Source organism: Neovison vison, chromosome 3, assembly GCF_020171115.1.
Source record: "Neovison vison isolate M4711 chromosome 3, ASM_NN_V1, whole genome shotgun sequence".
Classification (NCBI taxonomy): Eukaryota; Metazoa; Chordata; class Mammalia; order Carnivora; family Mustelidae; genus Neogale; species Neogale vison.
The window spans coordinates 214,410,702-214,544,044 of NC_058093.1; the positions used below are offsets into that span (position 1 = coordinate 214,410,702).

Sequence of the window (133,343 nt, forward strand, 5' to 3'; positions counted from 1 at the left end):
TTAATAGTTTTTACTGAAGTTCATCCTATACTGAATCTGTGGCAAGACCTCTTTTCAGTGCATGACTTCAAGTTTGCTTTTCTAATTTCTGTGTTTTTGTCAGTTATTCACTGAGTGCCTTGTCCTCTCTACCTCTGCTATTTAAAAGCTAGGACCATGCCATTGCATGTTGAGATGCTCTGACAAATGCCTAAGAATCTGTCCCCGCAAATCACCACAGAACTGCTTATGAAGCCAGTGCAGGAGCCACAGATGTGGCTGCTTAGATTACTTTTGCCAGATGCTGAGCCACTAGGGTTTCCAGACTACGAAGATCAGAATGGTAGACTTTTTCACGGGCCAGGAGCACCCATGCCATGTTGCTTAAGCTGAGCTGATAATATCTCCACATCTGTGTGTTCTTGGAGTTTCTCCGGGGGTTTAACCAGCAACTGGCCTCAAACAGTAGCTTAAATTCTTATCAGTAACTGTGCTATTTCAAAGTACTGGCATTCTCCCGGGATATCTTCCCGGTGTCAAAATTTAACCTGCTGCCAAAGCAAACAGAACACCAAACTCCAAAATGAACACACAGTCCTTATTTCTTCAAAAAGAAAAACAACAGAGGCACCTGGGCGGGGCAATGGGTTAAGCGTCTGATTCTTGGTTTCGGCTCAGGCTGTGATCTCAGTGTCATGAGACTGAGCCCTGCATCCTGCTCAGCACTCAGCATGGAGTCAGCTTGGGTTTCTCTCTCCCTCTGCTCCACCCCCACCCCCAGCACGCTCTCTCTCTCAAATACATAAATCTTAAAAAAGGGGGCGCCTGGGTGGCTCAGAGGGTTAAAGACTCTGCCTTCGGCTCAGGTCATGATCTCGGGGTCCTGAGATTGAGCCCCACATCGGGCTCTCTGCTCGGCAGGGAGCCTGCTTCCCCCCCTCTCTCTGCCTGCCTCTCTGCCTACTTGTGATCTGTCAAATAAATAAAATAAATAATCTTAAAAAGAAAAGAAAAGAACAACAACAACAAAAAGGACCACCATATTTATTTAGTTTAACATTTCCCCTGATCTAAAGAGAAAGATGTCAAAAGAAAAGCTAGAACATATACATAAGCACACACCCCCTGAACACAGATAACCTAAAAGAAAAAATAACGGCAAAGTTCTGTTCAACAGATAAATTTATCTTCTCTTCTGGAAGATGTTTCCACGCCCCATTCCACGTCCTCTTCCTCTTGCAGCCACTGAAAGGTGGAAAGAAAGGATAAGGCCAGGTCAGTATGGTCAGCAAATGCTCATGCCACGGAGCAGCCAGAGTCCTTGGACACTGGCACAGAAGAGGCCTGAAAAGCCACCTGGTCCAACACCATGCTGACCCCATGACATTCCTCATTGCAGGGGGACCAGAGCTGGAGTGCCTTCCAGTCCAGCACTGATTTCAACATGAGGCTGGGAGTCAGGGTGTTGAGAGCTTAGACGGTTTGGGGACCAGGCCTGAGAACCACAGAAAAGATGAATTCCCAGCACTGGCCTAGGGTGAGTTAATAAAACAAAACAGATGAACTTAATTCATATTTAAAATCCTGAAACAAATAGTTAAATGCTAAACATTTGTTAAATCTGGGCGCCTGGGTGGCTCAGTGGGTTGGGCCGCTGCCTTCGGCTCGGGTCATGGTCTCAGGGTCCTGGGATCGAGTCCCGCATTGGGCTCTCTGCTCAGCGGGGAGCCTGCTTCCTCCTCTCTCTCTCTGCCTGCCTCTCTGCCTACTTGTAATCTCTCTCTGTCAAATAAACGAATAAAATCTTTAAAAAAAAAAAAATCTGGGTAACAGGTTTTATTATTTTTTTGAGGTATTCTGTAATATAAAATGTTTCATAATAGAAAAACAAACAAAACCACTCCCCATACAAAGGGCATACAAGCTGCTGTTCTCTGTAACTCCAAGAGTTCTAGGAGAGGACCAGTGGCTTTGAAGGACAGATGAAAATATTCTGATGCCTACTAACTGGAGACTGATTCCTCTTCCCTCTTGTAGAGCCTCGTGAAGAGGGAGGAAAGTCACCCAGGAGCCCAGCCACATACTGAAATGAACCAGAGCAAGGGACCGACAGAGATATAGATGGCTCAGGCAGAGGCCAGTGGACCTGGGCAAACTAACTGCCAAGTGCCTTCCAGTGCACAGGCTACTGGGTTGCATCTTTTGTCAGAGAAGATGGTGCAGTTACGCAGTGACAATGAGGACAGCCCTTCCCTGAGAAAGCAGAGAGAACAGCAGTTCTAGTAGGAAAGCCAGTATTCCTGAAAATCATTCCTTCACCAGGACAAAAAGTCCAGAGCTTTCGGTTCTACAAATGCCACCTACCTAGGAAGGGCAAGGAGATTCTCTGATCAGTTTTTTGGAAGGACACTTAAAGGATTACTCTAGGGGCACCTGGGTGGCTCAGTGGGTTAAGCCTCTGCCTTCAGCTCAGGTCATGATTCCAGCGTACTGGGATCGAGCCCCGCATCGGGCTCTCTGCTCAGCAGGGAGCCTGCTTCCCCCCCCCTGCCTACTTGTGATCTGTCAAATAAATAAATAAAATCTTTAAATAAATAAATAATAATAAATAAAGGATTACTCTATTGCACCTTTAAACTCAAAAACTACCTCATATATAAAATATGCACAACAAAAGATACTGATGGGAGAATCCAGTGACTTTCCTGCACTATAAATCTTTTTACTGATACTCAGTTTCTAATGAATGCACTTGCTTCCTAGATAATCAACACAGCAGAGCTTCTTGGGGACCCAAAGATAAAACCTCTGACTAGGCTAACCAAAAAGAAAGGCCAGACTTGGGCGCCTGGGTGGCTCAGTGGGTTAAGCCGCTGCCTTCGGCTCAGGTCATGATCTCAGGGTCCTGGGATCGAGTCCCGCATCGGGCTCTCTGCTTGGCAGGGAGCCTGCTTCCTCCTCTCTCTCTGCCTGCCTCTCTGCCTACTTGTGATCTCTCTCTGTCAAATAAATAAATAAGAAATCTTTAAAAAAAAAAAAGAAAGGCCAGACTCAGGAAAGTCACTGGATCAGTGGGGACATGCTGAAGGAAGGATTTATTTTCAAATGTAAGAATATTAGAAAACAGGAGTCTGGTCCCTTTAATGGGTAAAGATGGCTTAAAACTATTTATTTCTTTTTCTTTTTTTTTTTTAAACTATTTATTTCTTACATGAAAATGGATCCCTACCGTCAGCATTTCCCCCCCACTTATACTGGGTGTCATTAAACACCCCGAGCTCTCTGCAAACTGTTACCCCACTGCTTCAGGTGTCAGCTAAGCCCCACCACAGAGCTCCTGCTCAGCAAGCTAGTAAGAGCAAGATTCCCCCAGAATCTTTGGACAGAATTCCTGGAAACAAGGTCATTATAGGAGACTTATCCAGTCTCTCACTTAAGAGTCCCCTTCTTCTTTCCAAGGAGGGACTTTGGATTTTGCATAAGCCCTATGAATGTGATCAGGCAAGACAAGACACAGAAGGTAAGCTCAGGCCATCAGCCCCTCACATGTGGGGGCCCCAAGGCTGTAGGGTGGCAGTGAGTGTGGAGATGGCTAAGTCCAAGTCCACCCCAGGCCCAGCCAATTGACAGGGCCCGCCCTTCCCTAAAAGATACAGGACAAACACATTAAAACCAGGGCAAGAGGAGCACATACCTTGGGCCTTCAGAATAGCAGCTTTTCCCCGGCCAGCCCCTGAGCCTTGGTTTTTATTTTTCATGCTCTTTAACATGGGCGCATTTTTCAGCATGTCAGGCAAAATGAGAAAACGGATCTTGCTGCCACGGATGTACACCTGTTCCAGCTGTGCCACTCGGCCATCTCTGTATGTGACTGTGATGTTGGACATCTGGAAGGGAATCACCAGCTCATCAATCGGGGCCAACAGCACCAACAGAGAACAAGGGCACACAAGGGGGGAGCCTTGGCTGGTGGTAGGAGAAGTCCAGAACTGCACAAACTAACATCATGAAATAAAGAAGCCAGGCAAAGCACTTCACATATTTGGTCCTCACAGCACCTTCAGGATAGGTTATGGGCATTTCCATCTTTTACAGATAAAAACAAAACAAAACAAAACAAAACAAAAAACCCTAAAGCACTTGTCCAAAGCCCAACAGCCAGAATGAATGGATGTGGATTCAAAGCCAGCTGGCGTGACTCCAGAGCCCTAACTCTACCATACTGCCTCCCTTGCCAGCATGTGAAGAGTTCTCAATGGTGAAAAACTCTAATGAAACAGCTTTGAACCACCTGTCCAAACTGTGTCCTGTCCTGCATCTGTCTAGCACACACAGAAAAGGCACCATGAAGGTCATGAGTATGCACCAGGGCCCCTCTAGCTTCAATGACCAGGGACTGAGAAGTACAAGCAGCAGCGCCTGTACGAAGGGCTCAGAATACTGGGAGACGTGTGAGGCCAGAGCCTGCACTGACAGGACACTTGAGCCCGAACCTACAGGATATAAGGACTGGAGCAGAACAATTGAGAGAGGGGACAAAGTTATCACCCTGGGAGATTACGGGGTCACTCATTTGTGGACAAAGGGAGAGTGGACAGGATCAGGGCAGCACTTTGGAAAGATCAATATGCCAACATAGATAAACTGTGGGATGGAGAGACAGGGAGCCTCGAGGTGAGACCAACCAGCAGACAGCCTTGGCATAGCAGGGGACCCAAACCTGCTAGCGCTGACCTCAACAGGGACCATATTTACCACAAAAAGTAGCTTATTTTGAGTCTTCTGGATGAAAGAGAGTATAATTTATTCAGAATAGGTTAAAGTCCACATTGTAGAGAGGTGTTGTCTCCCCTAACTGGCTAGATTCCTAACTGGCTTGTTGCCACCTTATACTCATTCTTTTCTTCGAAGAGCTAACTGGCCACCCAGCCTCTGCTTGAGCACTCGGTTTGCCGAAAGACTAACAACACTCCAGGGCCATCCTCACTAAATCTAAATGTGGAGGTGGAACAGTTCATAGAGCTTCAACCCACTGCCCCTGTTCCACCCTCAGGGTTACAGGGCTCTAGATCCCCATAAATTTTCTGTTCTAGGCTCAACATCCCCAGTATCTTAAATTTCCACACAGGTTCTATATCCTTGCCATTCTGTTCTTGCCTCGAAGAATGCCATAACCTCTGGGGGTGCCTGGGTGGCTCAATCAGTTAAGTGTCTGACTTCGACACAGATCACGATCTTGGGGTCCTGGGATCAAGCCCCGCGTGGGGCTCCGCATCCAGCAGGAAGTCTGCTTGTCCCTCTGCCCTCCCCCTGCTTGTGTTCTCTCTCACCAAAAAACAAAACAACAAAAGCCAAATACCATAACCTCTGGTGCCACAACTGAACAAGAAGTATGATTAACAAAGCCAACTTTTACTGAGCACTTACTAACATTCCAGGCAATTTCATATCATAACTCCTATAAATCACACAATGCTACAAATCACTATGAACGCTGGTCTAACTCTAAACCCACATTCTGAAACCATACATCAGATCACCACTTACTTCCTTAAACAGTAAAGGAACAAATTAAATGAGACAAATATGTCTAAATGCTGTTCCTATTATCGAGTACATATTAGAAGAGCAGTAAACAATGAATCTAAATGACCACCAAGACATATATTTTGGAGGCTGTGCTACTGCTAAGCTACTTCTCCAGCACAGTCCAGTACATCTCACCCCTTCCTCTCCTACAACCTCCCCAACCCACTTTGAGAATCCCTGAGAGAGGGTGTTCAGTACGACCAACAAGACAAACTGTTTCCACAAATGATCTGTCCTGGCTGAAGCAGGAAAGGGTCCAGCATCAACTGACTCCTATGACAACCCTAAGAATGACCAGGTTGGCTGCTGTACTCATGCATTCCCTCATAGCACCAGCAGAGAAATGGCTGTGCTAGGCATAAAGCCCCACAGGCCCACCCACCCATACAGCTTGTTAATAAGCCCAAGCTATGTCTGCATCATAGGCCAAAGGCAACAATTTGAGTGAACTAGGTTTCAGTGATGTCAGGTGGGAACACCCACTTTATTCAACTTTCCCAAACAGCCATAATGAAACACAGGTGGCATAAACCAGGTACCCAACTGAAATGACATCTTGGGGGAGAGAGAACACCTTAATACAATCAAGATTGTGCGAATTTCCTCACACATCCAGGGCCAAGAAGAGAGGACTAACTCCAGGGCTGTAAAGCAATATTGGGGTGCTCTGGGATCATCAATCACAACATCCTGTTGCGGGGCACACAGCAAGGGCTCAATAAACGTCTGGTCCCCTCCCCTATTCACCCCTGCCCTACCATTAATAACAGAGCTTCCCTCTTTTTTCTACTCATCTTCTTGTCTGAAATCTGATAGAGTGAGGGTCTGACAATTCTAGAATCAACAGGACCTAGCAGGTTTACTATACACCTCATCTTCAGAGATGATGGTTAAGATCAGAGATTTGAGACTCAGAGACTTGGGTTTAGAGCCACTCCTTCCATGCTTGGTCACCCTGGTCATCTGGAAGTTTGTCCTCAGAGAGGTCCTGTGATAACTTAAAGATCTATTGTACATAAAAAGCACTAGCATAGGGGCGTCTGGGTGGCTCAGTGGGTTAAAGCCTCTGCCTTCGGCTCAGCTCATGATCTCAGGGACCTGGGATGGAGCCCTGCATCGGGCTCTCCACTCAGCGGGGAGCCTGCTTCTCCCTCTCCCTCTGCCTGCCTCTCTGTCTACTTGTGATCTGTCTGTCAAATAAATAAATAAAATCTTAAATAAATAAATATCCGACTCCAGGTTTTGGCCCACGTCGTGATCTCAGGATCGTGAGACTGAGCCCCACTCAGTGGAGTCCACCTGAGATTCTCTTTCCCTCTCCCTCTGCCCCTCCCCACCCTGGCACATGCTCTCAACTCTCTCTCAAATAAATAATAAATCTTAGTAAGTTAAAAAAAAAAATTTTTGTAACCATCATGGTAAAAAAATTCAAACAAGAATCTTCATGGGATGCTAAATGAGGGGTGGTGAAGGTGGTGATGAATAACAGAATACTCACAAGATATTTACTTCAAGAACCTCCCTCACAAAATTCTCCTTTGTTGCAAAAGGAAAAAGTACAGGGGCGCCTGGGTGGCTCAGTGGGTTAAAGCCTCTGCCTTCGGCTCGGGTCATGACCCCAGGGTTCTGGGATCCAGCCCCGCATCGGGCTCTCTGCTCAGCAGGGAGCCTGCTTCCCTTCCTCTCTCTCTCTGCCTGCCTTTCTGCCTACTTGTGATCTCTGTCTTTCAAATAAATAAATAATCTTTAAAAAAAAAAGGAGAAAGTACAGTGGACAGACCACACAATACTTCAACCAAATTATCAAGGTTAACATCACCAATAGGGGCAAACAAGTGTTCTGGGCCTCCTAGTGACAACCCCAGAAGAAGTTATCACTTACACAGTAACAGCCAAAACAACACAAAAACAAACCCCAAATCCCATCATGAAGAAACATCAGAGAAAGACATACAATCAGAAGACATTCTAAAACAAATAACTGGTCATTATTCCAAAATGTCAATGCTGGGAAAAGCAAAAGGATTTAACTGTCCCAGACTAAAAAGTACAAAGCAAGCTGGTATTAAGCGCCAATACGTGATCCTGAATTGAATGGTACAGAGGGAAACACTGCATGTAGAGAGAGCACATAGATAAGCAGTTTTTCATTCTATTTTTTTTTTTTTAAAGATTTTATTTATTTATTTGACAGAGAGAGATTACAAGTAGGCAGAGAGGCAGGCAGAGAGAGAGGAGGAAGCAGGCTCCCCGCTGAGCAGAGAGCCCGATGCGGGACTCCATCCCAGGACCCTGAGATCATGACCTGAGCCGAAGGCAGCGGCTTAAACCACTGAGCCACCCAGGCGCCCGCAGTTTTTCATTCTAGCTAGAGAGGGTATCTAAAGAAATTCCCAACCATCCTGCACATTTCTGTCAAAAACTTTCCTGATATTCATTCTGGGGAGTTTTTTGACAGTCATGTGACAGGTTCTCTCAGGTTACCATTTTTTACAAAAAGAAATCAAGCACAGGCCATTTTTCCATAACAAAAAAAAAAGGGGGGGGGTTTGAACAGTCCAGTCAGAGATGGGGTGGTCATGCTAAGGCTCCCAAAGCACCATTTTGGCTCCAGCAGAGTCTCTGAACTCTTATCACTCTCTCCCACCAAATTTCTAGGAATTATGTTGCTTTAAGAAGTGAAATTTTGCATTTGGCCATTTACCCTCTTCCTTTATCTAATTTTCAGGGTCTTTTTATTGAGCTATAACTGATATATAACATTGTGTAAGTTTAAGGTATACAATATACTGATTTGATACACTTACATTACAATGACTGCCACTGCAGCATTAACTAACTTCTCTATCATGTCATACAATTATAATTTCTAGTGATGAGAACTATTAAGATCTTGTATTTCAGCAAGTTTAATGTTGATAATAGTTTTGTTACCTCTAATTACTATACTGTAAATTAGAACTCCAGGACTTCATTTATCTACTTGTAACATACCCTCTTCTTTTAAAATAATCTTTACTGGGACGCCTGGGTGGCTCAGTTGGACAACTGCCTTCAGCTCAGGTCATGATCCTGGAGTCCCGGGACAGAGTCCCGCATCAGGTTCCCAGCTCCATGGGGAGACTGCTTCTCCCTCTGACCTTCTCCTTGCTCATGCTCTCACTGTCTCTCTCTCAAATAAATAAATAAAATCTTTAAAATAAAATAAAATAATCTTTACTGTGCTTCATGATCATAAACTTAACACATCTTTTAATTTTTTTTAAAGATTTTATTCATTCATTTGAGAGAGAGAGAGAAAGAGAGAGCACAAGCAGGGGGAGAGGCAGAGGGAGAGGGAAAAGCAGACTCCCCGCTGAGCTGGGAGTCCAATGAGGGGCTCCAATTCCAGGATCTGGAGATCATGACCTGAGCTGAGGGCAGATGTTTAACCGTCTGAGCCACCCAAGTGCCCCAGATATTTTAATTTTTAAAGTAGGGAGAGGAAAAAGTTTTTTCCTTAAAAATTTTAATCCTCCCCGTGGGGACCTGGCTGGCTCAGTCGGAACAGTATGGGAGTCTTGTTCTTAGGGTCACGAGTTCAAGCCCCACAAAAGGTGCAGAGATTACTAAAAAATACAAAAACAAACACACACACACACACACACACTCTCTCTCTCTCTCCATATATATTCTGTGGGGCTTTGTCACCTCTAGATGCTGCCAGTCAACAGCCCTGGCTAGCAGCTTATGCTTGCCTTGCAGCTGTGGAGTACAAAGAGGAGGACAATACTCCCTGCATATATATCAATAAAAACTTTAAAAAATGGTTTTTGTTTTGTTTTGTTTTAAAGATTTTATTTATTTATTTGACAAAGATCACAAGTAGGCAGCGAGGCAGGCAGAGACAGAGGAGGAAGCAGGTTCCCTGCTGAGCAGAGAGCCCAATGCAAGGCTCGATCCCAGGACCCCGGGATTACGACCCAAGCTGAAGGCAGAGACTTTAACCCACTAAGCCACCTAGGCACCCCTAAAAAAAATTTTTTTAAAGATTTTATTATTTATTTATTTAGTATTTATTTAATATTTTTAAAAAAGGTTTTATTTATTTATTTGACAGAGAGAGAGATATCAGAAGTAGATGGAGAGGAAGGCAGAGAGAGAGAAGGAGGGAAGCAGGCTCCCTGTTGAGCAGAGAGCCCGATGCGGGACTCAATCCCAGGACCCTGAGATCATGACCTAAGCAGAAGGCAGCGGCTTAATCCACTGAGCCACCCAGGCGCCCCCCCTAAAAAATGTTTTTAATCTCATTTAATTTTCACCAAAAGATAACTACTCACTTTAGTTTTGCTCAAAAACTTAATGCATTTGTTTTTTTTTACTTCCTTTTTTTTTTTAAACTTAATGCATTTTTATGTATCACTTATAATTTGGCTTTATTTTTTAAACTAGGAACATATTGTGGAGTTTTGTATTTTTCTCCACTTGGGTCAACAATATTTTCCCATTGAGATTAAATATTCTTCCACATTATTTGACCAGATGAATAATATTCTTTGTAATGGGGACGCCTGGGTGGCTCAGTTGGTTGAGCAGCTGCCTTTGGCTCAGGTCATGATCCCAGCCTCCTGGGATTGAGTCCCACATCGGGCTGCTTGCTCAGCAGGGAGCCTGCTTCTCCCTCTGCCTCTGCCTGTCACTCTATCTGCCTGTGCTCACTCTCTCTGTCAAATAAATAAATAAAATCCTTTAAAAAAAAAAAAAAAGATGTTTAAAAAAAAAAATTCTTTGTAATGTACCCTAATTTGTTTAATCATTATTTATTTATTTGTTTATTCATTAGAAATGTTTGTTTTTAGGTTTTCATCATTAAAAACAGCACTGCAGGGAGCCTGGGTGGCTCAGTGGGTTAAAGACTCTGCCTTTGGCTCAGGTCATGATCCCAGGGTCCAGGGATCGAGCTCCACATTGGGCTCTCTGTCCTGTGGAGAGCCTGCTTCCTCCTCTCTCTCTCTGCCTGCCTCTCCTCTTTCTGCCTGCCTCTCTGCCTACTTGTAATCTCTGTCTGTCAAATAAATAAATTTAAAAAAAAAAAAATTAAATAAATAAATAAATAAAAATAAAAAATAAAAACAGCAATGCAGAGGCACCTGGGTGGCTCAGTCAGTTAGGTGTCCTACTCTTGGTTTCAGCATAGGTCAGACCTAGGGGTTGAGGGATTGAGTCCTGCGTGAGCCCTGCATTGGGCTTCATGCTTGGCAGGGAGTCTGCTTGGGATTTTCTCTCTCTCCCTCTCCTTCTGCCTCCCCACCTTCATGCTCTCTCTAAAATAAACTAACAAATCTTAAGAAAAAAATAAAATAAAAACAGCACAGCACTATGAATGATTTTCAGAAGTAGAACTATGGCACCAAAGGGTAGGAACTTTTCTATGCTGACATTTAAATGTGTTTTCCAGAAACGATTTAACAATCTGTACTTCTACTGGCAGACTGGTAAGGAACCCTTGGTGGTATTAATTTTATTTTATCATCTTGTAAGTTTAGAAATTCTTACCTTTTCCCAACTTACATGTCTAAATATTAATAAGGTCATTGTTTTTGTATGTTAAAAGTCCGCTTTACTTGGGGCACCTGGGTGGCTCAGTGGGTTAGGCATCTGCCTTCGGCTCAGGTCATGATCCCAGGGTTCTGGGATCAAGCCCCGCATCGGCCTCTCTGCTCAGCAGGGAGCCTGCTTCCTCCTCTCTCTCTCCCTGTCTCTCTGCCTACTTGTGATTTGTCTGTCAAATAAATAAATAAAGTCTTTAATTAAAAAAAAAGAGTTGCTTTACATGTTTTTCTTCTGTTAATTAGCCATTTTTAAACTTGGGTTCACTTTAAATTGGGAAATGGGCATTTTTGACTTGCAAAAACTATTTATATGTTTAAATACAATAAACTTTCATCATAAAAAAATTATGAGATGTCCTAAATATCTGAATACTGCTGAGCTGGGAGAACACTTCCAGCATTCGCTAAGACTCTACACAAGAACTTCCAGGGACACTTTACACTGGATACCCAATAAAATCCATAGCCATAAAAGTTGCCTCCGAAAAGTTAGATAAATAAAGGCTAGTCTATTAAAATCAAAATAACGTGCTTATTTCTACTCATAATTCCTCACCTTAAAAGTCCTTTTTTGGTTTTTCTTATTTTACCAAATATTTTACTAGAAGTATTCTTTCTTAAGAAATATGTATTTTTATTTATTTATTTATTTTTTTTTTTTTTTAAAGATTTTATTTATTTATTTGACAGAGAGAAATCACAAGTAGACGGAGAGGCAGGCAGAGAGAGAGAGAGGGTAGCAGGCTCCCTGCTGAGCAGAGAGCCCGATGCGGGACTCGATCCTAGGACCCTGAGATCATGACCTGAGCCGAAGGCAGTGGCTTAACCCACTGAGCCACCCAGGCGCCCCGAAATATGTATTTTTTATTTTGAAGAAAAATCCCTTCATTCCCTCACTGACATTTAATAAAGATAGGATGCTTCAAAACCATGGTAAGCACACATAACCAACAACAGAAATTTCTCCATTTAGGGACCTCTGGTTTTAAATCATCCATACCCAGGCTGGGCAAGAGATTGGATACACTCCTCCATCAGGTCCCATCTCTGCTATAAACACAAATCAGCTTAAAAAACCACTTGGAGAGCCACAGAGGCCCTGCTCACCCCCCACACACAGAGCCCTTAGGAGATGCTCTCAGAGCACTCACAAGGCTCTCTCACCTATAGATGCCACCATAGCTGACAGCCCCGGCTAGCAGATTATGCTTGCCTTGCAGCTATGGGGTACAGAGCAGAAGGACAAGACTCCCTGCTTTCCCAAACAAACCTCAGATGCAAAGAAGTATCTACACCTTCTGACCCTGTGAGCACCATCTCAAGGACCTCATCCTAAGATTAATTCTTGCACAGATTACATCTGCACTGTCAAAAAAGGGCTGTGGTAACAGGCTACATTAAAAATACCAGATTCTCGGGGCACCTGGGTGGCTGAGTGGGTTAAAGCCTCTGCCTTCAGCTCAAGTGATGATCCCAGGGTCCAGGGATCGAGCCCCGAACTGGGCTCTCTGCTCAGCGGGGAGCCTGCTTCCCCCTCTCTCTGCCTCTGCCTGCTTGTGATCTCTGTCTGTCAAATAAATAAATAAAATCTAAAAAAACAAAAAACAAAAAAACCCTATTCTCTCTGCCTGCTTCTCTCTCTGCCTCTGCCTACCACTCTGCCCACTTGTGCGCACACCTTTGCACATGCTCGCTCTGACAAATAAAACCTTTAAAAAATATCTGAGGAACCCCAAAAGGTGTATTTTGTATGGGGATGTTGATGACACTATCCAATAGACTAAGACTGTATACCTTTCATCAGGGCCCAGGGGAAAAACGTCTCCCACATCTGAATGCCAAGGAAAACCGCACAACTGGTATTTTACCTTAAGGGCACTATGTACCTTAGAACTGCTGATCTCCCTCTGCCAGTACTCTTTAAGTAGCTGAGAATAGAATATGCCTTTATTAAATGTACAGGGAATCAGGTTTACATTTCTGGTTACTAACTGCCTGCCTGGCTTCATTTTATAGTCTACCCCAAGTTAACTGCACCATGACCTATCTGTCCATTTTTATCTTTCATATAGTTTTTTAATGAATCACCTCTAACTTTTTTTTTTTTACAAGTTTTATTTATTTATTTGAGAGCGAGCGAGCATGTGCACAAGTGGGCAGAGGGAGAAGCAGACTCCCCACTGAGCAGGGAACCTAATGCATGGTTTGATCCTAGGACCCTGAGATCATGATGTGAGCCAAAGGCAGACTCAACCAACTGAACCCCCCAGTTGCCCCCTACCTCTAACTCTTTTTGAAAGCAGAGTAAAAAATACTAGAATCCCAAGACACGTTCCTAGGGTAAAAAAAAAAAGTCCATGCCAATTGTGGCTGTGGCGCGTTGGTGGTATAGTGGTGAGCACAGATGCCTTCCAATTGTGGTTGTGGCAAGATGCTCTTACCTGTTTTCCAAATCTTTGTAGTGTGTGACCCACCACACTTTTGTAACAAAAAATGTTAGGGGTGCCTGCATGGCCGACTCTTGATTTCAGCTCAGATCATGATCTCAGATCATGAGATCAAGCCCCGTGGGCTCCACACTCAGCTAGGAGTCTGCTTCAGGATTTTCTCTCTCCCTCTGCCCCTCCCCTCACTCTCTCCCACACATGCTTTCTAAAATAAATAAATAAATCTTGGGGGGGGGAGTTATTAAAAACCAACATCAAATGGCAAACACTAAATTCCAGCTGTCCTCTAATAAAGGCTGGAAGTGCTAAGGGGATGCTTTCACTCCCAAAGGGCAGACTAACTGGAGCCAGAAAGGAACGAAAGCAGCAGGAACTGCAGGAGCCACTGGCCTTATGCATCCTGGGGATATGTGAATGAACTGTGCTGGGTTTACCACAGTACATTCAGCTGTGCCTGCTGGTTTTTATTCAGTGAGCCAGGTTTAGGTAAAACCAGCAAAGCCTCAGCATCTGGGCATGGGCAGTGTTATGGGCTGAATCCTAACTTCATCTGTTGAAGTCTTAACCCCTCAGCATCTCAGAATGTGGCCATATTTAGAGACTGGATCTTTACAGAGGTAACTGAGCCCTAATTCAATGTAACTTGTGTCCTTAGAAGAGATCAGGATACAGACCTACATGGAAGGAAAACCATGTGAAGACACAGGAAGGAGACAAACATCTATAAGCCAAGGAGAGAGGCCTAGAATAGATCCTTCATGCCCTTAGAAGAATTAACCCTGTGGCACCTTGATCTCAAACCTCTTCACCTCCAGAACTCTGAGGGAATAAATATACTTGTTTAAGCCACCCAGAGTGAAACTTTGTTATGACAGCCCTTCCAGATTAACATAAGCAGGAAGCAAGTGACTGGCTCCCCCACAACGGACATGCATTCACTCATTTATTCTGCACTACAATGCTGAGGTTGAGGTGTTATTTTTATTCCTGACTTAGAAAGGAGGGAACAAGAGGGTGAGGGAGATCCAAAGCTTGACCTAAGTCCCGCAAGGTAGCAGGCTGCAACCCGATTATAGATCGATCACCAGGCTATGCGCTTTGTATCACACTAGCTAAATTTGAGAGACCACCAAGGTCATCTGCTCAGACACCCTAACAAATGGGCAGTCTGAGGCACTAGACACTCAGTAAGTTGTCCAAATAAATAGCTGAATAAACACATTAAAGTGCCTCATCCCCAGTTTTGCATTCTATTCACCAAAACAAAGTACCTTAAAATGGATGAGGATGCCTTAAGCCAGAGACTGGATCTATAACTGGGGTCCTCACAAAGACAAGGTAGGAAAAGCCCCGCAGGACCTTTCGAAAGCCCACTCCATCTACCTGTATGGCATCAACACTGAAGAGAGAAACCTGCAATTACTAGACGTCTATTTCCCTGAGCCAGGGAACTGGCCCCACCCACTGGTCCACCTAGCAGGAAGATGATGTTCAAAGCTACAGAGCTGTCGCAAGTAAATAAGTGAACCCTGCACAGCAACAAATAAGACACCTGATCTGCAGTGTGATCTTAGAGAAGTCATCTTCCCTTTCTGACCTTCAGTTTTCTCACCTAGAAAACATTAACAGAAACTATATGTGAACATGTACTATGTGTGGTGTGAACTACTTGTTGCACATACATAACTAAACTGATCTGTAGAACAGCCCCAGCGTGTGGGTATCATCCCCATCTCCAGAATGCACTGCTCAGATCTCCCCTCAAGGGTCGTCAGGCTATGAGGCATGCAAGGAGCTGACAGTCTCCAGTTGTGACCTATGGGATCCATCACAGCATTCACTCTGAAGCCAGTCTCCCCAGGTTGCCGGCCAATGACTAATCACAATGGGGATCCTAGAGCCAGGCCATTTCTGCCCCATAGTAGACTCTTCTAATGAGCAACTCCTGCTGGCTGATACTTCCTCAAAAACACAGTTCTCTAAGGCTCTTCCCACTCAACCCTGTCTTTTCCTTCTCCTTTTCCCAGCACCAGACCAGTACAGATTGAAAGCTATCCTAGCTACTCCTACTCCTTCTCCTTTATCCTTCATTATCATTTTCCCCAATAAATCTCTTGCACAATTCTGCATTGGCACATACGTCTCAGTGGACATAAAATAACACCATTCCCATTTTAGAAACAAGGAAACTAAAGCGATTAACATGATCAAGGTCAGATGATTAGGATCCAAACCCACATCTCTGATTCTGAAGCACAAGCTCTTAATTGATGATTTAAAGAAAAAAGGAGAAAGTGTGCAGATACATCTTGCCAAAGCAATGCTCTACAAACTCACGTGGTTATTAGCAAAACACAAAATAGTGTCACAGGAAGGGCACCATATGAGGAAGCTGCTCCGATATTTGTTAACGGAAAGACATTCAGGAGAGAGAAGTCTTTTAATCTTACTCTCCCTATTTTATGGATGACAATACTATCACCAAATCTGCTTACCTCAAAAGGTAGTTGCTATAATCACATGCGACTCTTCCTCCAAGAAATATGGAAAATAAATATGGTACGTGAGTGGAAGATTCCACTAACTGCAGAGCAGTTACACAAACATGTAGGGGGCAAATGGAGAATGGTCTTGAACCTGACAGATTCTACCAAAGTATACTTCTTTTAAACAAGTCCCCAAAATATGGAAGATGATTATAGGATGGAGAAAACAAAATTAGATATCCCAAACTTTAAATGGCTTTCATTTACGCCTACATCAGCAGCAACTATTAACAACAGCTGGCATACCTTAGACATGCCAAAGTAACTCTTCAAAGAGAAGAACTGCAAAAAGACCTCTGTTTTCTCTGTTCCAAGACAGAGGCCCAAGCTTCCCCCATAACCTTATATGGAAAACAGGATACCTGGCAGTTCATGTTGTCCTCCGCCTCAATGAGTTTCCCACGATACACCTCACCAGTGTTTGTCTCACAAGTCACGATGTGACCCTCAGCCTCGTGTAGGACTTTAATCGGCACACCAATAGACATCTTGGCAGGAAAAGAGTTCTACAGTGAAAGAGAAAACAGTTAGTTCATCCTTCAGGGCCTAGGAAGTCATGTGGCACATATCATGCTTCCCTTAAGACCTGACACTCCATAAAACTTAGTAAGAATGACACAACTGCTATTTTCCGTGGGGGGGGGTGGCTTAATCCCTACTTTGAGGAACTCTTCTGGCAAACATATGCAAGATGTGGGATGGTAAAGAATAGTGGCGGGGCGAAGGAAAGCTAATGGGATGAGAAAAAAGTGCCTTCCATCTTCTTCCTTCTTCCCTGCTACCACATGCCTCTTTACCTTCATCAAACAACCAGTAACCAATATTGCGTGTGTTTTGGGGGACAGGGGACTGAACTATACATACCATACGATGTACTTGCCAACCCATAGTTGTGGATGACGCTACTTTTGAGAGCCCAGGATATAGACTTGAGCTGCCCAATACAGTAGCCACAATCCACCCATAACTATTTTAACTAAACTTAAAGTGAAATAAAATGAAAATTAAACATTCACTCCCTTAGTCACATCAGCCACATTTCAAGAGGTCAATGGCCTTGGGCTAGTGGCTGTAGTACTGGGCAATGCAGATATAGATCGAAGAATCCAGGCAAATCTAGAGGAGGCATGCATTTAATTTGACTCATTAAGTACCCACTGACCCTCCACTCCTTCAAGGTTAAATAGAAAATGAAGTGTTCACAAAGGGACCGTGCTATAAGCAGGAAATATTTGGAGGAAAAGCATGATCACGGAAATCACCTGATCTCATGTAAATAAAAGAAACAAGCAGTGGATTTCATATTCCCAGACGAGCAACGAATGAAAGCTGGAACACATCATGTGTGTCCAAGAGAGGAAAAGAAACATGAGTTCGGAGAAGACTGGTTCCCTCGGTGAGGAAGTAGCGTTAGGAGTTTGGCTTTTATGCTGAAGATAGTGCGGAACAACTGCAGGCTTATAGGTAAGGAATGATCCAATAAAAAGGCAGCAGCACTTACAAACGGATCAAACAGTTTTTTTTTTTAAACAGTTTAGAAGCAAGGAAACTTGATAAAGTTTCTGTAACAATATGGGAAGCTTAAGAGGACGAATGTCTAAAAGGGGAATGGAGGCAGAGATGCAAACAACTTTGGAAAGGATTACCCGGAGAGAACTTGGGGGAAGGAGGCAGCCAGAAGTGATTTCAAGACTATTGCCTGTATGTGAGGGAAAACGTGGTCTGGAGAGACAGAGAAAACAAAGAGCATGTACTTCGGGGAAAAGCTAATGAGAATTCACTTCCAGGCGCTAGTGAGGCAACGCAGACGTCTGAGTGACCCGGGCTTCCCGCTCTTCTCCCTCCCCGAACCTCCCAGAGTTCCTTGGCAGCGCGTCCTTCTCCAGCCCTAGGCCCCTCACGCGTGCTTCGGGCCTACCCTCGCCTGCCCCGGGCCTCACCTCACCGGCTCCGGCCTACTCTCCCTTTCCCGTGCAGCGGCAACTCTAGCGACTGCAAAGGCGTGAGCCAAGCGAATGGCGGGTCTCGCGCTCCCAGAATGCCACGCGTTCCCAAAATGCTGCGCGCAGGACCCGGCCCCTTCCTTTTCTTAGTGGTGAGCGCGGTCTTGCCTTTGCTGCTTTCTTATTCTTCCGGCTGGGAAACGTTGACTCCGCTCCGATAGTTCCGACCCCGGAAGAGAGAGCTGGTGACAGGGTCTAGGTGCCGCCGGAAACACTGATCCTCAGGCCGTCAAGGCGGGGGCGGGGGCCTCGCGTTTCCAAGCACCTAGCACCAGGGACAGGCTGGACGGCAAGGCGGGGATCTGGGGCTTGGGCCCGCGGATCGGGGGCAGCAGGCAGTGGGGCTGAGGGTCAGGGCCTACCCTCACAATTTAACCTTTGGAACCCGGCACCACCAGGTAAGGGGTTGTCCTCCTTAAGGCGAGGTATCTCACCATCCGGATAGAGAAAGAGGTTTAGAGTAGAGCGGGAGCAGGCCTACGGCCGTCCTTCAAAGAAGTCCGAGTACTGTTAGGTCTCCCGGAGCCCCGCGGTGTGCGGATAGGATCTGGCCTTAGGCCTGAGGGTGGCCGAGAAGTACCGCCAGGCAGAGACGGAGTTTGGTAAGGTGAAGAGTGGGGAACCAGTGCTGGTGGAAAGGCAGGGCTTGGGGCCCGCGCTCAGGCGAAGGGGCGGAGCTTCCGGGGAGCGGAGGCGCGAAAGGGCCTGCGCGTCTGCGCGAAGGCGGGGCTGGGGAAGGGGCGGGGTTACCAGAAGCCGAGACTGCCAATGGCCAGGACTCGCTTAGATCCGGAGGCTGGGGGCCTCTAGGAATGGAAGTCTGGGGAATAGAAAGGGAGGGGCTTCTTCGAGACCCAGCGAGGGGTGGGGTTTAAGGAAGGGGCGGGGCCCCGAGCCGAAGCCTGGAAGGGGCGGGGCGGGGCTTGGGGCGGCCCTGCCGCCGCCTCCCCTTCTCCCCACCGCGGTGGTGGCGGCGGCGGCAGTGGCGGTGGCGGTGGCAGCGGAGGAGGAATCTGACACGCACCAGCCCGGCTCCCGCCCCAGTCGAAACCGAAGCTGCAGCCGGCGCCGGGCCGGGGCCATGGGCGCCCCGCGCGGCCCGGGTCATGAGGACGGAGGAGGCAGCGGGGCCGCAGCTCGAGCCCGGTCAGTGTCTCCCCAGGGCCCGGCCCTCACCCCGGGGAACGAGGGGGACCCCGCCCTAGTGCAGGCAGGGTCCAGCCGCGCGACCTTGGGTCGACCGCTGCCACGGGCCGGACTGTCGAGTTTTGAGCAATACCTGGCCAGGTGTACACTCCCGCCTTGGCCGCTCAACCCTCAGCCAGGGTCATTTGGGATTTACTGATAGTCCTAGGGCTGGGACCCCAGTCAGCTCTGAAGTCGGTCATGGTGGGAGGGTCCTGGTTGCGGGGCAAGGGCGGCACCTTCCCCAGAAGCGTAAAGTCCTGCTGGAGCGCCTTTGGAGATCCCACCTTCCTTCCGGGGAACTGTGGGGGAACTGAGGCCTAGAAGGACAGGGAACTGGCTGAGAGCATAGAGCAATGGATGTGCCCCTTACCCTGGCCTCCCAGACTTAGCATTTTGTCTTACTGTAGTTCTTGACCCTTGGGTTCCTTCTGCCCCTAGGTGGCCTGAGTTCCTTTGGGGCAGAAACCAAGACTGACCTTCAGTGCCCTCGGCCTCAGTTTGCTTCTCTAGGTGGGGGAGGGGGAAAGCAATGATTCCAGCTCTTAGGGTTGGTGAGAAAGAGAAAGTGCTAATAAACTCTAAAGTGAGGTGCCAACTCGTCGGAGAGATCAAGAACAGGTGGGACTCCACCCCAAGACATCAGGGACCTTGGTGTCACGCCCAGGGAGTGGTCTCTTTTGTGAATATTGCAGGTCGTAGGGTCTGATGCTATCACGGGATTACATCCCCACTCTTCCAATTATCTAACTCTGTGATCTTGGACCAGACATTTGCCTTTCCTGAGTCCCAGTGAAGTAATAGCTCACATTCATAGGGAGCTTTCCATGAGCAGACACTGCTAAGTTGTTTACATGGGGTGCCTCATTAATCCTCATAAGGACCCTTTTGTAAAGTAGGTTACCATTGTTACTTGCTGGAGCGCCTTTTGCACAGGAGCAGATAGAGTTAAAAGGAGTTAGGTATCCAGGGCCTGCCTTCTTTGGCAACAGCTGCCAAATGAAGCCAGGCCAGGGCCTTACAGGCAGACCCTACATATAGGTGAGACAGTCACTTGGCTCCAGGCATCAACATCTGGCAGTAGTTCTGGGCTTGGAAGGCCTTGCCTCTCCTTTTCAGCCCCCCACAGGAGTATCTCTGGATCCCTGTGAACTGACCTGCCCATGCCAAGACTGGGGATGGCCATGTGGAAGTGTTTAGCCTCACAGGGCCTCAGGATCAAGGATTCTAGGATCAGGGCAAGAAGAGGAGGTGCAGCAGAGTTCACAAGGACCCTCGGGAGCAGCTGTCCTGTGCCACATTTACCGCTGGGAATAGGGAAAGGCACAGACAGAGTCAAAGCCTGGCCATCAAGATGACCCAGCTAGCTGGTGCCAGAGCCCCGGCTGCAGAGTAAGGAGGGAGCCATGAACAGAGGGGCTATAGTTTGATAGCTTGGGGGAGGGGTTAGGGCATTGTTGTGACAAGTAGGCCTGGGCACTGCAAGGGATAAGGCCTTTTTGGAAAAACACCTTCCATGTATTAAGCATGTCTGAGTGCCTGCGCTGGTCCAAGGGCTTCGGCAAGGCACATACAACCCTGTCCCTGCCTGCCACTGAGATATTCTGTCTGTCCAGTGGGGAAGGCAGACATGATCCCCTGAAATACTCATATTGAAGGACTCAGATGGAAAGAGACCAGAGCATTTGGCTGTTGGGAAATGGGAGGCAACATTCCAGACTAAGGGATCTTGTAAGGGCAAAGGCTGGGGAGTAAACAGCCTGTGTAGAGAGAAACAAAAAGACAGTTTTTGGCCCCAGAGAAGGATTCTTCAAAAGGGAGGCATTTCATCATGAGAGAATAAATAGTACCTTGCATAGAGCTCTCTCTCCACTAAGCCCATTGGGGGGATTTATTTTAGCATATGAATCTGGAGGACAAGACCTGGTACTTAGTCATCTTTAGTGTCCCCAAACCATAGCACACATTGAGGGCGTAATAATTTTGTTTCTTAAAGAAAAAATAGGCTCGTTTCTTCAAAGAAATGTTTGTTGAGTTACTGCTAAGCTTCAGATACTATGCATTGGCAGTAACAGTGAACAAGATTAGCAAATTCCCAGTCCTCAGGAAGCTTACAATCTTGTGGGGAGACAGAGTAGCTCTGTTTTATTTTTCTCATTCATTTTGCCAAGTATTGTGAAGGTAACAACCAGGATGCTGGGAAAGGGGACCCTCTTCCCCCACCCCAAAGGCATAGTCAGAAAAAAGCCTCTCAGAGGAGAAACATTTGAGCTGGGACCAATGACAAAAAGGGGCAGCTTCAAGAGCTGCAGGGGAAGAAAGTTCCAGACAGAGGCAGCTGTACGTACAGAGGGGTAGAATGAAGGCTGATGGTTTTCCCACAGTAACTGGAACTGAGTGAGTGAAGTGTAAGGGCCCAGGTGATGCTGGTGGGGCCTGGGTTGGGCAGGGCCCAGCAAGTCATGGTGTGAAGTGACAACTTTATTCTTTTTTATTTATTTAAAATTTTTTTAAACAATTTTTTAAAAAGATTTTATTTATTTATTTGACAAACAGAGATCACAAGCAGGCAGAGAGGCAGGCAGAGAGAGAGGAAGGGAAACAGGCTCCGTGCTGAGCAGAGGCCCGATGCGGGGCTTGATCCCAGGACCCTGGGATCATGACCTGAGCCGAAAGCAGAGGCTTTAACCCACTGAGCCACCCAGGCGCCCCGTGACAACTTTATTCTAAGAGCAGTGGGAAACTGGAACTGGGATTCCTCTGGCTACGGGTACAGATGGGAGAGGAGCTGGGGGTGGAATTTGGGACAGAGGATAGGCAGAAGTCAGGCTGGACAGAGCCCTCCAAACTGAATCCACAACCCTGGGAAGAGGCAACTGTGGGAAGGCCTTGAGTGATGGCCTGGGTTCCTTTTAGAGGCATCTGGGGTCAGGGAAAGGAGAGAACAAAGCCTCAGCCCAGTTGGGCTCAGGGCATCAGGGCCCTCTAGATGGAGGGCAGGGTTCACGTCAGCACATGCAATGCACTCTTGCCCTGGGTGCCCATAACACTCTGCAGGCTGCCATCTATGGTGGTCCATTTCATAGAGGAAGAAGCAGGCACAGAGAGGCCAAGTGCCTCTCCTCAAGTGACTCAGCCAGCAGATGGCCTGTGCTCACCCATGCCATCCTGCCATCTGCAGGCCCTGTTGCATGCCCTTGGAGGTGGGGAGTGGAGGGAGGAAGGCCAGCACAAGGCAGTGAAGGAACAGCTACAGGTCCCTGTGTGCTGGGAATGTATGACAGCTCCACAGGATACAAACAAGCTCCAAGCAAGGACCTTACCTGTGAACCGAAGAGTGAACTCCAGCCTAGCAGAGCACAGATGAGGGAAAGGGCGTGGCCAGCCTGGGAGCAGAGCAGGCACTGGAAGTGGTAGCATCTGAGCCAGGCCTTGAAGGCTGGGGAGGGTTTAGACAAAGGAGAGTAGGAGCTTGGGACTCCATTCCAGGCAAGGCCCTGCCCAGACAAGGCCAGCAGGTTGAAAGGCCAAGACAGACATCAGGGCCCTTCTGGTTGCTGCCTGCAGTGGAAACCAGGCTTGGCATGGCAAGTTGGCTTCTGGGGCAGCTCTGCACAGTGAAAGCTGTGGATTCGAGGGAGACCCCAGAGACCTCTCCGCCCCCCCACCCACCCACCCACCCCCGAGATGCAGAAACAATGTGGGCTGGGTTTTCACATGCTGGGTGAGTGTCATGAACGAGCAGTGAGTGGTGATTGCTGAAGGGGAGTCTCTCCCATTTTTTCAGACTCTGAACTTTGTCCAGATTCGTGGGATTCCAGAGTAGGAGGTTCTAGTAGGCCACGTTCCAGCTGGCCCCCGCTTTAGCACTTCATCGTATCTTGTTCCCCTCTGTCTTATGTTCCCTGACTCTCACTCTCTAAGGCACACCTCCCCCACCCCCCATTTTCCCAGCCTAGCCCTCTGTTTTTCTTTTAAACCTTGCTTGTTTTTCCTGACCACCAGGACAGGAATCTGTTCTTGTCACTCACCACCACATCTTCAGTTCACATGCCAGGTGCTAGGCTCTTGGGAAATATTTGTTGATTGAATGACTGAATCAGACCAAAGTCCCCCACTTCAGAGATAGCCAGACTCAGTCTAGTGTGAGGTCAGTTGCTCAGCCCACAGCCAGGCTATGACAGAGCTGGGGCTAAAGCACCGAAGTCAGGCCCCTTCTGCTCCTCCACACTGTTTGGCAAGAACAGACCAAGAGAGGGGCGCCTGGGTGGCTCAGTGGGTTAAGCCACTGCCTTCGGCTCAGGTCATGATCTCAGGGTCCTGGGATCGAGTCCCGCATCGGGCTCTCTGCTCAGCGGGGAGCCTGCTTTCTCCTCTCTCTCTGCCTGCCTCACTGCTTGTGATCTCTCTCTGTCAAATAAATAAAATCTTAAAAAAAAAAAAAAGAACAGACCAAGAGGCCACCTAGGTTAACATCGCACATACACAGATTACATGACAGTCTCCCTTCCTTTAACTGTGGACTTCACACTTTGGTGGCCCTGGGGGGCTTTGGAGTTGGGCAAACCTCCAGGGACCTCATGAATTCAGACATGAATATCTGCTAAGCATCTCCACAGGTCTGCCCTGTGCCAGCTTCCTTGGAGGTTCCACCAAAAAGAGTGTTCTCAGAGAGAGGCCTGTAGGGCTGGGAGTGCATGTAGTGGGGAGCTAGGCATGATGGAGAAGTGACAGCCAAAGGCAGGAGTTAGGTCAGGCACCTGGGAGAGTTCAGGCAGAGGGATGAGGTGTGCAAGGGCCCTGGGGGATAAGGGATCATAGCAGGTAAAAGGTTCTGCCTAGAGGTTGGCCCAGTGAGGACGAGGGGAGGTAAGAAGGCAGAGGGTACTGGGGCAGCAACCATGAAGGCACTGTCCTAAGAGATATATGAACGAACCCACTGGAGGATTTTGTGTGGGGCTGACCTACTCTGACTGGTGTTTGGGAGAGATTACTGCCATTGTAAGGAGAATAGGTTGGGGCACCTGAAAGGCTGTTTGCTGGCCCCTGAACAGCCCCTATAGGATCTGGGCAGGAGCCAGTGACAGTGGCCTCAGTGGGGGTTGGCAGTGATAGGCACAATGTCAAGGGTCTGTGACCTCCCTGTGTTTCCTCATAGGAGACTTTGTGCAGCTGCCCGTGCCCATCATCCAGCAGCTCTACCACTGGGACTGCGGCCTGGCCTGCTCCAAGATGGTGCTGCGGTGAGTGGGCAGGCCTAGGTCCTCCCCATCCATACCATCTGCTCTGGCTGGAAGGAGAAACAGGGAGAGACCTGGGTGGGATTCATCATCCATATGGCTTTTCTTGGTTGGGCCTTACAGGAGGCCCAGCTTCCATCCAGACTTGGTTGCATCTACAAGAGCAGGCAAAAGGTGGACAAGGCCTTCCAGGTGGTGGCTCTGGGGATAGCCAGAGAAGTTCTAGGTGCCTGGGCCTGGTCCACAGAGTGACCCCATCACTGGGACACAGGACCATCCAACCTCAGGCTCCCACAAGACTGTGTCACTAGGGAGCCTACTGTTGAACTAAGGCTGTGTGAATATCATAGGAACCTTGATCATCAGAGCATAGAGTGCCGTAGCCATCTCCTTGTAGGAGACTTCAGGCAACTGCCAGGAACCCCAGAGTAACCTGTCCCTTACTTGTCTTATATCCTGGAAATCCAGGCGGATAGTGTTCAGCAAAAGGGTTCTGTGCCTAATTCTTAGGAAACCACTGATGTGGTCCAAGCATCTCATCCTAGAAATGAAGCTAGTGAGACCAAAGAGGTTGGCAACTTACCCAAAGTTACACAACCTTCAGGAGATTCAAGAAGCAGAATCCTTGACTCCAGGGCCAACATGGTACCCCAGGCAGCGTCAGGTCATGCCCAAGAAGTAGCTGATATAGGATTTCCTGATGAAGGGTGGAATTTTCTGGGGAGTGGGAATTCTTGATAGTGGCTATCTGGCCCCTTGGAGGAGGGTGACCCCAACCAGCTTCCCTGTGTAAGCAAGCCAACCTCAGCAGCCCGTCCACCCACAGGTACCTGGGCCTGCTGGACGATGGTGAGTTTGAGAGTGCCCTGCGGGAGCTACGACTCACCAGGAGCATCTGGACCATTGACCTGGCCTATCTGATGCGCCACTTTGGCGTGCGGCACCGCTTCTGCACTCAGACCCTGGGCGTCGACAAGGGCTACAAGAACCAGGTAGGCAGTCAGTCACCAGGCCTTCACCCAGGTCCAGTAATCAAAAGGGGGTATGGTTGGGGTGCCTGGGTGACTCAGTGGGCTAAAGTCTCTGCCTTCGGCTCAGGTCATGATCCCAGGGTCCTGGGATCAAGCCCCGCATGGGGCTCTCTGCTCAGCGGGGAGCCTGCTTCCCTTCCTCTCTCTGCCTGCCTCTCTGCCTACTTGTGATCTCTGTCTATCAAATAAATAAATAAATAAAAGTGGGGTATGGTCAAGGCCCAGACACCTGAGTGGACACACAAGTGCTCAGAGACCAGGGAACAGCAGCGGACACGCTATGGGCAGGACTTTTGTTCTAGCCAGAGTAGGTGACCTTGGGGTCCGGCCTGCTCAAAGCATCTGAGCAGTGAGATTCCTGCAGCCTGCCTTTGAGAGCACTGGGTGGTGTACAGACAAGCATCTCAGGCTACCTTTCTGCATCCTTCCCTCCTGTCATTCAGCGCCCAGGGCCTCGGAGAATGTCACTCTGACCTTACCCTGCCACCACTTGTCAATGTTCTTTCTTGTCACAGGGACAGATGGCTTCAAGCTGTCTAATTGGTATTCCGGAAGAAAAACTGACATGCCATCTTCCCTATTTTTTTTCTTTTTGAAAAAGAAAATGATAGCCTCACCATGATACCAGTGCACAACCCACTCCCCCACCCCACCCCGCCCCAACCCCTGCCAACCAATGTAGTTAGAGCCAGTCTTGCCGGCTGTAGAGGCACATATTGGCCCAGGTTCCAAAACTTGGCAGAGCAGGGTTTCTGCTGGCCTCATTGGCAAGAGGGTTCTCACATGGTGGCCGGGGCCAGTCAACCTAACTTTCCTTTGAATCTTCCAGGCCAGGGGAGGAAGGCTAATGGATCTGGCTTGATCACTGTAACTGCAAGGCAGAGAAAAGAGCCCAAGAGCAGGGTCTCTCCTGCCTTCCCCACAGACAGGGGCTATAGCCCCCTGTAGTCCCCTACACCAAACAAAGTATGTTCCCTGGACCTCACCTTGCTAAGCCGAACTATGGAGGAGCATCTCAGCCACCCCACTTTGCTCATTTACCACAGACTCCTGCTGGTGCCCACAGGAAACACAACCCAGGATGACCAGCCTTGCTGGGGGAGTGGAAGAGCTGACCTGAGCTTGGCTGCCTGCCCATCTCCTGAGTGTCATCCTTGGGCCTCTGTGTGGTCCTGTGTGCTTTGGCCAGCCACCCTGCTGGTTCAAGACACACGCAGCATTCTGCTCAGGCATGCCTCACGTGCCATCACGTGCCCCTAGCAGGCTGGGCTCCTCCCTTCTTTCACCATCTTTTACTCCATCACGTGCCCTGTACTTCATCCAAATGGAGGTGAGGGCAGCCAGGACAGGTGGCCCCTCCAACCGGCCCTACTTTCTTTAGTCCTTCTACAGGAAGCACTTTGACACAGAGGAGACCCGGGTGAATCAGCTATTTGCACAAGCCAAGGCCTGCAAGGTGCTTGTGGAAAAATGGTGAGCCTCCCCTCATTCTTCCTTGTGTGCTTGCTCACCCACGTACTTACTATCAGGCAGAACTGGGGTATCCTACCCAGGTGGCCAAGGGCATGGACTTGCCCTCCAGAGCCTTAACTGTTTCCGTCCATAAAATGGCGACAGGTGGGACTACATGACCTATAGTATACAAAACTGTGACCTTGGATGGATCACAAGCATGGCCTGGAGGGACATGTGAACCAGACAGACTCTAGCCAGCCCTCAGGCTGCTTGCAGAATGGTAGCTTGAGACAGAACACAGGAACCCTTAATGAAATGGGGACAGTGTAAGGAACATGCTGGCAAAGTGATGGAGAGTGACAGAGGACAGCCCTTTGTGAAGGCTCTCTAGGGAGGCCTGGCCCTCAGATCTCCCCACAGACTGCCGTGACCTTATGTGGGTCTCCCCTCTTACATATACATAAGAGCAGAATTTGGGCAGAACCTGGGAGTAACTTTCCCAGATGCTGATGACTTTCTTCTCCAGGCTCAGGCACATCAGCTTAGATCCCTACTGGGCTACCCTAGACCACTCTTCTCAGGTCTCCTTGTTCTTGAATGACTTCTGTTTTCATTGTTAACATAATGTTACCACACAGCAGGTAGTTTGGAAAACAGAAGTCTCCACGCATCCTTCCACTGCATGAGCACATGCTGGGAGGGAAGCCACCAAATGTTCATTTAGTGGCACATGCCACTTGCTGGCTAGTTGGGTGGGAAGCTGGTGCTGTCCCTGTTCATCCAGTGAAGAAACTGAGGATGGGAAGAATAGTTTGAGCTGCCCACCGTCACCGCCGGCTGCTCGGCCATGCTGTGATCCAAACCTGACACTCCGCACCCAGTTAATTCCATGGAGCACAGTGCTTTTCCTTCTGGCCCAGGCCCCTGCTTTTACCCTGTAGTTGAAATCCTGTGCTGCTACATACCGTTGGGAACTCAGCCAGGTATTTCATTTCAAAGGCCAAATGGAAAAATGGCATGTTTCCCCTGGCTGAGGCAACCGAACCAAACTGCCACGTGCCTCGGCTGTGGGCTGGAGTCGGGCCAAGCCACGTTGTGCTCACGCTGCCACGGCTGCTGAGACTGTGGAGGACAGAGGCCCCTAGCCTAGGGGACCCTCCCCACTGACAGCCCCTTGCTCATTCTGGATTCTTAGTTTGAAGGATTTTTAGGGTACTGCCTTCTGTGGGGCATTGAATAGGGCAGTGCCTACGAGTCTGCCTCAGGGAGCAGCCAGCTCTGCCAAACTGGAGATCCCCCGGGAGCTGACCTGCCCTTTCCTGGACCATTCCTTTTGCCTTAGGAGACTTAAAGAAAAGAAAACCAGTCCTTTCAAAGAAACGTGGTTTTGAAACTGACGAAGCCACACTTGGCTCAGATTTGGGGGGTTAAATTGGACCCACAACTTCCAATGTAAACCCCATGTGATTTAGGGTAACTGTCCAAGGAAGGTGCTCAGCGGGAAAAAAAAGAATTCACCAGCCAGGCTGGGAGGTGAGGTCCCATGTGCTGCTTCAGTGGCCTCTTCCTGCCACCCTTGGACCTGACCGGGCCGGCTTGTCCTTGGGCACACTCAGAGTCCTCCTACCCGCTGCCCCCACACCCCGACACTTGTGCCATGCTTAATCCTGGGCTGAGCCCAGGCCACAGGGACAAAGTAGGAGGTCTCCCTCCCTGCAAGGAGCTCAGGAAGTGGGGAAGATGAGCCGTGCCCCCAAGCTCTGTGATCCAAGCAGGGGTCCACTTGAGAGGTGGGGAACGGGGCCCAACAACCCTGGCTGACCCTTCTCCTGCCCACAGCACAGTGAGTGTGCAGGACATCCAGGAGCACTTGGCACAGGGCCATGTGGCCATTGTGCTGGTGAACTCTGGGGTACTGCACTGCGACCTCTGCTCCAGTCCGGTCAAGTACTGCTGCTTCGCCCCCAGTGGCCACCGCTGCTGCTGCCGGAGCCCCGACTACCAGGGCCACTTCATTGTGCTGCGTGGCTACAACCGGGCCACCAGCTGCATCTTCTACAACAATCCAGCCTATGCCGACCGTGAGTGCTGGGTGGGCAAGGACAGCGGGGAGGGGGGTGGCAGGCTGCATTCACCATCCCGTTCTGTGACTCCTCCGCACTCCCTTGCTGCATTCCCCCCAAAGTCTCTGCTCCTCCTGGGCTTCTATAATCTGCTGCTCCTCTGGCCATGCACAGACCAACCATAGACCTGAGGCCGGGCCGGCCTCCATGCCCCGGTCATTGCCACACCAGCTCAGGCCATCTGTCCTTCCCACACCACCAGCCCTGCACCACTGCCCAGGGCCCACCTCAGTCTTACTCTGCAGTTTCCTCCCCCCGCCCCCCATCTCCCTCCTTCCAACCTTCCCAGGACAGCCAGCAAGCATACTCATCTGAAAGGGAAGTCTGCCCAGTCCCAACTCCAGCTCCAGGGGCAGCAAGGGCTCCCCACTGCCCTGACTCTAGAAGACTTACCCCGTGTGTCTTCAAGCTGTTTGTTCCCCTCTGGGTCTCACCTCCTTCATCTGCTAAGCTTGGGGAGGGTCAGAGAATGAGTTCATGAAGGCTAAAATAGGCAAGGAAGGCTTCCTATGGGTGGAAAATGAGTGGCAAAGGGTGGCCAAGCAGGTAGGACATAGTCAGACCTCCCTCCGCTCCCCCAGGTGTCACTGAGGCAGGTATAACCTCCCCCACCTGCAACCCTGACCCCACTCTGCCCTTTCTGTCCCCAGCAGGAATGTGCAGCACCAGCATCAGTAACTTCGAGGAAGCCAGAACCAGTTACGGCACAGATGAGGATATCCTCTTCGTCTACTTGGACAGCTGACAGCAGGAGGCTGGTGTGCCCAGGCCCTCACACCCTGCCCCACCCTAGCTGGGCCAACTCAGGAGGCCTTGGCCCAGGCCCCAAGCTGCTGGGGATTGGATGCAGAGCTGCAGCTTCGGCCCATGTGACAAAGCCCCAGAGAGTTCTTGGAGCCCGAGGCTTGCATGCTTTGTCTGCCAGCGTCGTGCCTGTCGTCATGCCACTTACCCTGTGCACCTGCTGGTTGCTGGAGGCATCTCCAGAGCGTCTGAGTAGAGCCTCCCCCAGGATCCCAAACCTGACTTGAACAGTGCCCAGGGGACTTCCAGCCCTGTGGGTGCCCTTCTTGCCTGCAAACCAGACCCAGGGCAGGGGAGAACCTGAGCTCATCTCGCCACAGACCTGGGGCTTGAGCCCTGAAGATGCCACTTGTCAGGATGATGTCCATGTATTTGGAGACCATGTAGCCAACCTGCCTATCCCCCAGAAGTACTATGGACCTCCCTGTGCCCTTTGGTGGATGCCGCCACTCCCTCCCGCCTCCCAGTGGACCCGCATTCCTGTGGCTGGTGGCGAGGCCTCTGGGCTTCTGGGCTCTGGAGAGGGCTGGGCCTCAGGCTGAAAGGACCCTGAACCCCTCACCCCTCAGCTTCCAGGTACTACAGCACTGTAGATTGGAGGGCCATCTGGGTCGTAGATGGGGCCCCAGCTCTTGATAGCTTGCAGTGCAGAGCATACTCCAAGAACGCCTGACCCAGAGGGCCAGGTGCAGCTGCCTGGGTCCCAAAGGACTCCCCCCAACCTGTGAGCCCTCCTGACACTAGCCTAAGCCTGACAGTGCCCATTCTCTGGGTGTGGGGAGCCCCAAGCCTCATAGGCCTGGGTGCCGGGGTATGCTGGGGCCTGCACTCCTGAGGCAATGGTGGGAGATAGTCTGTGGCCTCCTATCCATCCTGATATTCATGCTGGGACCTTTTGCACCGAATGTTGGGTCTCTTCTGTCCTCACAGAGAAGGGTGGTACCTGCCCAGGGTCACACAGCACAGCACGAAACATAGACTAGAGCTGTTTCCTTCTTTCTCTTTCTTTCATTTTTTTTTTTTCCTTTCTTGTAGGGGTAGGGGGTGGTTTGGTTTTTTTGAGATTTAAGTTTTTCACTTGTGGGGAGTGAGAGTCCCTCTCAAGTAAGACAATAATAGCAAGATTGCAGGTACTTTGGAACCGCTGACACCTCTCTGCACAGAGCAGATCAGCCAGCCCAAGTTGTCTTTCAAAGAGAAAAGGACTCAACGGCTGGCGGGCTGAGTGCCAGAGCCCCCCAGCTTACAGACAAAATCTGGCCATCAGTCTGGGGAGAGTTTACCCAGGACTATGGTGGGGTTGGGTCTCGAACCCAGGTCTGCACCAGAAAACTAAGGGAACTGGCTCATTCCCAAAGGGGCCAAGAATACCCACCCCTCATGAGCTGTTCCTGGCAAAGGAGCAGGGCTGCCCCAGCAGCCACACTGCCCCTGTCCCCTGTGTCTTGGTCCTCTGTTGCCCAAGGCATGATGTCATGGCAGGTGCTATGCTTCTGGCCTACAAACCCTGCTCATCATCTGTTCCCACCAGCTGGCTGATGCCTCCCCACCATGGCTTCTCTGAGGTGCGGCGGTGGGCTCTGCTCACAAGGGCTGTCGGACCACTCAGCTGTATTGCTCCTCAACACCAGATTCAGCCTTTGGCCCCAAGGGTGGTGCTGTTAGCTGCTTAGCCAACAGGTTAGCCCCCCTGGTTTCAGAAACGAGCAGTGTCTTCAGACTGGCCTTCTCTCTTTTGCCTTAATGTCGGTGGCCCAGGATCCCAGGGAGCTCTGGTTGCGTGCCCAGGAATACCATGTGTGGCAGCCGTGGGGTTTGGGCCTCATTTAGGAAGGATCTGGCTAAAATTGTGAGAATAGACGCATCAAGGAAAAAGCAATGAGGAAGTGAAGCTTCAGATGATGGGTGGGGCTGTCACTGGGAGCAGCCAGCCCAGAGAGCAGTCACAGCGCCTCAGTCCTGCACACGAGACGTGTGGAAAACGCTCAGTCCCTGGGCAGGCCACAAGTTAGAGGTCATCTGTCTGGAAGATTAACAAGAAAGCTACCTGTGCCTCAGATGGTGCCATCTGCCCAGGAGGATCATGGGTGGGACGCGAAGGCGTTCTCGCACACGTCATGGAAACAAGGCTGGAGAATCCAGATTTCAGGAACCAGTGCCCATAGCATGTGGCTCCTGTGACCCCAGTCCACATGCTGGGGGCCCAGTGAAACCACACTGGACAGTTGGTTTTGATCACTCCAGCCACACAGGGACAAAAGGGATCTTTTGCATTGCAGAGATTTTCTACATATATATATATATATATATTTTGTTTGTAATGAGCCATTCTCAATAAACATTCTCACTGCAAAATCATGGCAGCACTCTGGCCCACCTTTGTGAATTCTCGTTTCCCTCCCAAATTCTCAGCTTAAGCATGTGCCACTCCAGGTCCTTGACGTGCCAGACCAGGTTTTAGCTGGGACTAGAATCCTGTTTACTGCTTTTCAGTTCTGCCTCCCTCATGCTTGTACAGGGCTGAGGTAGGCAGTGCTAGAGTTGGAAGGGCCTCAGAAATGAGCTGGATGGCTTGAAGAGGTCATGGAGGGCACACAGCCTTGGGCAGGAGGAGGTCCAGGGGGGGCAGAATCGAGTGAGGGTGCAGTGGGGGCCCACAGGAGGCAATAGAGTGGGGAATCCTGCTGCCAGAACTCCAGTCCACCCTGTGCCTCCACCCCCCAACCAGCAGCTCCCCTTATTTGCTAGTTATTGGGCTCGTCTAGTGTTGTATTTGATAAGAATTCTACTTCTGAAAAAGGAAGTGTTTGGAAATCCTGCCTTATCCGGCAGCCTCAGACGTGCCCCAGGTCCCGCAGGGAGCTGACAGAGCCAGAGCTGGCTTCTTGGGTAAGGTCCCAGTCTCTGGCCTCTGTTTTCATTGACTGACTGCTGCTCTGCCCCTCCCCAAGCCCCACACCGTAGGGATATTTTTGGAGTTGCGACTGAGATCTTAGACCCCTCTCCAAGCTGGCGAGCAGCCCTACAGACATGCCTTCAATCCAGGCGTTGGCCAACTGAGGCGGGGGCGCCCTGCTAGAGTGCGCCAGGCAGCCTTGCAGGTGTTCTAGCTACGTGCCTAACCAACCATGCTTGCCCCTCTCTGCACTTTAGCGGGAGCCTTCTGCCCCTCCTAGGGGAAGAGGCCCCCATTCCGAATGGGCATACCGTCGTTGGGACAAGCATGGGAAAGTTTGGTTTGGGCCTCTCAGCGGCCCCGAATTATATATTGAATATAATTATGGGAGGCAAAAGGGCGATGCAGGACATGTTGAAATAGGAGGGCCAAATGTGGGTGAGGTCTGGAGTACTGGGCGGAGTCGGCTGCCCAGCATATGCCGGGTGAGGATAGCAGAGGCTGAGGATTCCTGGGAGGGGTCCCACTGGGAGCCAATGGGCCAGGGCAGAAGGGAGAGCTGGGTGCAGCGGGACAAATGCAGAAAGAGGGAGAAAACAAGCACCCAGTAGAAGCCACAGCCTTTCCATAAGCTAGTCTCAGAAGTGCCATCCTATCATTTCTACAATAGTCTATTTAGATGTTTAGACTGCATCTAAAATACACTGGGTGGGGGCGCCTGGGTGGCTCAGTGGGTTAAGCCTCTGCCTTCGGCTCAGGTCATGATCTCAGGGTCCTGGGATCAGGCCCCACATCGGGCTCTCTGCTCAGCAGGAAGCCTGCTTCCCCCTCTGCCTACGTGTGACCTCTCTCTCTCTAATAAAAATAAATTTAAAAAGAAAAAGAAAAAATAAAATACACGGGATTCTACACAGGATACATCAGGAGGCAAGGACCACTGGACGTCTGGTGACTACGTTTTTGTTTTTTTTTAAAGATTTTATTTATTTATTTGTCAGAGAGAGAGAGAGCACAGGCAGAGTGGCAGGCAGAGTCAGAGGGAGAGGCAGGCTCCCTGCGGGGCAAGGAGGCCAATGTGGGACTCGATCCCAGGACGCTGGGATCATGACCTGAGCCGAAGGCAGCTGCTTAACCAACTGAGCCACCCAGGCGTCCCGGTGACTACGTTTTTTAAATCTCAAAATTTTTTGAAATCTCAGAACAGAGCTGGGAAACGCCCCCAGAGACATCTTGTCTAGCACATCCCGAGGCATGCCCTTCAGAATACCTTCAGAACAGTGAGAAGCTCTGTATCATGGGGTGCCCTGGTCAGGTCAGTTGGGCAAACACTGCATGCTACAGTCCCCTCTGGGGGATTTAAGATGTGCAGAAAGGCTCTATGTAATCCTACAGCAAGGGGACCCCCTTCGTTTAGGGTTTCCCCAAATCCCTTAGCCATAGCTGTTCTTTTGTAATACTGTTATTCTGTGAAATATGCTGACACTGGGGTAATCATTGATCTAGTCCAAGGGGGAGAATGCAGCACAGAGAGGGGGGCAACTGGCCCAAACTCATCACTCAATGAGCTACAGACAGAGCTAAACCCCAGCTCACCATTGCTGCTTTCCCAACCCTCAGCCCAGACTACAGTCAGAAGTAAACTTGGTGGCCCTGTAGGCCCAGCCCATGCCAGAAGAGCCAGGAAGTGGGCTCTGAGTTCTGGAGCTAGAGATAGGCTGCCACAGGCCTCTGGGGTTCTCCTTCCCAGGTAGAAAGTCTGGCATGTGGCCCCAATATTCTGGAAGAGCACAGATCCTGCACTCCTTGCTGACTTGCCTCAAGCTACACTAGAGCGCACATCATGGATTTGCCCTACTTCAGCATCAGAACAGAATTGAGAAAACCAGGAAGATACAGTCCCAGGGGCCAAGGGATGGGACCAGCATTGATTTAAGTATTCATGGGAAAACCTCAGTGCCAGGAAATGGAGGCTAAGACTCCCATGGGCCCAGAGTAGTGGTCTCTCCAGTGACATCTCCATCCTCCCCATCCCTGCCCCCTCATATCTCCCTCCTCTGTGTCTCTCTCTGGCTGCCTGCCCTGACATGCATCCGGACCACTGCTTCCTGAGCATCTGCCCCCATCCCCTGGATTTCCCCCAGCCCCAGGGGATCTGTTGAGTCAGTCTCCCCAAGCTATTCGGAGTCCCTTGATTTATAAGGATTTGATGTCCACAGCTCACAACAGACGGTCTATACCTCTCACCTGTCAAAGCCCTTTCTTTCCTCAAGCTCTGGTCAGTGTCAACCCTTTTAAAGGAGTACCTTTTTCTGCACCCCTCAGCCACGTAGTCCTGTCTACCTGTCTCCACTACTGTAGCCCCTGGCCCTTGACACCTAGTAGATGTTTGATAAGGTATGTCAATGACTGGTCAAGGGCAGATCTTTAACGATGCCTGTTTTACTGGCTTTCTTGTACTTTTCAGAATCAGAGGTCACCATTCAGGGGAAGGTTGCATTTGAACCTATGATGTTTTGTACAATTCAGCAGACACTCTCTCTTATAAGGATGAGTGGGAGGATGAACCCCCACCAACTAGGGGCTATATTTCTGCATGTCTCATGAACAGAGGCACTATTCTGAACCAACTTTTTAGGAATGTTTGTAAAGCAAGTTGTCTGGGAAGACGTGAAGTGTCTCCCTTCAGAGCCACAGATAGGCAGATATATTGCCCATTATAAAAGATTTGGGGGGGGGACGCCTGGGTGGCTCAGTGGGTTAAAGCGCCTGCCTTCGGCTCAGGTCATGATCCCAGGGTCCTGCGATCGAGTTCCTCATCCAGGTCTCTGCTCAGCGGGAAGCCTGCTTCCTTCTTCTCTCTCTGCCTGCCTGTCTGCCTACTTGTAATCCCTCTCCCTCTGTCAAATAAATAAATTTTTAAAAATTAAAAAAAAATAAAAGATTTGGGTTCTTTCAACGCAGGGTTCCTCTCCTACAACATAGCCCATTGCGTCCCTTGCTCTCTTGGGAACTGGGACTTGGAGAATCTGCAAGAAAATGAGGTACTCTGACTACTGCTCCTGCTGTAATAAACTGTCCTTTGCTCTGATCCAGGAATGTTGTCTTCGACTAGCACCCATGAAACTGTGACAGGCCAACTTGAAAATAAGGCCCTTCATGGATCTTGACGGTTCTAGGACCAAGGGGATGCTCACAGAGACATGGTTTTCTGGAAGATGAATGAGGGCCTCACAAGCCAGTTAATGGGAAGTCCATGAGAGGCAGCCGCAAACCTTATTCCCCAACTTGCATGGCAATCAAATGATAAATAGTCCTTCACTCTATTGCCTGTTAGTGAAAAAGAATTGGGGAGGGGGCTGCAGACTTAGTCCCTGCAAGTAGGTCCCACGACAGTTAGCTGGATGGTGCAGTAGTTTTTGCTAACTTCCCAGGGGCAGGAGGCATCCTGTAGCATCTGGTGGTCAGTTTCATGTTTGCCCCATTGTAACAACTAGTAGTAAGTCTGGTCCTGGGTGGGCAGATGGTTGTGACCACTTTTAAACAAATAGTTACAGAGATGTAGACCTACATGGAGCCTGAAGGGCAGGAGATTCAAAACAGCTGTGGGAGGAAAGCAGGTGGGTCATTGGAACCTTGGCCAGTTTCCTTGAGCAACGAGGGATTGGAGCGTGTAGTACTTGCCAAGGAGGAATCTCACAGTTGGCCCTCTGCCGGCTCAACATTTCTTGCCTTCTCTTATGCCAGCCTTAACTCCACTAAGAGACAAATGTAAGAGGTCCAGAGGTTTTTTTGCAGTGGGTTCAGGCTGCTGAAAAGAGCTTTGGTCCTCTTAGAGAGACTCCCACGAGACAACGAGACAAATTCCCATAGAAAGTCACAGAAGGGGCGCCTGGGTGGCTCAGTGGGTTAAGCCGCTGCCTTCGGCTCAGGTCATGATCTCAGAGTCCTGGGATCGAGTCCCGCATCGGGCTCTCTGCTCAGCAGGGAGCCTGCTTCCCTCTCTCTCTCTCTGCCTGCCTCTCTGTCTACTTGTGATTTCTCTCTGTCAAATAAATAAATAAAATCTTTAAAAAAAAAAAAAAAAAAAAAGAAAGTCACAGAAGTACCGACCAGTATTTGGGTTCTGACCTCCAATTCGTTTTGCAGTGCTGAGAAAGGTAGCTGATAATGAGAAATGGGACCAACACAGGGAAGTCTCCTCCAGAATCAACTTAAGAAAAGGTCTCTGAGCCTACCTTCTTCACACCTTCTTGGTCCACACTCTCTCATACAGCAGTTTGGATTTGGGGCTTCAGACTTGATGATTCCTGGGCATGTTGCTTCTTTCTTTGTCCTAAGAGTAACTCCAGGCCAGCCTGGTTGCCACATGTTCTAAAGTGACAGCCCGGGGGCACCTGGGTGGCTCAGTCCATTAAGCGTTCAACTCTTGATTTTGGCTCAGGTCATGATCTCAAGGTTGTGAGATTTGGGCTCCCCGCTAGGCATAGGCTACGTAAGATTTTTTTTTATTTTTTATTTTATTTTTTTTTAAAGATTTTATTTATTTATTTGACAGAGAGAAATCACAAGTAGGTGGAGAGGCAGGCAGAGAGAGAGAGAGGGAAGCAGGCTCTCTGCTGAGCAGAGAGCCCGATGCGGGACTCGATCCCAGGACCCTGAGATCATGACCTGAGCCGAAGGCAGCGGCTTAACCCACTGAGCCACCCAGGCGCCCTTAAGATTTTTTTTTCTCTCTCCCTCTCTGTCTCTCTGTCTCCCCCTCTCCCTCTGCTCCTCCCTCTGCTCACATGTTCTCACTCATTCTCTCCCTTAAATAAATAAATAAATCTTAATAAATAAATAAATAAAGTGACAGCCCAGCTGAAAGGAGACCTAGGGCTTCAAATTTGAATTTGGTTCGAGCACTTGGATTCTCTTGTTGGAGTGACATGAGGGTAGGTCATAAGAACAATGAGCACTTGAGTGAGTACTTTGCTTGCTGAGACTCCCTGTGGTGGCCCAAGTAGGAGGAAGTTGGGAATTCATGCATTTTATCAAAATGCCCTTGTTCCTCTTGCCCCTGGCCCTTCCAAACAAAGGCTAGGATTTTAAGAAAGGGATAACAAGGGGCGTCTGGGTGGCTCAGTGGGTTGAGCCGCTGCCTTCGGCTCAGGTCGTGATCTTGGGGTCCTGGGATTGAGTCCCGAGTCCCGAGTCCTGAGTCGGGCTCTCTGCTCAGCAGGGAGCCTGCTTCCTCCTCTCTCTCTCTCTCTGCCTACTTGTGATCTCTCTCTCTGTCGAATAAATAAATAAAAAAAAAAAAAAGAAAGGGATAACAAGGGCTGGGGGTTGTGGGGGAGGAGAGGGGATGTTTCAGCTTTTGGAATTCACAATGACTTTGGAGGAAGAAGAGCAACTTTGACAGCTAGATAGGAAAAAGCTCAGGTTCTAGGAGCTAGGCAGGGAGGAGCACTAATCATTAAAGATCTTTGTCTTTCATAATTGCTTCTGGAGCCTTCATTATGAAAAAATGCTCCAGGGGCGCCTGGGTGGCTCAGTGGGTTAAGCCACTGCCTTCAGCTCAGGTCATGATCTCGGGGTCCTGGGATCGAGTCCCGCATCGGGCTCTCTGCTCAGTGGGGAGCCTGCTTCCCTCTCTCTCTCTCTGCCTGCCTCTCCATCTACTTGTAATTTCTCTCTGTCAAATAAATAAATAAATAAAATCTTAAAAAAAAAAAAGAAAAGAAAAAATGCTCCAGTGTGGCCCACCCAGACTTTTGTAAGCATGTTAAATAGAACTGATTGCAGGCATTTGCTTTCTTCCTAACCAGATGGCTTTAACCACAGCTTGATCACCATTCCCATTAACTTTACCAGAAGACTGTTGCAAACACAACTCAGGGATGTCCCTGGATCCTGCATCTCCCAGGAAAACAACCACAATACTGCCAGATGTCTTCCCAACCCCTATCCCCATAGAATTCATTCAGCCATTCTGTGAAGACAAATGTCACCCAGCTGGTGGCAGGGGCAAACAGGATAGATTGGCCTGACTACCCTCTGGCAGTCCTTCTAAAAACAAGCATCAGATTCAATTATGCAAACTAACTAGGAAACCAAAGGCCTACCAGCTGGTCAGGAGGCCACACCAGAAATGTTATGAACTTGTGCCCTGATATAGGTCCTACTTGAGGGACCCCAGTATTTGCAAAGAACACTTTCTAGGGGCACCACATGTGCCCTGATGACTATTTTGTATGGAAGCCAGGCAGTAGCCTGCCAACTTCCCCCCAGAATAGTGTCGCATTTTCATGCTGGTCATGGGCCGGAATCCATGGAATTACTGCCAAGTCCAATGTCATGAAGATTTCTCTCTGTGTTTTCTTTTTAGGAGTTGTATAGTGTTAGCTCTTACACTTGGGACTTTGTTCCATTACACTGGTTAACCAATACCACCAGTAGATCAGGTCGCCCACAGACAATGGTGATCTCGCTAAAATGAGGTAGCCTTAGTTACTCAGGGGAGCTTTGTGAACCAGTGACTTACTCATTATTTATGTGCCCTCCGTGGGAAGATATCTCCATCATGGTCATCATCTGATTAGAAAAGATGATGCAACATTTGCCCCTGATTTTAGCCAAAGCAATCAGGGTTTTTCCTTCCATCTTGGCACTGGAGGGCATTTCAGGTCAGTGTTAGATCACTGGCTAAGTTGGTATAGATAATAGACTTACCTAGACTTCCCTGTGGACCCAGGTGAAGATTGGGCAGCATCTAATATATCCTGCCATACCCGGATTAATGACCTAGGCAAAGTGGAAAGGTCAATATTTGAGACCACCACTTGACTTTCTAAGGTAGACCTTTATGGTTCATGGGATTTGGCCATCCTGTTTGGTTGAGGATCCTGGAAAGTAAGACTGAGGTTAATTTTCAGGTTGGCTCATTCTGCTCCTTGAAGTTCTGTGGATAAAATTGATGAAATCCTATAAGAAAAATTCATTTGATTTGGTCCAGCCTCTCTGTCGGTCAAATTAATCAGAGTGTCTGATAGAGTAGTACACTCACGGGGAAATTGCCACAAGTCAAGATGATGCAGAAATGAGAAATAAATATTGGTTGGAAGTTATTGCTATAGGTCTCTCATTTTCTCAGATTTCTGCATGATGCATGAGCTAAAACCATGAATGCCCTTTGGCCTGGACTGTCTTTCCAAGGATGTTTGCAGAGCCAATAACCTTAGAAGATGGAGCTAAGTGTCCCTCTGGAGTGAAGCACAGATGTTCTTGCAACCTTGGTAGATAGAGATAGTGTCTGCCTCCAGAGCAAGGGCCAGGCATGCTTTACTTTCCAGTATAAAAGATTCCAATTCTCTAAGCTCTTCTCCCCCTTTCCCTTCCTCTTCCTACTGCAACCCACTGTGCATGCAGGAGTTGCTTGGCCCTCTTTTGTCTTGTCCTAGGGGAACTGGGGCTCAGGGAATTGTAAGACAGTGCTGGTACTCTGGCTGCTGCTACTGCTGTCCTAAACTCCTGTGTCTCTGAGAAGTGCTATGTCTTCTGCTAGCATCCATGAAACTGAGGTCAGTTAAGTTGTCAGCTCAGATACTTCTCAGTTCTTTTTTTTTAAGATTTTATTTATTTATTTGACAGAGATCACAAGTAGACAGAGAGAGAGGGGAAAGCGGGCTCCCCGCCGAGCAGAGAGCTCGTTGTGGGACTCGATTCCAGGACCCTGAGATCATGACCTGAGCCGAAGGCAGAGGCTTAACCCACTGAGCCACCCAGGTGCCCCATATTCTTCCCAGTTCTTGACAAGATGTATGTGTTTCTTTAACACAGTGAATTCTATTTTAGAACTTATCTTAAAGGAAACAATAGAAATAAGACTAACTCAGCCATTAATCTTTTTAATATGCTGCTGGATTCAATTTATTAGTACAGTTGACCCTCAAGCAATACAGGTTTGAACCACACAGGCTCACTTATATGTGGATTTTTTGGGGGTGGGTATAGTACAGTACTGTACATGTATTCTCATGATGATTTTTTAATTTTCTTTTCTCTAGCTTACTTTAAGAATATAGTATAACATAAAAATATGTATTCGTCAACTGTTTATATTGTTGGTAAGGCTTCTGTTAACAGTAGACTATAAGGTTTGGGGAGTCAATGGTTATTCGTGGATTTTTGGTAGGGAGTCGGTGCCCCTACCTAACCCTTGCATTGTTCAAGGGTCAACTGTACTTTGTTGAGGATGTTTGCATCAATATTCACAAAGGGTGGTGCTCCACAGTTTTGTTTTCTTGCAATGTCTTTATCTGGCTTTGATGTTAATACAATATTGGCCTCAATGAGTTAAGAAGTGCTCCCTCCTCTTCAATTTTTTGGAAGAACTTGAGAAGGATTGGTGTTTTTTCTTTTATTTATTTTTTAAAAGCTTGTTTATTCATTTATTTAGTAATCTCTATACCCAACATGGGGCTGGAACTCATGACCCTGAGATCAGAAGCTACAGGGTCTTCTGACTGAGCCAGTTGGTACCCAGGTGTTAGTGTTTCTTTAAATGTTTGATAGAATTCACCAGTGAAGCCACCAGGTCCAGTGCTTTCCTTTGTCAGGAGGGTTTTGATTATTCATGCACTCTCCTCACTCGTTACGGTCTATTTGGATTTACTATTTCTTCATGATTCAGTCTTGGTAGTTTTGTGTTTCTAGAAATTTGTAAGTTTCACCCAGGTTGCCCAAAGACAATTGTGTTGATTTGCAAACATGGGAGTTCTCCAGGTGAAATGTGAAACTGGCCCCATACATGGAGGGCAAGGAGAGACTGAAGAAAGATGCAGACCTCTTCAGATTGGTAGGTAGCAGTTGTAATAAGCAAAGCTGCTTACTTACAAGGCTTGTCTCGAGTGACCACAGGACAAGTAGATCTCTGCACTTGCCCACCAGAATCTTCAGAGTTCATATAGAGCGGTGCCTGGGTGGCTCAGTGGGTTAAGCCTCTGCCTTCAGCTCAGGTCATGATTTCAGGGTCCTGGGATTGAGCCCCACATTGGGGTCTCTGCTCACCAGGGAGCCTGCTTCCCCCTACCTCTCTGCCTCCTTTTTTTTTTTTTTAAGATTTTATTTATTTATTTGACAGAGAGAGATCACAAGTAGGCAGAGAGGCAGGCAGAGAGAGAGAGAGAGGAGGAAGCAGGCTCCCTGCTGATCCTCCCAGGATCCTGAGATCATGACCTGAGCCAAAGGCAGCGGCTTAACCCACTGAGCCACCCAGGCGCCCCAGCCTCTCTGCCTCCTTATGATCTCTCTCCCTCTCTCTCTCTTTCTCTCTCTCTGTGTCAAATAAATAAATCTTAAAAAAAAAAAAAAAGAGTTCATATAGAAATCTTAACAGGATTCAATCACATATACTGCCCAGATGGTCTTAACAATACATTACTCTTTCAAGCTGTGTCCTTGAAGTAGCTCCTAGTGTAGTAACAGTGGGCAGAATGTACATTCCAAGGACGGCGTGGGGGCAGTGGGGGAGGGAAGGAGGGAAGGAGTCTAATTGCCTGGGCGCAGCTCATGGGTCAATTAGCAGTCACATGCTCTTGGTGACCTCTTCTAATAAATTGTTCATAGTATTCTTATAATCCTTTTTGTTTCTGTAGTCTCAGTAGTGATGAAAGCGTCCCCACTTTCATTTTGGATTTGACTAATTTGAGTCTTCCCTTTTTTTCTCAGTCAAGCTAAAGGTTTGTCAGTTTTTGTTGCTGTTTTTTTTTTTTTTTAAAGATTTTATTTATTTATTTGACAGAGAGAAATCACTAGTAGACGGAGAGGCAGGCAGAGAGAGTGAGGGAAGCAGGCTCCCTGCTGAGCAGAGAGCCCGATGCGGGACTCGATCCCAGGACCTAACGGCCTCAATCCCAGTGGCCTAACCCACTGAGCCACCCAGGCGCCCTTTGTTGCTGTTTTTGAAGAACCAACATTTGGTTTCATTGCTCTTCTCTATTGTTTCTCTATTCTCTATTTTATTCCTCTCTGCTCTGATCTTTATTATTTCTTCTCTACTGTTGTCTTGAGTTTAGTTTGCTCTTCTTTTCCTAGTTCCTTAAGATGTAAAATTCGGTTGTTGACTTGAAATCCTTCTTCTTTAATTTTTTTAAGTAAACACTTAAGCCCAGTGTGGAACTTGAATTCATGAGCCCAAGATCAAGAATCGCCTGTTCTACAAATTGAGCCAGCCAGGCGCCCACCTTCTTCTTGATTAATATAAGTGTTTACAGCCTTATATTCCCCTCTCACACTGTTTTCATTGTTTCCTACCAGTTTGGGTATGTTTTGCTTTTGTTTCCATTTGTCCTGAGACATTTTCTAATTTCCTTTGTGATTTTTAAAAATCCAGTTAGTTGTTTAAGAATGTGTGGTGTAGGGGTGCCTGGGTGGCTCAGTAGGTTAAAGCCTCTGCTTTAGGCTCAGGTCATGATCTCAGGGTTCTGGGATCGAGTCCCGCATCGGGCTCTCTTCTCAGCAGGGAGTCTGCTTCTTCCTCTCTCTCTCTGCCTGCCTCTCTGCCTACTTGTGATCGCTGTCTGTCAAATAAATTAAAAAAAAAAAAAAGAACGTGTAGTGTATGGGGTGCCTGGGTGGCTCAGTGGGTTGAGCCGCTGCCTTCGGCTCAGGTCATGATCTCAGGGTCCTGGGATCGAGTCCCGCATCGGGCTCTCTGCTCAGCAGGGAGCCTGCTTCCTCCTCCTCTCTCTCTCTCTGCCTGCCTCTCTGCCTACTTGTAATCTCTCTCTGTCAAATAAATAAATAAAATCTTTAAAAATAAAAAAAAAGAACGTGTAGTGTAATTTTCACATATTTTTGAATTTTCCTTCCACTACTTATTTCGAATTTCGTAACATTGTGATTGAGAAAGATACTTCGTATGATTTCAACCTTAAACAGTATCACGGCTTGTTTTGTGGCCTAACATGAAACCTATCCTGGAGAATGTCTTTGCCTTTTTTTCCCATCAGGCACACTGCTTGGCACCATTCTCCTCTGGTACTCCAGATTCTTAGCAATAAAACCATGGGCTGGCAGGAAAGCTGTCTGCCGAGCTGGAGAGCCCCGGAAAGCCTCAAACCCAGTCACCTCTCATCTTAGAGGTGAGAAAACTGAGGCTCAAGGGATCAAAAGCCTTCTCCCAAGGGCCACAGGCCCTGTACACTGAACCACTGCACTTCCTTTCTGTGGTATCAGCAATGATCACACCGTAACAAAAACTTCCTCCCTAGGTTCAGTCAACATGTTTGCTAAGCATCCACATATTCTAGGTATGAGTTAAACCCTCAAATGACTCCATGTGTGGGGGGCCCATCCACTCTGAGGCAGACCTGGACGTTTTTATTTTAGGCAGTGACAGATGTGGATAATCAAATCCTTTCTGGTATATTAGTGCCTATTTCATAAAAGCACCAACTTGTTATCTAAGCTGGCTTCTGTACTAGGTTGACTACCCACTCCTTTTAGAAACTACAGGCACAAAGGTTGTGGACACTGAGGGCCAGACAGAAAAGCTCACTGCATCTGCAGGGTTGGATTCTATGAAAAATAAGTACAAAGGGGGCTTTTACATAAAGCAGAAATCCTGCAGTCAGAGAGGCTAAGGGGGTTAACACAGAGTACAGCCAGGCAGTTCTGACCAGTTTTTTCACCCCACATGGATGTCCAAGAGCATTGGTTCATGCAGCTCAGCAGCTGGGCCAGGGAAGGAATGAGCTGCCTTCTCTGATCGGGCACAGTAAGGGCAGAACCAGAGCACCCCACTCCTGCCTCCAATGCCGTGGCCGACTGTGGAGCTTTGAGACTTCACATTTGGGACACTTAGAAAAAAAATTATTTATTTGAAAGAGTGACAGAGAGAGCAAGCAGGGGGAAGGGCAGAGGGACAGGGAGAGAGGGAATCTCAAGCAAATTCTCTGCTAAGCACGGAGCCCCGATGACGTGGGGCTGGATCTCACAACCTTGAGATCATGACCTGAGCCAAAACCAAGAGTCAGTCACTCAACCGACTGAGTCACCCAGGTGCCCTCCCCACAGGGGGACTTCTGCTCTGTGATGGAAGGAACGGAGCCCACATAGGCTCTCTGGCCCATCTAGTCTGTCTCTCACCACTGTCCTGTGACATAAATCAGAAGAGGGGATATGGTTCCACTTGACAGATGTGTAAGCAGAGGGACAGAGAGGAGAGCAACCCGCTATTTTAGTGAGGCAGGTGGTGATAATCAGAGAAGCAGAACCAGCAGGGGACACAGATATATTTACATATACAGGAGATACATATGTGTATTACATACATATATATGTATATATATAAAGATACAAAGAGATTGAGTGCAAGGAATTGCCCTACATGGTGATGGGGGCTGGTTAGCCAAGCCTCAAGTCTACAGATGGGAGAGGCCACCAGGAGCGGCAGACTGACAGTGTGCTTTGTCTATAAATCTCTATCACTACATCATACCATGGACTACCATGGCCCCCTTTAACACTGCAAACAGAGTCATGAGTGCCCTTAAGTGAAATAAATTAGAGAAGAATTCCAGAAAACCTAGCACCAATGCAGAAAACTCATCCTGAGGATTCTGTTCTGGGACCAGAATCTCTATCAGCCAGGGTCCAACTAGAGAAGCAGAAACAGCAGAATCTATGTTTAGAGATTTATTGCAAGGCATTGATTTAAGTGATTGTGGGGGCTGGAAAGACAAGTCTGCAATCTCTCAGGCAGGTGGGGTAGGGAAGCTGCTGTCCACAGGCAGAACTTCATCTTCACAGGGGAAGCCTCAGCTCTCCTCCTGAGGGCCTTTAGATGGACTAAATCAGGCCTACCTGGATTACCTAGAATAATCTCACTTGCTTAGTTCACTGGTTATGGACTTTAATCACATCTACAAAATACCTCCATAGCAACACCCAGATTAGCGTCTGATTGAATACCTGGGGGCGCCAGTCTAGCCATGCTGACACGTCTGATGACCATCTCCCCTGCCCACAGCCACCCAGCAGCTCAATGACTCTGGATCAGCCTCAGCTTCCTCTATTGGCACATACGTTCCCACCCTTACCCACAGGTTGCCGACGGTCTAAACAGAGGCGGAGAAGAACGTCAGGACTGGGACATCCCATGTGTCTTACTGCAAATCCACCTGCACCATCAGTGCCTGGATTTTTTTTCTAAAGATTTATTTATTTATTTGACAGAGAGAGATCACAAGTAGGCAGAGAGGCAGGCAGAGAGAGAGAGAGAGAGGAGGAAGCAGGCTCCCTGCTGAGCAGAGAGCCCGATGCGGGACTCGATCCCAGAACCCTGAGATCATGACCTGAGCCGAAGGCAGCGGCTTAATCCACTGAGTCACCCAGGCACCCTGGATTTTTTTTTCTTTAATGGAGGTAAAATTCATGTGACATAGATTCAGCCATTTTAAAGTATACAATTCAGCGGCATTTCACGTGGACACATTCACGGTATTGTGCAACTGTCACTTCTGTATGGGCCCAAAACATTTCATCAGCCAGGAAGGAAACATTGTACCCACTGGGCAGTTACCCCTCCCCGCCTGGAGCATTTTTAAACCAATGTGGACAGCAGTGTTCCCAGGACATCATAAGGGAGAACTTGAACTTTCTAAAGCTTGCTGTACTCGCTGAGATGCCAGGGGCAGAGGTGCTCTCCTTGGCAGCCAGGGGCTAAAATCCAGCTACTCCTTCACGATATTGGGGCTGTAGTTGGGTTTGACAGCTTCGGCAAGCTCCCGAGCATACATCTCGTATCTGCCAGTCATCTGAAAAGCAAAACACAGGCAGAGTCCCATTTTATAAACGCCCTTCATTTACTCACCACCACCTCTTGCCACTAGAGGGCAGCCACAGGACAGAAATTTGCCAGGAAGGCCAGCAGGAGGACGGGATGGTTTCAGACAGTAAGGTAGGAAATGACCCCTGTGTGACCGCTCACCACTGATTCTAGGGCTATAGGGCTGAGATGACTCACACATGCTGACCCCTCTTGCTGGAAGACCTTTGTGACTTGTCCATCCAGAAGGCATGGCCTGCCCAGAGGCAGAAGGGAAGAAGGCCTCTTACAGAAGCTGGGGTTCTCTTATAGAACCCCAGAATTGCCTACAGCCTAGAGAGGGGAGTGACTTGCCCCGGGGTCCCCAGGCAGCCATGGAGTTTGCTGGGATTTGCACTCTGGTGTCCTGGCCCTGAGTCTGAGAGAGGTGGGGGCAGGGCTGGAAAACTTACCCAGGGTGTTCACACCTAGGCATTCCCTCCCTCCTTCCCAAAACCCCAACAGGAGCTCAGGCCCACCACCATAGTTTGCGGGGGGGGGCGCTTTGGGCATTCAAAAAGTTACTACTGAGAAACAATCTGTTTATTGCGTGGAATCCTGCATTAATCCGAGCTTCCCAGATAGAAGAGAAACAGGCCAGGAGACATGCATGTGGGCGATGCCTTATTTGTCTGATGAGGACCTGAGACCTAGGGAACATGCCCAAAGACCCGTGCTCAGGTAAACAGGGGAGGTGGTTCCACCCAGACATGCTGGGCAAGGTCCTATAGTCATGAAGACATTCAACTGCATGTGTAAGTAGGTTCTGAGTTGGTCGAAATACTGCTGGACACAAATGCAGCAAACTCCATCTGGGTGAGGATGAGGGGGTCTACTGCTGGCCCTCTGCCCCATTCCAGGGGGCGGGCACTTACGTTCCTCCATGACCCCTGGTGTCATATGTGTTAGGTTTCAAAGGCCACTTGAGACCTTCCAGTTTTACAAACAGGGATCCTAAGGCCCAGGAGCAGAAAGGGCTTGCTTAGAGTAACTAAGTGGCAGAGCCAGGCCTAGATTCCATTTCTCTGCGTGACCCATTTCCCTCTACTGTCAAGGTCTATACCGCCAGGCCACAGGCAGAGCCAGACACCCACATGTATCTTAGGATAAGTGCAAATGCCTGGAAAGGGAAAAAAGGATTAGTAGAGGCCAATCCACTCTATTCTCCGGACAAATGAAATTGAGATTAATTTGTTTGAAGGCGCCCAGAATCTAAATCAGACAAGAGGAGAATTTATTGAAGTCTGCTGCCTGGCCATCATCTGACCCAGTGGCTCCTCCCTTGCGCACCAGCTCTGGGAGGAAGACACCCAGCCCCTTCACTTGCCTTGGAGCCTCCTCTGGGAGCTCCAGAGAGCAAACCCAGCAGCTGCGGTTTCCAGCTCTGAGAGCAGGCTGGGGGGTGGAGTGGGGGTGCCGCAAATGGAGGAGCAGGCCAACAACAGGGGACTCAGGGACCCACCTTGAAGTTCCAGATGTCATTCACTTGCCGGCAGAGGTTCAGGTCGAGCTCTGTAACCAGCAGCCCGTCCCGATTGCGGGAGAGCCCAGGGGTGCGGCTGCCATCCGGGGCTGCCACATAGCTCGAGCCGTAAAAGTAGCCGAAGTTCCGGTGAGCTTTGGAGGAGTGAAGCAAAGCACCTGTGAGCTTGTGTGTGCAGACAGCGGGGCAGGCATATGGAGCGACATCCAGGACGTGTCCATTCCACTCCTCCCCACCCTCCCCGGCATCCCCGTGCCACCTCCCCAGAGGCCCTGCCTCCCTCCTCAGGCCTAAGGCTGAGCAGGTTTCTATAGAAGTCACCCTCACAGCCTTCACCTCTGCCCTGGGAACATTTTTTTTCTTTTTTTTTTAAGATTTTATTTATTCATTTCGCAGAGAGAAAGACAGTGAGAGAGGGAACACAAGCACGGGGAGTGGGGGAGAGAGAAGCAGGCTTCTGAATGAGCAGGTACCCGATGCGGGGCTCAATCCCAGGACCCTGGGATCATGACCTGAGCTGAAAGCAGACATTTAACCAACTGAGCCACCCAGACGCCCCTCCTGGGAACATTCTTAAGGGTCACCCTTGCAGAAATGTTAGCCCTTATTCCTGTTAGCTACCCAGAGCCCAAGGGAGTCATATGGCTCTGCATGGCTTCCTGTGTGACCTGCTCCTGTGTTGGCCCCACACGGTGAACCAGAGGCTCCATTCCCACTTGCCTTCCCAGCTGCGTCCACCATACCTTCCTTCCATGCCTCGGTCCCCTCATAAGTGGAGCGGTGCTAACAGCTACCCCACAGGCGTGCAAGGAGCAGGTAGGCACGGAGCTGGGCCTAGAAGGGGCTTGGACCCAGCAGGAACCCCAGGGACCTCACTTCCCTGCCTCACTGTACCTCTCTCTGCAGGGAGCTAACTGGGGTTGGAGACTCTGGACATGTGGGGCCTTAATCTGGAACCTAGACCTAGACTTCCTTTCAGGAAGTGCTTTTCTGGAAGACAGACCTGCTCAGTCCTCTCTGCCTTTCCAGGGGACACCCTAAGCTAGTTCCAAGATCTCCTGGGTGAGCCCTTCCCTTCCACATTCCAAGCCAGAGAGATGGGACCAGTCTGTGGGGTAGTCCCTGCCTGGAGGGGGCAGACGGAGAAGGGGACAGTGAGGCCCACCCCTCAGCTGCCACCAACCACGGAAAATCCTGGAACATACCTTTCTTCCCATCTCCTGAGGTAAACTCGTTCGGGAATTGCTCCTATGAAACAAAATCTAGGTCAGGTAAGCCTATAGGTGGCACCCCCAGCGTGGGCCACTGTGAATTCAGGGAAGCAACAGTTATAGCAAGAGAAGGAATGGCCTGTACTCGCTGGGCAATCAGCAAGTACTTATGAAATGTCTCCGCTGAGTCGCCAGCACTGGGCCAACACAGTGGGCCAGCGGGGAATTTGACAGGCAAGGTAAAAAGCCTGGCTTTGTCTCTGGGGAGTTTATAATCCACTGGGAAGGGGGTAAAAAAAAAAAAGACATCCAGCAGAGTGGTTCTCAGGCCTGTGGAAGACAGTTGAGGTTTGTCTGCCTGGGAAAGAAAGCCCCAGTTTGGGGTCTCTGAGGGGACTAGTAGGGTGTTCACACACCGTTGCCAGTATTTCCCCAAAGCCTCATGGAAACATCACCTCAAGCCGTGATGGGGTTACAGAGGCTAATGAGAACACTGAGTTTCTCCATATTGCCAGAAACTGGACCCACTTACTGTAAGAACCTTGGTCACCTCAGCCGATCCTCTGATCAAAGTCTGACATCCAACTAATATGAATGAGGAAAAGGATTATGTAATGAATGCATTGGGTTTCATAGTCAAGTTCACTCAGCGCCCTGGGTCAATGGGGAAAATTATGAAACAGGAGACTTGGAGGTTGACAGGGTGAGAGCCTTTCAACATGGTTTCAGCTACAAACCCAAAGAGATAAAAACATGAGAGGGACATAGGAATACCTTTAAAATGAACAAACCAAGCCAGTCTCCCCTCTTCCAGGACCCTAGAATTTGTGGCACAGGGACAGGCAGAAGACGTGTGAGAGACAAGCGGAAGAGGTGTGAGGTCAGCAGAGTTGCTTCCCTTGTGGCCTTTGCTGGTGGAAGATGCTAGGCCCCCCTGGGCAGGCAGCTTTCCTAGCAGCTCTGTCCCCCACTCCCTCCACAGCATACCTGGTTGACCAAGCCCAGGAGCCCAGCCAAACCGTGGGAACTTACCTCACCCACGCGGTTGATGGCACAGGTAAAGCAGTGATTCGTGATGGCTGCGTTTCTGGCCTCAATGGGCCACAGGGATTCACTGTGAAGGAGAAGCAAGAGGAACCAGGTAGCTGACTTCCCTGCCAGATGGGGTGGGTGCTTGGTCCCCAGCTACAGCCAGGCTGCCGGCCTTCTCAGGTCTGCGGCAGGGATGGCCTGGGAGACTGGTGTGGTTGTGGGTGTCCTACATCCCCCAGCAGGCCAGCTTGTCCTGTGTTCAAGCCCAAGCAGTCTTTTGGGATGGGCCTGCTGCAGGCTAAAGCAGCCCTGAGCCACAGTTTTCTTTTCTGAAACTTCCTGAAAGGGCTATTGTAAGGATTGACCATATATGTGAAGAAGCTTCTAGTAGGGTCTGCATGACAGAAACTCTGTAGCCGCTAGTTCTTGCTCCTTCCCTCCTCCTCGGTCGGGGGAGGAACTTACCTTCTAGGCTAGGCAGGGCCTCACCTGGCAAACATCAGAAGGGAGCTGGGAGCCTCGGGGCTCAACCACTGCCCTCTGAGGACTCCAACTTCTGCCCTAACCCCTACCCTGCTCTGTGGCCTTGCAAAGCAGTCTCCAGAGGGAGAGATTTCAGGCCAAGCAAACAGAGGAAACCTGAAAAGAAGGTAACTGGAAGGGGTAGTAAATTCTGTAGCAGGTGTGCCTTCCCCTGAGCTGGTCTCCATTTTCTAGCACCTTCTGATTTTCCTCTTCTGAACCCTGAGACTCTAAACAGAGGCTCTCTGGCCCTCTTACCGGCCCAGGAAAGAGCTGTGGGCCTTCCTCAGTTCGGCGCTCACAAAGGTAGGACATGGTAGGAAATCTTGCCTCAACTGAAGACCCCGTCCTTCTCCGGCCTATCAACTACCATGTGCCATGGAGTCCCGTGGGCCTTCTTGTCACTAATGATCTCTTGTCTGAGGAACAACATCATTAGGATTCTGGATTGACAGGCGTAATGCCCACTTAGAAACACTAAGTGACTGAAAGCAAAATGCCCTGGCATCTTTCTTCCTGTCAGTATGCACCTGGTTTAAACTGGGAGTAGGTGGAGGGAGTGGGTGCTTGACAAGCCTAATTCTCAGGAGGATTCACGAGTCTGGAAAAAAAAAAAAAATCACAGGCTTGATTGAGGGGACTCATTTTGCTGCTTTTTTCCCCCAGCTGCTAAGCCAAGCTGACAAAACTTTTAAGAAAGGATTTTTATAGAAACACACCCGTAAAATGACATTTTCAGGAATTAAATAGACAGCTTTCTTGCAATTCTCCTGGGAGGGTACGCTGCGTAGGACTCAAACCCACAGCTGGCAAATAAAACTCAGGCTCTCCAAACAAACAAGGGAAAGGAACCTGAGGTTCGTGAAGGCCCAGCATGTGCAGGAGTCATGGCGAGCACACACTGGGGGCAAGGGGACATCTCCCCTATTCCCAGTGTGGTTACACTAACCCCTAAAAATAATCACAGTGGGAAGGAGACATCTATCGAAGGGATGGAACCATGGCTCTTCTGTTCATGCATGTAGGTGGCCGAAATCTTCGACCCCATGGGCTGCATGGCAACGTCAGGATGACTCAGTCCATTGAAATGCACTTCAAGTCTGTTGTGTGCTTACAACTGTGGGACTCCCAAAATAAGTAGGGACACCCCACCAACCCATAGAGCATGTGGGAGTCAGGGGGACAGGACACACCGGAGAAGGGATGGATGGTTCCAGAAGCCACTGTCTGTGTACGGCTGGAGGGGATTTGCCTACCCTTGTGCTGAAAAACACTCACTATCAATTCTGTAAATAATCATTTATCATTTTAGGAAAATCACCTAGAATCCCACCATCCTAACAAACCATCTGTTGTAATGTTTCCACACTCCACATCCATTCTCGGCAAAAAGATGTTTACAGAGCTCTGACCACAGCCTGGAAACATCTTCCTTTGCTCACAGGCTTTTGTCATGAAGCTGCATTATCTTCGTAATGACTTTTGAGTAGCTCTGCCCTAACATGGAAGAGACAAGCTGAAATTTACCTAACCCTGACATTTTTCTCGCCTTAAGGTCTTTTATTATTATAAACAAAGCAGCCAGAAACATCTTCATGCATACAGCCTTTTCCTCTTCTGTCAGGTAAAGTTTTAGGAGTGTAATTATCCGGTTAAAGGGTGTGAACATTTTGGGAGCTCACGAAACATCCCACTTTCCAAAGGACCTGTTATCGTCTTAATTGCCGGCCTCACTGCACCGTTGAAAGGCACGAGTTGGGTGATTGTTGCTTGAGGAAGGAAAATCAATAATTTTTAATAAGCCTAACTGGCTGCTGAAGACGCAGTTATGTGCAGATTACACTGGGGTGCTTTGTTTGCTTAATTGGGGCTAATAAAAGCCCGACAGACTAAGGTCAGGGAGGCAGCCGTCTGGAGTCTGAGTCTACCGCTTTGCCTGCCCTGGCTCAAGAGCTGGTTTAGGCAGAGATGCTTAGTGCATCGGCTTCAAGTTCCCCGGGGGGACCCTCGCAGGTAGATGGCGCTTGCTGAATGTCTTATGCATGGCCAACAGGAGGAGGCTGCTCCAGAGGGCTGGCCCAGGGGGAGGTTCTGTCCACGTCCGGATGCAGGATGACCAGTCATGACCCTACGTCACAACTGCCTTTGGACTCTGTCATGGTAACCAAGCTGCTGTGAGGCCCCAGGAAGTTTCTTCAGGGGTATGGAAGGTGGGATTTTTTCCCCTTCTGCTCAACAGTGCCCCTCCTAGACACAGACAAAAACTTCAGGTGCACAGAGGGGGCCGCTGACCTGAGGCAGTCCACTAGGTTTGTGTTCTGGCCCACTGAGGGACCCACTGTTCAAATCAGAACGTGGTGGGGACGTCGCTCAAGAAGGGGGCAGCATGCTTAAAAGAAAAGGTAAATGTCACATTCTGACCTTCAGAAGAAATCTGACGGGAATTTAATCAAAGAGGGACAGGTGTAGGCCGGCAGGAAACCCAAAGCTGCCCACCAGAACTGTGCCAGCTGCTCCTTACAGAGGGACCAGGGGCCCTCTCCCACTGCACTCCACCAGCATCCCACTGCTAGGGCACTGGCAACCAGGACAACGAGGGTGAGAGCCAGCACCTCCTCAACCAGGAATCCTGCTTTGGAGGAAGTGAGTTGGGGAGAAAGATATTTGCACATAAATTCCTAGAGCTCTGGTACTTGTTAATGATGCAAAACTGGAAACCACCCAAATACTCAGCCGTTGGGGAAGAAAGAAATCGCGGAAGTGCACTCATGCTGGGTCATCTTAGCTCACCCACCATTATTAAATGAAGGGCCCCAGGGGTCTTGCACAGGAGCCCAGGGACTGCCAGGGCCCTCCCCCCTACTGCTTTCCTCAGAATAGATTCATCTGTTTCACGACAAGGCTAATGCCTAAACACGTTATAAGAGTGTTATAAGAAAACAGCCTGCTAGGGCGCCTGGGTGGCTCAGTGGATTAAAGCCTCTGCCTTCAGCTCAGGTCATGATCTCAGGGTCCTGGGATCGAGTCCCACATCGGGCTCTCTGCTCACCAGGGAGCCTGCTTCCCTCTCTCTCTCTCTGCCTGCCTCTCCATCTACTTGTGATTTCTCTCTGTCAAATAAATAAATAAAATCTTAGAAAACAGTCTGCTAGTTAAAAACAAATTTCAGAACCACTTGGCTGATCTCTTAAGTACCCTCTCAGCTTTGATGCTCTCATTGGCTCCTTCCCTCGTCCCGGTGTCTGCCCTCCATGGGCTGGATGTCACAGACAAGAGGCTTAAGAATCCCCAGGCCCCCTGTCCAAGGGCATAGTGGCTGCCATGACAGGGAAGGGGGTGCTAATGCTGGCCAGGCACCTTCTAAGCTCTGGGTACTTTACAATCCCATGGCTCAAGATTTGTTAAGACGACCTGGTGACCACCTCTGCCTGCCACATCTACCACCCACCTTGGAACCCTGCTGCTGGGCCATGAGCCGCAAGAGGGCTAGGTCCCAAGAACCCTCCCCGACCCTGCTTGCTGACGGACCTGAGCGCGCCGACGGTGGCTGAGGGGTTGAAGATGATCTCAGCCCCGTTGAGGCTGTACATGAGCCAGTTGAGAGGATGGTGCCGCCCGTAGCAGATGTTCACCGCAATCCTCCCGAATGGAGTCTGGAACACGGGGTGTCCCAGGTTTCCCTCCATGTAGTAAGTGGACTGAAAAACAAAGGGCCGTGCGTGAAAGTCTCTTAGCCTTACAATTTCTCCTTCCTTAGACCTGACAGAAAAAAAGAAAATACTGTCAGGACTCCAAAAGTCACAATCTTGGCTGTAACTTTAAGTTCCGAAATTTTAATACGCTTAACAAAAAAAAAAAAAAAAAAAAAAAGGAAAGTAGAAAGAAAAACTGAAGAAACCAGACACAGTAACCACAGACAATTGGGAAATCACCACGGCTTAAGATTTTTCCCACAATTTCTTTGGTGGCGTGTCCAAAAAATCCCCAAAGCAACTTCCCACAGTATTTTCAGGATGAACTTTGGCTAGTTTTTCAGTCATGGTACAACTAATGGTTAAGGTCTCGTCAGTGTTAACATGAGTTAGTGGATGTCTTCACCAACCACATGTTCGTCTGAAGAATGTCAGAGTGGAAGGGACTGGAAACTCATCCAGAGCGAGCCCCGCCCATTGGGGGAGAACACCACGGCCTCAGTGGCCATGTGACTCATCCAGCTCATGTAGGCCAATCGGAGACTAGAGCTCACAGTCTGAAAGTGTTCTCCACAGAGATTCCTGGCATCCTGGCCGGGACTAGGGATGTTCTACCATGTCTGCCTCTCTGCCTGGCCCCTTGGGGTGCTGGCCCTGGGACATGTTCGAGGATGGCCCTGTGGAGGGGCCAGAGGGCCCATTGGGGGTCCCAAAGAGATCTGCTCCCAGAACATTCTGCCTCCTCCCATTAATTTCAAAATGTTTTAGGGTCAGGCAGCAACCAGGATGTGTACATGTGGTAGACACTAGAATAGATCCTGGTGTGTTGAGACAAGCCCTTCACTATCTGCTGGGAGCTAAAGATTAATCCTAGGGTAAACAGGTGACAAGCACATCTTCCCATCCCCATCCCCACCTCCAGCTATCACTGAGAGACACCAGGATTTTTTTTTTTCTCCCCAGGGAACATCATCCAGCTCTGTAGATCCTTCCTTGTCCTTCTGACCAGTCTGGGAGTGTGGTTGGAACCCCCACAATCAGGGAGGGCAGCAAAGGACAGGGTATATCACATTCTGAACAACTGTATTTACTGCAGATCAAGTTCAGGTTTCATATCTTACGTATTAGGTGGAGTCACCCAATCCACCCATGCATTGCCATTAGCTAATCAGAATAGCTCTCCTGACTTACACCTTCATCACGGGCACAGAGCTTTACCTAATACCCATGTGCACAGGCACGCCCATTTACGTCCTGCTGTCCGGCATAATGACATGGCTAAGACCTCACGAGACTTACGAACAAGGATTCCACTTCCCAAAGGAGGAGCTCAGAGCCTGAAAGGGGCTGTAGGAATCATTTCATGTGTGTGCACAATTTATTTTGGTTTTAATCTATATATCACTTACCTCAGAATTTCAGAAAGTGAAGTCAGGTTATATTAAAAAAATATATATCCAGGGGCACTTGGGTGGCTCAGTCAGTTAAGCATCTGCCTTCACCTCAGGTCATGATCCCAGGGTCCTGAGATCGAACCCCACATGGAGCTTCCTGCTCAGCAGGGAGCCTGCTTCTCCTTCTGCCTCTGCCCCACCCCCTGCTTGTGTTCTCTCTCTTGCTCGCTCTCACTCTCTCACTCTCAAATAAATAAATAAAATCTTTTTTTTTTTTTTTTAAAAAAGAGGGATGCCTGGGTGGCTCAGTTGGCGGGGCACGTGCCTTCGGTTTGGGTCATGATCTCAGGGTCCTGGGATTGAGTCCCGCATCAGGCTCCTTGCTCAGCAGAGAGCCTGCTTTTCACTCTGCCTGCTGCTTGTACTCTCTCTTTCTGAAAAATAAAGTTTTTTAAAAAAGAAAAAAGAAAAAAAAAAAGAAATCTGCCTCTGTGCTTGGTGTCTGGGACTCACCTGGGAGTGACCCAACACAGGATTTCCCACCCAGAACTATCTGTAGGCAGGTGCAGACAGAACAACCAGTAAGCTGAGCGGGTTTTCTTCGGGACAGCTCACCTCATTGAAGTCGCCCACTCTGGGGATGTGGTTTTTCCTGGTCTTTCCCAGGACTGCTCCAGAACTGGAGATCACCACAGCTGTGTTCCACAAAACGTCCCCGTGCTCTCTGTCTCGTTCCAGGATGGGAGATACCACCACCATGTCATGCTTCTTTGCCAGCTGGAAAGACAAGGAATGCTGCAGAGTCATTGTTTTAAGTGGAATGTCATCATTTTTTTAAATTGAAGAATTAGATGATCCTACTAAATAATTCGACTTGGTTCAGAGATAGGGATCATCTATGTTTGTTCTTTGGAAGACTGAATGCCAGCGTTGTCCTGAGGCCCAAGCTGAGCTAAGTAAAAATAACTGCTGTCCTTGGGTCCTTGGTGGAAATGTCAAATGGCGCAGTGGCTGTGGAAAGTAGTATGGCAGTTTCTCAAAAATTAAAAATACAACTACCATACGATCTAGAAGTCCCGTTTCTAGGTATATATCTGAAAGAGTATCTTGGAGAAGTATCTGCACACCAATGATCACCACAGTCCTCTCCATAAGAGCCAAAGAGTAGAAGCAACCCACAAATCTGCAGATGGATAAATGGATAAATAAAATGTGGTATATCTGGGGTGTCTGGCTGGCTCAGCTGGTAGAGCGGGGGACTCTTGATCTTGGGGTCTCTGCACATGTTGGGTGCAGAGATTACTTAAAATCTTTGAAAAAAATAGAAGGAGGGGTACCTGGGTGGCTCAGTGGGTTAAGCGTCTGCCTTTGGCTCAAGCTGTGATCGCAGGGGATTGAGCCCCACATCGGGCTCCCTGCTCCGTGGGTAGCCTGCTTCCCCCTTTTCCCCTGCTGCTCCCCCTGCTTGTGCTCTCCCTCCCTCTCTCTCTCTCCATGTGTGTCAAATAAATAAATAAAAATCTTAAAAAAAATAAATAAAAGGAAAATCTTTTTTAAATGTGGTATATCCATACAATGGAATATTATTCAGCTTTAAAGAGGAAGGAAAGCTTGTCATCACATGGATGACATGTGATTAACATGATACATATAAGCCTTGAAGGCCTTAAGTTACACGAAATAAGCTAGACACAAAAAGACAAATACTGAATGAGTCCATTTATGTGAGGGATCTAAAGTAGTCAAATTCATAGAGACAGGAAGTAGGATATGGTTGCCAGTAGCTGGGGGTGAACAGAGGGTTGTTTAATGGGTACAGAGTTTCAGAGTTACAAGATGGAAAAAGTTCTGGGTGCCTGGGTGGCTCAGTGGGTTAAGCCGCTGCCTTCAGCTCAGGTCATGATCTCAGGGTCCTGGGATCGAGTCCCGCATCGGGCTCTCTGCTCAGCGGGGAGCCTGCTTCCTCCTCTCTCTCTCTGCCTGACTCTCTGCCTACTTGTAATCTCTCTCTCTCTGTCAAATAAATAAATAAATAAATATTTAAAAAAAAAAAAGGATGGAAAAAGTTCTGGAGATCTGTTTTCTTCTTTTTTTTTTTTAATTTTATTTATTCGTTTGACAGAAAGAGAGATCACAAGTAGGCAGAGAGAGAGAGGAAGGAAGAGAGCTCTCCACTAAGCAGAGAGCCCGATGCGGGGCTCGATCCCAGGACCCTGAGATCATGACCTGAGCAGAAGGCAGAGGCTTTAACCCACTGAGCCACCCAGGTGCCCCTGGAGATCTGTTTTCTAACAATGTGAATGTACTTAACACCCTGAACAATATACTTATAAATGGCTGAGATGGTAAATTGTATGTGCTGTTTACCACTATTTAAAAAACTAATAATATTTATCATACTTTTCATTATAACAACCAAGCCAAACCACACTCTTTGATGGTGAATTTCTTTTCTCTCAAATAAGAACATTAAGGACCTGGTGACAATCAGGCTGAGCAGCCCCAGATGGTCGTCTGTCCTCCCCTCTAACCAGCCTGTCACCATCTCTGGCCTTAATGATGGAGAAAGTCACAAGGTAGAAGGCGATGCTCCAAGCCATGAAAGGGCATCCATGAGTCCTGGTCCCCTGTCGATGCAGACAGGTGTCTTCCTGCACCAGTTCTCATCCCTACTCCCCCCTTCCTCTTCTTCTAGCCCTGGTTCCAGTGTGTCATCTACAGTCACCACTTAAACCAGTCCCTTCTCTTTAATCCACAGCACAGAATCCACAATCTGGTAGATGACAGATTTTTTCTGATAGAGTGAAAACACTGATGTTTGGAATCATGACTCAGTTTTGATAGAATCACTATGATTACAGTTCTGCTCAAAAAAATCCCCTAAAAATACGTATAAAATCTGAAATGGGATGTGGAGAAGTAAAAAAAACAAAAACAAAAACAAAAACAAAAATGCTTTGTTAAGAATAAGGATAAGTTATAGGGGGCGCCTGGGTGGCTCAGTGGGTTAAGCCTCTGCCTTCGGCTCAGGTCATGATCTCAGGGTCCTGGGATTAAGCCTCCCTCAGGCTCTCTGCTCAGCGGAGAGCCTGCTCCCCCCCCCGCCTCTTCCTGTCAAATAAATAAATAAAATCTTTAAAAAAGAAAAGGAAAAAAAAAAGAACAAGGAGAAATTATTGATCATAACCTCTTTATTGTTATGGATGAGTTTGTGTGTGTAAGAACTGCTTCGTAAGGATATAATTCACATGGAATAAAATTCATCCTTTTACTTGTATTTTTATTTTTTTAAGATTTTATTTATTTGACAGAGATCACAAGTAGGCAGAGAGGCAGGTAGAAAGAGAGGGGGAAGCAGTCTCCCCGCCGAGCAGACAGCCTGACAATGGGGCTCAATCCCAGGACCCCGGGATCATGACCTGAGCTGAAGGCATAGGCTTTAACCCATTGAGCCACCCAGGTGCCCCAAAATTCATCCTTTTAAAGTGTGCTGTTCAGGTCACTGCTGATGCGTGAGGAGGGGAAAAAAAGTAAGTGTGCTATTGGGTGGCTTTCAGGACATCCACGGAGTTGTGCAACCACCACCACAATCTAATTTTAGAACATTTTCATCACCCCCAAATGGAAACCCCATACCCATTAGCAGTCACTCCCTGTCCCTCTCCCTGCCCAGCCCCTAGCAACCATGTCTTTCTGCCTCTATACATTTGCCTACTCTGGATGTTTCATCTCAGTGGGGTCATACAACATCATAAGGTTTTCACAAAGAAAAATGAAGACTGATCTCTGTACTGATGAGACAGGCCATACAGAGAAGCTTACGTAATGCAGGCAAACAGTATGGGAAGCAGCGGAGGTCTGGACAAGGAATCGACCTCATCCCTGGTCCCTGAGGGCCACCTCTGCAGCTTGCCGAATGCAGAACCTACCATGCGAGATCACCCCTTCCTGGGCTGCAGCTCCCTCACCTGAAAATGCCAGGAAGGGCCCTCTTGGCTCTGAAATCCCCCGATTTTAAGTGAAAGGACACTAAAAAAAGGGCAGCAACAGTCTTATCTAATCTGATCCGGCAAAACCACCACCAAATGGGTGCATTTTCCGTGAAGGGCCACACCCAGCAGCTGTGGTCGTGCTCTGTGACCCGACGTGTTTGGCAGCTGCTGTCAGAACAGAGCAGTTAATGTCTTACCTTCTGACAGAATCTCGTGGTGGGTCCATCCTCTGCCGACTCTGCAAATTCTGTCCAAGGAAGCCTCTCTCTTGTGCAGAAGGCAAAGGGCATAGCTGTGAAGAGGAGAAAGTCAGAATCACATTCAGTGCTCATGGCCTCTGAAGGGGTGCTCCTCAGCCAGCAGCTGAGCGTCTCCACAAGATAACAAGGCTCCTGAGGGTCTCAGCCTGGTTTCCAAGATCTGTGTCCCTCAATGTGGGTGCCAGGCAGACCCTAACCTTCTAGGCTTCATAGCAAAACAAAGGGCTGGGCCAAATTTCTTTACTCCAGGCTTAAAAACAATTGAATTGAGAGAAAAAAAACAACAACAAACCATTCAGGGACTTGAACAGATATGTGCATAATCATTTCATAGCAGCACTATTCACAAGAGCTGAAAGATGGAAGTAACACAAGTGTCCATTGGTGTTTAAATGGATAAACCAAATGTGGTTTGTATCCATACAATGGAATGTTATTCAGCTTGAAAAAGCAGGAACTTCTGACACATGCTATAATATGGGTGAGGCTCAAAGACATTACGCTAAGTGAAACATTAGTCATAAAAGGACAAATGCTATAGGAGTCTACTGATAGGGGGTACTTAGGATAGCCAGATTCATAGAGACAGAAATTAGAATGGTAGTTGCCAGGGGCTGGGTGGGGGAGGACAGAGTTTCAGCATGCAAAGAGGAAAAAATTCTGGAGATGGACGACACGAGGGTTGCACAACAGTGTGAATATGGTCAGTGCCACTGAAATGAACAAAAATGACTAAAATGGTAGAGTTGATCTTAGGTATATTTTACTCTAGATCCCAAACTGCTGGCTAGTCTGTGGGTTGGTAGGACCAGAGCCAAGACTCCCTGGGGAAAGTCTGAGGGCCACTGAGGATGGCACAGGTGACCCTGGGCACGTCACCATAGAATGTTCCTCCTCATGGTCATAGAGAGGCTTCTTCAGGAACAAGAAAAGCCACTCACTTAATGAACTCCCATAAGAAATCTGGGAACCGCCAGATGATGGACTGAATGTTCCCCAAGGATAAATGCGTGACTAGATGCCATAAGGGGGCTAATTAAATAAGAAATTTCATTAAATTCATAAACTGATTTTTGTGTGCTTTTTATTTTTCAAGCAGCAGGTACCAACATATGTAGTAACCGTTCACAGAATGCTACACATACCGGGTTGAAAATGATGCTCGCCTTTGTAGGAGAGGCTGGCGGCTGCCATGGGGTGGGTACAGGGATTTCTGGCCACCTGAGTTCTATCGTTCCCCAGCCTCAGCCACACTCTAGCGTCCGCCAGTCTGATGGTGTGAACTGGGAGAGCACCATGACTAAGTAGGCACTTCCCTTATCACCTGTAGGAAAGCACCTTGCCACATGGTCACTGGCCTTTCTGGGTTCATCCTCTAGGCAGTCTTGTGCATAATTACCTTCGCCCGTTTCCCAGTGTGCTGCTTGTCTTTGTCTTCTTGCTTTGGAGCACTGAATTCTTTGTTTGGACTGATTCCGTACACTCTTTAGACCTTCCTCTTTCCAAAAACCCAAATCCGTTCCCCCCTCCCCCCAGGGAGATTAGCTTAATCGAAGTTTCCAGATGCTCGCTATAGTTCACATCGCTCTGAATGGACTAACCTGCAGGGAGGATATTCAGGAAGGAGTATGATGTGAACGGCAAGTGCCTTCAGTGGTCATGGCACAGGGTGGATGGCCTATTTGGGGAACTAATTATAGTTAACCTTTCCCAAAAGTGGGCCATGGGCCCAGGATAGGCAGCTGGTCTCCATATCCTGTGAAGTAGGGGAGACACTCATTTCACAGAGAAGGAAGAGAACAAAGCATCAGTCTTCCAATTCCTTTCAGTCGTAGGATGGCTGGTCCTAGGATGGTGCCAGCCTGAAGAGGCTACCAATGGCACCATCACCATCTTGGCCCCCTGGGCTCTGCCAGCAATAGCCCCAGGGGTCTCGGCTCAGACTCAAGACTCCCCAAGCTTGCCTTCAGCAAAGAGGGATAAACTATTTTAAGGAAGCCAACAAAAAAGCTGTTACTGACAAAAAAGATCCTTAATGACCATTTATTCTCTGCTTTCAGCACATTAGGAGAGACTGAAATACCCCAAGAGAATAAAACCTCCCTTTCTGACTTCATTGCAGGTTGCTAAGCTCTCCAAATTTCTCCATTTCCATTTTAATGGCTTCTTTTCCTGTTTACACAACCTCTGTAAACAAACTTTCCAAAGAGGAATGTGGAATGGAGGTTGAGGGGAGGCTAGCTACAAAGTCCAACTACAGCTTTCAGATTAGAGGGGAAGAGGACTCCTTATTTACTGAGCCAGCACTCTGCGAGTCAGGCTCTAAATTTAGGCCTGGCCCTGCCCTCAGGAGCTACCAGCCTAGATGGGGGGGAACTGAATTATAACCTCGTGTGGCTGCACGATTTCACACAGGGCTCAGTTCTATGCTGGGTAGTTCCCAGGGTCCCCCAAAGAAGGGGGTGTCTGTGCGAGGCCTTGATGGATGAGTAGGAGTTTGTCCAGAGGAGTCCAGATCCAAGAAAGTGAAGAACTTGGTTAAAACATCCAGTAAACATTTTGTCTGTCAGTAGCAGCGACTGTTCATTAAAGATAAAACATTTAAAGATAAAACTGAGCCTGCGTGCCTCAGTCAGTCAAGCGTCTGACCTTTGATTTTTGGCTCAGGTCACTATCTCAGGGTTGTGGGATCACACCCTATATTGGACTTGTTGCTCAGTGAGGAGCTGGCTTGAGATTCTCTATTTCCCTCCACCCCTCCTACCCCTTGTGTGCTCTCTCTCTCTCTCTTTCTAAAACAAATAATCTTTTTTTTTTCTTTTTTAGGAAAAAGATAAAACAGGGATGGGGGAATGGATAAACAAACTGTAGTCTAGCCATACCGTGGAATATTATGCAGCCATAAAAGGAGGGCTGGTTTTTTTTTGTTAATTTTTTTATTTGACAGAGATCACAAGGAGGCAGAGGGGCAGGCGGGGGGGGGGGGGAAGCAGGCTCCCCACTGAGCAGAAAGCCCCTGCAGGGCTCGATCCCAGGACCTTGAGATCATGACCTGAGCCAAAGGCAGAGGCTTTAACCCACTGAGCCACCCCGGCACCCCAAGAAGGGCATATTTTTAAAAAAGATTTAATTTATTTATTTGACAGAGAGAGACACAATGAGAGAGAGAACAGAAGCAGGGGGAGCGGGAGACGGAGAAGCAGGCTTCCCCACCAAGCAGGGAGCCGAGGCAGGGCTCAATCCCAGGACCCTGGGATCATGACTTGAGTTGAAGGCAGCCGCTTAATGACTGAGCCACTCAGGCGCCCCAGGAAGGGCATTCTGACACATGCCACAACATGGATGGACCTTGAAAACAACATTCTAAAGTGAAATAAGCCAGTCACAAAAGGACAATTACTATATGATTCCACTTACGTGAGGTCCCTAGAGTAATCAAATTCATAGAGACAGAACATAGAACAGAGTTTATCAGAGGTGTGGGATGGAAGGATATTATTAAATGAGTACAGGGTTTTTGTTGGAGGTGTTGAAAAAGTTTTGGGTATAGACAGTGGTGATAGTTACACTCTGTGAGTGCATTTAATATCACTGAATTGTACCCTTGCCCATGATTAAAGTGACGAATATTATGTTTTATGTATTTTACCACAATTAAATATTTTTCACGTTAAAAACAGTGGTGATAATTAGAATGGGAAAAATAAACTAACACCACGCAGACAATGGCCTCACAGAGTTTTATGGTCTAATGGAAGAGGCAGACAAATCAAAAGTGTCACCCAAATGAGTGAAGGTATAAGTAACCAGGAACATGGAAAACGAGATGAACTTCTGGGTACAGATTTTTTGGATGCATACCTTTGCTCTTTTCTGCGACCGCACCAAATGACAGTAAAGGGATTTTTATGCAAAGGTACAAACCCATGAGGATGAAGCACTGAGAAAAGGGCGAGAGCAACAAAACACAGGAGGTTAGAGAGCTGGAGATGAAGGTAGATACTGTGATGGACCCAGAAAATTCAGGCTCCCAGCAGTAGAGGAAGCCAGGGAACACCCCCCTCTCCACCATATACCCTTGGAAAGTTTCAGAGTCAGAGGAACCATGAGGCTCTGAAGGTGGGGAAGTAGGGCAGGGTGGCGAACAAAAATTCGTCAAAAGTCTGCTTAAGAAACAGTCAGGGGGTGGCTGGGTGGCTTAGTTGGTTAAGCATCTGCCTTTGGCTCAGGTCATGATCACAGGGTCCTGGGATCAAGTTCCTCACCAGGCTCCTTGCTCAGCAGGGAGCCTGCTTCTCCCCTTACTTTCTACTCTCCCTGCTTGTGAACTCGCTCTCCCTGTCAAATAAATAAATAAAATCTTATAAAAGAAAAAAAGAGCAGTCGGAAGCCCAGATCCCTCCTCCACTACACAAGGCTGGCATGAGTCCCTCCCACCCCTAGGAGAAGACTAGGGGCTCATTCTCTACAAGTGCTTAAACAGAAGGCCTCTGGCCTTGGGGAAGCCAGGATAGATAAAGACGAGTAGAGTGTCAAAACTAGAGAGATTCAGGAAACACTGGCACACTGGACCCCTATCCTCTTTCTCTTCTTGGCAGGGGGTAAGAAGAATCTTCTCTATGGACTCTGACCAGTCTGAAAAGGATGACCCAAAGACACTACTGTGAAGGGTTAGCTAACAAACAGCTAAACCAAGTCATCCTCTCATGAAGCTCAGTGGGAAGGAGCTCTTCCCACAAACTCAGAGCTTGCAATCAGCTTTTTAACCCCCAATTCTTAAAATATAAGCAGCTGGGGGGAAAAGACCAACTTGGAGTAAGTAGGAAACATGCAAGGAGGAAAAAAAAATGCTACCTAACATCCTCAGAGACAAGAGAAAGTATTGCGATTATACAATAAGAACAGGATGTCATAAAACTGGAACTTTCAGACCAAAAGAACTCTTGTAAATTCAAAATATGACAGCAGAAACAAAAGACTGAATAAAAGGCTAAATGGCAAATTAAGGTAAAATCTACCAGAAAACTGAGCAAAAAGACAAAGATGAAAAATAGGAGGAAATACTTCAGAAAATTAGGGATCTAGTCCAGGGTTCTAACAGCCTAATAGAAGGAGTATCAGGAAGAGATGGAAGAAAAAAGAGGGGAGAAAATCACTAATGAACAGTAGATCTGAAGGACCCAGATTTCTAGCCGGGAGGAAGCCACGGAGTCCCTAGAATAATGGATGAAAATAGATGTACACATATTATGTACTGTCTCCCCATTCCCCACAAGAAGCACCCTAAGGGCAGAGGTGTGTGTCTTTTGGCTTGTTGCTGTATGTCAAATACCTATGATGGTACCAGCATGTAGCATATGCTTAATAAATATTTGCTGACTTAGGGGCACCTGGGTGGCTCAGCGGGTTAAGCCTCTGCCTTCGGCTCAGGTCATGATCCCAGGGTCCTGGGATTGAGCCCCACATCGGGCTCTCTGCTCAGCGGGGAGCCTGCTTCCCACTCTCTCTCTCTATGCCTCTCTTTGCCTACCTCTCTGTGCCTGCCTCTCTGACTACTTGTGATCTCTGTCTGTCAAATAAATAAATAAATAAATATTTATAAAAAATTTGGGGCGCCTGGGTGGCTCAGTGGGTTAAGCCGCTGCCTTCGGCTCAGGTCATGATCTCAGGGTCCTGGGATCGAGTCCCGCATCGGGCTCTCTGCTCAGCAGGGAGCCTGCTTCCCTCTCTCTCTCTCTGCCTGCCTCTCTGTCTACTTGTGATTTCTCTCTGTCAAATAAATAAATAAAATCTTTAAAAAAAAAAAAAAATTAGCTGACTTGGGACGCCTGGGTGGCGCAGTTGGTTGAACGACTGCCTCCGGCTCAGGGCGTGATCCTGGAGTCCCGGGATCGAGTCCCACATCAGGCTCCCAGCTCCATGGGGAGTCTGCTTCGCTCTTGACCTTCTCCTCGCTCATTCTCTCTCTCACTCTCAAATAAATAAAATAAAATCTTTAAAAAAAAAATTAGCTGACTTAATGAAAAAAAAAAAGATACACACCATGGCATATCATTGTAAAACTTCAAAACATTGGAGAAAATCCTACAACCTTCTATAGAAAAATAAACATATCATATGCAATGGGTCATCAGTCAAAATGTCTTTAGACTAGTCATCGACACCCAAAGCCAGAAGACAAAGGACTAATGTGCTCAAACTTCCAAAAGAAAATTATTTCTAACCTAAAATTCGATACCCAACCAAACTATCAAGCTAGACGTAGGAGGAACCTATTTTCAGAGATGCAAAGTCTCAGAAAGGTTACCTCCTATGTGTTCTTTCTCAGAAACCTAGTAAACCCAAAAGAGGGAGAAAGGCAAGAAAGAGGAAGATGTGGGACAGGAGAAACACAAGAGCAAGATAAGGGAACTCCCCAGCATGACGCAGTGAAGGGAAATCCCAGGAAGACAGCCATGCAGCCAGCAGAGGGGGCAACTAATTCAGACTAGAGTAGTCAGAAGGCTCTGGGGACATAGTCTTCAAGGAGATGGAACCAGGTAGAGAGTATGGGGGAAACAGGTGATGGAGATTAAGAAGCACATTTGTCATGATGAGCAGCAGGTGATGTATGGAACTGCTGAATCACGATATCCTGCACCTGAAATGAACATAACACTGTATGTTAACTAACTGGAATGAAAATAAAAACTTAAAATAAAAACTTAAAAAAAAAAAAAGATGAAACCAGCAGACAGCTTCACAAATTTAAACCTGTCCAAAGGATTTAAGAAGCTGGAAGTTTGGGGTAGAATTTGGGGTAAGTGTGCAGAAAACAAAGCAAATTCTGGGGAAAACAGAAGGTGATTCAGGAAAAGAAATCTAAGTTTGCAAAATGGCTTGGCAGAGAATGGACGGAAGATAGGAAGGGTAGGTGTGAAAAGAGTGGGCAGAGGAGGCAAGGGACTCATGCCGTCTTCTTCCATAGCGGGAAGTTAACAGATGGTACGAAACTGAAAAATCAGGAAGCCGCAACACAAAGGTAGATTCCCAAAGAACCAGCTGAGAGTAGAAGTGGTTGCCTGTGGGGAGGAGGACAGCTAGTTTTTGGTAACAGACCTTGTAGACCATTTGACTCCCAACCATGAGCATGTGTAACTTTGATAAAAATAAAATAAAGGTATATGGTACCAGGGGTACCGTTACAGGGAGATAATTTTAGATAGGGAGGTGGGCTCTGAGCTTCTGTGTCAAGGTTGGACAGGGTCTAAAAGGCAAGGGGGGAGGGGAGGGCAAGGGAGATGAAGGCCAGGCAGGCAGAGGGAGCAGCTGTTTCAGCGGCCTATGAGGAGAGGGAGGGTGCTGTAGGGGTGTGAAGGATCAGGGAGGTCAGGGCAGAGCCCAGCCGAGGTGAGGCCAGGGGAAGCAACAGACTAAGCAGTACAAGAGTTGAGATTTGCAAAGATCTTTTCTAGAAGGCATGAAGAGTGCGTTAGAAGGAGCCAAAGGGGACAGCGCAGGGAGACCAACTGGAAGCAATTACAGAAGCCAAGGTAAGAGCTGATGGTGCCTTGGGCCAGGGCAGTAGGTGTACGATGTAGATACGATGGTAGGCAGGAACAAGTGAACGAGTTCAGGACAATTTGGGAAGAAGAACCGGCAGGACCAGATAACAGACTGGGGTGCACAGAGGCCAGGATTCCTGGCTTTCCAGTGCTGTTGAGTAAAGAATCTTTCTACAGATGAGAGAAGAGATTTTTAAAAAATCAAGCAGTCTTCTTGGTGACACGAAGATTACACACTATTGTCTGTAGGCAGCAGAGAAAGCACACAGGAGACACTTACTCCAGGCTTCCTGGAAACAGATGATATTCACCCGGCACATTGCGGCCACCTCTACAATGGCTTCGATGCGTCTGTGAAGGGCGGTGACCTGGCAATTCAAAAAAGCAAGGATTAGAATCTATTCTCTTCTGTTGGTTGAGACCAGTTTCAGAACTCCTCCTCAGGGATGTGAAACTACCCCCGACCTAGGCAGCTGCAAGAGGATGAGGAGGGTGTGTATCCTACTCCCATCAATCCCAAAATCTGCAGTAAAATGTGGAGGTGCCTAGGGTGCCTGGGTGATTCAGTCATTTGTATCTGACTCTTGTTTCTGGCTCTGGTCATGATTTCAGATTTGTGGGATCCAGCCCCGTGTCAGGCTCTGCACTAGGTGGAGTCAGCTTGAGATTCTCTCTCCCTCTGCCCACTCCCCCTCCATGCTCTAAATAAACAAACAAATAAAAGGTGGAAGTGCAGAGGTTCTCAGGTCCCACCTACTCGACGCTGCCTTTCAGAGCCTCAGTTTGTCCACCTGGAGAATGGGGAGAACACCATCTGCCCCAAGGGGCTGCTCAGAGGACTGCAGAAGCTTATCTGCTATTTACCGCAAGAGGTGCCCACACCCAGGGCACACCTTAGTCATCCCCTGGGCTAACTTCTCCTTTTGCCTCAGGACATAGTCCACTGTCTACCATCCTGCCCTCATGGCTTCTGGCATGACTTGGACTGCCACTTCCATTTTCCTGGGTGTCTCTTATCATTGAATGAATGGATCCCATTTTCCAGACATGACCTCCTTCAGGAATATACTTCCCCACTCCACCCAATCTTTCCTGGATGGGTTATTCCTGTCAAGGGTTGCACATCGAAGCTCTGTGGAGATCTGTTAGGTGCTGACAGTGTGCGGAGTGTTCTGGGTGCTATGGGGGGTGAGAATACTGTCCCTTGCCCCTGACAGTCTGGGACGGTTGAGGAAACATATTCACAGTCAATTAATCCAGAGACAAAAAGGGATCTTGAACCAGGAATATTTTAATCCAACAAAAGCAGAAGGACCAAAGTGAAAGATGATGCAGAACCTGACCTGAAATCCAACTGACCTTTTCTCAAGAACCCCTAGGAGTTCAGAGGCATGCTGTATCCCCAGGAAACCTCTGCAGACAAAGTCTTAGAAGTCTGAGCAGCTGGAGGAATGCTGGGAAGAAGCGTAGCCAACAAGGCACCTGTGTCTGTGACACCCTATTTCTTTAGGGACATCCCAGAATGCCATCACATTTATATTAACCATAAGGTCATAAGGAAATGCGTCTCATATTCCTGCTACCCCGAGGCACCATCAGCTGACAGACATCTGGGTTTGGTGAGTCCCCACCCTCAGGATCCCGGAAGGACAGATGGGTCCTGACCGGTATGCACTGGCATACCTTCTGGCAAAAGACTAAGAGGCAAAGTTCCAGAAAGAACATGAGCCAGACGAAGGGAGCCCTCCCAGTGGATGAACAGAACTTCAGATGCATCACAGGAGGGGACATGGAGGGGAAGGTGGAAACGGCAGTGAGGAGTGAGAGGCTCGATCAAGAGGAGCCAGAGATGTGGGCTACAGGGAAGGGGGGTTAGTCAGGGCAGAAGCATCGTGGTGCCTCCAGATCCATAGTGAGTGGCCACCCAGGGACTGTGGACGTGTTCAAAACACACAGCAGGCCAACAGCCCCGTTTATGTATTTATGGTCAAAAGAGGCTGCACCTGTCTTGCCACGGGGGCATCTGCAGGCAGGGGAGTTCTGTTCTGAATGAGTCCCACGCGCACAGTCCGAGGCGGCCTCAGCTGCTCCTCCGCGGCCTCAAAGGCATATCCCTGCAGCTCAAAGTCCCCTTCAGAGGCAGCTTCCAAAGCCCTGCTGGGCAGATCAAGCTTCCTAAATGGGCAGGAAAGGTGGGAAACGATTTGCATGAGGTCTGCTGAATTGAAACCTCCCCTCCATGCCCCACCCCCCAACACCTCTGGGGGGCAATCTGGAAAGGAGGTGCACAGAGCAACCCAGTGCCATGGCCCACTCGTGGGAAGCTGCAGCAGGGGCCGGGAGGGGGAGGGCTCTGCCTGGTGGAAAAGGGACACTACACTGAGTGTGGACTTCACCAGGAAGGTGCCTGTCCCAGTCAGGCCTGGCAAAGCTGGGGAGCAGGAAGGCGGAGGCTGCAGGGTGATGGGTCAAGAGGTTGATGTTCCGGAGCTGTTGACCTCAGGATGGAGATTAAGTCTCAGCAGTCAGCACAGAAGAGAGGCAATGGATTTCCAAAAGTGTTTGTGGACTAGAATCAGAGGGCTCCCTGAGCCTGGCGGGTGGGACAGGCTGTGATAAGGCAGAGCCACTGCTGAGAACTGAGATTAGGAGATGGCTGGGTGGAGGGGCCGGGACTGATGGCATGGTAGGGGTGGGTTCCTGTGACCCTTCGCTGCTAAGGGTTACAGGTCTCCGGTGAGCCCCGCCCCCGTCCTGTGGCTGCTCCCACCAGGGGCAGTCCCATGCCCCATACTGGGGGGTGGGGACCTGGTGGGACCCAGGTATCCAGACCAAAGATGCAGGCACTCATCCTGGTTTATGGTTTATTGACAAAGGCAAATGGATTATTTATAAAACCTTCTGCCTAAGTGACCACTGGCCAAATGGCAAACACCTCCTGATGCTGGTTGGATGCCCAGCGCTCAGGCGAAACCCGCAGGTGCACGGGACATGGCCTCTGGCCAGGAAGGCCTTACCATCTAGGGGCAAGATGGTTATGAAATACTCAGGGAACACATCAAAAAATAACCTGACAGCCATTATCTAATAATAATATTTCTCTCCTACTTTAAATCACTTTCTTAAAGACGTTTCTTTCAAAATCACAGCCCTGTCAGCCCAAGCCCCCTGTCGCCACCCCCTGCCAGGCGGTTTCCATGTGACGGCCCTGACAGCTCCAAGTTGGGTTCCGCCCCTGACAATCAGCTTGCTTTTCAAATAGTCAGGGTTCCGTTCACTTCAGCAGGTTAGAAATAGCAGCAGTGCCCACACCGCACCTCCCCTCGCCTTGACTGCCTCAGACACAGTCCTGCCTTCAAGCAGAGGGCTCCCCTGCCACAGACCTCAGTCCCAGGACAAGTCACCATGGAGGACAGGAGAAAAAGGAGAAGGGCTCTGTGTGTCCATTTCCCCTTAGGCCCTCGGGCAGGGGGAGCAGGACCATCCTTTCAGAAACATCTTGGCAAGCCTGTCCTCCATCTTGGTCTCCTCCCAGGAAGAGAGCAGATGGAAGAGATCTTGTCTCATCCTTGCAAGCCCACCTGTAGCCGTCACCTGGATGACAGAGGTCCCTCAGCCTCTGGCCGTCTTTTCTTATCCAATACCCATAGCTGTTGGCTCTCCCCATCTTCCCACCACCATAAGCCCCATTATTCTGAGATGTGCAGCCTCTCTGCTTTGTCATTACACTGAGTGCTGCCTCCATCCCTCCCCGACCGAGCTCCCTGAGGACATTCATCCTCCGAGGCTTCAGGTGGCACAGGCCAGGCCACTCCAAGTCACACAGAGTGAGCTACCCTCACGGTGTTTAGTGACCTCCACCTTCCTGTTATCCAAGTAGTCTGTCACCATGCCCTAGCCCATTTAGTCTTGGAGAACCCAAGAGACCCTCAAGCCCCATTCCATGAACAAGTGTTGTGCCCACCAAAGGCTTAGCATAGGGATGTGGTGGACATAGACCAGTATGGCTCCGCTGGGGGCTGAGGCAGAGACCAATCGATGAACCATAACCTCAGAAGGGCTCCATGCTGCCCGAAACCCTCCCTTGATCCCTGTATTGGCCTTCTGCCCTTCTGCCCCTTATCCTGATATTAAGGCCCCTCATGGCCTCACCTCTAATGTCAAGGAGGAAAGCCCACCACTTCCTGCTCTGGCTGCAACATACCCTCCTGGGTCCCTCCCCTGGTGCCCATCTCCCCCACCAGGGTCAAGGCAGGCCTCGCCTGAGGGAGCCCAACTCCTGCCTCCTCTGCGACCTCTAGCTTCTACAACTTCATCTTTCCTCTCTAATAGCTCTTTACCATCAATGTTTTAAATAATTAAACTAGAGCTTTGCTACTAAAGAAACACATGTTTGTGGGAGGAAAAAAAAACAAACAGTGGAAAGGATGTCAAATGAAAACTGGGTTGCCTTCCCCATCCCGTCCCTCAGGTCCAGTCCCAAATCTCAGAGACAACGCCTCTTAACAATGTAGGTATTCTTCCAATATTTTCCTCTATGTGTGTAAACTACATTGATGTCCTGTATATTCTGCTCTACCTCTTGCCTTTCTTATTAACAGTATGCTCAGACATTCCTCCCTGTCTCCTCCAGACCTACCACATCCACCATTAAAGCCCCTTGAGAGTCACGTGGGTGGCTCAGTTGGCTAAACTCCTGACTTCGGCTCAGGTAATGATCTCAGCGTCATGGGATTGAGCCCTGCGTCCTAGGGCTCTGTGCCCGGGGGGAGTCTACTTCTCCCTCTCCCTCTGCCCCTCCCCCTGCTCATGTTCTCGCGCTCTCTCTCTCTCTCAAAATAGAAAAAAAAAAAAGCTATCTGAATCTTTCCCATTACATAAATAAATAACAGAGGGGGAAAAAAAAAAACGACACAGGTCCTTCTTGCTACTTCACTTGCACTCCTCACCTCCTCTTAGTAGGGAGCTTGCCCAAAGCCCTTACCTCCCACACCTCCCTCTGCCACCTGTTCCCTGGGGCCCACTCCCCACTCTGAATTTCCACCAGCCTTCTGATTGGCTTTAGCAAAGGGAGAGCCTCATACAACTGTCTTCATCCTTCTAGACCTCCCTGTACTACCTGACACTCTGTCCCTATCCTGCTTGGTGTCTTTAATACTTGCCCTAGGTCCCTGATCCCTACTTCCTCACCTCTTGAAGTACCATGCAAAGTCTTCACTTCCTGGGACTTTTTTTTAACAGCAGGTTCTCCCGAATCCCTTCCCAGGCCTTTCCCACTCCACACCCACTCTTCCTCCTGGAATGAGGACAATCCCAATACCAGCCTCCCCCAGTGAGGACCACCTCTGCACAGTCCCTGTAGTGGGTTGAACTGTGGCCCCCGACGAGACACCCACATCCTATATGCAAAACCTGTGAATGAGACCTAATTTGGAAAAAGGACATTTGCAGATATAATTAAAGACGTCAAGATAACATCATCCTGGATTATACAGGCAAGCCCTAAATCCAACGACCAGTATTCTTGTAAGAGATGTGCAGAGGACAGTCAGGGGGAAGAGAAGGCCATGTGAAGACATAAGCAGAGATTGGGGTGATGCTGTCACAAGTTAAGGGATGTCAGAAGTTACCAGAAACTAGAAAAGGCAAGGAAGGATTCTCCCCCTGAAGTAACTCTGTTACTTTAGACCTTCTCATCTTTCACCTGATCTTTTCAAATTCTCTAAAGACTCCCACCACCATTAGGACAGGTCCTGCTGCCTTACATGGTGTACAGGACCCCTGGGCCTAAGACAGCTATTTTTGCCTCCCCCTACCCTCCCCCCAGAGCATTCTACACCTGTAATCCCTGAATGAGATGCTCCCTGGTGTCTGGGCCTTGATCCGGAGTACCCGAGCCCTTCCTGTCTCCAAACCAACTTCTCCATCTCCTTCAGGATACAGTCTCAGCATGGCGCCCCTGGGAAGCCTTCCTGACCCACCCCCACCTCTGTTCACATACACTCTCTCCAGCCCACCTTGCATCCTTCTCTCACCATGTATGACAACCATGAAAAGGCAGAAAACCCCTCCAGGGGGGAAACTGTGGCTTACTCATCCTTGTACTCCGAGTGCCCAGGACAAAAATAAACATGTAATAAATGTTGAATGAATAAATGCTTCTTGGCTCTGGCTGTCTTAAAATTGAGAGTCCATGTATTTTGAGGATTTCAGCTGCCTGGCCCAAGCAAAAGCCCATTTATCCCATACACTTAAACATTTACTAAGCGTCTCTTTGTGTTTGGCACAGCAAGTAATTGGGAGAGAAGGTGGTCTTGTGTGGAAGGCAGTCAGGAGCCCCAAAGAGGGGCTGAGGACTCAGGCTCCACCAGCCCTTCCTTCACAGAGGTGGCCATGTCAGTCAGGGTATAAGAAGTGAGCAGGAGTTTAAGTGAGAAAAGAGTTTTTATTTATTTTTTTTTTAAAGATTTTACTTATTTATTTGACAGAGAGAGAGATCACAAGTAGGCAGAGAGGCAGGCAGAGACAGAGGGAAGCAGGCTTCTCACTGAGCAGAGAGCCCGATGTGGGGCTCAATCCCAGGACCCTGGGATCATGACCTGAGTTGAAGGCAGAGGCTTTAACCCACTGAGCCACCCAGGCACCCCGAGAAAAGAGGTTTTTTTTTTTTAAGATAAAAGATTACATGTTTATTTTATCTTCAGGAATGTAAAGGAAAAGAGTTTTTAAATGACTAACGGTTTTCCATCTTCAGTTCACAATCCTGTGCATAGCCAAATCCCACCCAGTTGCAGGGACTGAGCAAGCACACTGGCTAATACCCTAGAGGTAAAGCCTGAAAGGCCTCAGCGCTGAGTGGAAGAGAACCCTTCCTGAACAGTTATTGTAAGCCAAGCCCTTTGATGGGGCCCAGTCACTACCAGCCAATGGGTGTTGGCTCTCATTTTACCACGCATTATAATTCCTACCCACTCTGGAGAAATCCAAATGCTCATACAAGGTCCCTTTTGCAAGGCAGTCCTTATCCCAGTCTCTAGAATGTGCCCCAGCCAGTCACCTATATTGGAAACTTGTTTCTCTTTTCCTAAGACTCTGCTTTACCCCTTACACCACACACTCTCTCCATTTGTTCCCAGAAGAACATGTCCACCTCATCCTTAAAAGAAACAAACAAACAAAAAAACTATTTCCATCCTGAGACCCTCTTGCTTTAAGACATCTTCAACTCTAAGAGGCTTCCCTCTTGACAGGCATGGTGGAAAGTAGTAGGTCAGCATGATTTCACTGGAGAAAACTTAAAGGACATCCACTTCCTGGTATCCCTCTTTGGGTATGAAGAGCCCTTTTCAACAGAGTTCTCTACCACTCCTACCCCCAAAGGCAATTGTTCTGCCTTTATCATCCACTAGCTCTGTTCACTAGCAGATGGTCAAGTACACTTTATGTTCTCTTAGGTCTGAGATCAGACCTCCCTGCAGTAACTCCAGTGCAGCCAGTGGCTGGGAACCACTGTTCCAACCACTGTTCCACCCTTGAGTTTCAGGTTGATCAGGTTCCTGCCTCAAGGTCATTGCCACAAGGTCAGGAAGTACATAGTCTGGCTTGGGTGGTAATGGGGGAGCCCACCAGTGGGCAAAGCAGTGGAAGGAGATGATGTTAGGAGCTGCATGGGGTCAGAGTTTGGATTTCACTCTAAGAGCCATGGGACTCCTTCACAGAGGAGTTTTTGTTTTGTTTTGCTTTAAAGATTCTTTTTTTTTTAAAAAGATTATTTATTTATTTATTTGACAGAGAGAGAGATCACAAGTAGGCAGAGAGGCAGGCAGAGAGAGAGAGAGAGAGAGAGAGGAGGAAGCAGGCCCCCTGCTGAGCAGAGAGCCCAATGCGGGACTCGATCCCAGGACCCTGAGATCATGACCTGAGCCGAAGGCAGCGGCTTAACCCACTGAGCCACCCAGGCGCCCTTGCTTTAAAGATTCTATCCATTAGTTGAGAGAGAGCACGCATGCATGCACAAGGGGTGACTGGGGAGGGCCAGAGGGAGAGGGAGAAGCAGGTTCCCTTTTGGGCAGGAAGACTGACAACTCTGGGGCTGGAACCCAGCACCCCAGGATCACGACCAGAGCCAAAAGCAGATGCTTAACCAACTCTGCCACCCAGGTGCCCCTCCTTCACAGAATTTTAAGCACAGGAGCAAGAAGATATGATTTACATCTTTGGGTTGCTTGGAGAAAAATGGACTGAAGAGAAACAAGAGAGAAAGTGTCTTCCAGCTCTGTATACCCAGTTCCAACAGTGCACTAACCTAGTCCTAGTGATGCACACGACTGGCTGGGAGCAGAAAAACGTTTGCACTGAGTGTGGTAACTAATTCCTATGGCTTGCCAGTGGGTAAGGTTCCTACTCAACCAGATTCAGCCAGCCTCTACCTCCAAGGATCTGCCAGAGGCCTAGTCACTGCAGGAAGTAGGGGCTGGGCCTGGACAGTCAGGTGACCTGCTAGGTGCTCTGGCTGAAGCACTGACCCAGACAGACACCCAAAGCATAGGCCTGCGTCTGGGGGGGAAGCTGGTCCCTGGAAGTAGGTAGAGAGCTGGGTGGCCACAGAGAAAACGACAGAGAGTAAAAACCTGTCCTTTCCCTTCCAGGTTCTTTTCCCTTCCGAGTTCTGGGCAACAAGGGGGAGAACTGGCTTGTAAAGGTCAGTTGGGGTTATGCAACCCCCGAGGCCCAGAGCCATCACAACTGGATCTCCTAAGGCTTCTGCTCAACAACTCAGACCTCCATCGTCCCGTCAGAACCCTTCAGATCCTGAAGCACTCTCCTTGTTTCCCCAAACCACACTCACTGGCCCCAAGGTCCCCCCACCCGAACCTCTGGGCCCCAGACCTGGTTTCCTTGCCATAGAGAACGCGTTTCACCTCCCGCAAGTCTGCAGGAGGCAGGTGCTTCTCCAAACTGTGCTCCAGCGACTCCCACTCAGGACCCGCCATGGCTGGAGCCTGCAAGTGCGGACAAGGCGCTAACCCAGACCTGTACTGCCTACCCTTTGCCCCCAGAAAGAGGAGGAGCCGACAACCAGGTCCACGCACGCGCTCTCCTCTCTCCCCTCACCTTCGGCCTCTGGAGGGCTCACGTGAGGCACGCCCCCTCCTCGCGCCTTCCCGGGCCTCGCGGGTGGGACCGCCCCTTGCCCTTCGCGCCTCCTTGCGCACGCGCTAGGACACTCCCCTTCCACCGGCGGGACCGCCCCGAGCCCTCGCGCCTCTGCTGCACGCAGGAGCTGCGGCTTTTTGCCGCTTGCGGCCTTTGCGGGTCCCCAGATGCGTTCTGTTGCCTCCTCCCTCGCCGTCCGGTTCCTGGCCGGAGGTGTCTGGCGGGACCGAGAATCCGGAGAGGCGGCGAGGGAGCCCTTGAGCGCGGCCTCCGGGGGCGGGCAGCGGCACGGTCTGAGGTAAATGCCTGGCCCGCTGGTCGGACCCTCGCGGGCCGGTTCCCGCCGCCGCCGCCAGTGGGCAGGGCTTCTCCTCGCCCCGACCTCGGTCTCCGGTCGGCGGAACCGGGCCTGCCAGCCGGGCCGGCCCACCGCACGGGACTGCGGAGGAAGGTACGGGACGAGCTTCAGTGTCCCAAGGGCAGTAACTGCACCACCGTTTTCCAGTGCCCCGTATTTGTGAGCACTTAGGGCTGCCCCACCCCGCCCGGGGCCAGGCTGGGAGACCCTGGCCGCACGGCCACCCCGGGCTTCGGCATCCGAGCCTGGCCAGCTCTGGCATAGCTTGAGCGAAGGGTCGAGGGATCCCATGCGCTTGCGTGGAGTGAATACGGCAAAACGCTGGGGCCCCGGCTCGGGGCTCCCACTTCGGACCCTTGGGCCAGCCTCTCGGCTCTGCAGTCTGCGGTGGGTGTGCCCGCGTGGGCACTTTCCTGGGAGGGGGGGCGCTTTAGACCCGCGGAAACGATCGGGGCAAGGCCCCTCTCGCAGTTCCCGCGGATCCAGAGAGTGCTGCCCCCTGAGGAGACAAAGATCCACTTTTCAGCCCAACTGGGAATCGGAACGGAGCAGCTTAACTCGGGTGAAGAAACCCGTCAGCCCAAGTCCTGGTTAAGCTACTTGCAAACCTCGTGACTCCAGGGAAGTTACTCAGACACTCTGACCTTCTGTTGCTTTATATGTAAAATAGAAATACGGCTACCTTGCAGGGTTGTTTAAAAGTAAGATAAGATGGAGGTGGGGGAGAGTGTCTCCATGGCTTAGTTGGTTGAGCATCAGACTTCACCTCAGGTCTTGATCTTAGGATCGTCAGTTCAAGCCCCACGTCGGGCTCCCCGCTGGGCGTAGAGCCTACTTAAAGTAAGATAAGCACGAAGCGGTCTAAAAGTAGGTGCTGCAGAACAAATGGTTTAGATATTTTATATAAGTCAGTAACTCAACGAGTTTTGGCCATTGTTTTGATAAATGTTAACAGTTTGTAGTTATCTGATGGAGCTCCCTTTTCAGGAATGCAAACTTTGGCTGAGGCTTTTTGTATGTAAGGCTCTGAGATAAGGACAATACACAGAGAACAAAACCTAATACTTTTTCTTCATGGTTTAAGGTAAGGACAAACTTGTAAATACTTACAGATACAGCAGATTTAAATCTGTGGGAAAGGTATACATTATGCTATGGAATTCTGAGAAAGAGGTGATTTCTGGCCTAGAAAAGGAAATTGTTTGAGGTCCAAGGAAGAGGTCTCATGGAAACTTGACCCCACCATCCCCAAGCCTCTTATCTCCTGTACGGTATTTCCTATTTTAGCTAATGGTCTCACTGCCCACTCATTTTGCCAAGCCTTTGAGAGTCATCCCCAACTCTTCCATGTTCTTTCCCTCCAAGGAAGCATCAAATTCTGCTAAATTTATCTCCTAAATTTTGTTAATCCTTCCCCCTCCCACCTCATGCCTACAATCATGTCATCTTTTGCTTGAATTGTTGTTAGTCTTCTAACCCCTGTACCTCTGATGTCTGTCCGTAGTTGTTTTTCTAAAACTGATAACTTACCACCCTTTGTGCCCTCTCTTTCTTTTTTTTTTTTTTTTTAAAGATTTTATTTATTTGACAGAGAGAAATCACAAGTAGGCAGAGAGGCAGGTAGAGAGAGAGGGGAGAAAGCAGGTTCCCTGCGGAGCAGAGAGCCCGACGCGGGGCTCGATCCCAGAACCCTGGGATCATGACCTGAGCCGAAGGCAGAGGCTTTAACCCACTGAGCCACCCAGGCACCCCTGTGCCCTCTCTTTCAATGTCTCCCTACCTCGAATGACCTTTCATCTGTTTCGTGAGCTCCTACTCATCCTGCAAGATGCAGCTCAAATATCACCTCCTCTGTAATGTCTTCTTCAATTGCTCCTTGAAAAGTGTAGATTTCACTAAACCTTTATGGATACCTCTGTTAGAGCATTTATCAAAAGCTGTTGTGTAATTATTTCTGAGCCCTGGGCAGGAACTGGGTCTGATCTGCTTCTGTATCTACAGGGCTCTGGCACTCAGTAAATGACTGTTCAAGGAATTAATTCTGATGGGATCAAGGACAGATTCATTAAGGTGGTGACATTTGAGCTGGACCTTGAAGCAGAAGTAGAAACTATTATTACTAGATAAATTGCTTAATCCATCTTTCCCTGTTGTTCAGTGACAGGTCATTCACACTGGGTCATTACAAACCAGGGTTTCACAAATATGCAGTGCTAATGTGAGAAGGATTAAAAAAAAGTTGTATTTAAATTTTTATATTTACCTAATTTATTTTTCACTCTAAATATTAAGACAACCACTAGATCCTTCTATGGTAATCATTAAAAAAGACTTTAAGCTCTGCCCTAGTTTCTTTTTGTAATACCCAGCCAAGCCCCAAAGGTTTGAATTGCATGCAAGTGTGCTAGAATAAGAGACTCCTCCTTGTTTTGAAGACCATCTCGTTTTGTGGCAACATGGTGTGGTTTATGGATATATAATCATTTGAGGGTATACAGACATGAACAGGAAGAATAGAATATACCACAACCTCAATATAATGGTTATTTCTGGAAAATGAGGTAGAGGAATGGGCATAATTTGCTGATATATAATATTTTAATTATTTTTTTAAAAAGATACAAAACATTAAGTGCCATTTCCTGTCAAAAAAGATTTGAAGCGTGTGATGTTAACATTTAAAAAATCTGGGTATTTGTTGTTAGGCTTTTCTTTACATTTGAAATATTTTATAAAAATTATAGAAAAAAGAGCTTTAGACCGAGTCAGGAAATCTAGTTTAGTCTGGGTTCAACCTTTATCTCAGCTTTCCTGTTTTAAGAAAGTTTGTCGAGGGGAAGAGGCTGGAAAGACAGTTTATAGAGATAAACTAAGCCTTTCCTAATTCTAACAAAATATGATTCAAATAATATAGTCATATATAAATTCCTCTGTTAACATGCTTATTTGTGACAAAAGAGTTTCATTATAGAAACTGATTTTATAGGAAGAGTTAATTTGTTAGAAATGTACTAGTGTCTGTTCTTGGTGTTATTTTTAAATTCACAGTGTGTGTTAATCTTGATTCTTAAGGAAAGTGTTTAAAGTACTATGGGTTCTGCTCATCATATTTGAAGAACTAAAATTTTATGATAATCATTGCTGAGTACTCCTTGAAAGGGCTATGACATGGAGATCCCACCGTACTTTATTCTCCTTCGAGCGAGAGGGCTGCTTATTACCATTTTAGCACTTTACAATGCGCACACACAAGCTTTTGCCTCTTTTTGTCCCATTTCATCCTCCCAGTAATACTGTGAACTATGGGGCAGGGTTCTTGGTATTTGTCAGATTTCCAAGTTAAACATAACACTTATTGGAAATGAAAATACAGGAGCCAGTATTTCCCTGATAGTCACAGGGGAAAGAACTGAGGTGACCTGATTTTTAAGCAACTTTATAAAAGTCCAATTGCTGTCTTAATGATGTTTCTTAGCTCAGAAGTCATATTTCTTTATTTGCTAGGGCTCATTTTATCATCATCATTATTATTACTCTTATGTATATGGAAGAGTTTTGGAATGGTATCCCCAGCCTGACTGAGAATGGATTTTGTAGCCGAGAAGAGCCAACCAGTTAAAATGGTGACTTTGTCTGCCAATGGTGAAGTTTCTTTGCCTTTTAGTGGCCTGAATGTTTTAACTTTTGTTTCACTTTATCCCTTGTGCTGCTTGCTTCTCCTCGTGATGAGGCATGTTCTTCCCTTCAAGGCCTTCTCTACTCATTAAACTTGTATAATTACACCTTGATGTTAGTTGACCAACACTAAAAATGCACTGATCGACTCCAGTTTAGTAAGGTCCTCTTCAAACCCTGCAGAAGGAACCTCTGGTACTCTAAGTGTCAGGCATAGGAGAGGCCCTAAAAGAGATATTTAGATCAGGAATCCCCACCCCTCAGATAACATCATTGAACAGCCTCAGGTTTTTTTCTGGAATATGGCTTATCTGATGAATTCCTATCGCTACTTGTACATTCCTTGTACAGGCTCTCATCATTTCTTAAATTACTTCAACCAACTCATAATTAGTCTTTCTGCCTCCCAACTTCAAATTCCCCCTTGGCCTTAGTTCCCAGGTTGATCTGTTCTTCAATGACAGTCCATTAGTTAGTCTGAAGTCCAACACTGTATGGAATAAGGCCCTCTGATTGGACCTCATTTTATGCTATCACTCTTCCCTGCCCTGCTTTGGGCTCTAGTATTGTCCAACTGCTTCTGGTTGTACAAACATTAGATACCATTTCACACCTGTGTCTTTGCTGAGTTCCTTCTTTTCTTAGATCTTATCCAAACCTTAAATTCAAGTGTCTCTTCAATAAAACCTTTCCTGGCTCCTCAGGCTTATGTAAATTCCTACTTCTGTGTTGCCATAATACTCAATCTGTGAAGTTTCTTGAGGATAGAGGTATGACATGTCTTTGAATCTACAGAAATTTGCATATAACTAGAGCTCAATAAATGATTGTTGAACCAAATCGAACACCATGTCAGTACTTATAAATGTTTGTAGTCACTTGATGAATTCTTTTTATGTATATTAACTCAATAGCTGCTTATTTAGCCTGCTTTTTAAAAAGACCACAATTGGCTGCAGCAGATTCTTGTTCCTCTCCTTTCAGTAACACTCAACTGTCTTCGTTGTACCCTGATCATAGAGGATACAAGTAGTCCAAATCCTTGAGTGACTCTAAACAATAGGTGTTGGGGGAAGGAGCCCATTCTTGGGGACTACTTCATATAGCACAGCTCTGTCTATTGGGAAAGTTGCTGTTCAATATGTCATGGTTCATCTCTCTCTAATTAGCCTCCTGGTTCATATTTCCTTGGATTGAGAGTGTGGTGGAATCCTTGGCCATAACGTTCTTGTGTTATAGATAACGTTTCAGACCACATTTTCAGAAAGTTGTAGATATAGGTAACAGATAGCTGCCTACTTGTAATTTGAGAAACAGTAGAGTATAACAGAAAAAAACATTGAATTGGGTAAATAAACGGGTTCTAGTCATGGTTTTGCTATTACATAATTATAGCTTTAGGTAAATTACTTGATACCCCTTCCTAATCTCTTAATTCTAAGGTATTGGACTAATTCTCATGAATTCTATGATTTTACTGTTGCTAGAGTTTAACGTTTATTAAATGTTGTAACAGCTGTTTTCACTGAGACCCTCCACCCTCCCTTTTTTATATGGATGGCAAGGTCAAGTAGAGCACTTGTGCCTTAACACCTGCAGGAGAAATCCTTGCACATTAGTGCCTTAAAGCCAGGACTGGTCCACAATTAGATTGTCATGGGTACAGTGGGAACTGCACTGGGATAGAAATCCAAGGACTTGGGGTTCAACCCTCGTTCTGTACTTTTTGGTTATGTAACCATAGACAAGTCATGACCTTTCTGAACCACGGTTTATCTATAAATGAAGATAATAATACCCATTCCACTTCCTTTGATTTGAAAGAATCAAATAAACTAAGTTGAAATATCTTTGAAAATCTATACAGTGGTATCTCTGTAAGATAATTATTTTTAATTGAGGAAAAGGTGTTTGAATATACTACTCCCATGGGAAAGCACACACACACACACACACACACGCACGCACACACACACACATACACGCACGCGCGCACACACACGTGCGCGCGCGCACACACACACACACACACACACCCATCCTTAATCTTTGAGGTATTTTTCCAGTGGTGATAATGCCTTTGCACTGAATCACTTATATGCTTTCCACTAGTTCTTCTGGTGATAAATAGCATACACTTTGAACACTGAGTAATTTTTGAGGAAGGCTGTAGTCTGAGACTGTGAAATAAAGCAAAGATGACTAGCCAGAGCTGAAATCTCGTCCATGAACCATCACCAGTTTGTTAATCATTTAGGCTAGCCAACTCAGCACAGGCTTATGTATCATTAGGAATGCAAAATCCCAGGTTGACTTTTTGGTACCTAAATTTCATGAAATATCAATGTGGTAAATAAAGCTCTTTCTCAGAAAAACAAAAACAAAACCAAAAAAACCCAACCTCCTTTTCTACCTCCTTCTCTCCCAAAACAATTACTTAAATATGCAGTGGGGTTAGCACCAGAGCATGTGGCATTTAGAGATAGTTGTCTGTAAGCTCAGTGTGAGCCTGTAGTGCGTTATAGCTGCCAAAAAAAGCTGTTAGGACCTTAGGTTGCATATTGACAGGTGTAGTAGCTAGCGTATACCTGAAATTTATCTAGCTCTGGGTTAGATACAAGGCATATAAATCATCTTGAATGTATCCAGAAAAGAAAGAGTAATGTTGCTGAGAACATTTAACAACAACAACAACAGCAACAGATAGTCAAGGGCACTGGGAACATTTATCTAGCAAAACAAAGCAAACAAACTCAGGAAGAATATTGTCACTTTATTCCAATATCTGAAGGTGGCCACATATAAGAGGTTTATAGTTGTTCCATTTGGCCCTAAGGAGAGGAGCTGGAGTCAATGGCTAGAAGTCAGGGAGGCATATTTCAGCCCAAAGCAGTTATTTTCAATAGGTGGTATGAAATGAAATAGGCTGGGTGTGCAGGCAGTGAGCTCTCAGTCATTCTGGGTGTTCAAGGATGGTCCAGATGACCACTTGGTGGGAGTATTGTAGAAGAAAGTCATCAGATGGGTGGTGGAACCAGATAGTCCATGATTTGTGTATATTGCTTTAACATGAACCTAAAAAGAAAAAAAGCACAACAACTTAGGTATATTAAATCCAAAGAACCATACACAGACCATAGAATAATACAAGACAGCTTGGTATCTGAAAAGTGGGAGTCAGCAAGGGCGATTTTGCTGAAGAATCAGGAGATGAGAAGAGTTTATTATTAATAGTAGTAGTAGTATTGTATTTGCTTTTTTAAAAAGGATTTTATTTATTTGAGAGAAAGAATAAGAAAGAGCATGAGAGGGGAGAGGGTCAGAGGGGGAAGCAGACTCCCCACTGAGCTAGGAGCCATCCTAGGACTCCAGGATCCTGGGATTGTGACCTAAGCTGAAGGCAGTCCCTTAACCAACTGACCCACCCAGGTGCCCCAGTAGTATTGTATTTGGTTTGATTGATTTTAAAGGAAAAGGACTATTTTTACTGCTGGTGTGAGTGGACCTAGTTTCTAGGACCTAATGATGACTGGAGTTCTGGTCATAGAATCAGAGGTTGAAACAACCAATTTGTGGTTGTAAAAAGTAATTTCAACTTGGAAGTGGTTGGGGCTCAATTAGAGGGGAAAAAACACTGTATGGGGATTAAGAGACCAAGCAGGTACACAGCTGTATACAGTCTAAGGGTGGAACAAGTGTACAGAAAGAATTAGATATTTATGAAGCCAAGCTAAACAGATTGGTGTTCTGTACTTTATTTGCCACCTTAGATAACTAGCATCTTAAAATCCTTACTGAAACAAAGTAGATTTTGCGTTCTGGGAGGCTGTAGTGTGTGCTAATGATCCATTGTAGGGTGCTTGCAGTATTGTAATAAGGTAAAATGTTCTTTGCCCCTCCAACTACATTAACAACTGGCAAGTCCTTCCCTTAGTCCCAGGGTCTGAGTCCTACTTCATATCTCAACCTTGCTGCTAGCCCTGCCTGAATGAATGCCCCAAATTGGATAACCAGTCTGCTATATTGGAAGTACTAAGTCTTCTTGCATTCCAGCTCAGTAACTGAAGCTACGTTTTATTTCCTTAAACCCATCACAGTGCACTGTTGTCTCTTAAACTGAGCGCTGCCAAAAACTTGAATCTAGCTTTTTTAAAAAGATTTTATTTATTTATTTATTTGACAGAGAGAGATACTCCGAGAGAGGGAACACAAGCAGGGGGAGTGGGAGAGGGAGAAACAGGCTTCCCGCCAAGCGGGGAGCCGGATGTGGAGCTTGATCCAAGGACCCTGGGGTTATGACCTGAGCTGAAGGCAGATGCTTAACAACTGAGCCACCCAGGCACCCCTGAATCTAGATTTTGAGTCTCACTCTGGTTGCTGGGCCCTGTTAGTTCTCTCTCTCTCTCTCTCTTTTTTTTTTAGGTTTATTTATTCATTTGAGATGGAGAGCGTGAGCACTTGCACACAGCAGGAGGGGGGGCAGAGCGCAAAAGTGAGGGAGAGAATCCCAAACCGACTCTAGCTGAGTGCAGAGCCCAACGTGGGGCTTGATCCCACCATCCTGAGATCATGACTGGATCTGAAACCAAGAGTCCGAGGCTCGACTGACTGATCCACCCAGGCGCCCCTGGGCCCGGCTAGTTCTTGCCAGACTCTAACACTGTTTCGTGGCCTGCCAGCTGCTGAATCTCACAGCCTCAGAGCCTCACCTTTGGATCTCTGTGGGTGCTGCAGATAGAGGCTTCAGTTCCCTAAGAATCAGGGCTCCCTTGATCATCAAGAGCCTTTCTTACAGTCCCAGGTTTCTCCCCAGTTAAGGGAGTTGGTCTGACCATGCCATCTACATTTGGGGAGCCAAACAGTTATTGGCCTGAGACAGAGCAATCCATAGAAGCCCATCCTCCATACTCAGCCTCTGCAGCCACTAGCCAACAAGAGCTTCCTGAACCTGGTATCCTGTGTCCTGCTGGAATTCTGGGCTGTGCTTCTGGGCTCCATAGCCCCATCTCTGTTAATAACTGGATACTTGTCCTGTCTGGACTCTAAAGAGTTAGTTTTAGCAGTCCGTGGCAGGCTGTACAGATTGTTTCACAGAAATCTTTTACGTGTTTAATATTTGTACTCTTCATTAGTTAGTTTTAACATGTGTTGAATGTGCCAGACATTGTTTGAGGCCCTGGGGGGTAAAACATGAACAAGTTGTGGTGCTTGTTTTCATTATCATAATAATGGCTCTTGCAGAAATTTCTTGAATACCTGCTATGTCCCAGGCACTGTGCTAGGCCTATAAGAGCCTTTATAGGGTACAGAAAGTGTGCTTAGGAAGTGGTAGGAGGAAAAGCCAGGTAGTTTGTATTATATACATAAGGCTGCAGACATAGCACATGGTTAGTGCTTGATAAACAATAGCTGTGTTTATAATATTAGGTGATAACATTACTGAAAGTGCCACACAGGTCCAGAGGGGGGAGAACAAACATCTGAGCCAGAGGATGTGTAGAGGACACAGGAAGGTCAATCCAAAAAAAAAAAAAAAAGGAAAAGTGAGACTGCAAACAGAAAAAGATGACCATTGCAGAGTAGCCAGTCTGTCTGGAACAGCAGAGTAGATAAAGTGTTGCACTGTACCAGTATATGGAAAGATGTCTAGGGAGTTCTAGATATATACGTGCTAGTGAGAGACTCTAGCCATGAAACCATTAACCATATTCACAGGAGACAATGATTGCGTGAAGTTGTAAAAACCGGAAGGAGAAGACAAGCCTGAAAATTATCCAGTTAAAGGAAGGAAGATTGCAGACTGCTTAGTCACCTGAAGAGAGTAACCCTTACAAAATGAGAGGAGATGATTACATCACTTAAGTGAGCATTGATCAACGTGTTTGGCAGGACAAGTGGAAATGTTTTTCTCTTAAATAATTCAAGCCTGCAGGCTTCCAATTCAGTTTAAGATAGTATAAGTGTCTGCTATATATAAATGTGTATAGCATACCAGTGGTGAATGAGTAGAATTTAAAAGAGGAATAAGTAAAACTTACTGTCTGTATTCAAGGGAGTGTTCATGAATAAATCTCCTGATGGTAAATACACCATAGCCTTCAGTTGAACACATTATACAAACACAAAGAAATTGTATTTGCTTATTGATCTGGTTTATAACATACTTACACCATATAGTAATACTGTAATCTGAGGGAATCAGACCTGGTTAGTTAAATCCTATTTCTTTTTTTTTTTTTTTAAGATTTTTAAAAATTTATTTATCAGAGAGAGAGGGGGGAGAGAGCGAGCACAGGCAGACAGAATGGCAGGCAGAGGCAGAGGGAGAAGCAGGCTCCCTGCCGAGCAAGGAGCCAGATGTGGGACTCGATCCCAGGACGCTGGGATCATGACCTGAGCCGAAGGCAGCTGCTTAACCAACTGAGCCACCCAGGCGTCCCAAATCCTTTCTATTTCTTATGTTCTTTTTTTTTTTTTCTTTAAGATTTTATTTATTTATTTATTTGATAGACAGAGATCACAAGTAGGCAGAGAGGCAGACAGAGAGAGAGGGGGAAGCAGGCTCCCCACTGAGCAGAGAGCCCGATGTGGGGCTCGATCCCAGGACCCTGAGAATGACCTGAGCCGAAGGCAGAGGCTCAACCCACTGAGCCACCCAGGCGCCCCCATTTCTTATGTTCTATATCTCTACAAGGTAGACTTAATTCAAGTTTTATGACAAATTTTCATGACTTGTTGAGTTAACAGATTACAGAAAGTGGTGGAGAAACAAATGAAATTAAAATAATATTAAAGTTACGGCTACGTGAGATGGGATTATATAGTATTGATATCCTTTATTCTTTTTAAAAGATTTTACTTATTTATTTGAGAGAGAGTGGGATAGCAAGAGAGAGCACAAGCAGGGAGGAGAGGGAGATGCAGGCTCCCTGTGAGCAGGGAGCCTTATGCGGGGCTTCATCCCAGGACTCTGGGGTCATGACCTGAGCCCAAGACAGATGCTTAATGGACTGAGCCACCCAGGTGCCCCTAGTATTGATATTCCTTAACTAGTAAATTTACCATCCATTGGGAAGCAATGTTCTTATTTTAACAGAAGCAGCACAGTATAATAGCAAAATCATTAAGGTTTTTTTTGTTTTGTTTTGTTTTTTTGCAAAATCATAAGTTTTTAAAGCCCTGGCAGAACTATGTATTAGTTTCATTACTAATACAAGTTATGTAACTTTTCTGGACCTTCTTTTCCTCTTCTTTAGCATAAGATGATAGGACTTGCATTTACAGCTGCTCCAAAGGTCCAAGATCCAAAAGCAGATATATAAAATAATTGGCTGTACAGTGCCCCATTCTCAGTAGGGGCAGCCCTTCCCCACAGTGATGTTGCCACTCTTTAAGAATATTTGGAAACCCACTCCCTGGGGCGCCTGGGTGACTCAGTCAGCTGGGTGTCTGCCTTTAGCTCAAGTTGTGATCCCACGGTCCTGGGAGCCCCAAGTCAGGCTCCCTGCTCATTGGGGAGCCTGCTTCTCCCTTTCTCTCTGCCTGCTGCTCCCCCTGCTTGTGCTCATACTCTTTTTCTCTGCCAAATAAATAAAAATCTTTAAAAAAAAAAAAAAAAAAAGGAAAGCCTTTCCCCAAATTGCCTACAGAATCTGTGGTACAACCTCTAGAGATTTAGTGTTGATGCTCAAGAAATCTAGTTTGGTTTTTAGGGGGGAAGGTAGATTTTATTTTTGAAAAAAAAAAAAAAACAAAACAAGAAAAGTTAACTCAGAGCTAAGTTAATGGGTGATCAGGTTTGCAGTGTTAACAAGTGTGTCAGTAAAGTTTGGACTGTGGATTGATCCTGAAAGCAACTCTGGAGTGGACAATTTCCAGGATAGTGTTGAACAAAAACAGAATTTTTGGAATAGGTCTCAGATAAGTTCTTGTACATTTAAATGTCAACTTTATTACTTTATAATCATACCTCATTTCAGTGGAAAGGATGATGCATTGATAATAGAGACTAGCAGAATGTGAGGGGAAGATAAAACTACAGTGAATACATAGCGGCCATCCTATTGGCACAGAGTTAATTAAAATGTTTAAAAATTCTCTCTTTGTATAAAACTCAAGCCTGGGTACTAACAATTTTTGAAGTCACATTTCTAATCTTACTATGTTAAGGTCTTTTTTTTTTAAAGATTTTATTTATTTATTTGACAGAGAACACAAGAGAGGCAGGCAGAGAGAGAGAGAGAGAAGCAAGCTCTGCACTGAGCAGAGAGCCTGATGCGGGGCTCGATCCCAGGACCCCGGGACCATGACCTGGGCCGAAGGCAGAGGCCTTAGCCCGCTGAGCCACCCACGCACCCCTGTTAAGGTCTTTTATATTCTCCCAGAGCAGAGCAGCCCTACTTTGTCTTCAACTCAGTATACCTTCAAATGAAGATGTCTTTCTCTTACTAATATCCTTCTTTCAGCTTCCCAGACTTAAAAACTTCAGTCTGGGGGCATCGCTGGCTCAGTCAGTGGAGCATGCCACTCTTGATCTTGGGGTTGTAAGTTTGAACTCCATGTTGGGTATAGAGATTACTTATAAACAAAAATCTTTAAAAAACAGAAAACTTCAGTTGGATTCCTTTTTCTCACATTAAACCTGTTACTGTCCTTTCTGCCTTTGAAATGTCTTACATTCTGCCCCTTTTCCAGTCTTACTGTATCCACTATCATTACCTTCCTCGCTGGAGCTGGCCTGGATCACTCTATTAGCTAGGAAGCTCATTTCTCTCATTTCTTTTGGCTTCTGATAGAGCTGTTTTAGATTAATTTTCCTAAAATAACACTCCCATCTTGTGTATGTATTTGTTACAATACCTAACACATTGATTTATAAATAATTATTTATGAGGTGCTAATTTGAGTACCTGTCTGTGGTTGGATTTCAGAATCTTTGAAAACAGTGTTCTTTATCTATGCCAGTAGTGCTTAGTACAGGGCCTTGCACACAGCTGTCTGGCCCCCAGTAAGTTATGTGACTGTTCTATGCCTCAATTTCCTCATCTTTGAAATGGTGATAATAGTATCTATCTCACAGCTGTGTTAAAAGAGTATGTATATGTGTGTATCAAAAGGTAGCTTTTATGTTATGATAACTTTTGTATATGATTGTTTTTGCATTACTATAACACTCAAACAAGTTACCGCTTTCTTATTCAAAGTAAACTCCCTTTTTCCTGACTCTTCAAGGGCCTCTGTTTTCAGGGCCACCTTCTCTCTCCAGGTTAGTCTCATTGTATCCTAACATAGTTTCCCATCCCCATAAGGCCATACTTCTTTTTGTCCAACAGTGTTATGTACTGTTTACTGGCCATTTCCATCCTGGAGGTTCCTCCCCCTTCCACCAATGCCCTCACAAACCCCACCCACCCTTTGAGGTCCTCAGAAGTATCTCTTCCCATGGGAGGTCTTTATCAGCTGTTCTACCTTACACTCCCCTCTCTCTTCTGAGGTCCTCTGGCATTTGGAGTTTGTATCTCAGTTTAGGTACTTAACACTATAGTCTCTTATGTTTCTTTTGTCTCTCCAAAAAGAATATAAGCTCCTAGAGGATAGGAACCATATTATATTTCTTTCATAATCTCTACTATCCACGGCATTGTTCTGGGCTTGTATTCATTCATTTAATGTGCTTTCTTGATGCATATTTAATGACTCTAGTAGGCGGTGGGATACAATAATTATTAAGAGGTGCCTCCAATCTAATGGGGAGCTAGAGATACAAATATTCAGGATTTTGTAGGAAGACTGTATGGAAGACTTGAGAGCAGGTGATTAATGCTCAGATCTGTTAATTAGATAAATTACAGATCTGAGCAGAGGGTGAACTGGGTGAATGACTGGAAGTCAGGGCCTCCAGTCTGGAGTATTAGCTGTGGTATGACAAAGGTTCGAACTAAGGCACTGGAAAGAGGGTGAATTCAGAAGATATTGTGGGAATTAAAAGGGATTTGTGACCATTCAAATACAGAATATAGAGTATAGATGATACACTCAAGATGACTTAGGCTTATTCCTTGAGCACTTGTTTGATAGTGGAGCCATTTAGGAAAGAGCCACGAGGGGAAAAAAGCAAATTTGGAGATTTGGATACTTATGGAACCTCCAAAGAGAGAGTCCTATGACCAGTTGGAAATTCAGGTCTGGAGCCTAAGGATTGAAATTTGGACTAGAGAGTGAGAGCTGGGAATCTTAGGAAATAGTGGTAGTTGAATCCAAGGGAAAGGAAGTGATCCCCTGAACACAAGATGCATAAAGATGAGCGTAGAAAGTGACTGAGACAGCAATGTTCAGAGAAGTTAGAGGAGGTGCAGAAATGAGCAGGCCACCAAAGGTCAGAGTGCAGGCCTGTGTTAATGCTTGAGGAGCCAATTCACAAGTGTGTATTGAATTCAGAGTTTGGGAGGGCATTGAAATGGGCTAACATGGGGTGCCTGGGTGGCTCAGTTGTTAGGTGTCTGCCTTTGGTCAGGTTGTGATCCCAGAATGCTGGGATCAAGCCCCTCATCGGGCTCCCTGCTCGGTGGGAAGCCTGCTTCTCCCTTTCCCACTCCTGCTGCTTGTGTTCCCTCTCTCACTGTGTGTGTGTGTGTGTGTCTCTCTCTCTCTCTCTCTCTCTGTCAAATAAATAAATAAATAAATAGAAATGGGCTAAGCTGTCCCTAGTATTTCAATATATAGTGACCAAAATGAATTGAATATGGAGAAGGAAGAGCCAACTGTGAGGATAAGCTTTGAATGAGCTTGGAATGACAGGAAGGAGAAAGAACAGCTTATTGTTTGAGGATGAAATCTCGGTTTTTTCAAAATGAAACTCTTTTGAACACTTGTGAAAAATGGGGAAGGAGCTAGAAGAGGGAGAAGCGGTGTCTGTCTGTTGTGTGCTTGGTGATCTCCTTACACTTTTATATATTCTTTCATTCCATTTTCATAATCACTTGATGTAGGGGGTTTCCTGTCCACTTGACATATGAGGCTCAGCAAGGCTAACTGACTTGCCCAGAGGGATGAGGATTTGTTGAATTACAAAGATCAAACACTTGCCTGCCATGTGTTGCTGTTTCCAGACTCATTCTCACCCCTTTAACCTTTGTTGTTCCAGATTTAGAAGGACGTGGGAAAGAATGAGGCCAAGGTCACTGTATAGAGACTGCCTGGGGAGCAGTAAGAATATTATTTTGAGACAAGAGGCAGGACGTGAGGAAGAATCTGAACAGAGTAAGGCCTGGAGATGGACATAGGGAGCTAAGGGGACATACCAAGCCTTAGTTGGCCATCTCCTAAGAAGACAGAGGAGGGTAGTACAAGGTTAAAAAATGCTAACTGGATGAGGTGCCTGGGTGGCTCAGTTGGTTAAGAAACTCCCTTTGGCTAAGATCATGATCCTGGAGTCCCAGGATCAAGTCCAACATCAGGCTCCAGGCTCCCTGCTCAGTGGGGAGTCTGCTTTTCACTCTGACTCTCTCCCCTCTCGTGCTCTCTCTCTCTCTCTCTTTCTCAAATAAAAAATAAATTAAAATTGTATATTCTTTTAAAAAATGTTAATTGGATATTGACAGAAATCATCACTAAATAACAATGTTTAGAATGCTTTGATAGGGGCGCCTGGGTGGCTAAGTTGTTAAGCAGCTGCCTTCAGCTCAGGTGATAATCCCGAGGTCCTGGGATCAAGCCCTGCATCGGGCTCCCTGCTCACCCTGCTCAGTGGGAAGCCTGCTTCTCCCTGTCCCACTCCCCCTGCTTGTGTTCCCTCTGTTGCTGCATCTCTCTGTCAAATAAATATATTTTTATTTATTTATTTGACAGAGAGAGATCACAAGTAGGCAGAGAGGCAGGCAGAAGGAGAGAGGAAGGGAAGCAGGCTCCCTGCTGAGCAGAGAGCCCGCTTTGGGGCTCGATCCCAGAACACTGGGTTCATGACCTCAGCCGAAGGCAGAGGCTTTAACCCACTCTGCCACCCAAGCGCCCCATTAAGATCTTAAATAAAATAAAATAAAATGCTTTGGTAGAGACATCTGGGTGGCTTAGTTGATTGAATGTCTGACTCTTAGTTTTGGCTCAGGTCATGATGCCAGGGTTGTGAGATCAAGCCCTGCATTAGGCTCCATGCTGGGCGAGGACCCTGCTTAAGATTCTCTCTCTCCCTCTTTCCTTTCTCTCCCTCAAAAAAATAAAATAATATGATACTTTATTCCTTACTATTTAGGGAATAGGAACTGTTAAGTTCTCTGCTGAGCAAGGAACCCAATGTGGGACTCGATCCCAGGACGCTGGGATCATGACCTGAGCCGAAGGCAGCTGCTTAACCAACTGAGCCACCCAGGCGTCCCAGTTTGTTAAAGATTTTAAAGGTTTTTTTAAAATCCTATCTGAAAATGCTTTCACTTTCTTGAGATTTAAAAAAAGAAGGGGAAGGCAAAAAGGAGCCAAGTTAAAAAAAAAAAAAAGACTTCTAAAAAAGGAGTAGGAAGAATTGGAAGATCAGTATATGGTAGAAAAACTATATGAAAATATCTTTATATTTATATAAATTTAAGTTCCTATTCCCTAAAGAGTAAGGAATAAAGTATCAAAGAACTCCAGATTCTTAGGATGATGTAGAAAACCCAAGGCCTTCTGCTTCAGCAGAGAGCATTGAACCCTGGAGTGACGAGACCTGCCTCAGATCCTGGCTCTGTCTCTAGGCAATTCTCATCATCTAACTAGATCTGTTAGCTCAGCTGCAAAATCTAGGGGTTGATCTATGATATCCGAAGTGCCTTTCAGCTCGACATGTCTGTGCTGGTGTTTAGATGTGGTACAACATAATGGTGAGGAGCACAGACTCTGAGGTCAGGATGCTACAATTTCTCAGCATCTCAACCCAAGTTTTATGACCGTGGCAAGTTGTTAGGCCCTCTGGGCCTCCGTTTCCTCATCTGTCAACTAGGGATACTAATAGTAAATAACCCACTGAATGGTTATGAAGATTCAATGAAAAAAATATATAAAAAGTGCCTGACAACAGTAAGGTTCCATTTACCTTCTGTTCCTTGCAACCTTGGTAAATGAAATTAACCAATTGGAGTTTGCCAGGTTCCCCTTTTGGGAAAGGAATGAAAGGAATCTTCAAAGATCTGAGTGGTCAGGACCTCTGAGTTATGATTCAGCCACAGTCAACTGTCAAATTTTCCCACAGCTCAGTGGAAAGTCACTGAAGACTCCGCGAAAACAGTGCCACCCCTCCTTCAGTGTTTCTCTGCTGGGATGAACCGCTGACTCTGGAGGTCTGACCGTATCAGCGTTCCAGCCCGGAGAGGATCTAAGCAGGCTTGATAGATTTACCAGCCCACACACTGTCTGTAGGTGCTTCTGCTGTTCCAGCAATGTTATAAGACTCAAGCCTGTGAGAATTTGTTGTCAACCCAACTGTGGGGCACCAAAAAAGACAAGTTAGAGGGTGTGGGTCATTTTTCCAGGCAGGAGAAATGATGTAGAGACTGTCAGGTTATTTCAGAATTTGGAACCTCAAGTCTTCCACCTTGACAGAGAACACATATTAGGGATAATCACTAAGATTTTTAAGTTTTCTCAAATGACCCCAGCGGAAGCTTCATTTATGAATGTAACTGGCCACAGTTTAAACAAAAGTGGAAACACCCACACATTTGCTTATAGTTCTGATATCTTTTGAAATGTTCTTCTGTCACTTACCCAAATTTGAGCTCTATATCCCTTCTATTGCTTGAATTCATCTTTTTAGCCTTGCAGAAGAAACTCGCAGCTAGTCCTATACCATGATGTTCAAGTAACTATTGGTGATCTGAGCCAAAGCTCTTTTTACTTCTTATATTTGCTCTTTTAAGAATGGACATGGTTAAAAAAAAAATGGACATGGTTATGGTACAAAGCTGGTCTGGATTTTTCCTTGCACTGAGGCCTACTCAGTACAAGAATAGACTTTAAAATCTAGGCCTCTTGTCTAGGGGGGATATTCCTTATAGCTCACCCAGGACTAGATCCTGCATGCCACTCCCCACATACCAGTCATATAACACACCTTTAAATAATATTTTAGGGGGCCTGGCATCTGCACTCTGAAAATTTCTGTCCTTGGGCTCACTACTTCTCTGTGTACTTTTTTGTCTTTAGGTAGATCACTGGGATATCTGCCCTTTGTGGAATAATCTACTCCATGGTTCTTGAAATGCCATATGACACACAATATTTTTGTAGGTAAAGATACTGAGGCCCAGAAAAGACAATTAAGTTGCCCAAGTTCTTACAAAAACTCAATAACAGGGGTCAAGCCCAGAATGCAGATTTCTCTGAATCCTGCTCACTACTGACTCTGTTAAACTAGTAAGCATCTTCTTTTATTTTTTTAAAAAATATTTTTTTTTATTTATTTGACACAGAGAGAGAGATCACAAGCAGGCAAAGAGACAGAGAGAGGGGGAAGCAGGCTTCCCACTGAGCAGAGAGCCCAATGCGGGGCTCAATCCCAGGACCCTGACACCATGACCTAAACCAGAGGCAGAGGCTTTAACCCACAGCCACCCAGGCGCCCCAGAGCATTTTCTTTTAAAGGAGCGGTTAAGGGACACCTGGGTGGCTCAGTTGTTAAGTGTCTGCCTTCAGCTTAGGTCCCGATCCCAGGGTCCTGGGATCAAGCCCTGCATTGGGCTTCCTGCTCAGTGTAAGGCCTGCTTCTCCCTCTCCCACTCCCTCTCTCACTGTTTCTCTCTCTGTCAAATAAACAAATAAGATCTCAAAAAATATAAATAAAGGAGCAGTTAGGATGAGTGAGGGAATAAGACTGTCAATGAAGAAAGGATAGAACTGAAGGTTAGAACCCAGGCAGAGAGGGGGCTCTCTATGTAGGCAGAAGGCCCAGGCAAGCAGTGGGTACCTGCTTGTGGCCAAGGAAAGGAAGTGCCACAGGGTGAGAAAAAGGCACAGACAGAGTTGAGTGACCGCTACTGCATCCTTGGCCTACTAGAAAATCTCACTCAGCCAAACAGATAGAAATGTCCCTCTAGAACTTACTATTTCTACAGCTGTGAAATAACTGCTGCTTATCTTTCCTCCAGGAGATTCCTTGGAATGAAACCAATGGGAGATCAGGGTTTGGGAGAGTCTCATCAGAGCAGATGGGCCAGCAGCAGCCAGAAAGCTTGTTGCCTTTGGCTGAGAGCACCATCCTGGATCTGAACGTCTTGTGAATAAACCCCAGCAGGCTCAGCCTTAGGCCAGAGTGAAGCTGGCCTGCTTCTCCTTGAAGAGGAACCTAATGTACTCCCACATCTTCCCTCCCCTCTTGCTGATTTCAAAAATCACATTCTCAGAGAGCTTTTCAACCTAAAACTATGTAGCCTGTTAGCAGCCCAGGAAGGATGGCTTCTTAGTGTTTTTGGTCCCTTGGTACATTTGGAAGTACACTGCATGAGCAGTCAGGAGGCCTGGGTTCTGGTTCTTACACCACAATTTTCCTTGGGGGAGTGGGCAAATGATTCTTCCCTAGGCCATAGTTTTTCCTAACTATAAGTTTGTTTATAATAACAATAATTTCCATTTAGGAAATGTTCATTACTACTTACCAGATATAATCTCAATTGCATTCTTTCAGTAGTGTCCTATGGAATAGGTACTGTTATTGTCACATCTAACAGATAAGGAAACAGGCTTAGAATTCTCATTCCCTCACCACCCTATTTTTATTAACATAAAATGTATTATTTGCTTCAGGGGTACAGGTCTGTGAATCATCGGTCTTACACAGTTCATAGCACTCACCATAGCACATACCCTCCCCAGTGTCCATAACCCAGCCACCCTATCCCTCCCCCTCACTCCCCATTAACCACCCTATTTAAATCACCAGTCCCCACCCCCTGGGGAATCTGGCCAAGATTCCTTTCTCTGCTTTATTTTAGACATAGCACTTCTTACTACCTGAAATATTACATATTTTTACCTTTTTTTGCCTTCTCCCGAGACAAGATTTGTAAACTCCATTAGGGAGTGGATTTTGTCTTTATGTTCTTGTTGTTCATTTGATGTGTTTCCAGGGCTTAGAATAGTGCCTGGCACATAGTAGGCACTCAAATATTAGTTGAATGAATGAATTTTCAGTAGGAGTATAAATTGTTACAGGCTCTAGAGAAATCAATTTAGCATATTAATATTTAACAAACATATTTAATATGTTGACACTGTGATACCAGAACTAGGAATTTATCCTGTAGATGACATCTTCATGCATATGCTTAAAGTCATTAGTGCAAGGATGTTTACTGCAACATTTTTTGGTGTATAAAAGGACTAAAATCAGTCAAACTGTTCATCAGTATAGGAGCTCATTAAATCAATTGTGGTGGGTCCCTACAGTGGAATTCTCTGCAGGAGCAGGAAAGAATAAAGTAGGGGTGCATGTGCTGATAGACAACAACATAAAATACATAATTAAGGGAAATAAAGGAGAGTTCAGAACAGAATATGACTCCCTTCATTTATATCAAAAGAAAAAGATAACGACAGGTTTTCACATTTACTTGTTTATGTCTGGCCATTTCTAGAAGGAGAAACAAGAAACAAATAGCGGCCTCTGGGGGTGGCCAGAGGTTCTGGGTTGGGATGGAGAATATACTCTTACAGTACGCTCTTGTTTTTTAAGTTTTCTTTTTTAGCAGTTTTCTTGAGATAAAATTCACATATTATACATTTCACCCACTTAAATTGTTTAATTCATTAGTTTTGCTGTATCATGTTATTAATTTTTTAAGATTGTGGCAAAATATGTATAATATAAAATTTGACATTTTAACCATTTTTTAAAAATTTTGTTTTTATTTATTTGACAGAGCAAGCGCATAAGCAGGGGGAGCAGTGGAGGGAGAGGAAGAAGCAGATTTCCTGCTGAGCAGGGAGCCCAACATGGAACTCCATCACAGGACCCCTAGATCATGATCTGAGCCAAAGGCAGACGCTTAACCAACTGAGACACCCATACACCCCCATTTTAACCATTTTTAAGCATATATTCAGCAGCATTAATTACATTCACAAAGTTGTGTAACCGTTACCAATATCTATCTCCAAAATCTGTTTTATTCCTCAAACATTATAATAGTCTTTTGTAGTATTTGATTTTTTTTTTTTTTTAAATAGAGGGAAATAGGGGAGGGAGGGCAGAGGGAGAGAGAGAATCTTAAGCAGGTCAAGCGCAGAGCCCGATGCAGGGCTCAATCTTGAGATAATGACCTTGAGATAATGACCTGAGCTGAAATCAAGAGTTGGGAACCACCCAGGTTCCCCTGTAGTATTTGACCTTTAAAAATCTTGTACATGCGTTACTTTTTTTTTTTTTTTTTTTTTTTTTATTTATTTGACAGAGAGAAATCACAAGTAGATGGAGAGGCAGGCAGAGAGAGAGAGGGAAGCAGGCTCCCTGCTGAGCAGAGAGCCCGATGCGGGACTCAATCCCAGGACCCTGAGATCATGACCTGAGCCGAAGGCAGCGGCTTAACCACTGAGCCACCCAGGCGCCCGCGTTACTTTTTTTATTTGAAAAAATCATTTCAAAAAGAAATTAAGTCAGGTTTAGAAACTTTATTAACTTGTCTAAGATCCCACAGCTCATATTCCATGGCAGCAACAACCAGTATAATTAGAATAGAAATTCTTAAAAAGAATCATGTTTTAGTAAGGGGTGTTGGATATCATCTAATACCTTCATTTTACAAATGAGATAACAGACTCACAGGGGTAAGGTAGTCACCCCAAGTCAGGATGTCCATCAGAAGCAGTCCTCCTAATCCAAGATATGCTGTTCATAGTAGGTCACAGAAGAGGACTCTTGCCCCTCGACAAAGAGTGAGGCTTGAATCCCTCCTGCACAAAAGGGGATTTAAGTTCTTCTATGTCTCACATACCTATACTGCCTACTAGTAGGGAATGGGGCCATTGAGCCTGATATCACTGTTTCTGTTTATCTGAAACCATGTAGCAAATCATCAGCACCTATCTCAATTTTTACTTCCAAGAAAATGTCTCTGATTGCCTTAACACATCCGTATCCCTACTTGATTCTTAACTCTTATAAATGTTAGTATTTAAAGCACATAAGGAGCAACTCGAGAATGTGAGACATCGTATAGCTATGTCAGTTTATGGACCCCTTCTTCCCACTAGTGTAAGCTCCAGGAAGACAGGAATCAGGAGGTTGATTCCATGCAGTAGGTACAAAATAGATAACGGACTGGGTTAATTGAGTTGAAAAGTAGCTGTGGTATGAGATGTAAGTTGTTTGTGTTTTGAGATGTAAGTTTTTCAAAAGGTTTCTCTGCCTCCCAGCAGAGATGCCTACTGTATCACAGAACATTGAAATTGTTGGAAGTTGTGACTGTCCCACCCCCCAGTCACCAAGAGCAAGTATGATCCTTCTTTTGTCATATTTACCTCGACGTTAATAACAGCCTCATGTATGTGATTGCTTACAGTTGATCTTCTTTTCCTTTCCTCTATGCCCAATAGATGGGAAGTTTCACAAGAATGTAGATTGTCCGTCTTGGCTCACCATTTTAATCTCCAGCACCAAGCCTGGTATTCAGGTATTCAAGAAATATTTGTGGAGGGGCACCTGGGTGGTTCAGTGGATTGGGCTCTGCCTTTGGCTCAGATCATGGTCTCAGGGTCCTGGGATCAGGCCCCTAATTGGGCTTTCTGCTCGGCGGGAGCCTGCTTCCCTCCCTGCCCTGCCTGCCTCTCTGCCTACTTGTGATCTTTCTCTCTCTGTCAAATTATAAATAAAATCTTAAAAAAAAAAAACATTTGTGGAAAGAATGGATGAATGAATATATCACCTTGTTTTATAGATGGAAACAGAGGCAAAAAGAGACGTGGTTCTTAAAGACAAAACTGGGGAGGGGGGCGCCTGGGTGGCTCAGTCATTAAGCGTCTGCCTTCAGCTCGGGTCATGATCCCAGGGTTCTGGGATCAAGCCCTGCATTGGGTTCCCTACTCTGTGGGAAGCCTGCTTCTCCCTCTCCCATTCCCACTGCTTGTGTTCCCTCTCTTGCTGTCTCTCTGTTAAATAAATAAATAAAATCTTTTAAAAATTAAAAAAAAAAAAAAAAAGACAAAACTGGGATAAGAAGTCAGGTCTCGGGACGCCTGGGTGGCTCAGTTGGTTGAGCAGCTGCCTTCAGCTCAGGTCATGATCCCAGCGTCCTGGGATCGAGTCCCGCATCGGGCTCCTTGCTCTGCAGGGATCCTGCTTCTCCCTCAGCCTCTGCCTGCCATTCTGTCTGCCTGTGCTCGCTCTTTCTCCCTCTCTCTCTGATAAATAAATAAAATCTTTAAAAAAAAAAAAAAGAAGAAGAAGAAGTCAGGTCTCCTAGTTCTCAGGCCAGCCAGCATTCTTTTTACTTTCCTTTGTGTTCTGTCAGTGTTGGGGTTGGAACATCTTGGAGCCTAGTCTAACCCTTTCATTTTACAAATGGGAAACTGGAGCCTTGAAAGGGGAAGGACTCATCCAAGTTCACAGAAGGCAGCACTGGCAGAGCCAGGCCTAGAACTCAGGTCTCCTGACTCCCAAGCTAGTGCTCTTTGTAAAGGCATAGAAAAAACAAAGCTGAATCGGGCTTATTGCCAAGCCCCTGCAGGAGGTCACATAGCCAAGCAGCTCTCAGAGTTCCTTGTCTATTCTTAGCCTGAACTTTTAGTGACTCTGGTCTTCAGCAGCTTTTTCCCCCCTTTTCCTTTGCATTTGATTTTTTGTGTATATGTGATGCGTGTTTTAAATAAATGGTGCTACGTGTAGGAAATGGGCTCCAGCACGGTCCTGCTACAGAGGCCCTGAAAAGAATAAACGTGAGAGAGGGGCCCTGAGAAAACAATTGGCTTCCCTTCTCTGAAGTGACCCCAGTGCCCCAGAGCCTCTCTTACCTTTCACAACTGCCAGCAGAAGGTTAAGCTCCTCACACAATACGAAGGAAATCACTAGAAAGAATTTACAAGGAGAACTGGCTATTAGTATTGGCTGCTGATGCCTCACTTTGATGAAGACCAAAAATTATTTCTTCCTAAGCCGTGGTTCCTCTTCTAACTTCTACTTCAGCTTCCCACCTACAAGATGTTTATCAGTCAGCCACACAAAATGAGCTAAAACTCCTTTCTCATACAAAATTCTGCTTCTCAAAACCTTTCTCTACCTTGCCAAATACTTTGAGTAACTTCTGAGTTTAGGTTATTTGGAAAGGACTAGAAACAGAGAATAGAAGGGAGCTAATGTTGTAAAAGTACAAAATGACCAATGAGATAAACATTCTACCTCAAGTTCAAAGAAGACAGAAGCTTCTCTGGGCTAGGCTAAGTCAGATCCAATTCAGGGGAATAGTTTGAAGCAAGGCCAAGTTACCTTCAAACTTAGTGGCTTAAAACAGTAAGTATTTATTATCTCACAGTTTTCACGGGCTAAAAATCTAGATACAGGGGTGCCTGGGTGGCTCAGTGGCTTAAAGCCTCTGCCTTCGGCTCGGGTCATGATCTCAGGGTCCTGGGATCGAGTCCCGCGTCGGGCTCTGCTCAGCGGGGAGCCTGCTTCCTCCTCCTCTCTCTCTCTGCCTGCCTCTCTGCCTACTTGTGATCTCTGTCTGTCAAATAAATAAATAATATCTTTAAAAAAAAAAAAATCTAGATACAGCTTAGCTGGGCTCCTTTGGCTCAAGGTTTCTTGTGAGGTTGCAGGTAAGCTCCAAGGCTGAATGGAGGGTGGAGAAGAAAACAATTTCAAGCCCACTGAAGTGGTCATTGGCAGGCCTCAGTCCTTCATAACACGGGCCTCTCCACAGAGCTGCTTTAAGACTTGGTACTAGCTTCCCCTGGGTGAGAGACTTAAGAGAAACCAGGATGGAAGCTTTGGTCTTTACATAACCTAATCTCAGAAGTGATAGCCCATCACTGTTGCTGAATGTTTTCATTAGAAGCAAGTCACCAGATTCAGCCCACATGTAAGTGTGTGATTACCAAAAGGCAGAGATCATTGGGAGTCATCTCAGGGGCTAACTACCATGCTTTTGTGGATGGATAGGATCACAATAAGGTATAGAAAGCAATCCAGGTACGGAATAAGAGTGAAAGTACAAGTTTAGGAAGGTTTTACTGGGATGATTTATTTGGAGAAGGGCATTTGAGTAGGAGTATAGAAAGTAATGAAAGAAGTTGACCAGGCCCGGACTAAACTGGATTTTAATTTTTATTTATTATTATTATTTTTTAATGTATTTATTTGTTAGAGAGAGAGCACAGGCAGACAGAGTGGTAGGCAGAGGCAGAGGGAGAAGCAGGCTCCCTGCCGAGCAAGGAGCCCAAAGTGGGACTCGATCTCAGGACGCTGGGATCATGACCTGAGCCGAAGGCAGCCGCTTAACCAACTGAGCCACCCAGGCATCCCTGAACTGAATTTTTAAATGCCAGGCATAGACTTATTTTTTTTTTAATTTTTTTAGACTTCTATTTTTATCCTCAGGCTCTTTTCTATATTTCTCCCATTCAACTGTAAGCTCTGTAAGAACAGGAGCTATGTCTATTTTATTCTTATCATGATATCTCTATGATTCGAATAGAAATTGGCATGTAGTACGTGATCAAGAAAATCTGTTGAATGAATAAACCTGTGAAGTTAGTGTGTAAAGAGTAAGGCAGAATTGCCAGATTTGTCTTTTTAATTCTGACAGAATTCAACCTCAAAAGAAGCCCACATAATTACTCTTGGAGCTCTCAACCGAGATTTAAACTTTGTCTCCTATTTCTAAGGTATCATTATTCAAATTACCTAGCACATCACAAAGAGGAAAGTTAAGCTTTACTCATGGGCCTCCAACTTTCCCTTGTACTAAAAGCTCCTTAAACAGTTCTTCTGTTGAGCTTCAGAATCTTGGTATATAGGCAAAAGAAAACAAACTTAATGTCTGAGGGCAGACAAAGCTGGTTTCCATTCACTCAGCCATTCACGTGTAATCCACAACCTGACAGGACAAGCTCTTAACACCTGGTCCTGACCACCAGCCACACTGCCTTCTCCCTTTGCTGGCACCCAGAGTGCCTCTAAGAACCGTTGTTGCGCATTATCTTTCAGTATAAAGGGAGAATTTGTTCTGGGGAAGAAACACTGTTAGGTGAGTGTACTAGTTTGCTAGGGCTGCCATAATAAAATACTATAGACCAGGGGGCTTAAACAGCAGAAGCAAATTTCTCACAGTTCTGGAGGCTGGAAGTCCAAGATCAAAGAGTCAGCAGGTTTGGTTCCTACTATGTCCCCTGTCCTTGGCTGTGCAGGTGGCCACCTTCTTGCTGTGTCCTCCCACAGCCATCTCTCTGTGAGCACACATCCCTGGTGTCTCTTCCTCATGGATAAGGACACAGTCCTTTTGGACTAAGACGTCCTTCTTATGACCTCATTTAATCTTTTTTTTTTTTTTTTTATTTATTTGACAGAGAGAGATTACAAGTAGGCAGAGAGGCAGGCAGAGAGAGAGGAGGAAGCAGGCTCCCCGCTGAGCAGAGAGCCTGATGCGGGACTCGATCCCAGGACCCTGAGATCATGACCTGAGCCGAAGGCAGCGGCTTAACCCACTGAGCCACCCAGGCGCCCCGATGACCTCATTTAATCTTTTTTTTTTTAAGATTTTTTTTTTTTTTTTAATTTGACAGAGAGAGATCACAAGTAGACAGAGAGGCAGGCAGAGAGAGAGGTAGAGGGAAGCAGGCTCCCTGCTGAGCAAAGAGCCCGATGCGGGACTCGATCCCAGAACACTGAGATCATGACCTGAGCCGAAGGCAGCGGCTTAACCCACTGAGCCACCCAGGCGCCCCGACCTCATTTAATCTTAATCACCTCTTTAAAGGCCCTGTCTCCAAACACAGTCCTACGGGTGGGTTAGGACTTCATGAGAAGACTCTGGGGCGGGGCGTGGGGGGGAGACACAATTCAGTCCATGACAGCGGGCAAAGTTTATTACACATGAGCTTTCTATCACCATATCCATGCTCTTCTAAAAGAATGATAATCTCCCAGGGGCGCCTGGGTGGCTCAGTGGGTTGGGCCGCTGCCTTCCGCTCAGGTCATGGTCTCAGAGTCCTGGGATCGAGTCCCGCATCGGGCTCTCTGCTCGGCAGGGAGCCTGCTTCCCTCTCTCTCACTCTCTCTCTGCCTGCCTCTCCATCTACTTGTGATCTCTCTGTGTCAAATAAATAAATAAAATCTTTAAAAAAAAAAAAAGAATGATAATCTCCCATTTGCAGAGATGGTGATCAATAATTCTTAAAAATTCTTCACACCCACTGTCTCATGTGACATTACAGTAGCCTCCAAGAAAGCAGAGTTGGTGGTTACCTCACTACAGATAAGGAAACCACCCAGAGGAGAGTTCACAGGTTCTCCCAATCACAAAGTCTAGAATCCGGTTCCTGGCGGTTGGGCCAGTCTTGTTCATGCTCAGCCTTGGAGTTAACCTGCTGTTGACCACTCAGGAGCAGCCCCTGAAGCATCCCTACCTAGACTCTAACTGCCCACATCTTCTTCCTCTTGACAGCCTCCATCAAGATTTACCTACCTTTCAAGGTCGTTCCACTTGGTTTTCAAAGTGACAGCCAGATGGCTGGAAAAAAATAAACTATTGTTAATGATCTATGTTGATTTGTGAGTGAGAGATTACTTGAGGGTGGGGTGGATCTTGGCCAAACAGATTAACAGTCTATATTTTATAGCTTGCAAAACATTTTCTTCACATACCACATTGAACTTACTTCCATTCTAACCAAAATTCTGTGAACTAGATGCTATTATTATCTCTGCTTTTTAGAAAAAGAAACAGCCTCAGAGATTAGGTGCCCAGCCTAAAATCACATACGCAAGTAGCAGAGGTGGAACTTGAACCAGATGCTATGTGCTCTTTTTACTTTGTCTCGCTTCGCTGCCAAACTTTACCAGTTCATTCAGGATAGTAACCTGGTACAGTGATATTTTCCCTACATGTTCTGAGATGTGGCTCCTTCCCTTCCATGTCTAATCTGCACTGACCTACCATCTAGTGAGCTTCCACAGTGTTGGGACTTGAGTCCAGTTCCATTCCTGTTTAACTGGGGTGACTGCAAAGACTTTTTTTCTTTTTCACTAGGCTTTTGTTTCTTCATTTGTAGTTAATTTCATTCTGTGGTTTGAAGAGTCTAATGGAGTGTCCTTCTCTTCCATTTCACTCATTCAACAGATAGGTATTGAATACCTGCTATGTACCAGGCAATGTGCTAGGTACTTCTTTTTCTTTTTTCATTTCTTTTTAATACAAATTTGGATCTTTGGGTGTGTCCTGCCAGCAGAAAACAATAGCAGAGGGGCGCCTGGGTGGCTCAGTGGGTTAGGCTGCTGCCTTCGGCTCAGGTCATGATCTCAGGGTCCTGGGATGGAGCCCCGCATCGGGATCTCTGCTCAGCAGGGAGCCTGCTTCCTCCTCTCTCTCTCTGCCTACCTCTCTGCCTGCTTGTGATCTCTGTCTGTCAAATAAATAAATAAAATCTTTAAAAAAAAAAAAAAAGAAAAGAAAAGGGGCGCCTGGGTGGCTCAGTGGGTTAAGCCGCTGCCTTCAGCTCAGGTCATGATCTCAGGGTCCTGGGATCAAGTCCCGCATCGGGCTCTCTGCTCAGCGGGGAGCCTGCTTCCCTCTCTCTCTCTCTCTCTGCCTGCCTCTCCATCTACTTGTGATTTCTCTCTGTCAAATAAATAAATAAAATCTTAAAAAAAAAGAAAAGAAAAGAAAACAATAGCAGAGAAAACACGAAAGAATGAAAAATAAGAAAGGAAAAAACCTCCCTCAGAAGGTTTTTCTTCTCCTCCTCACCCCATACACATTAGGGAGCACAGCAGGTTTACAGAGTGCAGTATACAGTCAGCAAAGAGGACAGACACTATCCCTGCCCTCAGGGAGATTACTGTCTTATCTGCCAGGAAGGGACCGTTGAGGTCACGGAGTCAGGTCTATTTACTGAAGAGAAAAGTGAAGAGCGAGCCATGAGACTGAGTAAACTATCCAGGGTCACAAAGCTGCAAGTGTCCGAGAGGGATCTGGGAAGCTGGGTCTTTTCATTCCTAGTCTGGGATGTTTTTCTTTCACACAATGTTTTGTATTGAGATCTGGCTCCATGCCGTGCTGCCCTTCAGGTGGTAGCTGGCAACAGGACTCAGTCTCAGAAAACTACCTCATGGAGTCTCCATTTCAGCGTCCAGAAGCAGAAACTTTTAAATTTTCTTTTTCTTAGATTTTATTTATTTGGCAGTGGGAGAGGGAGAAGCAGACTCCCCACTAAGCAGAGAGCCCTATGTAGGGCTCGATCCCGGGACCCTGGGACCATGACCCGGGTCTAAGGCAGACACTCAACCGATTGGGCCACCTAGGCACCCTTGCAACTTTACCGGTTTCACTGAAATTTAAGACACAAGTGTGTAAGAATCAAAGTCTGAGGCTTCGGATATGAACCCACCCAGAAGCAGGACTCCCTTCTCGTTCTTTTCCTGCTGCCAGTGCCAGAGTCTGACACTAGCAGAGCGCATATTTTTCTGTCCCACTCACTACATTTCTGTCCCTTGCTCTTCTCCAAATTAGGACCTGAAGCAGCTGGCTGTCAATCTAGACCCTGTCCACTCAGTATCATATAGACATTTATTCCCAGGATTTCTCAAGGTGAGATGCTGAGAGTTAGGCTAAGTAACTAACTTACTGAGGCAGCAGGAAGTACAAGTGTGGGCTTAGCCCCCAAGTGACCTCCCTAATGGAAGCGCCTTCACACAGGTATTTTGCTCGACCTGCAGCAGCTCGGAAAACCTGGCACCAGCAGGTTCGCACACGTATGTGGGACACCTGTTGGCACTGTAGGCCCTCAGTAAGTGTTAATATCACTATTCGTTCACCACATTCATTTTTTAATTATTTAAGTTTTATCAAAGTTATACCAGGCACATAATTGAAAGAGCCAACCAGTTCTACAAGGTTAATGAAGACAAAGAGCAGTCCTCAGCCTCTCTCCACCCACTCCCCTCCCCCCATTTCCCTTTCCCTAGAGGGACCATTTTCAACTTGTTTAACTAATTCTTTTACCTATCTATAAATAACATGTTTGTATTGCTACTTCCTGGTGTTTCAGTTCAGGCGTTATCTGTTGACTTCCCACAATGGGAGGTGAGGATTCAGCGACTTTTTCTCCACTCCCCCCTTTTACGCATATGCACACTTCCCAGGGCCCCTTATTCTCTATCAGTTATATGGTCATTTTTGGTAGATCAGTAATTAGTGCAAGTTGTCATTATGACAGTGTAATGCCACTCACAGCTAAGCCACATAGTCAACCATGATTGTTTTTCCTTTACAATATTATCTTTTTGTTTATTTTGTTTTTTCATACACATAGGTTTCGAAGATCTTAGCACTTATTAACCTTAAACTCTGCCAGTTACCCAGGTGTCTTCTCAGTTTGTTCTTGGGAAGGTCTCTTGGAGCCTCTCTCCTGCTCAGAGGTGGGGGAGGCCGAACAGCTGCCACCCTGGAACCTCCCTTTACTACCATCTGGGGAATTCCCTGCCTCTTCCCTATGTTGGATCACCTGTTTCTGGATCCTGTGTCTTCTCGTTTTCTGCTTTCTTCCCTCTTTTTGATGACGTGTATTTTCTAGAACTTCCTGAGAGTTATGAGTGGGAAATTTTTTGAAATCTTGGGTCTGACCGCCTCAGAACGTTGATAGCCTGGCTCCATTGTCTTCTAGCTTCCAGGGCTGCTATTGAAGCCAAAGCCCTCTTTGCATGTGACCTTGTAGGATTTCTTTGTCCCCCGTGTGTTAAGAAATTTCACAGTGACATACCTATTGTGCTGACCACTGAGTGGCCCTTTCAGTCTGATAACTCATGACCTTTGATTCTGGAGTGTTTTCTTGAATTAGTTTGTGTCCTTTGTTGTGTTTCTAAAATTCCTGTGATTCAGCTATTCAGATGAATTTCTCATCTCTTCTTTCCTAGTTTCTATCCCTGTCTTTTTGCTCTACTTTCTGGAAAATTTCCTCAATCTGTCTTCTAATTCTTTCACTAAAGTTTTCATTTCTGATGTCACAGTTTTTCTTTCTATGATTTCCCATTGGAGACTTTGCTCTTGGGGAGGGGAAAATCCCTCTTAATGGAGTTTTAGATACAGTGAAATTAGATGCATGTATTTAATCCACTGTTTTTACCCAGTATCTCTGTATATGCTGATTATTTAATAATTCCTGCCTTGTATTTGTATCTAATCCTTTAGCCTTTAATGATGGTTTTCTATTGGTTTACATATTTGACCCTTACAATCTAGACTGTGATATCTGGATAGGACCTTGGGATTGTCTAGTTCATCTTTATCAATTTACAGAGCGAATACCTGATGCTCAGAGAGAGGAGGCGTGCTCTTGGAAAACACGTTTCTGCCAGAATTTATCAGAGGCATGTGAGATGGATTATTTGGCAGGCATACAGTACTCACATAGTTTTTTGGGTTTTTTTTTTTTCCACTCTTTTCCAAAAAATATTATTGCGGTATAACTGAGATGCAATGAGTAAACTGCACATAACTTAACGTGTATGATTTGTTAAGTTTGGGCCCATCTATACCCTCCTGAAACCATCATCATAATCAAGGTATCGATCACCTCCCAATGTTCCCCTCCACCGGGCTTGTCATTTCTCCCCCTTAACCGCCCCCAGCCCTGCTCAGGCAACCACAGATCTGCTTTCTATCCCTCTAGGTTAGTTTATATTTGCTAGATAGAAATGTAATCGTAGAATGTGATCTTTTGTTGGGGGCCGAAGGGTGGGGGTCCAGCTTTTTTTTACATGTAGCTTTTCTGGGTACTTTGGAGGCCATACCTGACTGTCCAGGTGGAAAGTCTTCACCAGCTCCACGTCCGTGTACATCCGTTCTCTTCTACACCCTCCCATCTTCCCTCTCCTGGCCTTAGAGGCTGCTGCCTGCGGTGTTCTTGTCCTCTCCTTTCCAGCCAAGCCTGTTCTCAGGAAAGGACTGATGTATTTCATTCACATTGAGGTGACCGATATGATTTTATATGTGTGATGTGGGCAGTTATACAGAAGACAAAACCTACATTTGGCTTATACCAAAGAAGTAAAGCTCTAATGATGGAGTTTCAAGCAGTGAGCAAATAAGTTTGGAAGAGAGTTTTGGACAAGGGCATCCCCTGAACCTCTGAAAGTATACCCTGTTTAACAGAGTCCTTGTGTTAGACTGACTCTGCCTGTAGACAGGCGGGATGAATTGAAATGCCCTCTGGTCCCATTCAGAATTTTGGTTTCCTGTAATGTCAGCCATTTAGGAGCTAAGAAAAGAACTAATGTCTTGCTGGCTTTCCTTCCTTTTGGCGTGTTTGGCAGAGAAAACAGTCCTATGTAGATAAAAGGTCACTCAGAAGGGCAGGGCCTCCTGTGTTTGGTCCTCATGTCCCTGGTCTAGGTGAGAGAAGGGCCATCAGAGGTGGCCCTGAGCTACTCGCTACTGCGAGTCCAAGCTAGCAGTGGCCCAAAGATCACAGACAGAGAAGCCTGGCAAAGCAGCCTGGCTCTGAGGTTGTCTTGCCTGTCTCGCTTCTCTTCTTACTGATTTTCACATTTAATCTTTAATTTTTTTTTAAATATTTTATTTATTTATTTGACAGAGAGAGATCACAAGCAGGCAGAGAGGCAGGCAGAGAGAGAGGAGGAAGCAGGCTCCCTGCTGAGCAGAGAACCCGATGCGGGCCTCGATCCCAGGACCCTGAGATCATGACCTGAGCCGAAGGCAGCGGCTTAACCCACTGAGCCACCCAGGCGCCCAATCTTTAATTCTTTATTAAATAATTCACATTTAATTCTTTTTTTTTAAGATTTTATTTATTTATTTGACAGAGAGAAATCACAAGTAGACAGAAAGGCAGGCAGAGAGAGAGAGAGAGGGAAGCAGGCTCCCTGCTGAGCAGAGAGCCCGATGTGGGACTCGATCCCAGGACCCTGAGATCATGACTTGAGCCGAAGGCAGCGGCCTAACCCACTGAGCCACCCAGGCGCCCCTTCACGTTTAATTCTTAACAACATTGTGAAGGAAGAGAATAGGAAACATTTCTTTATTTTAAAAATAAGAAAAGAGGGGCACTTGGATGGCTCAGTCCATTAAGCATCTGCGTTTGGCTCAGGTCATGATCTTGGCGTCCTGAGAGCAAGCCCTGCATTGGGCTCCTTGCTCAGTGGGGAGCCTCCTTCTCCCTCTCCCTCTGCCTGCTGCTCCCCCTGCTTGTGTTCTCTCTCTCTGTGTCAAAAATAAATAAAATCTTAAAATAAGTAAATAAAACAAAAATAAGAAAAGAGATAGTGTAACCTGCTTAACTTCAAAACATTTCTCAGCATGAGTCCTGTCCACGGGTAACCAGGCTACCTGCCCGTGATGGGGAACATGGTGGTGTGAAACCTCTGGTCTACAACAGAGAAGTCGGGGTATGGAGCAGAGTCCCCCAGTGAACACATTCCCAGTCGTTGTTTCTTTCTCCACTCCCTTATGTGAACCATCTCCCTGGGGTTCAGCATTACTTCCCATGGCCTATTGGACAAAGCATCTAGCCTAGGAGGGGAAGACAAGGAAATAGGTCCCAAGAGTCTGTGGGAAGGGACCTATCAGACATTTCCTTGTGAGCAAGAAGCTCAGCACAAGGTTTCTGGTTAAGGAGGAAGACAGGCGGTAGTCCCTTTGGCTCAGTTTGACATTTATTGAGTACAGACTCTCTGCAAAGATGGGGCCAGGCACGGTTCCTAACCTCAGGGTCCTTAACAGGTCTTCAATAGTGGGAAGCCCAACAGTAGTTGGGAGAGGGGAAGTTGGTTGTATAGAATCCCTCCTTCAGTAACTCAGGAAGGATGTAGTGAAGGCTAGACCAGGAGAAAAGGCACAGGGAAGAAATGTAGAAGCCTGACCTGGCTAACTTCAGTATTTTGTCAGGGCCAGCCCTGCCCTGAGGGACCCCAGACTGCCCACTAGTGTTCCTGTGCCAGAGAGCGCGGTGGCACGGAGGCTCCAAGCAGCAGGAGACAGGAGAAGGGAGCAGAGTTTCCAGAGTGCTGCTTCTGGTATGAGGTCAGCAGCCCCCACTCCACCACCATGCTTCATTTATTTTCAATGGCAAAACTCTCCACATCAGTTGTTTTTTTTTAACCAATTGGACATCCCATGATCCTTTTAGCCAGAGGGCAAGCATTTTGGCATCCTAAAAATAATAAAAAGTTAATTTCTCCCTTATTGCAAATACATTTGCATTTTCTTTTTTTTTTTTTTAAAGATTTTATTTATTTATTTGAGAGAGAGAGACAGTGAGAGAGAGCATGAGCGAGGAGAAGGTCAGAGAGCGAAGCAGACTCCCCATGGAGCTGGGAGCCCGATGTGGGACTCGATCCCGGGACTCCAGGATCACGCCCTGAGCCGAAGGCAGTCGTCCAACTAACTGAGCCACCCAGGCGTCCCACATTTGCATTTTCTTATCTCCTGTTTCACTCGATTCTATTAATGGGTTCCTGTGATAGCTAGGCAGAGATTATTGGCATCAACCCGATGAAAAAACCAAGACACAGAGCTTGACTTAGTGAGTCACATGGAGAGTGTGTGGTTAAGTCAGATCCAAACATTTCGCCCGCCAGAAGGGGTGATAGCCACTGAGGCCAGAGCTGTCTGGGGTTGTGTGAGGAACAGAGTGCCCCACGCTTAGGTGGGATAAATTCTGAATTTACCATTCTCTGATTTTACCTGTAGACTTACACCATACCAGAAGGCAGAGGGCCAGGGTTCCCGGTCTAATTCTGCCAGTCATCTGCCGTGTGAACTTAGTGTAACTCAACCTTTTGGGGTCTTTGGTTTCTCATCTATAGTGTCAGAATTAAAAGGACCCGGGAATGTTTTAAGAGGAAGCTGCACGTAAAGTATATCACTAAGATTTGTTAAGCAAAAAGTGAGGGAAAGGACAACAGCCATGAGCACTGGCACTAAAGATAGGAATTCAAAGCATGGTCTGGAAATAGCTAGAGACGTTTAACTCGGGTACAGAGTAAGTACGCATGTATCGAGTTCATTCATTCTGTCTTCCATGTGCTCGAAGGGACAGACTGCTGTTTATATATCCGTCCTACCTCTGAGGGTTGCTTCAGCTTCTCAGTATTACACAGACACGAGGAACAGCCATGCGCATGGTTTTATTTATATATGTGTGTGCCTTTATTACATTGTATGTCTTTATTGAAGATCGAGGCCTAGAAACGGAAAACGCCAGGTCATTGGGTAGTCACATCTTCACCCATTGTATATTTCTAGCTCCTCATGTCCCCACCAATGTTTTTTGGGTTTGTTTTTGTTTTTTGTTTTTTTTTTTAAATATTATTTATTTATTTGACAGAGAAAGATTACAAGTAGGCAGAGAGGCAGGCAGAGAGAGAGAGGAGGAAGCAGGCTCCCTGCCGAGCAGAGAGCCCTATGCGGGACTCGATCCCAGGACCCTGAGATCATGACCTGAGCCGAAGGCAGCGGCTTAACCCACTGAGCCACCCAGGCGCCCCTGTTTGTTTTTTTAAAATCACTTAAAATTTCAGTTTTATTACGACAAAAATAATACAAATCCTCAGCAGCCAAAAGAAGAGATGCATCAGGTGAGGTCTGGGTGGGCCCCAAATTTAAATTTTCTGTGTTGTTTCCCCTTGGAGTTAGGAGGAATAGCCCTCCCAGCACATCAGTGGGTAACAATATGGACTGAGCATTATTAGCCAGGGACCGTGCCTTATCAAGTGCTCAGTGACACCCAAGCTTTGGTGTCCAGGGTTTTACATTTTTTCTTTTTAAAGATTTCATTTATTCGAGAGTGAGAGAGAACGAGAGAGAGAGAGAGAGAGAGCACAAGAGGGGTGAGGGGCAGAGGGAGAAGCAGACTCCCTGCAGAACAGGGAGCCTGATGTGGGGCTCGATCCAGGGACTCTGGGATCATGACCTGAGCTGAAGGCAGATGCTTAACCGACTGAGCCACCCAGGCGCCCCCCAGAGTTTTACTTTTCTTGGAATTTAATTACATAGGCTTGTTGAACTAATCCCCAGCCTTCTCCCCTCCTTGAAGGTCACACTTAAAGCCCCAATCCCCTAATCACATGATTGGAACTACCAATACTTAATTTGTTGACTAACTACGAATGGCTGCAAAGTATGTTTTAATTTGCCTCTCCCTAATTCCTAATGAGATTAAACTTCTTTTGTTTGTAATTTTCAAAACTTTGACATGTAACATTGTAGAAGTTTAAGGTGTACAGTTGTTACTTCAATACATTTATATATTATAATATGATTGCTGGTGTGGGGATATTTATCATATCACATAATTATAGTACAGTTTTATTATCTAGATCATACTGTGAATTCGATCTGTATGGCTTATTTACTACTTATAAGTTCGCCCCCTAGACCCCATCAATCTTATCCCTCCCACTCCGAGGCCTTGGTAACCACCATTTATTGTTTTTTACAGGTTTAACGTTTTTTAGATTTTAAGTTTTTAAAAAAAGATTTTAGGGCGCCTGGGTGACTCAGATGGTTAAGCGACTGCCTTCAGCTCAGGTCATGATCCTGGAGTCCCAGGATTGAATCCCACATTGGGGTCTCTGCTAGCTGGGAGTCTGCCTTCTCCCGCTGACCTCTCTCCTCTCATGCTCGCTCTCTCTCTCTCTCTCTCTCTTTCATTCTCTCTCTCTCTCAAATAAATAAAATCTTTAAAAATTTTATTTATTTATTTATTTATTTGAGAGAGAGAGCGCACAAGCAGGGGGATGGGCAGAGGGACAGGGAGAAGAATTCCCACTGAGCTGGGACCCTGATTGGGTCCTGGGATCTTGACCTGAGCCAAAGGCATACGCTTAACCAACTGAGCCACCCGAGACCCCAGTTTAAGATTGCACATATGGGGCGCCTGGGTGGCTCAGTGGGTTAAAGCCTCTGCCTTCGGCTCAGGTCATGATCCCAGGGTTCTGGGATGGAGCCCTACGTCGGGCTCTCTGCTCCGCAGGGAGCCTGCTTCCTCTCTCTCTGCCTGCTTCCCTGCCTACTTGTGATCCCTGTCTATCAAATAAATAAATAAAATCTTTAAAAACAAAACAAAAAAACCCCTCCATTTTCTTAGAATCACTTAATGAACATTCCTTCCTTTTTCTGTGGCTTGTGCTGTGACCTCTACCACATGATACATTTCCACACACAGAGAAGTTTGCATCTAACCTTTATTTTCCATTCAGTCTGTCTCTTTGCCTATTCCTGTATCACGTTGTTTTAATTACTTGGGCTTTATGCTTTAAGTATCTATCTGTTAGGGCAAATTTCCACATTCTTCACTAGGAAGAAAATTATTGTAGGTCTTCTTGGCCCTTTTTCTTTTCATACAATCTTTTGGACCCAAATTGTCATTTTTGAAAAATTCTATCAAGATTTTTAAAAAATGTTTTATTTATTTATTTGACAGAGATCACAAGTAGGCAGAGAGGCAGGCAGAGAGAGAGAGGAGGAGGAAGAAGGCTCCCCACTGAGCAGAGAGCCTGATATGGGGCTTGATCCCAGGACCCTGAGATCATGACTTGAGCTGAAGGCAGAGGCTTTAACCCACTGAGCCACCCAGGTGTCCCTATCAAGATTTTTAAGGGAATTGCACTTGATCTCCAAATTGATTTGGAGATAATTGTGTTTTATAATACTGACTCATCCCATCCATGATCACAGCCCATCTTCATTGATTGGAGTCTTCTTTTGTGTGTGTATTTGTCAGATTTATTCCAAGGTACCCTCTAGTTTTTGTTGCTGTTATAAATGACATATTTTTAAATTACTTCTTATAGTAGTTTTTTTTAAAGATTTTATTTATTCATTTGACAGGCAGAGATCACAAGTAGGCAGAGAGGCAGGCAGAGAGAGAGAGGAGGAAGCAGGCTCCCCACTGAGCAGAGAGCCCGACGCGGGGCTCGATCCCAGGACCCCGGGATCACGACCCAAGCCGAAGGCAGAGGCTTTAACCCGCTGAGCCACCTAGGTACCCCTCTTTTAGTAGTTTTTGCTGATAGACAGAAACACTGTTGAATTTTTTTTTTTTTATAGTGATCTTATATCCAACAGCTTTGGTGAAGTCTTGTTTGTTCCATTAATACTCCAAGTAATTTTTTTTTCTTTTTCCAGTCTTAAATATTTTCTTTTCACATCTTTTGTGATCTCTAGGACCTTTAGTTCAATAATGTATAGAATAGTGTGCTTGGTCTTTACTAGAAAGAAAAGTCCACCATTGAGTGTGATGTTTCATATATAGTTTTGAAAAATCCTCTTTAATTGGGTTAAGAAAATACTTTCATATTTCTGGTTTGCTAAGAGTTTTCACTATGAATGATGTTGAATTTTTAAATAAAAAATAATTTTCTCTGTCTGTTGTGAAACTCCTATAATGTTCTTTAACTTGTCAACATGAATAACACTGACTTATTATCTACTACTAAGCCATCCTTGCATTCCTGGGATGAACCCTAATGAGTAATGATTTCTATTATTATACATTGGTGGATATGGTTTGCTAATATTGAGTATTTTATATCTATATTGATGAATAATATTGGCTTTAAATTTCCCTCTTTCCATGCTTTTCTTATAATATATACTGATATAAATATACTTTTTTTTTTTTGAGGATTAGAGCCGTTAGAAGGGTATTGATCTCAACACCTTATAGTGGAAAAAACTGGAACTCAGAAAAAGGAAATAGCTTTTCTAAAATGATAGTTAGAAATAAGAGAGTCAGGACTAAAGTGTTTTTTTACAAATTTCAAGTTACTTCCCTACTCGCGATCTCATTTTCTCCCCACAACAGCTCTACAGGAAGGGTATTGCTTATTGCCCGCATTTATGGATGGGCTAACCGAGGTCTGGAGAGATCCCATCATGAGTTTTGTGGCCCAGCAGGGCTGGGACTCTAGGAGACTAGAGGCCAGGCTTCTGACTCCTAGACCTGATCTCCCTCTTGAATTTCTTTTGTTTTATGTCCATCCCCACTGACTGATCCACTTACTTATTAGCCTGAAATGAAGGAAACCCTGAGACCTGCATCAAAGTTATTATTTTGCACGAGTCCAGCAACAGTTTCACAGACATTTCAGGTAGATGGCCCATCTGCAGAGAACCCTCAATAGGCAGGGGTGAGGGCTTCATGGTCCCCAAGGACCATCTTGGTGGAGGGACACCCTCAAGGCCAGAATAACTCCAAGGTCTCCAAGAATGTCCCCTAATTTGGGCTGAAATCGGCCCAAAACTCCTAAATGGAATCTTTGTTACCAGATGAGACCACAGGGTTCCTCCTAAGGGGGACCCACAGAATGGAGGCTCCAGTTTTCCTTCCATCTCCCTCCCCCACTGTCTGGCTACCACCACCCCTCCCCCATACGTCTCAGCAAAGTGCTTCCTGCACCAGCGCTTTTGTTTTGCTCCTGCTATTTGTGTCTGCTTCTAACAGCTGGCCCCAGCCTGGCAGCCCCTAGCTCTGAGGATTATCCAATTATCCCATTAGCCCAGCATGTCCTTCCTTCCTCCAGAGCTATTAGCTCCCCTTCTCCCTCTCCCTCTCTCTCTCCAAGGGCTGGTCCATAGCCTTCCTTGCTCCTTCCCTAGCCAGACCTAGGGCTGGGTCAGTCCCCAGTCATCTAGACTCAGAGAATACTAGACCTGGAAGGGGTGTTTGCATCAATCCATCTGCTTCATCGTTTTGCAGGGAAGGAAACTTGCCTGCCATACCCTGAGTCACATGACCCGTCATAACAGCGAAGTAAAACCCAGGTCTCTTGACCTCATGGCTACACTCTTCCTCAGCCCATCTGGTCAGCAAGCCTTTTCAAGTGTTCACTGTGGTTAGCCCTGGGATGGAGGAGAGATACCATCCCTATTCCACTCTCCGGGAATCTATGATTGAGATTAGAATTTATGGTCTAGGTAGGGAGAAAGAACATACACTGGTAAAAACCAGCACATTATCCAGAAGCTAAGTCATATCTTAGCAGAAGAAGAGATGTTACCAGAAGTAGGTGACAAACTTCTGGAGCATAGAACAGACACTTAGTGCTAAAGGGACATCAGAAGAAGAAGAGTCTGTCAGCGGAGAGTCCAGAAAGGCCCCGTGGAGGACAGGGCTCTTCAGGTGGTGGCTAAAACATGAGAAGCGTTTAAAGTAGGGGAGAGTCAAAGGGACAGCCCTCCTAGCGGAGGCCTCCCTGAAAGGGAAGGGGAGGGAATGGATTAGGAAGGTGGTAGCTGTTCAGCTGGGCTCAGTCAGGGCAGGTGGGGAGACGAGGCTGGAGGGTAAAGCTGTGACCCCAAACCCCATACCAAAGAGTGAGGCTTGGTCTGATGCACATTCAGGAGCAAATATTTTGGAGCAAGGAAGAGACATGACAGGAGGTGTACACAGGACAGATTTTCTGACTTTTTGGGCTGAACCAATTAGGACAAAAAGAGACCAATGCAGAGAATTCAGTTTGGAGTTGATCCAGATGGATGAGGGATGATGAGGCCTCAGCTAATACCATGACTTGGGTGTGACTGGGGGTAGAAGGGATGAAGCAGATTCGAAAGACGTTTGGAAGAAGGATTAGCAGGACGCAACAGATTGGAAGGTAAAGGAAGGGACCCCCCCCACACACACACACTCATTGATAGGATTAAGCAAGTTAGAAGCAGCAAATGGGAAGTAGAGGGTAGAAAGGAGGGTAAGGACCCTCCTGTACTCGACCTGGCATTCACTGGATGAGAGCATTTTGTAACTTGACAAATTTGCTTAACCCTATGCTGGGTGTCATGTCATCTCACCCATGTCCAAGTCCCTCTGGCTTATCAACCAGATATCCAGAGACTGACCCAATAAATCAAGCTACCCGCCCCCCTCGCCCCCCCCAGATAGCAGAGAGCTTCAGCTGGGTTGACAACACAGTCACCAGAGGTGGTTCTGGTGGAAGGAACTCAGGCCTTGGGTATATTTCATAGATACAACCAGGTCGTCGCCTCCCACCTGTATAAACTTAATTCACATGATCACTTTATTATTTTTAATTCTTTGTCATTCCCTCCTTCTAATCACCTGTCGTATCTCCCATTCCTGCTTTCTGCTTTTAGGGTCCTAAAACTAGTGATTCTGGCCAAGAAAGATGAACCATCCTTACCCGACCTGGTGCCCTTGAGGTTCGGGGGAAGCTCCTCAGGGGCCCGCAAGGGTGTCCAGGCCCCTTCCAGGCCAGTGAGTGCGTGAGTGCTCTCGGAATACACTGAAGACCCAGCTGTGGGTCTCCAGCTGTGGGGGATGGCGTCACCCACGACATAGTCATTCCACTGGAGCTTCTGTGAGCCACAGAACTCCAATAGGTAGTTCTAACCAAGCCCTTCAGAAGAGCACACAGGAACCTTGCTGGTTGTTCTGGTTTGCTCACCTGCTGCCACAGCACCAAGACCTCTTCTCCCATCTTCAGTTTCCAGGTTCCAGACCCTCGCCATCTTGATCGCCTTCCTTCAGCCATTTGTGAGTTCTGCGGGGTGTGGCTCAGAGACGACCACCTCGTGGCGAGCACGGTCACATATGGTATTTCAGCTTGTCCGTGGTCAGCTGTGGTGTTGAGGATGGCTTGAGTCTTCTGCCATGAGCTGGGAGTGAGCTCCTTCAGCCTGGGGCCCCTAGAGACTGTGGTGCGATGCCCCTTGAAGCCATGGTCCCCTGTCTCTCAGGCATTTCCCCTGGGGCTAGCCCGTGCTGAACTTAGCAGCTAAAATGTCCATGTTGTTTTGACACGAAATGACTGGGCTTCTCCTGCACATTTTCTTTCTCTAACTCAGTGGAGGACTTCACACTGATCTGCTCAGTATTATCTCTCTGGCCCCCGAGGTAATTCTGAATCCTGATTCTGTCAGCCCAGACATTTACTATGTCCCTTCTCTGCTCACCTCTTTGATAAGCTCCAGTTCCTTGGGATTTAAGACTTCAGTGAAAAATATGGGACAAGAATGGGCTGAAGACAGCAAATGATCTGTACTCAGTGCTCCTTGCCTAAGTGGTTGGCCAGTTCCCACACCCCCTTCCCGGGCCCCCCAGACACCAGGTGCCTGGCTTAAATTCACACTCCCCACATTTCTTTATCTGGTGATGGCTGGGTCATGTCAGTGAACAGAGTATAGAAACCAGGTAAGCAGGCCTTTCCCCTTCCGTCTTTCTTCTCTTCTGGCCCCCTTTCTACTCTGGTATTCAGGAACACTGAAACCATATGATTGCTTGCCTTCTCGTGTTTTCTGTTATACAACTAATAGCCCTGGGCATTTACGTCACACCTACCTCCTGAAGAACTTTCACACAAACTGTCCCGTTGTATCTGAAAGTGGGCGTGGCAGCTCAGAGAATGAGCGGCCCACACTCAGAGAGGAAGTCGAGAGCAAGGCCAGGAAAGCCTGGTGCTGAATCCCCGTTAGGTTTCAGTGGAGCAGGTTGATGGCTGGAAGGGGGGAGCAGAGGGATTATTCGGCATCTCTGAACTAGGCAGGAAAGAGAATCAAGCTGCAACACCAAGAGATCGTTTAGGATTGACTACAGAACTCCCGACCTGCTCTCTCTAAACCCCCTGAAGGAACAGTCGTGATGTTGGGCTCTAGGCCTGAATTTTCCTAAGAGAAAACTAGATCATTTTAAAAAAGTCCTGTTTAACTTTAACAATTCCAAAAAATCTGAATCTAAACCAGGCTCTGTCCCCCTCACTCCCCTTTCCAACCCAGCTAGAAAATGTGGGTGGATTGAGAAAGAACAGAAAGGAAAGATCAAAACTGTGACAACCCTCTGACAACATTTTAACTCGAAAATTGCCTCCGTGTAGGCAGATGTAAATCAGGCGCGCATTTACTCAGCTTCTCCTCGTTCTTACCTCCTACTGAATACCTTGAAGATACGGGCCCTAGAGTTGACCGCTGGCCTTTAAAAGGCTAACTCAACTTCAGTTGCCTGATTGCCCAGTCGGATGCAACTTATTCCTCCTCCGAACCCCCCCCCGCACTTGTGTCCCGCTCCTGGCCCTCACCTCTGGCTGCATCTAGCTTAGTCTCCTTCGTCAGTTGTTGGCTCCCTGTGCACTCCTGCTCACACCCCTCCAGGCTTAGCATGCATCGGTAGGTGCTCATTAATTTGTTGAGAGTTGGAACAGAGAGTCAGGAGATGGGGCTCACATTCTGGCCTACTCCGTCTTATCCAAGCCCTTGCTAAGTTCACTGGTCATTAGGTGTTAGTCTGATGACTAATTCTGCAAAATCACACGTACACACACACACACACACACACACACACACTCCCCTTCCCTTGGGCAAGGCAAAGAATTGTGCGAATTCTTTTCCACCAGCAGGGAGAAATCCCTCTGTCAGAGAATAGGGGTACACTGGGTCTGTCTCCCTTGTCGCCTACCCAGCCTGGTGATACCCTCAGCCTGGCCTCTCTGCACCCAGCCCTTCTCTCAGCCTGATGAATGGGAGGGCCGGGGGTTTGTGGAAAAGTTCTGCTGAGCTGCTCTTTCTCCTCTGGCCGAGGAGAGGGTCAGGGCAGAGCCATGTAGTATGGTGCCTCCTGTACCTAGGCTACAGGTTCTGTGTTTCCATCCCTGGCCTTTGAGGTTGTCGGAGTCATCTGACATTCTCCTGCCCCATCCTGGCTCTGCAGCCTGATGGGGGCTGTTCCAACAGTGACAGTCACTGCTAATGATGAGGGACAGCTGTAGTGAGGGGCACCTAGGGACAGAGGAGGGGTTGGTGTAGGGAGGGCAGAGAGGGGATGATCTGACACTCCTACACAGAACCACTCACTTTGCCGAGTCAATAAAGACCCGGAAGGAAGTGGCCTGTCTTACAGCCAACCTCAGTCCCCACCAACACCTGTGGAACCTCTCCCATCTCGGAGGGCTGTTGCCGGGCTCAGGCAGCACCGGGGCCCACCCTACGATCTTGGGTTGCCCCTGGGGCAGCCATGCCCTGTGTTACATGACACACGGTTCCTTTAGTCCCAAGCGTCGGGGCGGGCTGCACAGAACCATTCCTGCTCCCCAGGCACTTGGCTCCTGAGAGCCGCCGGTTCCTGTTTACCCAGCACGGCTGAAAAGAAGACTATGGTCCCAGCTCTGGGATGCTGAGTCCCAGCCAGGTCGATCCAGGGACATCATCACTCATTTCCTCTTACTCTCCAGTCTCCAGGCTGTCCCTCATCCCTGCTCTATTGCGGTTTGTCACCAGAGCTTGCTTGCCCCTTGTCAGCACCTGTGGAACTGAGGTTCTGCGTCTCATCCTGGTTCTCTGGAGCCCAGAGCATTTTGTGTGAGGTCTCCTAGAGGGAAGGATTTAAATACAAGTGGGGAGAGCCACAAAGGCAGAATTTCAAGTGAAGGAGGGAAAGGGGGAAGCTTCCAGAGGGCCTTTCTCTCATGACAGCCACTGATGACAAACCAGAACCTGGGCCGATACCCCAGGCTTCTGCCCACAGGCCTCCCTGGGGGCTCTGGCCATTGCTGCCATGGAGAGGGGCTCGGGCCATCATTAGAATCAGTTCTGTGATGAGACCCTTGTGCTCAAGACAGGTCGGAATGCAGCAGGCCATCCACTCTCAGCCCTTTGGGCAGAGCATGGAGAAGGCAGAGGGGCCCTGGGGCGGAGCTGTAGGGCTCAGAGCGGCCCTGGTAGAACCACTGGCAGCCTGGCCCTGGGGCAGACATATGTGCACTCCATGGGTGGGGCTGGGCCAGGCTTCATGTCGACCTTACGCTGCTGCTGCTGTGGGCACCTACATGTTGAGGTAGGCTTTGCCCATGTGTGTGTCCACGTGTACACACATGTATTCTCCTGTGGTTGGGGAGTGACAGGTGCATCTGTTTATTTCTATGCATGTGCTCTTATACTGCAGGCATGACTCGCAGTGGGAGCCTGCATGGAGGAGGATCCTGGGCTCTATGGGGACCTGAGGAGGTTGAAGTGTCTGGGCTCTGGGCTCTGGAGCCAGGCTCCGGGCTGTCCCTAAGAGCACCTGGGGATCTGTAGTACTTGGGGGCCTTTCCTTAGCCCCTGGTCCTGTCCCTCCCTAGCCCCAAAGCATATACCCATGTACTCAGCGCCCAAAGCTCAGTTCCTAAGAAGCCTCAGTAAGGACAGAAGAGACAGCATTTTTCCTTCTCTACCACTGTGGTTCTCTCCCTGGCCTCTTTCCACCCACTGGTCATGAGGACCAACAGCATCTGCTCTTGGCCTCCTTAGGCACAACACGGGCACTGCTCTACCCTCAGCCCATAGCACAGAGCAAAGCGTGTAGGAGAGAGGAAGACGCTGGTGTGGATAGGGATGGGCTTAAGGGTTTATTTCAGTGGCGTTTAGCCCCGGCTGTCCATAAGAACCCCTGGGGGACTACTGCCTGGATCCCCCCAGCGACTCTGGGGGAAGGGGTTAGGCTTTGATGCCTTCGGTGTCTCTGCTGTGCGGCTGGGCTAGAGCACCTCTGACTGATGGAGCCGCGTAACACAGCCCAAAGCAAATCCATGTTGGCTTAGAAATACTTACACGTGCATCTGTGTAGCAAAGGTATAAAGATGTGCAGTGGAACCCAATGAAGGAGAGTGGCTGTTTCTGGGTGTGGGAAGCAGGGTAATAATATAGGGGAGGGGCCGGGGCTTTCACTGTCATCGTCATGTTTCATTTCTTGAGTGGAATGGTGGGGACCTGGTATTATTTCATACTTTTCGGTCTGGTTGAAACAGTACATCACGAGAGCATGAATTTTGTAGTCAGACCTGGGATTTAAGTTTATTTCTGCTGCTTACCGGCTATGTAACCTGGGGCAGGTACTTAGCCTCTCTGTTTAAGAGGCTGTTTAGTCCTCTGTGAAATGGGGCTCCCAGGGCTGTGTGAGGATTACCTGTTAAGTTCTAACAGCCCTTCCCCAAACCTGCCTGAGCGTGCCCAGGAGACCTGAGACCAGACTGGCTCTCCGTTGGGTCGCAGTGGGTTGCTAACTTCCCCCCCGGGCCTCTAACTTGTCCAGCATGGAAGGATGACACAGCCCCTGAGGCAGGTTCAGAACAGGAAACCCAGTAGGTTTTTGTTAGGTGCAGGAGGTGGGGTGACTCCAGAGGAAGGGGAAGGCAGTTGAACCCTCGCCTCTATCTCTTTCCAGATCCCTCTGTGGCCTCTCAGCTAAGGGGTGGAGCAAGGGGCGGCAGTGGGGCATTCCTCTCAGACTGGAAGGGGCATTCCTCTCAGACTGGAAGGGGCAGTGAGGGAGGGCGGAGCCACGCCCCGCACCGGGGATGTGGGGCGGGGAGCCATGGCCTCTGCAGGGAGGGCAGCTGGGAAGAGCCCCTCCTCCCACAATCCCCCTCCCACAGGAACACAGGTCTGGGGGCTGCTCACGTGCATTTAGATCCTGGTGCACCCAGGCAGCCTTTTCCCTCAGGACAAGGGAGCCTGTGAGGTGCCCCCAACCAGGCAGGGTGTCTGTCTGTCTCCAAGTACAAATGCACACTCTCTCACACGTGCAATATGCGCCCATATACACATATATATTCCATAGGCCTGGCTGTGGAATGGGGAAAGGAACTCAGACACCATTTTCACTGGACAAGTTTCAAACACAAATGGCTCATTTTTATTTTATCTCAGAAAAAAAAGAAAACATTCCCTTCAGACAGAAAGGCCGTTGGACAGGGCCTCTGGCTAGGCAGCTCCGAGCTGCCCAGGCACCCTGCGCAGTGGGCCCGTCCCAACCCCCTCCCCGGAGCCCACAGTCCGGCAGCAGTCCATGACACCTCCTGTCCTCGAGCCCAGCTTGGTGGCCCCAGAAGATGCCGCTGGGACGGAGTGTGTAAGAAGTGCACGGCAGCTCTTGGTAACCAGAGAGGGCTGCCTGGGACTCCCTGGGCTACTGCTGGAGACAGGCTAGCAGCAGGACTGACATCAAACCCAGCAACCAGGGAAGGAAGATAATTAAAAAAAAAAAAAAAAAAAAAAAAGGTATTCTTCACACTTAACATTTTCTCTTGGAAAAACAACAAAAGAAAAACGCCACCTCTGGGCACAGCAGCACCTGAACCCTCGGGAAGCCTGGGGAGGGTGGTCTGTTTGTGTGGTCGGAGGCCTGTTGGAGCCATACTCCCCCACCCCCTTGCCCCAGCCTCAGGCCAGCCAGCCTGCTCTGCCACAGATCTTCTGCCAAGTCGGGGTGGTGCTTCTAGATGCTTCCAGAGTGGGGTACCAGGCCTGCCCAGCCAAGATGGTCTGGTGCTGTGGCCCTGACCTGAAGCAGGGCCTCCCACCAAGAAACGTCCACTCCCTCGGACTCCAGGCCCTTCCTGCTGGGCCTCATGCTGCTCCAGCCGGGGCTCTCGCCTCTCAGTCCAAAGTGGGAGCTGGCCATGATAAGGGTCTCCAGGCCCATTCACTCTTCTCCCAACGTGACTGGTTCCATCCACCAAAGAGAAAGATCTCCCTCCTGTAGGAAGGGGCAAACTCAGTGGATCGTCAGGACACGCCCGCTCCATCCTGGGCCAGGGGACCCTCGAGGCCGGGGGACTCTGGGCATGCTCCCTTGAGCTCGTGGCTGAGGAGCTCCACATCAGGGAGCCCCATGTCCCCATGGGCCTCATGGGCACTCCCTCCACTCACCAGCCCCAGGGTGTAGCCGTTGGGCCGCCGCTCAGGCTGGGGGGCGCTGCCATTGGCCCACACCCCGGGAGGATGGCCGTTGAGGCGGAGGCTGATCTGCTCTCCGTCACCACCGTGGGCTGCCAAGGCCCGGGCACTGGGGCCACCCGCCTTGAAGGGCTCCCGCCGCCTGAGGATGTGGCTGCGAATGATCTTGCGGAAGGTCTGGCGGAACTCCCGGATGCGGTAGGCATAGATGAAGGGGTTGACGACAGAGTTGGTGTGGGAGAGGATGATGGTCAGGTACATGAGCTCAGGCGGGGCGTGGCTGCACTCGGGGCAGAAGAAGGTGAAGCAGTTGATGATGTGCAAAGGCAGCCAGCAGAGGGCGAAGAGCCCCACAATGATGGCCAGCGACTTGGCTGCGTGGACCTCCTTCTGCAACGTGGACCGAGCCCGCTCCCCCGGCAGAGGCTGGCTCTCCATCTGCTTCAGCTGCCGCCGGGCCGCCAAGAAGATCCGCAGGTACACGCCCAGCATGAGCAGCAGGGGCACCAGGACACAGGCAAAGAAGTTGTAGTACACCATGTAGTTCATGGGTACCACGTCCTCGAAGAGACAGGTCACCTGGCCCTCCCCGCAGACCTCTGACTGGTTCTGGCCCGCCTTTGGCTGACCACAGTTGTTCCAGCCCAGCATGGGAGTCAAGCCAATGGCAAACGACAGCACCCAGCAGACCGCAATGATGCCCTTGGCCCTTGTGCCAGTCACCAAGCCATTGTACCTGGGGAAAGGAGACCAGCATCATAGGTCTGAAAAACCTCAAGGCTAGGTGGGGCCAGGAGTCAGAAACCCAGAGGGCCTCCCCATCCCCCACCCACCGGCTAGAAGACCAGGACCAGTCACTTCCTGCCTCCTAGCCTCTGTACGGTCCTCTGTGCAGAGGACCTGTGCTGAGCCCTGCCTTTTCCCACAGGAGCCAACAGGACAGCAGGCTCCCTGGAGAGGAAACCACTGGGCAGACATTCAGATGATCACTAAACAGTATTACAAGTAGTCCTGGAACTCAGTAGTTCAGTTTGCAGGAATTTATAAGTGAGAGAACTTATCACCTCCAAGCTGGGCTTAGTTGACGCTAGAATAAGTTTCCTCTTAGAGTGGGAATGGGTCAGGGGTGCAGACTTAGTGGCTGGGGGGGGAACCTGTCACATCAGACTTGGAGATGATTCGTGTCTCTTGTCCTCCACACTCTTCCTTCCCCATTTCACTTAAGGTCTCCAGAAGCCCCCAAGAAGCGGTGGAGGTCCTGGGCAAAATACCCTTTCTCCCCTCCAAATTCACTCCCAGCCCTCTGGAGAGACACAACTGACATCAGCATGTCTTAACATTTATACAGTAGTCTTAACGTTCAAGAGCAAAGACCTACCTAAGGTACTGAGGTCCAGAGAGGAAAAAGAATGTGTCTGAAAGCACTGAGGACTCTAGAGAGCCAGGCTCAGTCTCAGACTCAGGGCATTGACCTGATCTGCCAGCCAGGAAGTTGACCCCCAGCCCACAAAAAAGGTGGCATAAATTTTATTAAAAGAATGGCAGTCTGGGGGCACCTGGGTGGCTCAGTGGGTTAAGCCGCTGCCTTCGGCTCAGGTCATGATCTCAGGGTCCTGGGATCGAGCCCCGCATCGGGCTCTCTGCTCAGCCTGCTTCTCCCTCTGCCTCTGCCTGCCTCTCCATCTACTTGTGATTTCTCTCTGTCAAATAAATAAATAAAATCTTTAAAAAAAAAAAAAAAAGAATGGCAGTCTGAAGCACCTGGGTGGCTCAGTCAGTTGGGCACCTGACTCTTGATTTCGGCTCAGGTCATGATCTCAGGGTCATGGGATCGAGCCCTGCATCAGCTTCTGTGTTGAGTGGGGAGCCTGCTTGAGATTATCTCTCTCCCTCTGCACCCCCAAACCTCCCCCCCAAGCATGCCTGCACACACATGCTCTCTCTCTCTCTCTTTAGAAGAGAGAGGGAGAGGATGGGCAATCAAAACATCATCTCCTTGGGCGCCTGGGTGGCTCAGTGGGTTAAGCCGCTGCCTTCGGCTCAGGTCATGATCTCAGGGTCCTGGGATCGAGGCCCGCATTGGGCTCTCTGCTCAGCAGGGAGCCTGCTTCCTCGTCTCTCTCTGCCTGCCTCTCTGCCTGCTTGTGATCTCTCTCTGTCAAATAAATAAATAAAACCTTTAAAAAAACAAAAACAAAAACAAAAAAAATCATCTCCTTGATTGAAGAAGGTGACCTCAGTGATCGCTGAGAGATGACCATCTGTTTAATGGTTTCGATCCTGGCAACATCAGACTGCCCTCCCCTTTACCTGGTAAACCCCACCCACCCTTCACATATCTTCCCCAAGAAGTTTCCTATCCAGATGCAGCTAATCTCTACTCTATCTGGGCCCCTGAGGCCAAGGGCCCCTTGGGGGAAGGGTTTTTCTGCAGCCATCTCTGTACTGCCGGCATGGACCCAGGAGCACACAGTAGGTGCCCTTTACTTAATTCCAGAATGGGAAGCACCCACAGAAACGATCTCATCTGGGAATGGCAAACATGGGCCTCAATACAGGGAAGAAGTGTGGGAGGCAGGCGGTCAGGACATGCCCCTGGCCACCCATGCAGAACGTGCTTCCAGTGCCGCCAGATCTCAGAGGGGCTGAGGAGCTGATCCTCTGGGTAAGATCGCCCATGGCTTACATTTTGTCAACAAATTCAAATTAAGGGGGAGAAAAGTCTGGTGGCCTCTGACCTCTTATCCAATCCAACTGCCTCATTATATAGATAAGAAAACTAAAGCCTGAGGAGAGGAATGGCCTTGCTGTGGACTTTTCAGGAGCCCAGAGCACCCTGGGCCAAGGTAAGTGTGTCCGTTCTGAATGTATGTCAGTTCTGAATCCTAACAGTAACCGGGCAGGGCCCCTCCCAGGAGCCTTCGACCCCATTTAGCAAGGGCCTCGGTGCTTGCAACAGGGCTTGGCGGAAACAGGGTCATGGACTTGACCATTTCTACCAAGCCACAGAGAGCCTACGCTGCCCTGTTTCCTATTCTGGAGCCTCAAACACAAAGTCTCAGGCTCTCCCCGCAACACACTTGATACTTACACAGCATTTGTTGTGTGTCGGGCACTGTTTGTAGTACTCTACAAATTATAATTTATAGAATCTCATTGAACAGGAGGCTATTTTAATGTTGGTATTTTTCCTGAGAAAAGCATATCCCTTCCTGAGTCTCAGTGCTGGTGTGGTCCTAGTTCGGCCATGTTCTGTTACTCTGCATCTCTGAGCCTTAGTTTCCTCATTTGTAAAATGGGGCTAAGAATCCAGGGCCTGTGAGCAACTGTCCCATGAGGGCAGAATGTAAAACCCGTGGGTGGAGATTGCAGAGAGGTGAACTGTGACTGTGTCCTTTGGGGAACTTCTCAGCCGAGCTGTGCACACAAGATGCGGGCTGCTTCAGGGAAAGGGAGCTTCCTGTCATTTGAGGCAAGCAAGCAGAAGCAAGCAGCTCTGGGGATGGATGGTGTAGAGGACCCCGGAGACCATCTGCTTTGGGGATTTCCAAATTGTCCTCCGTAGCCAACCTGCGATTCCCAGGCAATCATAGAGGTAGGCTGCTAAGGAAGGGAGGCAGCTTAAGAGTCACTGAATGAATGAGCTGGTGGGGACCCCAAGGTCCAACCTAAAGACTTCCAAGATAGTTTGAAAATCCCTGATCTGTCTGTCCAGTTGTCTGCTTTTACAGACAAGGAAACCCAGGAGGGGAAGTTGGGCACTCGATTTTAAAACGAAAGCCCCTTGTGGGGACAGAAACCCACGTTAGTAGCGCTTGCTTGCGGCATGCCAAGAATATCTCCGAGAGGATTCCCAATGCTGCCTTCCAGAAAGAGAACTGAAGGCAGGGCAGGGGACGAAAGGGACAGTTTTACCTGGACCATATACCCTGTTGTTTCTTTTTGATGTTTTAGTATGTGCAGGTAATTATTTAAATACACACACACACACACACACACATCAAACAAATTAATTTTGTTATTCAGAAGAAAAGTCCTTAGGCTGAGAGCCCTAGACCCAGGCCCCTGGGGAGCTGGAACAGCATTAGGGCCCAAATGGAATAACAGCCAAGCCACAGCATGGCCCAAGGGCATCCACTGGGCATCCCCTGTGTCTATGACGGACGCTAGTCCCATCTTGGCTCCTGGGCCCTGGTCACAGGCCGTCCAGTGTAAGGGGTGCCAAATGCATCCAGCACAACCCTCCGCCATTCAGGGGGGCCCGGCGGCACCACAGGGAGCAGGTACTAGGGCACTGCTCGGCACGTTTGGGGGTACCTCTGCATCCATGCGTCTTCCAGCTCCCAGGCCGCCCCTTCCCAGGTACTCCCCATTACCCATGTTGGGGGCTTCCTCTGTGATCCCAGAATACTACCCACAGCTCCAGGTGGGGCTTCATGTGCATTTTCCCTACACTGACAGAAGGTGGGGGCTTTCCGAAATTGTCCAAAGAGGTCAGTGAGCTAAGAAATGACGAGCCATGGGTGAAAACCAAACTCCTTTTGGGGCAGAGGCAGGCCTGAGCCAGCCTCATACCCTCCCTGGCCTCCTGTTCTTCTGTCACCTCTCCTTGGCCCAGAGCCCATGTATTCCTTCCTTCCTTGGGGCCTTTGTCCAGGCTTGGCCCACTCCTGTTACATCTGCCCCCACACATACCCATCCTGTAAGACCCGTCCGCATCACCTCCTCCAGGGAGCCCTCTCTCCCAATCCTGCCCTCTTTAGAAACCAGGTACTTGGTTTTTGTCTCCATGGGGTGATTCACCACATACACCTCAGGTCTTTGCACCCACTGTGCAAAAACATTGCTCCAAATGTGGCCTATTTTCCAAGGAGAGTGAGTGTTTGCCAGGGGCTAATGTGAGAGGCAGGACACAAGGGGCACAAAAGTAACAAAGTCTCTCTCCCTAGGCTTTCTGTCCTTTGGGGATACTGAGAGCTACATCTCTGCCTCTGGCCAGGTTGCTTCTCACTGGCTTCTTGACTAAGCCCTGCCATAGCCACCAGGGTCCCTGCCCTTGGGAAGAAGCACAGATTTTTCTGAAACTAAATTTTTTAAGAAAGGAAGAGAGAGGGGCACCTGGGTGCATCAGTGGGTTAAGGGTCTGACTTCAGCTCAGGTCATGATCTTGGGGTCCTGGGTCTGAGCCCTACGTCAGGCTCCCTGCTCAGCCGGGAGTCTACTTCTCCCTCTGTCCCTCCCTTTACCCACTACCCACACACCCCCCCCCCCGGCCCTGTTGTGTGCTCTCTCTCAAATAAATAAATAAAAAGTCTAAAAAAAGAAAGAGAGGGAGAGAAAGGAAAGCAAGGAAAGGAAAGGAAAAAAGGAAGGAAGGAAGCAGGGACAGGAAGGAAGAGAAAGAAGGAAAGAGAAAGAAAGAGAGAAATGAGGGGTGAGTGACATGGGCCTGGGGTCGATGTCCAGGGCAGCAGTCAGGGGATAGGCTCCTGAGAGCTGCCAAAGGCACCTGCCGAGCGGAGCAGAGGAGGGGAGGTTTCCCACTGGCGGAGGATGGGGGAGAGGCAGGAGCTCCCGGTTCTCACCTGCCTCCACTTTGCTCCCCCTTGCACCTTCATGCCCCTCACCCTTCCCCGTCCCAGGGCCCCTGAGGAATAAGAAAGCCGAGAGACCCAAGGGAGCCTGGAACTTCAGGAAGGGCCCCAGAGCTGCCCCCCAACCTCGCATCAGCACACACTGGCCTCTCCATGAGTAACACAAGGGTCATAACATCTGCCCTGGCCCCGATGCCGGGGCGTGAGGATCAAAGGAGAAACTGCGCTAACGTCCTCTAGCAACGGGAGGGGATCAGCCACAGCAGAATCGTCATCCCTAACAACTCCCCGTCCAAGACATCCAGGCTGACCCTTCCAAAGCTTTATCAAGCGTTGCTCAAACAGCCAGGATTTGGGTGGACCTGGGTCCCACTCCAGGAGATTGTGAGAACTGGAGATTGCAGATGGAATGGGGCAGGTCCACGCTCCATGCAGGGACCCGGCTCTGAAACTCCAGGCACTTAACCAGGAGCGGATTCCCTATCGGTTCCATCCCACCGAACCTCCCTCCTCCTGGCCCCATCCCTCCCATCCGCTCACTGGATCCTTACAACACCTTTGTGAGCTCAGAAGGACAGAGAGGCCTGTCCCCTTCCACAGATGAGGAAATGGGCCCAGAGAGTGACCGCTGGCTTTTTTATGGTCACACGGCATGTCCCACAGGATCCATTCTCTTGACTCTCAGAATACAGAGAGAAAAGCAAAAGCTGAGACCCTTTCATTAAGCCCCAATCTCTCCCTAGAATGCTGTTGCCCTTTAAATTGGGGAAGGAAGTGAAAGCGAGGTCTCTCCTTCCCTACTGAGCGTTCCCAACAGGGCGGGCCCAGGCCCAGTTCATGCTCAGCCTGGCCCCTAAAGCAGACACCAAATTCTCTGCTCTCTGGTCTACCTGGGATCCTGTGTTCTGACCTATTCCTCGGTGAGCCTGGACCCTGCACCCTGCACGACGAGGCCAGTCCTCTATGGGCTGGCCAGAGTATTCTCTTCAACAAGGGTCATAAGCTCTCCTGAGACTAGAGCACCGTACAGGGCCATACGGGGGCCCAGGCTCCTCCCTTCCTTCGAGCAGCACAGGGAGGCTGCCTGCTTCCCCCTTCCAGCCCAAGTAACAGCAGTGGCCAGGTGCAGGTCTGGGAGCCCAGGGCCACCCTGTCACCCTGCTCCCCAAAGACTGAGCTGCCGCGGGTGACAGGCCACAGCTCTTCGCAGGCCCAGGCCCAGGCCCAACTGTGCTGCCAACTCGTCGTGTGGCCCTGAGGGCTGGCTCCCTTCTCTGAGCCTCATTTCTCTATCCGGAAGATGAGAAGAAATGACCTTTACTAAGGGCCCCCTTGGGTTTGACACTCTGGCCTGCTCCACAGGAAGGCACTTGAGCTGTCTGGGAGAATTCACCACAGGGCCAGGTACCTGGGTCCTTTGAGAATCCCCTCAGCGTCTGCAGCCACTGGGCTGTGGAGCCCGGCTCCCAGATGCACCGTCAAGGAAGTGGGGCTGGAGGTACCCCTACCCCCATCCCAACCCCTACCTTGGGGGAGGGAGGTACTTCCTAGCTTCCCTCAAGGCCAGCTACGTGGAGGCCCCATTAAATAAGCTCTTGGCCTCAGGGAAAGTCTTCATTTACACAATCCAGAGCTGAAGTCACTTCACAAAAGATTCACCATGAAAACCCCCTCCGCTAGCTGAGCACAGAGGCTCTCTCCAAGACCATGAGTACTTGCTGACCTGAGGAGCACAAAATTTGCATATTGGTCCAAGTGACTCACTGTGGCATTCAGCCAAGTCACTTCCCCTCTCTGGGTCATTTTCCTAATGTGCAAACTGTGCGACTGGCCCAGAGGAGCTGGAGGCGGGCCTGCGGGCAGCCTTCTAGCTCTGAGGGCCTGTGGTTTCCCGTAGTGCCCCGCCCCAGCCCCGCATCACGCTGTGTGAGAAAATGGCCCAGATGCACCGCCCAGGCCCGGGCCACACGCATCTGCCAGCAGCCAAAGCAGCAGCCTCAGCCACACAGCCTGGGGAAGACCGGGGAGGGCCAGGGTTCCTGGGGCCCACAGGGGTCCCCCGGATCGGCATGCTCCCCGGCCACGTGCCGAGCCCTGGGCAGCCTCAGCCTGGGCCCCGTGGAGCTCTCCTCAGCTCCACACGCAGACATCAAAGACCAAAACGTGAGCCCAGGTTCACCCTGACCCTGGCTGGGCACAGAGCAGACCTCGGCACAGATGTGAACCCCAGCATGAGGCATGCCAAGGAAGGGAAGAGGGGAGCTCCAACCCACCGGCCCCGGCCCCCAGCTCACCGGAGTGGGATGCGGATGGCGATGTAGCGGTCAATGGCGATGGCCAGGAGGCTGAAGATGGAGCTCTGCGTGAGGACCAGGACAAAGCAGGCGAAGAAGAGGCAGCTGTGGCAGGCAGCGCAGAACCCCGTGCTGATGGTGATGGCGAAGGGGATGGCGAGGACTCCCACAGCAATGTCGGCGGCCGCCAGGGACACCACAAAGTAGTTGGTGACGTTCTGCAGGTTGCTGTTCAGCCACACGGCCCAGCACACCAGCACGTTGCCCAGGATGGCCAGCACGGCGATGGCCAGCTCCACTGTGATGTACACCCAGAAGCCCATGGTGGGCATGGCCGCAGACAGGCAGGGTCAGCAAGGACGCGGGCCAGGCCAGCTCACGGTCCATAGCTGCAGCGCAGCTGGCCCTGCCCAGGCCCCTGAGCCCCTTCTTCACAGGAGCCAAGAGCGTCCCTGCCTGGGAGGGGAAAACCCCCAAGGGCTTTTTCACAGCCAACTCCAAGTCTCCAGAAACCAGACCCTTTGCAGAGGCTCTGGCAGCATCCT

The 133,343-nt window shown here is 47.8% G+C and overlaps 4 protein-coding genes across 7 annotated transcripts in view; 1 reads left to right on the forward strand and 3 right to left on the reverse strand.

Moving 5' to 3' along the window:
* Positions 1-1,007: 1,007 nt before the first annotated feature.
* On the reverse strand, positions 1,008-18,778 carry SNRPD3 (small nuclear ribonucleoprotein D3 polypeptide). The gene is made up of 4 exons (XM_044243821.1): positions 18,093-18,778; positions 16,515-16,658; positions 3,674-3,866; positions 1,008-1,224 (listed from the first exon to the last, which is right to left on the reverse strand). Exons 2-4 carry the CDS (start codon positions 16,638-16,640, stop codon positions 1,163-1,165), a joined length of 381 nt encoding a protein of 126 aa, XP_044099756.1. The 5' UTR covers positions 16,641-16,658; positions 18,093-18,778; the 3' UTR covers positions 1,008-1,162.
* A 424-nt stretch (positions 18,779-19,202) lies between these two features.
* Positions 19,203-32,351, forward strand: GUCD1 (guanylyl cyclase domain containing 1). The gene is made up of 6 exons (XM_044243820.1): positions 19,203-19,301; positions 24,499-24,583; positions 25,407-25,572; positions 26,993-27,084; positions 28,906-29,147; positions 29,840-32,351. The coding sequence occupies exons 1-6, from the start codon at positions 19,262-19,264 to the stop codon at positions 29,932-29,934; spliced, it is 720 nt and encodes a 239-aa protein (XP_044099755.1). The 5' UTR covers positions 19,203-19,261; the 3' UTR covers positions 29,935-32,351.
* Positions 32,352-46,275: 13,924 nt separating this feature from the next.
* Positions 46,276-76,930, reverse strand: UPB1 (beta-ureidopropionase 1). The gene is made up of 10 exons (XM_044243822.1): positions 76,761-76,930; positions 69,875-70,046; positions 68,152-68,239; positions 60,265-60,359; positions 56,691-56,852; positions 54,518-54,687; positions 50,468-50,549; positions 49,430-49,472; positions 48,204-48,358; positions 46,276-46,691 (listed from the first exon to the last, which is right to left on the reverse strand). The coding sequence occupies exons 1-10, from the start codon at positions 76,862-76,864 to the stop codon at positions 46,608-46,610; spliced, it is 1,155 nt and encodes a 384-aa protein (XP_044099757.1). The 5' UTR covers positions 76,865-76,930; the 3' UTR covers positions 46,276-46,607.
* A 46,887-nt stretch (positions 76,931-123,817) lies between these two features.
* The window catches only part of ADORA2A (adenosine A2a receptor), a 17,317-nt gene continuing 7,791 nt past the window's right edge, over positions 123,818-133,343 (reverse strand). For all 4 annotated transcript variants that reach the window (XM_044243824.1, XM_044243823.1, XM_044243825.1 and 1 more), the window contains exons 2-3: positions 132,799-133,343; positions 123,818-125,646 (exon numbers count right to left, since the gene is read on the reverse strand). The exon at positions 132,799-133,343 is cut by the window's right edge. In XM_044243824.1, coding sequence (XP_044099759.1) covers positions 124,740-125,646; positions 132,799-133,130 — 1,239 coding nt within the window. In that variant the 5' untranslated portion in view covers positions 133,131-133,343 and the 3' untranslated portion in view covers positions 123,818-124,739. The remainder of the gene's footprint in view (positions 125,647-132,798) is intronic.

Coding starts and splice junctions, on each gene's coding strand:
- SNRPD3 (XM_044243821.1), bottom strand. CDS start 16,640: ATGTCTATTGGTGTGCCGATTAAAGTCCTACACGAGGCTGAGGGTCAC. Junction 3,867..16,514: donor AGGACAACATGAACTGCCAG/GTATCCTGTTTT, acceptor ATTCCCTTCCAG/ATGTCCAACATCACAGTCAC. Junction 1,225..3,673: donor TGCTATTCTGAAGGCCCAAG/GTATGTGCTCCT, acceptor TCCACCTTTCAG/TGGCTGCAAGAGGAAGAGGA.
- GUCD1 (XM_044243820.1), top strand. CDS start 19,262: ATGAGGACGGAGGAGGCAGCGGGGCCGCAGCTCGAGCCCG. Junction 25,573..26,992: donor ACAAGGGCTACAAGAACCAG/GTAGGCAGTCAG, acceptor TACTTTCTTTAG/TCCTTCTACAGGAAGCACTT. Junction 27,085..28,905: donor AAGGTGCTTGTGGAAAAATG/GTGAGCCTCCCC, acceptor TCCTGCCCACAG/CACAGTGAGTGTGCAGGACA.
- UPB1 (XM_044243822.1), bottom strand. CDS start 76,864: ATGGCGGGTCCTGAGTGGGAGTCGCTGGAGCACAGTTTGGAGAAGCAC. Junction 50,550..54,517: donor GCCACCGTCGGCGCGCTCAG/GTCCGTCAGCAA, acceptor TCTCCTTCACAG/TGAATCCCTGTGGCCCATTG. Junction 49,473..50,467: donor CCATCAACCGCGTGGGTGAG/GTAAGTTCCCAC, acceptor TTTGTTTCATAG/GAGCAATTCCCGAACGAGTT.